Source organism: Rhamphochromis longiceps, linkage group LG15 (genome assembly GCF_057381845.1).
Source record: "Rhamphochromis longiceps isolate RC_006_pf linkage group LG15, R_longiceps_female_GT1.1, whole genome shotgun sequence".
Lineage (NCBI taxonomy): Eukaryota > Metazoa > Chordata > Actinopteri > Cichliformes > Cichlidae > Rhamphochromis > Rhamphochromis longiceps.
Window position 1 is genome coordinate 6,273,354 of NC_140571.1, and position 121,896 is coordinate 6,395,249.

The following is a 121,896-nucleotide window of genomic DNA, read 5'->3' on the forward strand; positions in this document are numbered from 1 at the left end:
GGTTACAGTCATGTCAGGAGACAAATGTGTAACATGCAGGCACAAAAATGCACATCAAAACATTGTAGTATCGCAAAATGGAGATTTACACCAATCGGTCATGACATTAAAACCATCTGTTGACTTGTGCCTAGGTCCCCTTTGTGCTATCGGCTAAACACCAGATCCGTTGTGTCCTGTAGGTTGCGTTATGCATCATACGGTGGAGTGTGCTTGCTTTGTAACAATGTGTAGGTGTAAAATCCACATGGTTGCCAGGACTTGACCTTTCCCAGAAGGCATTGCATTGTTTCACCTATCAGAGGTCTAAATGTTGTGGCTAATTGATGTAAATGCTCAGCTCGTCACCATCAGGGTTTCCCTTTCAGTGACTCAGAGCAGAGAGCGTGTGCCAGCTGTCCGCAAACCACACCACCACTACTTAAAACTTCAACCACTCTCTCACATTGACACACACAGAACTGCAATCACAGAAGGATCCCGCTGTTCATTTGTTATCACACCATCCGAGCATGTGCATGTGAAAAAGTAGGATAATGGCATCCCAATCTAAATGCAAAAACGTCTTTAGAAGTAGCGTACTGTTGCGGTCTTTTATTTTGGGCAGTGATACAGTCTAATTACATCGAATTGTGTTTTTTATGGTTCATTCTGCGTAAACCAACACAAATTCAGTTTTACAGGGGAGTTGTTCATTTAACTCAGGAGAGGAAAGGACGGTTTTAAGCTATGTTTGCGCAGAAATTCACATTCATCACTTACTTGATGTCCACTTACTCCTGTGGATTCTATTTTGGGGTTTTTTTGATGACCTATATTCATTTCTCTCTTTCCCCCTCACTCCTAAAACTCTAACAGCAGGTGGTTGCCCTCCTTGAACCTGGTAATGTTGGAAGTTTGTCACTGGTAAAACAAAGTTCTTCCTTCCTTCCATCGCCAACTCCTTGCTCAAAGCAGACTGTATGATCATCGGTGCTCTCTCTAATCCTTTTTGAGCTTTACCTTATAATATAAAGTACCTTGAGGCAACTGCTGAAGTGAACTTGCACAATATAAATAAAACTAAATTGAAACATCATGGATACATATGATGCAGGAGAATAATAAGGAAAAAGTAGAAACAAAATTGAAAGGGCCCCCCTCAGAGTTTTTCAGAAGCTTGAAATGTGACAGTTTTGACAGTATTTTGGACAGCAACCCTATCATACAAATCCCTGCACGGCTAGGAAGTTGAGTGAATGTAAATATTTTATAGTATTTAACAGTTTAATAGAAATGATTGGCCTAGCATTGCTTGGCAGTTACACCCATAAAAGTTTTTAAATGTGCGGGGATCTTGGCCTCTGTTCCATCGTTTCTGGTCATCCTTTTTTAAGAAATTCTCTCCCTGCTCCTTTAAACGTTTAAAGTTATCTGGTTTTCTTGCAATGGTTCAACTGTTATAATAATTACAGCCAGTATGAGCAAACAAGTATATCCCATATAATGCCATGGACATGCTTATTTTGCTGGTTATTAGTGTTTACAAGGCATTTTTGCCTACATTTGACACTGCAGCAGTTTGGAGAGAAAAACAGAAAATGTGACAAGACTGACAGTCTTGCCTGAATTTGAAACAGAGCCGTCACAGTTACACACTTCATAACTTAGTGATCAAGCCACCATAGTGAGTGCAACTGTCAAATTCAGTCCATTAGCTAATTCCTGTGTTGTTTCCATTTCTTGGCATGTTCTTGTTTTATAGTGATTTTTGGACAGCTATGACTTCATTAATCTTCACTAATCTTTCTTTCAACATATTTTCTTTAACGAAAAAAAAAAGTTGGATTCAATCTAGCAGGAATCACACTGAGGCAGCTGTCACTGATTATTAGAAGCATAAAATTATTTTTTAAAAAAGGTTCTGGAAGACACATGTTTTTAGACTTCGGCGATTCAAAGGCACATTAAAAAATATTGAAAAATAATCATTTCCGGAATTATATCACCAGGAAGATCCTCAAAGTGGACTAAGATCTGTTTTGTTGCATGCACGCTGCAAAAAAAGTATACAATATTGACAACAAAAACATTTATTACATTTTCAACCAACTCACCACTTGCACACAGGTTGTTTGTCAAATGTTTCCAATTGCATTGAATTAAATGACCTTTTTGTTTGAAGAGGCCTCTGCTGCTTTCTGCCAAGCCTCTCCCATGCAAAGTTAAATGAGAACAATCTGTATCTCTGTTTGATGATAACACAGATCTCTGTGGCTAGTGAAGCACACCCAAGGCATAATGTGACCTCCTCACCAACGAAAGATGAAGTCAAACTTTGTGGTGGCAAACAGACATCGGTAGACAAAAAAAGATGACACTGATATAGATATTGCACACACACATTCACACAATGGGTATCCAGCCCAAGAAGGAAAATCGCACGAGTCATTTCTCCTAGAGAATATGTTTAATAAACATTTAAAACCTTACATGCATATTTTAATAACTTGAAGTATATCCACAGTAATCCCTCCTCCAAGCAGAACTAATCATTCAAGCTTTCCTTTTGTGCAAAGGCCTTGTTCTGGTCACGGCTTGTTTGCAGCAGAAAGCTCTCAACAAAAAGTTCAATCTTATATTGGACACAGGTGAAGATATTTGCAATGTCACCAACAACACCTCCTATCATTCTCGGAACAAAAGCACACAGCCTTCCCATCTGGCCCTCTGCATCGACACAGTATGTCACAAAGAGTTAGATCCAAACCTTTAAAAGACTTCCTGTGTTTCAGCCAGCATCTGCTTTCTATTTACCCGCCTCTAAAAGCGCCTGGCCATGGGTAGGGAAAGTACCTGAGAACGTGTGCTAATCACACTAGTTTGGAAAAAAGGCTTTTAATGTTTCCAGTTTCCCTCGGTCATGACCAATAAGAAACATTCAAAAGCAAGTTTTATGTTTGCTGCCTCCATCTACCTTCTATAGAGCTCCAAATCAGGGGCTTCCAAGTTACAGTGCTATGCAAAAGTCTTGAGCCACCTCTTATTTCTTTATGTTTTACTAGGAAAATGGGAAATAGGTGCAGCAATTTATTGCCATGCCCAAATTTATATGGAAATACAGCATATAAGGCAAAAACAGAGCTGAATTGGAAAGAGGTTTTGACTTTAAAGTCAATATTTGGAATAACCACCTTTATTCTTCAACACAGCTTGGACTCTCTTAGGCAGCTTTTTTGTCATTTCTTTAATTAGTCTTCAGGAATAATTCTCCAGGGTTCTTGAAGGACATTCAAAGCTCTTCTCTGGATGTTGGCCGCCTTTTGTTTGCTTTAATAATCTTTAGGTCTAGGCTCTGAAGAGAGCAGTCTTTGCTGTTCCACTGTGTGTTTTTATCCAGGTATGCTTTTACTGCAGTCGCAGTGTGTTTGGGATCATTGTCAAGCTGAAAAATGAAGCTGCTGTCAATCCAGATGGTATTATATGGTGGATCAAAATCTGATGGTTCTTCATAATTCCAGCAATTTTAACAAGAGTCCCAACACCACTGGCTGAAATGCAGTCCCGAATAATAACAGAGCCTCCCCCATTTAACAGATGGCTGACACACTCACTGTTGTGCATACTGACAACAATTTGGAGCAAAAATTATAAAATTTGGCTACATCAGTCCATAAGACCTGTTACCTGTTTGTTACAAGTCAGCCTTTTCTCCCTGTTTCCTTTCATTAACAATGGCTTTTTGGCAGTCACCCTTCCACTGAGACCATTTCTGTTGAGGTTTCAACGAACAGTTGATGTATCAACAGAGGGACCAGACACATCTTTCAGGTCCTGTGTCAGGTCTTTGTCTCTTTTTTTTTTCTTTTTTTCTTTTTTTTTTTTTATAATAATAGAGAAAACAAAGCACCATCACAATAAACTAGCTAGTCATAGATATCAATATTTACTTAATAATAAACGATATTGTGCAGCACGCAAGATAGACAGCGCACAGTGTGCTTTGAGGCAGTAGCCAAGAAAGCTTTAGTCCGCGTCTGTGAATACCCATGTGTGCATACCTGTGTGGATCAGCATGCTTGCATTCCAAAGGTTTTCAGGTCTTTGTCTCTAAAGGACATGACTTTCAGATCCTATTCAAAATACTATTTTATGCCTATCAAACTTTGTTACCTATATCATTTCTGATCAATTCATTAATTAGAGAATTTTTGTGACAGGCTGCTGATAATAAAGTTCCTAAAGATACAATTTACAATTGATTCTTTGCTAAGTAATCTCTATGTCTAAACAAAATTGTTCACAATTATTCATCCACTGATTTAGGTAGCTTCTTTTTTTACTTGAATAATTTTTTATAATGCCCTGAAAATGGTCAGATACAAGGACTCGACTGAAAAGCTGCCAAAATAAAATCAAAAAAAATTGGAAGACGTCCAGAAAGCCTGGAGAGCTATTGCTCAAGATATGAAAAAAGTTTTTTGTTTAGTAGCTTTTTGGAAAAAAAATCTTGTAGGTTGTTATAATTCTGAAACAACTGAAGCTGTTAGACACTATGGCTCGGTTTTTGTAAGAAACATGTTTCATTTTGAGGTTTTTACATGTTATGGTTAACTTCCCATCTATCTGAACATCTACGTGAGAAGAGATTAGCTGTAGTAACCAAGGTCAATAAAATCCAGTAATTTGCATTAACAAAAATCATCATTTTTTATTTTTGAAGAGGATCAGTAAAGAAAATGGCAGCAAAGGACACTATTGATTGACTTATTTAACTACATTAAAGCGTTTTCTGCACAACAGGAGCCTGAACTGTCCGTGAGAAGCTGTAAACCAATGAGCTACAACAGCTTTATATCTGGATGGGGCTAGTGAGCAGGTACTCCAGCATGTGGTTGTGTGAACGTATAACCCTCTGATATATATCCCACTCCATTGGTATCGTTCTGTGAAATTGTTCATGTTAAAAAAGATTAAACTTATGTCATTTTTATATCACTTGTCTTTGACAGCACCTGCAGTTGAACTCAGATACAGCATTGCTTTGAGTTTAATGTTAACATCAGCATGCTAGCAAGTTCACAATGGCAATGACATGAAAGGCTGATGATTTGTAGGTCGAATGTTTTCCAAATGTAATAAAAACATCTTTATTAAATCATACTGTTGAGGGTATAAGTGTGTCTAGCAAATGGCATGAGATCAAAATATTTCAGTCAAAACCACTTACTTTAACCGACATCTGCTAGATATAGTTTATGACATCTGTAGGCTTTATCCTCTGGGAAGCATGAATCACAGTTAAATAAATGTTCATGGGAATCTCTGCAATAAAATAATTTTGTGCCCATTCTGGTAGCGGAGGCCCAGCTGGTGTGGTGGTGGTTTTGAAACAGGCGAGAGTCACTGATACATCAGAAAACATATTCTAGAAGACTTTAAAGATGGAGCAGAAACAGCATCAGGTGCTTTCTTTCTTTGCGGCAGACATGAGGAATTTTCAGAACGCTTTCCAAACTCAAACGCGTTGACTGAAAACAAACACATTGACTTGTTCGTCTCCAAATTTTCCTCTGCTTCTTTTATGACTGATTGACCTCCAGAGGCTTTCTAAATGCAAGCAATTTTTCCCCTTTTGCGCGGCTTGTTATTCAAGACGGTGTTTGAAGCCTGAGTTGCCGCGTCTCTTTTGTGGCCAGATTGCACAACAGGCAATAACGCGTGCTGCCTCATCATATTACAGCCAGGCAGGTCAGTCAGGTCAGGCACAGGTAACACCTCAAAAGCTGCTTTCTTGTAAATTGTGAAAGTAAAGTTAGCGCTGTCCGGTTCAGAGGGACAAGAGGCAATTTTTTTTTTAACATTATGATAATTCAGCTTAACAAAGTTTCCAACTTTGCTCACAGCTCTTTGCGTATCATCCTTTTGCAGAACAGCAACCTGTACTCTAACAGCTTTACAATATTTATGATTTACAGATTTCAGCGTCAGTCTTTGTAGGATCAAACAACACCATACATCCAGCTCTATAAGCCATCTGAAATACCGCCGAGCTTCCCATGTGTGAGTCGTCCTTCATTTTACAATGTCAAGAACTTCAAGGCGCGGGGAAAGAACTGTAAATATTCACTCTATTATTGTCTGCATATGTCGGCAAACGCAGACAATAATTGACTCCCCCTGCACATGCTGTGCCCTACCAGATTTCTAGACTAATGTTTTAAACAGAGAGCGAGCCACCTGAAGTAGGGAAGGTGTTTAGGACAAGCTACCACATTGTAGCTCCAGGAAGAAGAAGGAAACTGAGAGCAAATGAGCTCCGTTTTACACGCGAAAAAATTAATTCAACCATTCTGTTAGAAAAGAAGCCCCATAAAAGGTGTTTAAAGGAAAGATTTTATGATGTGTGCATACCCCACCTCGCAGAGAATTGCCCAATAAGCTGAAACCCAATCACTGCTGCTGTAGCCTGGCGTCTGCCAAAAGCACTGAAGTCTCAGTTGAATGAGGAGCTGACTCGCAGCTGTTTGACAGAGCAGAACATTTTCAAACTTTTTCTCTCCCCCCCCTCCCTCCCGGTTTTCTTCCAGGTGTCCATCTGTGTTTTCTCTTTCTAAGTACACCCATTTTGCATGCTCTGTAGTCCTGAGCTGTATTTACAATAAAAGCCTGGAAAAATAAACCCCACTTTGACCTGTCACACTGTCATCAGCCATCAGAAGGCTCAGCTTTTCCACTTCTACCTGCAAGAGCTCGTGTACAGTACACACCTGGATATACCCAGAAGTATATACACGCCAAAACACCAAGCAACCGTACTGTACACAGATAATCCTCCATACACACACACGCACACACGGTTTTCAGGGGCACACGCGCACGCACACACAGATCACACTTTGTTTCCTTTCTTTCTTTCTTTCTATTTTTTTTCTAATTCTCATTGTGCCATGGTCTGTTTGTTTCAGGGGCATGGTGTCAGGAAGATAAGAACAACAATTCATGAGGGAACACAAGTGGCAGAGAACAGTTTACGAGAGCGTTTTTGTGAAATGTGCATGCCATATTTCGATAAGGGACAATATAAACTATTTGGACTGTTCTCAATAAACATGCGCTCATGCAGCGATTTCAACTGATGGCAGCTGTGCTCGGCTTACAAAGGAGTATACTGCGTCTTTAAAGAATTATGTGACAAAGACTTTTTTTTGGTGTGTGTACGCGCAGTAAGCCACTGGAAACCAATAATCAACTGGAACTTCCAGCTGTTTATTGAGTGACCTTCAATAGTAAGACATAGTGCTGCGGGCCTGCTCGAGGATGGAGTTTTGTGCTCAGATAAAATGTTCATTGAAAGATTTATCAATAAATGCAAGCAAACTCAGTTTTCTTCATCACTGCTAATGAATTAGAGCAAAAATATGAATACTTCAGCACACCCTGCAAGAGAGCTCTGGGCAGCTGTGTTTGCCTGCAAAGAAATTCCTTGTATGTTTCTCCAAGCATGTGAAATATTTTGGCCAGTGGTGATAAGTCTTTAAAATTTGCTGGGTTCATTTTTCCACAGTAGACTGTCCACTAAGGCATACAGTCACAAGAAAAGGGGGAAAAAATGACATTCACATTACTCTAACTGCACCCCCCCACCCCCCACCCCTCCCCTCAGAAGTCACTTGTTGCTTTATCTCAGAGGAGTAATGCTTAACCTTTCTGTAAGTTAACTCTGACTTAAGTATTTATATTCACTGTGAATTTCTTTAAAAAAAGCAACAGCAAGATTTTTCCCATCTAATAAAAAAATTCTTCGTTTTGAAGGCTCCCTAATCCCCACCCCCATTGATCTTTGGCATGCTGTGGGGGGTTTTTCTCCCTCTCTCTCTGTCCTCCGCTCAAACTCCAGATCCAGACAATCACCAGGCGAGCTGTCATTCTTCCAGCCTCAGGAATGTCTGAAAACCTCCTCCTGATTTCACATATAAAAAGAAGACTGTAAAAAAAGAAGAAGGATGGTTTGGTTGTCCCATTTTGGCATCAAATGAAGACACGCCCGCATACATTAAAAAACATATAATCAACATTACTGTGAAAAATTGTATATTTAAAAAAAATGCACATAAAATTGCACCAGCATACAGGAAGGTTACTTTTCACTTTGACTTTGGCTGATTAAGGCCAGAGGCAGCTCTGTGGGGCTAGTGACGACGGTCTGCTGCCACACGCTCATTTGGGCTGCCACTGTTATTTTCTGCTTTGCCCTTGTGAGTCGAGGAAATTCAGCACACATGTCACGAATCAATGCCAGGCAAAAACTGTGGATAACATCAACTGTAAGGCTTCTAATGTTTCACTTTCTTCTTAAAAATGTTTATGTTATGAGCAAATATATGTGCTTTGTATTTATGTACAGTGTTGTGCAAAGGTCTTGAGCGCCACTCATTTCTTTATATTTTGCTTCAAAGGAGCCAGACTTTTTCTTTTATTTTTAACATGATCTTCAACAACAGTTCAGAGCTCAACTGAGTGCTCAGTTAGAGTAAAAAAGCTCTATGCAAGAACAAGTCCATTCATCATTTATAATATCTTTGCAAAGTGTGTGGTGTGTTCTTAGAAAACTATCAACAGCATCTCAAAGTCGTGTCGTTAAGAAGTAGGAATAAATCTGGCAAAGACCTGATACAGGACCTGACAGTTGCATCTGGAACTTCAGCTGATCAACCTGCTCTTCACTGAAGCTTCATCAGAAAAGGTTTCAGTAGAAGGGTTGATGTCAAGAAGCCATTCTTAATGATAGAAAACAGGGAGAAAAGGCTGAGCTATACCAAATTAGACAAGAACTGGACTGAAAATCAGTGTCAACAGGTTTGATGGAGTGAGGAATCTTTTCTTCAAACTGTTATCAATATGCATGGAGAAAGTCAGGGGAGATGTACAATAGTGAGTGTCTACAGCCATCTTTTTGTCTTTTGTTTTGTTTTTTTAGCTTGTCGTGTCTGGTAGCTCGTGCAATCAGAATCAGTATCTGAATGCACTGCTGAACAAAACACGTTAGCCTTTCCAAGATGAGCTCTATAGATCTGCTATAGGCTTGGCTTGTTTGTGTTTTTATTTTGATTCTTTTAATTATTTACCTAGCGATTCATTTCTATTATTATTCATGAGTGCATGTGTGATATGACAATAACAGAGATGACAGGCAGGAAGAAAAAGAGTAAAGAAAAGGGGGAAAAAACAGGTGAAAGCATAAGAATACAGAGATCTGTAAAACACAGTGGAGGCTCTGTCATGGTTTATACTACATTTCAGCAGGGATCACGTCAAAGTGACGGAATTGCAGAAAAACACCATCAGATTTTGATCCACTATAGACCACCATCTGTAAAACATCTGATTGGCAGCGTCTTCATTTTTCAGCATGACAATGATCCAAACACACTGCCAAACATGAATAGAAAAGTACACAGAGGAATGCTATCAGTCATATGAAGCCCGGACCTCTGAATTACTGAAGCAGTTTGGGATCATCTTGACAGAGAACAGAACAAAAGGCAGAAAACATCCAAAGAAGAGCTTCAAGAATCCTGGAGAACTACTCCTGAAGACTACTTAAAGAAATGACAAGAACGCTGCCTAAAAGAGTATTGAACAATATAGGTGGTCTTACCACTGTATTTCCATGTATGTTTGCATGTTTCAATAACCCACTAGGAAAGCATAAAGAAAGAAGAGCTCAAAACTCAAACTCTGTTCGTCTTTTCTCATGCTGATTCTAGAGAGGGGTTAAATCAAAACACATATAGCACTGTCCTTGCACTTCCACATAAAAGAAAAACTCTGAACTTCACAAAATCCCTCAAGCTGTGTGCAGATTGCCAGTGCAGGACATGTTTTCGAGAATCAGATAAGAATGCTTTGAAACATGACTGCACGTGCAGGCCAAGAGATAAGGAAAGTGTCCGTACTGTGCGGCATGTGTAGGACTATAACAAAGCAGGGATTTTTCTTTAGTCCTTAGTCCAAAGAGACTAAGGACCAAAGAAAGTCCCCTGACACTGATCTGAGATCAATAAGATAGAAGCACTACTGATGTCATTCTTACTGCAAGTTGGTGCAGGATGGCAAACGTGAAGTTGAAACTGTTAGTGAAAGTAAAAAGTAAAAAGATTCAGACAGATAAAAACAAAGACCAGAGCCAAAGTATTGTTTGATCTCTACTGGAAGTAGATGTAGATTTTATGTGTGTGGCTTTACCTTGTAAGCACTGTGTGCAAATAAAATTGTAAATAATACTAAAACAAAATACAGAATATATTATTTTATTTTGCATATTCTGCGATTGGCGAATAATGTTTAGATCACAAATTTAAATGTCAGGACATTAAATCCAATTGGTCAAAAGATGGGCTAAGAGCGGAGAGAGCAGAAAACATATTGATGCTACAGAGAGTAACATAATGACTGCTGTGATATTCAATGATTTCTTTATTTTTAATGCAAATATGTATTGCTTGGAGGTCTTTTGGATTTCATCTTTCAACCAGCCCTTGAATAAAAAGCCAACTGTTGCATAATTAAACGGCCTGGACATGCCATGGATTTCTCTAGAATTAAATCTACTAAGAAAACAAATATGGATGAATTAATTATTATATAAGTTATAGCATATAATAAGTATATTGAGGTCTGTGGAGTTCACATGATGTCATCTCTCTGGTTAAAAAAAGAAAAAGAAAAAACTCCCTGGGGCTGTTTTTAAGGAATCTGCTCGTCTGTGGTGTTCATATGTGAGCAGTGTGTCAGGTCTCAGCAACTCCACAAGGTTCAGCCCCTCAAGAGATACATTTCCCAGATCACTCGAGGAAACCTCTGCATACATAATTCTGACATGAAACTAGTGAAATATTTGTTTCTTGCAGCTGGAATATTTCAAGATAATTGAGCCAATACCTCAGTAGGTCCAGTCCACTGCTGTAGACTGACATGTCATTCATTAAAGTGATCCAATCACGATTACATCTTCATGTTTTTTATTGGAGTTAGAGGAGACATCTTTCATCCTTTATAGGCAATCAGAAGAGAAATGTATTGCTCATTTGTCTCCAATAGAGTATACATCATTGTTTTAATAATGTTGCACTATGGCTTCAATTTCTGAGTGACGTGAGGTGAATTGGATTTAATTGACATTTGCCTTGCCCAGATGGCTGTGTGTGCGTGTGTGTGTGTGTGTGTGTGTGTGTGTGTGTGTGTGTGTGTGTGTGTGTGTGTGTGTGTGTGTGTGTGTGTGTGTGTGTGTGTGTGTGTGTGTGTGTGATTTTGGCCATGTGTTCCACTGTAAGATCCAGGGACTGTGTTTCTCCCACCAAGTCACACTCTGGCCAATGTTACTTTTCTGCCTCAGGGGATGAATATCCCTGGGAACCTCTACAGCCAAGCTCACACGTGCACCTTTATGGGTATTGGGAAAACAATAACACAAGAGAACCTATGCAAAAACATACCTGGTACAAATCTAAGCTTTGTGAGGTGTCTCCACTAGGTCATCTGTCAAATACGAAGCACTGGATGCAAAGTTGACTGCTCTGACTTTTAATCATCCTGTTCCTGCCAGCTCCACACACACAATTAGCAGCCACAGCATCATTTGTTGTCATCCAACTGGGGTTTACAGATTTTCCAAGTTAAGCCCTCACAGGATCTGGAGATCACTTGGGACTTGAGAGAAAGGGGGAGGCTTAATTCACAGAGAGACAATTAGGGGCATATGCCATTTGCCAAACAAATGGCATCAAAGCATTGCCCATTAAAAAGGAAATTGCACAAAAATTGACCCCAAGTCAATTAGGCTCATTATATTTTCTTCAGTAGTGTGTCACAGGCGGTCAAAAGAGGAGGAGTTGGGGTTGGAGGGTTTAAAGGCTTGGTCTGAATACTGTACAAAGAGCTAGAAAACGGGCCAGTTTACAAGAAGGAAGCAACCTGTGTTTGTTATGCACGGCATCCGTGTTGTGAATTAGAAACAGAAAGCAACATGTTGACAAAGTTAAAGGCATTTGTGATTGTGATGGGAGATTTAGTGAGTGTTTGTTGCAAACCAGACCATAGCGACAACATCAGCTTCGATCCCAATGCGATAAGGCTCTGCTTAAAACATGTTGTGCATACCAAGCTGTCTGGGACTAGCGTTTTTCCACTGCCATTCCAGGACTCCAAGTATTCCTGTCTCAGGCCCAAACTGTCGCAAATTGTCACAAACAATGCACAAACTGGCTTTTGTTCTCATGTTTTGCCACAATTTACTGGTTGTCGAAGCTTATTGAGGACCTTTAACTGTCATTTTTCAGCAAGCAGATATTATGTTGTGAGGGGGCGTAGTCCACCCTAAACCACAATCTTTCCCTAAACCTAACCACTTGTTTTAGGTGGATAAACCTAACCGAACAGCAAGTGAAAACTAAAATAAACAGAGAATGAAAACAATGCACAATACACAAAGCTATCATGAACTGCAGCTTCCAGGTCAACAAACTGGCGATTAAAGCCACTGCCACCCTTCCGACTTGGTCAGTCTTTCATACAGAACCGCTAGCTATGGGGGTCCAATATTGCATGGAGGAGGCAGAGGTGTGTAATTCTAAAATATCATCAGCTCTTTTTATTAGAACATATTGTTACTGCATCCACTGTACTTTCTAGTGCTGTAGCAAATTATTTTCTTTCAAATACAAAGGATGGGGGGGTTTAGTCTTGCCTCCTTGTGTGGAAAATCTCCATAGTGTACCGGAAGTCCTGCTCAACCATGGAATAGTTCAGCACCTAATCCACTATAAAAACAACAACAACAACAACAACAAAAAAGAGAAGAAAATCAGTTGCTGCCACAACCTTTTTTCTCAGCTCCTACTAGGGAAACATATAGTCATAAAATACTGAACTACTGATTTAATCTGAACAAATTTTGCAATTTTGCACAGAACGGCACCACAGTAGTGTGCTAATTAGCACTGTTGCCCCACAGCAAAAAGTGCCAGGGTTCAAATCCAGGCAGGAGAATTTACATGATCTCATCATGTCATTGTGGGTTCTCTCCAGATACCAAGGCAAGATGGATCCATGTTCATCAGAAATTCTAAACCTTCCATTTTGATTCCCAAAAGTTGATTCTGTTCATCTGGACGTAGCTTTTTCAGTGGGAGAAACGTTTCGTCACTCATCCAAGTGACTTCTTCAATCTCAGCTGACTGCAGGTTTCCCCAACCTTATAAACAGTACATTTGCATAATGACTCAATCTAGCACCACTGAAAGAACAATGGGCTGGGAGGTCAGGTCCTTGATCATTAATATGCAAATTCTCATGACCATTGATCAACAACCACTGATCAAAGCTCATTGATCAAAGACCATGAGTACCATTCACAGAGAGTTGGGGAATGGCTGCAATCACAGCACTGGCGAAAGATGTACCCTTAGGCCCCCTCCTTGATTCAGAGATGGTCTTTCCCTTTTCACGTAAATGGCCTCCTTGTCTCCCTGCTGAAACCAGAGTTCCTTCCTGTCCAGGATGCGTACATCCTCATCATTGAAAGAGGGTCCACTGGCCTGTAGGTGTGAATAGACTGCGGAGTCCTGGCCTGATATGGTAGCTCTTCCGTGTTATGCCATCCGCTTTGCCAGAGGTTGTTTGGTTTTCCCGATGTATAAATCCTGGCAATCCTCCTGGCACTTAACAGCGTACACTACATTACGTGCTAGTTTCAGTCATTATGCAAATGTACTGTTTATAAGATTGGGGAAACTTGCAGTCAGCTTACACTGAAGAAGTCACTTGGATAAGTGACGAAATGTTTCTCCCACTGAAAACGCTACGCCCAGATGAACAGAATCAACTTTTGGGGATTTGCTTACCTGGATTAGTGAGTATGACATCAAGACCTACCATCTACCAAATTGAGAATTACATATCGGAAAAGTTTTGGTAAGCTCATGTGAAAACTGTAGCTATTCAATCTCTAGCACCAACAACACAATGGTCCTGAGAGCTGTAACTTTCTGGAAATTCTCTCTTTTTTGGACCAATTTTTGCAATAAGAATTGAACATGTATACCTAATGGAGATGCCTGAGGGTGCATACAGCACTTAACAATGTTGAATTTGAGAATATTCTTGAAGACAATGTAGGAAATATAATGCATTATGCACTAAACTGACTTTCTGTAATTCTGTGATACCAGTCAGTGATCAGATAGACTTGGAATACTTGCAAAACAAACATAAGTGAATAGGAATATATCCCATCTGCACAAAATCCAATGTATTTCTAGTGTATGAATTATTGGGTCCACATCAGCAGTAAGTAACATCCTTGTCATGTCATGAGTCCTTTTCTGAAAAGAACAATAATTGTGGGGGTAATAAATGCAGAATATGCCTATATGTCCAAATCAATACACACAAAGAAATAGGCTTTTACCTCTTTTTCTTTTGAAAAGAGAGACAAGATTGAGGGCACTTTAGACTATTGAAAAGCTAGCTGCAGATCCCGCAGTCTTCCTTAAGTGTAATGACAGAGTGTTATTCAGACGGCTTTCTCTGAAGACACCATACCATTAGACTGAGAGAAAGGTGGGGGCAAGCTGTGTCACACACAAAAGTAATTGAATCACTTCCTTTAAGCCAGATTCAATTACTGCCACTCATAAATGGTCAGGTTAGCTGTCCTATGGGTCCATTTATCAAGTCAAAGAGACAGTCAGGGTTTTCTTAAGGAGTAACACTAAGTATAATTTAGCAATGCGAACAGTTATTGTCTAAACACAATGTCAAAGGGAATTTATATACAGTGTTGGTGAAGGGGTGGATTTGTCCTTGTCTGCGCAAGGACAATGAAGAAAAAGTGCTTTTTCAGCCAAATTGTTATTACTGCTAACTTTCGCACACCTGCTGCTCTCTGGTAATCTGACCTTGACATGAGTACAATGACAGCTGCATGCAAAAGAGCCCACTTTGTAATTATACCAGAAAGCTTCATGTATAACTCAAGTGCCCAAGACCACAAAGCAAATAGGAGGTTATGCTTTTTAAGTTTGTTCGACATAGGTGACTTTTACAGCTTGAATGCTTTTAACTGACCTGGTCACTCTTTAAGGAAATGGAGTTTGTCAGCAGTCATTAGTGTTACCCTGACTCTTGCGGGAAATACTGTCACACAACTATCTGACTGTGTGTTGTGTGTTTGCTAAATCTGTCTCTGTGCTCTCACAATCATCTAATTCCCCAAATGATGTATGCAGCAACCCAGCTGGTCTCGTCCTGGGCTTGGATCAGAGAATACAGTAGGCCGCCTTTGAAGGGATCAAGGAAAAGACTCCTGCTGGTAAACAAACACAGTTCAAAACCTTGCTTGCTGGAAGTTTTTTAAGGGTGCATTTGCAATAAAAGGGACTAATTTAAAGAACTGTAGTGGGTTTTATGGATCAGTGTTTACAGGAATAAGACAGATGCAGGGAGGGAGTAAATGTGTTGTTCTGTTAGGAACAGCAAAAAAGAAAAATAAGGAAAAATATCACAATTTGCCCTTTTTACTTTGCTTTACTTCAAATCCAATAAAACTAAATGATTAAACGTTGGCCCCATTAGATGCTCAAATATTACAGAAAAGAATAGAGAGGATGATAAAAGGCTATTACAGGAGCACAGAGAGCAAAATTCAACACAAGGATGAGAAGAAGACACTAATGTCTGTTTGCCAATGGCAGCTATAAAAATTCAGAACATGCAGGGTCAAAGCAGTCTCTTCTGTGTCTTAAGTGGGTTTTAAAGTGATAATTGTTTTTTACAGACTGTAAAGCCTGTGCAGTATTTCTGTACTCCAATTTATCTGTCAGTTTTCCTGGGGGCAGGTCATGGTAGAGGGAGGCTCTACTTTGTGGTACTTCTTAGAGGTCTGAGCTGTTTCACTGTCTCTTTCTTAGTGAAAGCTCTGCCACCGTATAGAAAAAAATAATGTCAGCCTCCTCTTTCTCTCTATGGCTAAAGGAAAATGCTGAGTAAGACATTTTTTAAATAACAATAAGTGGAAAATGCTACAGCTTGTGACACTTTGTTACCTTTGTTAAGATGTAATAAAAAATGCAAAATTGTATTTTTCCTACTAGTCAGCTGGTCATGCCAGAGATTACAGCCTATGCTATTTGAGCCTTTTGGTTTGGGGCAGGGGTGTCAAACAAAAGGGCCTCTGAGTAAAGTATCTGGTTCCAATGGACAGCTTTTGAAAACATGAAGAAAGACATAAATTTAGGACTAGGAATCTATTTGCATAAAGATCTCTTACATTCATGCATTAATGCTACAACAATGTAATTAGGCAATAAATTAAATTAAAAACAATTAATAATGATAAGGTTGCTGTTTCAGTATCAATTATAGAAATGTCAGGGGGTTTTTAGACTGGATACGCAGCAAAAACTTTCCATTTTATAATTACGGGACACTAAAACCTTTTCTGTAATTTTACATTTTAACTCTTACAATTACAAAGAGCACAAAGAGTTGTGCTAACAGATTCCTTTACTTTATTACTTTTCTTTATCATTTAGAAAAGAACTGACATGTCCAGTTGAAATTGCACTTCTTTTTCTTATATTAAGACATTTTTAGTGATAAAATTTGTAATGAAACATATTTATGTTGACAGTATGGGTTTGACATGCCTGGTTTCAGGGATGTCAAATTCATTCAAATTCTCTACACAGAGTATGGGTCTGATCTTTAGCCAGATCAGCTAATCTTAATGTCAGTCCACATCAGTGGTCAGCTTAGCTCTTTGTAGCATCCAACTGCTAAACTTAAGATGGGACAAAGTATTTAAGCTGTAACAGTACCTGTGCATCTGCAAGCTCCTTTGCAACCCGACCTCCACCCTAGATGCTGCTTTCATGTCACATCTTCCTTAACAGATTTAATTTCGGTTGTCACTGATGCCTGCTGTGTTTAAGTAATGGGGGTCTTGCTGCTGCTCTCTGCTGTCCCAAAGCAGACTCATACAGCCATATACATTGCTATTATATATTAATACTAACAATCATCTTTTGTCTATAGTGGTCCAGGCTGAGTTAGGTCTTCTATTTTGTTAGATATATGCTCAAACACTACATAATTTACCCACATGCATTAATCCAGACATCTTCCATTTATACAACAGTGAAGCCTGAATAATAATAACAAGAAGAAGAAGAAGAATGGTGGACACAGAAGATGTGTGAAGAAGCAGCTGCTCTACAGCTCAATGAGCAGCAGCAAAGGAAGAGGAGGAGCTTACATCAGCCAATCCCTGCAGGAATCGGGGAGCAGCATGTGATGCAAACCAGGAAGCCACCTGATGTGAGAGGGGTCAGATAAATGCAGCAGAACTGACGGTCACACAGGACAGGTGCTTCCTTAATGATACACATCCCACTCATACACACACACACTTGCATACTATATTAGGCCTGTTGCTCATCCCCTCCCTCAGCTGTGTCCGAGGCTTTCCCAGACATCCAGCCCACGCTCACACACACATTCACACACACACTCATGCATCTTCAGACAGGAGGGGCGGGGTGGGAAGACAAGCAGGCCAAGGAGGACGGAGGACAGGGCACGCACACAGACAAACCTGACAACAGGCAGGAAACTCTAGAGAGCAGCCGAGGCTATTTTCTCTCCTCTTCCAATGGGTTCAATTTCCATTTCGGTCAAAACAGGTAGGCGAAAAAAAACACTTGCAGGCGGGGGGGGGGGGGTCTAAAATTCCCAAAAACATAAACAGGAGCACAATGAAAACGTCAAATAAACCTGTAAGAAAACACTAAAAGCACCAAATTAGGATCGTCTCCCGTTTTACGTATGAGAGGGATTTGGATGCCTCATACTTCCTATCATGTTTCCCCCTCACAGTCTGCAGGAAAGCATAAGTTGCATATAAAGTTTAGGACTTCCGCCAAGCTGTATCAACTCTACACATTGAGACAGAGAAGAATGTGTCTTTTGAGTTATCCATACGTGCAGATTGCATGGCAGAATAAAACAATGGGACCATCATGATGGGGTCGTGAGAGGGGACGGCTGGGGTTGGGGACAAGCCTGAGGGAGGAGGAGGGGGGGATACTTTGATTCAGTGCCAATTTGTGCACGTATGCAATGCCGCGTCCCCTATTAAATATGCACACAAAGACGCACATTTGCAACCCTTTAAACTTCTGACCTCAGGAGGGATGCAAACATAGTGCAAGTGCTCATTCCATCTAAACTGGGCCAGACGCCTTCACCGTTCTGTGGAGACCCAAAAAAGAAAAGAGAAAAACCCAATGCTGCAATTTAGAAAATCATAGGAAGTAACAAATTTTATATGATAACAGAGGTGCATCCTTTTGTCATTGTGTCATCTCAGCAACTTTAATAGTACGTTTCTGTTTACAGGAATGGGGCTCTGTCATTTACTTCTGGGTCATGGTAATGTTTCTAAGATTGCAACCACTAGTTTGGCTATTCAGGAACCATTTATGGTTAAGTGGAGCAAAATGGGTTTGACCGCCAAACATCTGAAGATTCTCAGGAAAACTTCATTTTAAAAAGCTCGCTTTCACACTTGTGCGTGAGCAAATTCCTCAGAACATTCAAATGAGATTATAGTTTTCCCCCAAGGACCCATCTGAATATGTACGATCTTTATGAGCATGTGATGGAGAAGGGAGAAAAAAGAAATTAAAAGCTCATGACTGAGGGAGCAGCGTGCACTTTTTTATGACAAGAATGTTTCATTGTTTTTACAACAAAACAGATTATGATGCCGAGGCGAAGGCAGGCGGGCTCACAGCCGGTTGCTCAAGCCCACTTACAGAGATATAATGTCAGCCTGCCGTTTGTTTCAGCGAGTGTCAGTTGGGCACAGTGGGATCTTTTTTCCCCCTTTGTTTGTTTTCAATGGCCCATAAACAGTCTGGATAAACCAACAGAAAAAGACTTCTCTCGCTCTTTCCTCTACTTTTTTTTTCTCTTTACTCTTTCTCCCTCCACTTCTCTTTGCTCTGTGGCTTGCCTCTCCGAACCTCGTACCCACAAACACTCTGGGATTGTTTTGAGCTGTCTGGCGGAGGAAGGAAAGCAGTGTGAGAAAGTGGCTGTTTTTTTGGAGCGGACAGGAATTGGCCTAACGGCGCACGGTTCCTCTCCTCGCAGCGGGAACAATGCCGTGGCGTCACACCCCTAGGCTGACCCTCGCTGTTTCACATGGAAAAATGTTCCCAGAATTCCGCTCCCAGGCTTGGAGGTATAAGGCCGACAGTGGGAAGGGAGAGAGAGAGAAAAAAAGAGAGAGGGATATCAGGAAAGGTAAGAGGGGAGAGGAAACCTATGCGACCAGGAGCATTTGTAGCCATGGTGACATAAGCTACGACTCCTGAAGCTGATTAGTGAGATGGAGGGGTGGGGCGTGGCATTAAAATCACACGTCCCAACAGCGCCTCATATCACTGAGCCGGGAATACAGAGCGCTGTTCACACAGGTGAACTGTAGTACACTACAAACTCAAGTCCTTGCATTATCACACTGCTGCCCCCTTCACTTCCCTGTTCATTATTATATTGTTGTGCCTTGCCAGTGTTTGTATAAAAACTAATCAGACTTATCAGCTGTTGTCGGGGCAGATGTTGCAGTGATATTGGCACGCAAGGCTCAACTTCCTAGTGGCCTAATAAGGTCACCTCAGGGAAGTAAAGTTGGAGCAACCATTGGTTAGTGGCTGATCATCTGGTGTGGATGTTGGGCTTTGGAAGCTTCCCACATCTGACGCCAAACCTTTGCAGATCCAATAAGTAAGCATCTTCTACTGCTACTGCAACATTATACCACTACTATTACCTTAAACTGTTGATACGAGGCAGGATTGTGTCACGGTCCTGGGTCTCCTGACCCAGCGTTTTTAGTTCTTTGTGATTTTTGTATTATTGTACTTGTGTGTGATTTATTCTATGGCTTCTAGTTTTGATCCCTTGCCCTTCATGTCTCTCTGTGTCCCCTCTGTTCTGTGTAATTGTGTGTCTTTGCATGTTTGAGTTTCTTGTTTTCTGTCACTCTGCATTGTGCATTATGTTCTCATGGTTGGTTTTTTGTTACTCTCTCTAGTCTAGTCTCTTGTGTTCCCAGCTGAGTATTTCCCTGTGTATTTTGGTTCTTAGACCTCTGCCTTATGGTTTATGTCTCTGTATTTCTTAGTTGCTGTCTCCACTGTGTCAAGTTCGCGTCTCTGTGTGATACTTCCTGTTTTACTTTGATGGTCCGTGTCTCATGTGAATGCGTCCTGCTTTGCTTGTCTCGTCAGTCCTGATTTCTCCCAGCTGTGCCCTCCTTCTGTGTCTCATTCCCCTCGTTACTTCCCAGTGTATTTAAACCCTGTGTTTCTCTGAGTCAGTGTCGCGTCGTCCCTCATGCTGTGTGTGGATCTCCCTGTGTCTCCCTGTGAGTTCTTAGTTTATGGTTTCCCAGTTTAGTCTAGTTTTGTATGTTTGTTCTACCAGCAAATAAAGCTGTGTTTTGAGTTCACCTCCCCGAGTCTGTGAGTCCTGCATTTTGGGTCCAACTCCTGCCTGCCGCACAGCGATTCATGACAGATTGAGCCATGATTTCTTGCTGTTTGCACAAAATCTTGACCCAACCATTTGAATACTGCAGGAGAAACTGAAAGTCAACATTTTTCTAGTCTTCTGTTGTCCAGATGAACCCATGTGAACTGTAGCCTGAGTTTCCTGTTCTTAACTGACAGGAGTGGCACCCGGTGTGGTCTTCTGCTGCTGGTGCCCATCTGCTTCAAAGTTTGCTGTTGTATATTCACAGAGCTCTTTGCATACTTTGGCAGTGGCAAGTGGTTATTTGAGTAACTGTTACCTTCCTGTGAGCTCAGAGCAATCTGGCCATTCTCCTCTGACCTCTGACATCAACAAGGCATTTCCACACAGAGAACTGTTGCTCACTGGACATTTTCTCTTTTTCAGCCCATTCTCTGCAAACCCAGGTGCATCCATCTCACACCAACATCTATGCCACATTCAAAGTCGCATAAATCATCTTTCTTCCCCATTTTGATGCTCACCTTGAACTTCAACTGGTCGTCTTGACCATGTCTAAATCCCTAAATGCACTGATCTGTTATCATGTGATTGGACAATTAGATATTTGATTTAATAATCAGCTGAACATGTGTACCTATCAAAGGGCCATTGAGTATATATGCTAAAATAAATCAGCCAGCACCGCATTTCAGTCTAATGACAGATTTTCAAATATTTCTGCCAACAACCAACAGCCAGGAGCTCATTGGAAAAGGAAGAGCGGTTGTTAGAGATCTTTCAAATTTGCATTTTCTGGAAATAAGGAGAGGAAAAACTTTAGCCTGTCCAAAGCAATGCATTTTTGTTTTTTTACAGAACAGTTTTTTAGGCAAATCAAGCAAAAATCCTCTCTTGTTTAAATCCCAATGCTCAGAGGGAATTTATATATCTTCGAACATGGCTGGAGGGGATCTTTAAGTTTCTGTGTTTGAACACTCACAAGTCTTTGCTAAGGCTTTCAGGAATGTATTTACTCCTTATCTCCCAGTGCATCATTTAATATTAAACCTAACACTAAAAACAAACCCAGCAGATTCACATCAAAATGCAGCTTTAGACCAAAATTTACATATGACAGGCACAGAAGTATGTTGTTGTGCAGCTTTATTATCTCTGCTAGTAACAACACCCTGCGTGCAGCTGCCCAGTAACCATTTTATATGCCCTTGTGAACTAGCAGTGTTTGCATAACGCCCCAGTAAAATCAGTGCTTATGTGTAAAAAGATCATAAAGCATGCATAGAAATCACACAACTGCTGCCAAATCTCCTTCTCAGAGAAGATCTGACAGCCTATTCTGTACAAGATAATCAAAGTGGTATACGTAGAACAAGGCTGTGTTTCTATTCAATGTTTTATACCACTGGGAGTTGAAAGTAAGTCTGTTATTTGCACTTATTAGCAATTTAATGCACACACCGCTTAAAAGAAAGCACATTGCTACTTTTATTATTCAGTGCTTGTTTAAGGACCTAAACAACAGCATCTGTGAGTTTGGCGCCCATCACTTGAAAGCTACACTTCAGAGGCAGACAACCAAACATGCTGATTGGGTTAATAACAGGGCTTGTGAAGCTGAAAGACTCAATGACTGATCTGCTGAATACTGAGTCTTTAAATTCAAGGATGGCTGGCATTGAAAGGGCACTTCTGGTGATGTGATAAAACATATTGAGGTCATTGTTATGTGAAAATGTAACTGACATCTCTGTCGTCTGACGCACACACACTCGCAAGACAAAACAAAACAATTAAGCAGCTAAGTCTGGATTTGTTGTTCCTCTTCTTGCATCGCACACAGACCCCAGAGCCGATTTGGACGATCAGGACGGGGAAAGAGATGAAAAAGGAAGCTGGCAGCGAGTTTAGAGGAAACGGGGTGTGGAGTGAAAGCATTTGTGGAAGGAGAGGAGGAAAATAAGGGGACTGCCTGTGCCCCATTCCTCTGTTTTGTTTTAACAGAAGTTGGCAGCACATTGCCCCGACCTGGTTGGCACTGAGGCATCAAACGGTCTCCACCCTGTGCCGTTACTCATTAAAGCTTCTGAATGTGAGCTGCACTGCCAAACTTTCTCTGTTTTATCCTTTGCATGCCATGCTCATCCTCTTTTTTTACAACCATAGCACAGAACTTTAAAGTGGAATACTTGCACATTTTGCATTGGTTAATATGTTTCCAATACCAACTAGTTTTTCATTTTCTCCAAATTATTTTAAATGTTATATTTCTAGTCAGATGAGAAGATCAGTGTTTCTGTCATGTCTGGACAATAAATATGAGGATGGCATCAGCTTAACTTTAATAGTGGACGCGGTGGAAACAGCTGTGTTGGCCTTCGGTCTAAAGGTACTGAAGGTATGCCTGTTTTTCTTCACATATTCACTGCAGCCCAAAACTTCTATACATTCACTTGTATGTGAGAAAGCAAATGTCGGATTTAGACAGACTGGACATTAAATCCTGCCCACTCCCTAGTACAAAGTCTATGTGATTTCTTACTCAGCCCACATGAGAAAAGGCGAGGTAATTATGCTGTTTATTTACGGTAATGGAGCACCTTCGGCGCACTCTACCCAGTTGTCACCCCTGACCTAAACCAAAAGGAGTGTTTCCAGTAGTATGATTTGTCTTGTCTCTCCATCCATTTTAAGCACTTTCATCAATTCAGGAGGTGGTGGTAGGGGCAGCAGAGTCAGAGGGTGACAGACAAGCCAGTCGTCAGTCTATTGCAGGGCTAGCACAGAGAGACTGACAACCATTTACACATATTGCCAATTTAGAATCACCAATGACTTTGAACTATGAGAGGAAGCCGGGGTACCTGCAGATAGAGCATGAAGACACAGGGAGAACTTTCAAACTCCATGCAGAAGGGTCCCTGTCCACCATTGAATTCAAACCCAGACCCATCACATTGGGGTGACAGTGCTAACCACTGGTGCACTGTGCCACTCCTATTGTAGACCATCTGTAACTGGCTGCTTGTTGGAAAAGGAAACTACCGGCCATGTTATGACCCAATTCTTATGAAAGTCATGCAGGTCATCGCCCATAAGTGTGTGTCAGTTTATTCTGAGAAATGTTGCCACTTAGCACCTTTAGAGTCAGCTGCCTTTTTTTTAAACAGCATCTTACTATGAAAACTGTTACAAGCTGCTGAGGTTCAAATCTGCCATTTTTAAATTGCATTATTTTTTAAATGCAGATGCTAGCAACATGAAATTTAAACTCATCTATATAAAGCATCTTCGTACGTTTCAGATTTTGAACTATTGCCTTCGTCACAGTATGCCTCTAGTAAAACTGTGTATAAGGACTCATTTGTGGCAAATGCATTTAGTACAATGAATAGTGAAATGCTTTGATGTATTTATGTAGTTTTATTCAAGTTTTATTTATGTATATATATGAATGTGTGTTGATTACGAACAGTATTTTTACTACAAAATGATTTTTGTTAGTGGGGACAGGTTAACTGGAAACTCTAAATTGCCCATAGGTGTGAATGTGGGAGTGAATGTGAGACCGAATGGTTGTCTGTGTCTATGTGTTAGCCCTGCGGCAGACTGGCGATCTGTCCATGGTGTACCCTGCCTCTCGCCATCCCAACCGCCGAGATAGGTTCCAGGTAGGTTCCAGATAGGTTCTTGGTTCACGCTGGTTCACGCTGACCAAACTCGAATTTTCACATGTGATTAAACAGATCTGACCAGTCAGACCACTTCATTTGATGACAAGTCCGCTTGCAGCTCAAACTGCGTGCTGGTACTGAAAATACAATGTTTCTTCCTTTTCTTACTTAATAATATCAGGGCCAGCTTGTCATCACTTGATGTCTACTTTATTTGTATTCACAGGACAAATAGGACACATTTTTGGTGAAAATACTTTTGGTGTGTACATATGTTACACAACTAGTTTGAGCTCCCAAAAAATTCAGAATTTTGTGCAATTTTTTAACAACACGGATGGTTTGTAATGGCATTAATTCTAATTCAAACTCTATGATCAACTTTGAGCATGCATATCATGCAATATAGTCCCAAAAGAATAAGGGTGTCCAGACTTTTTACTGTTAGTAGATGCGAAAGTTATTGTATTAAAACATAATAATACTAATAATAATTCATGTGATTCTGGGGCATTAGGCTGTACTCACTGGTACTCCATGGAATGACCCATGTGTAAAAATGGCTTAAGTTTGTTAACTAAATGGTAACATAAAACTCTTAGTACTTATTCCAAAGTGACATTATTCATTGAAATAATACTTGCAGTTGGGTATTCCATGCAAAGTCATTGTTTGTTTGTTTTTTTGTGCATGTAATCAACAAGTGTAGAACATTTGAAAATGTATTATCATCTTATTCCATGACTCACAGTGGTGGTCATCTGTCCATAAACTGAAATGTGCTACAGAAATAATCTCATTGTTTATGAGACATTCACAGATATCAGCCGAAGGCTATGTGTGAAGAGGATGTTGTTCTTGACATAAAATGTACTCCTGCTTCCCAAAAATTACATCACTTGGCTTCAAGTTGAAGAAAAGTGTGAATAATGGACGGAGCAAATGCTTTTTTATTACTAGTCAGTGAAAGAGGCTGAAAGCTATATCTATTGCAATTACTGTAAAATGGGAACGGGAATGTGGGGTACTTTTTTAAAAAAACACACTTTGCACTGCCAAGCTCTGACATAAAAAAATACTACAGTTGACTTTTATGAGGTCAGAGGTTTTGAGATGGCTACACACACTCAGTAAATATAGCTCACCTTGGTTCCCACATCGTAAACAACCTTGTGATGTCAGTGATGATCCCGAGGACAGGATAAGAGCAATAAACAGGAAGTGGCTCAGCAGCAAGCTGCATCCCATAATAATCACAGCAAAAAAACAAAACAAACACACACTGACAAACAATCCCAAATCACCACAAGACACAAAGTGACAGACAACACAGACAAACGACCCCAAAACCCAGCACAAACGTTCAACAGCCCCAAAAAGAGCACGTGACAGAAACACAAACAGCCCCCCTTCATGGAGAGATTTCCCAAAGAGAACATCAAATGCATCAATTTCCAAAATCAAAGGCTTCTAAACCTAAACAGTCCATGAATCAAAGAAAGGCGCATGCAGGAATGAGCAGAGATGCGTGCAGAGAATGGTACAAACAGGCATAAACAGAGGATAGTGTGACAAACACTGTAGGATCAACTGTGAGACAACTTCACATCTTCAAGAGTGATGCTCTAATGTATCATATTTCCTTGTGTAATATGCTACAGTGGGGCACCACATTTCCATTTTATTTGAAGCACATAACAGAAAGAAGAGCCTTCATGCTTCATCTCAACAGCAAAACCTCCTTTATGGCCACCTGACCTGTGTCAGCAGCACATAAATCCATTTTGAACTTATCATACTGCCTGTAAACAGACAGGGAGAATGTTTAATGCACTAAGAGCACACAGACATAAAAATATACTGTATAGATACCCCGACTTTCTCCACCCGGTGAGCAACCTGAGGGAGACCATCTGGATGCAGTTTCTCTGTGTTTTATACCAATGGACAGTTGACTATGCAATCACAAACAAGCATTTTAAAGCCTTACTAATTGGCCTGCAATTAGCATTAATCTCAAAAACCTGAACACCTTAATCAGCATAATTACTGCTACTATTAGTAGCTTAATTACAGATTAGCATACTAACACACTATTGTAGGATAGCAAACATGGTAGGCATTAAACATGTTAAACATCAGCACATGTTAGCATGCCATTTAGTTCAAAGCATCATGGTACAATTAAATATCGCCCCAGAGCGTCTCATACAAAAAACTTGATTTCAACTTTAGTGATGGTACTTTTACAATTCTGACGAAATTAAACGTAATCATGTCTGACTGAATAAAAGATGCTGTTAAAAGTATGTTGTGTGCTGGAGGGGTTGTTGGACTGTGTTTCAAGAGTTGTATTGTTTTTAATGAGTGCTAATGGATCCCGATGACAAAGCACGCCAACTACCACAAAAAAAAAAACAAAAAACTAAATTCAAGTGAATCTATGACAACATTTTCTTTTACTGTGTGATGAGTGTGCAAATCTTAACACTGATTGGTTATACTCAGTTTTTATTTTCAGTTAAATGACATGCTTGACTCTTCCTGTAGCGCAAAAAATTCTGCGAGGGATCTCTGGTTATGATATTGCTCGCTGGATCAGACGCTTGTCTGGAACGATTCAACGTCCTTCCTTCATCCACGGCCGGCAGACCCACCAAGTCCGTGCAGCTGTTAATCCTGCTCCCTCCCATCTCTGACTACTGACCGCCGCCACACAAGGAAGGAGAACTTGAAAGGCAACCTCGGTGACTGTACTTCACACCTTTTTCTCTGCCTTACACACAAGGGTGCTTGCGCATGCACATCATCTGTCTCCTCGTTTTCATATAAACACACACAGACAAACACGCAGCTGCCTGGACGCTTAAGATAAGGAGCAGGAGCTGTGAGGTGCGGGGAGGGGGGTTGCTCTGATGAAGTATGCCTGTATGTGTTTGTGTCTGTTTGTGTCTGTGTGTTTTTCTTTTTTCTGGGGGGGGTGCGCTACTCTACAGGACGTCCTGAGAATGGCGAGCTTTTCAAACAGGAGACAGGTTGCGCACCACGTCGAGCCATATACAGGGCAAACAGCTCAAAAACAAACAACTGATTGCTAAACCCCCTAATGGCTACAGGACAGCTGATGACAGACATTAAATATCAATAAGCTAATGACCAAGCAATCGTGATAGCCAGATCTGGCAGATATTCAAAGGGCAGCTTTTTTTGTTAATGAGCTGCAAATATATTAGAGCTCTAACTATGGCCACCGTTTGGAGAGAAAAAAAACACCAGCAGCAGCTGAACAGTGTCGTTAGCAGCAGGAGTCCACTGATGGCACTGCCTCTCCATTTCCCTAACGACTGCACCATAGGAAGAGAAGCAAGGTCTTCTCAGCACTGATTTTCCTCCTGGGTCCGTGTGTGTATGTGTGTGTGTGCATGTGTTGTCAAGTGTGAAGGTAGTAGCCTTCCTAATGGGATGTGTTGTATACAGGGGGGTCTGGGAAACAACAGTGTAACCAAAGGGAAGAGCAGAAGGAAAACAAGGACCCCTCCCTGTCCGAGTATGGGACAAACACATTCGACGCACACACGCACACATTAACACACATGCCTCGTCGCCCTCCTTTCAGGCTGATCTGGAGGGGGGCCAAGTTTCTCTTGGACACCTCTCTCTTGCCGTGCTTGGTTGGCTTGCGTTTTGTATTTGAAGGATGTGTTTTGATGTCGGACCAGACGATGCAGTGAAGCTCTACTTCATGCATCCCGAGCTCTAAGTTTAGGAAGAGGAGGGCAACACCAAACACTGTGTACGCTTTCTTTTCATCTTGTTTATTGGCCAACATGCCCTGTGGTCTCTGAGAGCTGCGAACCAATGACAAGCCGGGGATGAGAGTTGGCACGGTGCCCCGCTGGAGCAGGTGCAGCCAGAATAGGAGATAAGGAAAACGTGCTGACAGACCTGCCGATCAACTTAAAATCACTGATTGAGGGCGTTGATACTCCGAGGCTTTTTTTTTCTTTGCTGAGGGGACACTGTTGTACTACCCATGTGGGTGTGGGTGGCCCTGTTTGTGTGGGATTAGAGCAGGGAGGGATGGGGAAGGGATAAAATAGTGCATATGTGTATGTATGTGTGTGTTCTCTAGTGCCAGAACTCCTGTGCGACATCGTGGAAAATCCTCCTCAGCAGTTTCCTGTGGGTCTCCATTATCAGGCCTCGTTGATAGACCAGCTTTCCCCCCTACTTCCTGGCTCTCTTCCTCCCCTTCCACCCCACTTCCCCTCCCACACTCTTCTCAATCACATGAATCACCACTGCCATGTTGAGGGCGAGGGGCTGGCAGCAATTATAAACAACTCTCCCAAATCGCATATGGCCAAATTATGCAGTATAATATTTACTGTGCAATGAGCTAATGCCATCCCTTCAGTACTGCATGTTATTCGTAACATGATGTCATTACCGTGCTGCATTTACTGACATTCTGGTGCACACACTTAAGACAAATGTTGAGTCACTTGAACATGAGGTCATTCCTCCTTCCCCTGTGAGATGTGAACCCAAGATGCCAATCAGGACTGAGCTTGCCCTGTTCAAACATCCTTAGCAAGCCCTTGCTGTTTGATTGCAGCCAATGCAAGTGGGCCTGAGTGACGCCACCATTCATCACGATCATTGCGACCGTACAAACTCAAGACGATGTGTGAGCCAGATTTCAAGGTTTCAGTTTCTCCTCCTTCTCTCTCCAGACTCTCCTGTGATAAGACAAACTGGTTTGAGATGTGGGGATTTTAAAACACCGTACTCTAATCCTTTTCAGCAACAGCTAAATGATTCTTGGTAACCCATGTTGTTACTAAGACAACATCAACAAACACAACCCTACCTGACAATGATGAGGGCTGAAAGGTGGTTACTGGTCAATAAACATACACGCCGAGTTGAAAGGAGAGTGAGCTTCAAATCTTTTCACCAAGTTACACTGCAGGTTGCTAGAGGGATAGGAAAGCAAGGAAAAAAAGGGCACCCATGAGTCATTGTAGGTGGAAATAAGCAAGAAAAGGTTTGAGAGTAGGAAGAACAAGGGTTGGGGGGATAAAACATGACTAATCTTGCTTGCATACTTTTTTTTCTCCAAGATTTCAATCAGTTCTGTAGACATGAAGAGGATTGATCTGTGGCTGGAATCATTGTGCCTTTCAGGGAAGGTAGGGCTGTTGTCTGCTACAGGACGTGACACAGAGCATGTGTGAGGGGCCTGATAGAGAAGCAGAGGCCGATGAGAAAAGGAAAGAAAATAAAGAGAGGGAGGAAAGGGAAGCACTTAGGTGTGCTTGATATCCTATCAGCACCCAATACCCATCTCGGGCATGGAAAAACACCGCGAGTATCATGAATGGGAATCGTAATTTGGTTAAAAAGGAAAAATCAATAAATAAAAAGCTTGAGAAGACCGAGCGGATTTTGGACTGTGAATGAGAGCGGAGATCAAATGTGGATGGATAAAAGGTGGGGAAACAATACCCAGATCCCCCGTGTGTCCGAGAGCCAAATTCGCAGCGGCAATATGAGTTCCTTTTTGTTCTTGAAAATGCTCCTCAGATGTTTGACGCAAGACTGAGAGTAGAGGAGGGGGAGGCGGAGGGAGACAAAACAAACAGCAATTAAGGTAGTTTGTGGATCCGTTTGAAAGGCCTTGTGATCCATCCTTTAGGAAACATCTGCCATATTGATGTATGAGTCCAGGAAAAGACAAATTCCTTCTATCCCTGTAAAACAAACCCTAGCAAGGATGAGTTGCCTATTAATCCATTTCTAACCTGACGCTGGTCTTCACGAATACTTAAATCAATGAGTCACATGTAAACGCACTCAAACAAAGAATGTGTTTTTTGGCTATACTCTAAACTTTATTCTTCCTAAACATTTTTAGTCTAAACACAGATAACACCAACCCTTATCATTTCGCTCTCAGCTGGAAATTCCAGTCAACCTTCTGATAGAGAAAGTGGATAAGAACATATTTTTTTAAAGCAAAAAACTTCATGCTTGTCTAGGGAAGAAACATAATTCATAATCTCAAGAAAATGCAACTGCGTTTATCGTCCGTCCACATATTGCTGGTATGAAAGAGTTCAAACGTCTCCGCTGTCGGTCAAAACAACCCTGAAAGTCCCCGAGAGGAAGCAGACTGAAAAAAATCTCAGATTTACTGTGTGAGGCAGATGGAAAAAGATACAAACAATAGTTTTACAAATTCACCATGCAGTTCCCTGAACACTAAATCATAGTAAAAGAACTCGGGAAACACCACTGTACAGTTTACATCACTCGTCTTTGGGGAAATCATCATCTTTGGATGCGTTAGAGCGATTCATCATACAGTTAATCTGATAAATCAGACCACATAAAACACTCAAGTGCAGTTTGGAGGAGTCAGAAGATAAATGACAGACTCCTACATAGCAATGCAAGCCTGACCTAGTGCTTTACACACCTCGAAAATGGGGGTTTTGTCTTTTGTCGTTTTTCGTGTTTCTGTTTTTTGGGTTTTTCGGGGGGAAAGGTGATATGTCTATATGTGACTGCTAATGTCAACCCATTTATACTCCACCTTCAGCAGTATAGCCTGGAATCCAAAAACAAGAGGCTGAAGAAAAATCCAATATGACAGTAGTTTAAGTGGTTTGTTGTACAATAAACAGAGGAGCAGGCTGCAGTGTGGCATTGTTTTTATGTCAACACTGAAATATTCATCCAAGGGACCACTCGCTTGCAAGGGCATGCACTCAAAATTGTGTCTGTCCACCTTGACTTATGCCAGCTTCTGTAAATGTAGTCGGCAGTGGTAGAAATCATTTTAAGGTAATTTGATTTGGCGCTGATTTTCTACGCTGGATGCCCTTCCTGAAGCAACCCTCCCATTTATCTGGGCTTTGGACCAGCACTAGGAGTACACTAGGCTGGTTTTGTGTTTCCTCCCATTTGCTAACCGGGGAAACCTTTTGTGTGTTAGGTGAATGTGCTAACCAATACACTCTACAAACACAAGCTTGTCTCCATCCTAACATAACAAAGAACTAAAGAACTTATAATTAACCGAGACACACAGTGCTTCAGGGGTACTGGTTGGACAAAATCAGGATGGTTATATGCACATGCTTTCTTCCTACTTACTAACATGAATGCAGTTTCCAGGTCTGAAAAAAGAAGCCAATGCAGAATTGCATTCAACTTTGTTTTTTATCTGAAGGCCATCGGATGGCTATAGATGTGGTTGCAAACAGAGGCTTTCTGACTTGACCTCTGTAAATGCTTTTCTGATGAGTTAATGGCTATAGTCACTCATTTGGGGTCATCTTGAATTAGTCATTAGTTAAATTGGTCATATTATGTTTCAAAATGGAAAATTGTCTGTGGTAAGAAACTGCACACCCATTGGCTAACAATTTGTGACTGATAAGTCGTTAGCCAGTGAGCATGCAGTTTTACAGTCAGACATGTCCCACTCAGTTTTTTACAACCAAGATGGCAGAGACAAAAGCGTTAATCTAGAGGTTTCAAAACAAGACTGCAGATATCAGTGGTTGATGTCATCTTTTCTATTTTGTATGGTTGCTCCAAGTAGATTCATATTTTAGCCCACAGACTTTTAAAAAGGCATCAGTCTTTTCTCTTTAACTCCTAACAAATGAAAGACAGGACAGATACAAATTAATTTTACTTTCAGGGGTATTACAGTAGTCTTCTACTTTAGGGCTCACAACATTGGATCATCTGCCACCATCTCATCCTATCCCTTGCATCTTCCTCTGTCTAACCAACCCTCTTCATGTCCTGCTTTATGACATCCTCTGTGGTCTTCCTCTTTCCCTCCTGCCTAGCAGCTCCATCTTCACCAACATCCTTTGTCTAATATATCAACTATCCCTCCTCTGCACACTGTTATACTACGGTAGTCTATACTAGAATCAGATTTTTGTTAAGACATGTAACCATTCTTCCCTTACTGAAGTGATTAGTGTTGAAGACAGCTGAAGGTCAGGTCTAGACTCAACAGTTATTTGGAAAAGTGCAAAATGCATGTTCCCAGGCATTAGCATCAAGATGGAGGAATGTGCACAGACAGAAATTAAAGCTAAAAAAAATTAGTTTATTCTGATTCATCATAAACAACATTTTCATTCTGTTTCAATCTGCTTGGTCTTTGAAAGCAATTACAGTCAGAAGGTAAAGCTCTATGAAAATTGACCCAGTCAATTAAACAGAAATAGATCTGGAAGAACAATAGAAACCTTAAGTTTGGCATTCCCTTGTTTGTGAATCACTTTACTATTTTAACTGAACAATGATTTACAAAATGAAGATTAAATTGTACTGATACCAATTCAGTGTATTTATAAACAAAATGAAAATCGAGGTAAAAAAAAATCAGTCAATCAAATGAGAAGTATGGCTATGTTCTCATAGTGGTGCCTGTACCGGCCACTGGAAATAATGCAATTTTAAGTCACTTCCACATTAGCTCCATGTGTCAGTTCCACAAGCTTATATGCAGTTGGTTTTTTTTGGACATCTCCATTTTTATTTCAATTGCACTTGAGGTTTATTTAAACTTAACCTCAAATTCAGCTGCACTTTGTCCTGCAAAATATGAGTCATGTGTTGCTGTGTCTGTGCTTTGCAAGTAATAGATCACTCTTTGTTTACATAAAAAGCGAAAAGCGAAAGAAACACTGAGCTGATAATGAAGAGCCCAGAGACTCCCAACAGTTTAAGGAAGAAATGTGTTTCTTTTCATTTTTCAAGTGTTTACGATAACATCAAGCAATCGCCATCCAGGGTTACACAGCATTAGCTGGATGCAATATCAGATTGAAATATGTAAACATTCCCCAAATGAATTATAATCATAAAATAACATTTTTGGTTCTCTGACCTTGCAGCATTTTAGTGCACAGATATTCAACCTTTTTTGTGACTTTCCCAAAGCTGACTTTGTAAACTGGCAAAAGGGACTAAATGAAGATACCGGCAGATAGTCCATCCCTTGTCCCCGGGATGTCAAATAAAATGTTTTACTAAGATTAATGCTGTACCAACATGGTTGATTGCATAGCAACTAAAGGGGAGAAAACAAAATCACCATGTTGTTTATATGTAATGTTTATTGCTTGACATGCAACATTGAGAAATAAGCGATGCTTCAGACACTTGATGTTTATCATATGTAACCATGTAGCACAAATGCAAACCTTGTATTTATAGGCATGAATCGTTTCCTCTGGGGTGTTTGTAGCTCTCTGTTTGTTCTGCTAGAAGTCGGTTAATTTGCAGGGAGAGATGCAGAGTAATTTGGCCTGCAGCAGGACTGTACAGTTAGATCAGAAGCCAGACTCAGACAACATTGGCCAAACCAAAGATCCATCTGTCTGTTCCTTGCTGAGAGGAGCGTGTAGGGCATAGAGTGCATACACACACACACACGCACGCACACACACACCTCCCATCGCCAGCTGGATTGGAGAAAGCAGCACTTGGGGAACAGTTGACATGCTGATCTCTTTAATGGTTACATCCTCCACACCCAACACCCGAGATGCTCAGACACACACACGCGCTTTCATTACTTTAAACTGACTGACAGAAAAAATACATATTGCAACATTCGCCACCCTCCACCCCCCAATTCAAGATTCACAACACAAACACACACACACACATATATGCAGCACCGTACTGGTCACACACACGTATAGACACACTATCCTGTTAACCACCCCCACTTCCATGCAATCAGAGGCTCAGAATAGGAAGGAGGGAGAGGAAGCGGCCCTGCATTCACAGGCTGGGAACAAGGAGAAGGAAAAACAGCCGGAACCTGGAATTTACGGAGGAAAAAACAGCAGCCATCCAAAAATACCCCACTACCATCTCTGCAGATAAACAGAAATATCATTACTCTCATCCTCCCGCTCAGGAGTTTTCCTTACATACTTCCTTTGACTCATCCTCAACCACTCAACGCCATTTCTGGCTACTCAATCAAGGAAGCATTCATCGAAGCTGCAGAGATTTTTGTTATTCACCCAGAGTGGCTGATCCTCAGATGTTTCTGCCCAGCCTTCCTCGCTCACTCAGGCCAGGAAAGGCCTTGAGTTAATCACTGTTAAGTGGAGGTGTGGAATCCCTAAATAGCAGACCAGACACTCAGCCAGTAGTTTTCCCTGATGCTAGGCGATGAGTACCCACTCTCCTTCACAGCTTCAAATGAACTGGTGCAGTATGGTTTTGCATTGCATCATAGCCATATAAACCTGGAGAAGTAGAATCTGAAGTTTATTATAAATTGCATGAATGGCCCATAGATAGTATATATAGAAAAGGGGTGATCTCTGCAATATAGCTCTTAATTTGTAAGGCTGAACCATCCAATACATGCAAAATGCAAGTGGATATAAAGTGCCGTGAAAAAGTATTTGTCTCCTTGTTGATTTCTTATGTTTTTGCATATTTGTCACAGTTGCACGTTTCAGATCATTAACAATCTTTTAATTAAAGATAACCACAGTAAATCTTCTTCTTTGTAGAATCATTCTAATTCAGCAACATTTGGGGTTTTCAAGTATGAACAGCTTGTTTTTAAGGCCATGCCAAAGCATCTCAATCAGGTTTGAGTCTGGACTGTAACTAGTTTCATTTTGGTTTTTGAGCCATTCTGAGGTGGACTTGCTGGTGCATTTTGGATCATTTCCCTGCTGCGTAACACAAGTTTGTTTGAATTTCAGAGCAAGAACCAATAGCCAGACATTCTCCTTCAGGATTTTCTGGTAGAGCGAGGAATTTAATCCATGTCATGATGCAGCAAAGCAGCCCCATCACACTACCACCACCATGTTTGACTTTTGATATGATGTTCTTTTTATGAAATGCTGTCTTAGTTTATGCCAAATGTAACAGAAGACAAACCTCCCACAGAATTCAACTTTTGCCTCATAAGTAAAAGGAAAATTTTCCCAAAAGATGCATTTCACCTCTTCCATGAGGCAACTGTTGTTTTGGGTTTCTTTTGTGACCTCCTTGGGGTGATTTTGGTAGGCCACACACTCCTGGAAAGGTTCATCAATGTTCCAGGTTTTTTCCATTTGTAGATAATGGCTTTGACAATGTTTCAACTGGAGTCTTAGAGATGCCTTAGAGATGTCAGTGATTTTGTTTCTCAGCTATCTCTTTAGATTGTGATATGATGTGTTGTTTTTTGAGATCTTTTAGCCTTCTTCATTTTGTCAGAGAGGTTCTACTTAAGGGATTTCTTGATTCAACAGGTCTGGGCTGGATGCGGCTTAAGAAACTTATCTAAGCTTTCCAAAAAATGTGGTTAATCAGAGTTAATTCATGATTTGACAAGGGTGGCAATTACTTTTTCACAAAGAGTGGGTTGGGATTTCTTTTTCCCCTTAACAAATGAAACCATCACTTCAAAATGGTATGTAGCATTTACTCAGATTATATTTGTTTAATAGAAAAATAGGGGGAAAAAAAGTTGCCAGTGGGTCCAGTAGACAGCTCACTGACAGAGGTCTTCCTGTGGATAAAAGGTGGGGTTAAGTGACCGTGAGGCCATTTCCTCTGACCTCTTCTTCCTAATTGATTCAATTTCCAAGCCACTGGCCCTTTATTAGGATGTTCTAATAGACCAGTGCCACATTTTCTAAGTCCCTTTCTTTTGTCACTAAAATAGGGCAAATTTCCATGCTGTCCACTTGGATGAACTCAATTCATGTTGCTAAAATTTCTGCTTCTATCCACATGTGATATCAGTTAAATGCATACTTCCCTCACTATGTGCATAACCGTTAAATTACATAATTAACCTTTCAATGAAATAGCGGTGTCATCTGTTGAACTCAAGTGGAATGCAGTAGATGTGGGACTGCAGAAAAAAAGATGTGGCAAATGGCTTATCTGCAGTTTGCCTGAGAAAGCTTAAACCATACAGTTACATTCAAAACTATTTAGTGATACAATTTTGCCCAGTGCGCTGAGAAAATAACAAAAATTGTTATAAACAAATACAAATAACAAAATTCACCTCTTGCACAGTATAAATAAATAAATACCATCCAATAATGGATTATAACACAGATAAAGATTAAAACAGTCACAGGTTTAAACTGAGTTATATATGTATATACTTGTTTATATCTGGCATCAATTTTCCTGCTGTGTTTAATTTAACTTGTAACTTTAACTGTTGTTAATAATCAACTATAATTACAAACATACAGTATTTTATATACTACTGCATATATGATAGAGTGTGTGTGTGTGTGTGTGTGTGTGTGTGTGTGTGTGTGTGTGTGTGTGTGCATATCTACACAGGAGATAGGGTACCATATCATATCCATTCATTATAGTATGATGCTATGATACGTTATATTGTGATACACCATTCTAATCTGACATTCTATTCGTTTCTTAAATTACTCATCAAATCTACAAATATATACAACTGTGGGATTTGTATAAAATATTTCCATATGCTACATAGATGATGGAACTCATAGTGGCCCCGGCAATGTTTGTGCAAAGTTTCATTAAGTTCGGTCCACTCATCTAGGGGGAGACGGGGAAGATATAAACAAACGTACGCTACATTCATTATCTTGGGATATAAGTGTTTGTGACGTTAAGAATTTCACTGCAGCATAAATGAAACTATTGATTACAAAACATCAGCATTTTTCGAGAATGTAACAAATTTTTTTCCACGTTTTCTTATGTAATCATATTACAGTAAACTTAAATTTGCTGATTTGCTTACCAAAGCATGTTTCACAAGTTGTCAGGCCAGTGACGGGCACCATGTGACTGCTATTTTGCCATCAGACGCTGCTTAGACTAGGCTCCAGGTTGACTGCCCTACAAAGCAGGTGAGGGTAGAAAACAATACCATACCATCAGGAGAATGTATGCAATCACCACATTTTACTTTTATTCCATTACCACATACGAAGTTATTTTTCTGACTGTAAAAATGTCATTATCACTGCTTCTCTTCCTTACGCACACCAAGGGGATCGTGAACATTAAACTGCTGCAGGTCCTACGATAAGTCAATTTCACCGTGTTAACATCCATAAACATTTCAGTCCATAAGTCAGACCCATTTCTGTGTAGATGTAAACACAGTGTGACATCAGGGTAATTAAACAACTCACGAGGACTCCAGACTGGTCTCCTTCGGGCTGTTCTTATGTCTGTTTATTCATTATGTTACTTTTTACGTGTTCGTTTATGTGACTACTGAGCGAAAACCTCTAATTAAGATAAAATATCACCACTGCACTGGAAAAATTACAGGCAGCCCCAGACAAGATGTTTCATTTGAAGTCCATGAACCACCCGGGGTAATTCACGTAAACTCAAAATTTTGCTCTAATACAACCGGATACAATATTAATCTTTGTCCTTTATTAAATATTAGTAAACATGGCTGATATATTTTTGTTTAATCTGATAAAAAGGAATTAGATAAACTGACACAGATACTTGCCCATGGAAATGTGCCACTTCAGCAAAACTAAGAACTCGGGACAGATAAACAACAATTGCAATTTGTTTGTTCTTTCCTTTTCTTACACTGTTGACACAAAGCATGAAGCAGGAAAATGATTTCTGTGGCAATTAAGGAATGTTTCATACGATGAAAAGCTTGTGTTTGCTTAGATATGCTGGATTTACAAACATTTCCAGGGCCTTTTGGAGTTTAGACTGAAAAATATCTGTGAATTCATGTAAGCCATGAGCAGTTGCTGATGCAGCAGTTTGTCTGATTTGCTAAGTGGTGTCTTCATCTGTAGCAGTTTCTGTTTATTAGTTTAAGTGTTTGACATTTTCCGAACGCAACGTCTTATTCAAACAAGCCTGCGCCGAGCACGCTGCTTTAATCACAAACTGCTCTTTTAGGATAAATACAACTGTCAGCCTGTCAGAGAAGCATTTCACAAAACTATGTCTGTGTTTGTTAGGCATGGCGTTTCAGATGTGTGTGTGCACATGTTCAAAAAGTGTTTACGTGTGTGAGTGTGTGCGTGCGTGTTAGCCCCACTGAGAGAGTTATTACAAAGAGCCAATAGGAGCGAAGGACCACACTCTAGCACATCCTGTTTGACTTGACCTCAGAGGATACTCTCCTTTCCCAAGCAAACAAACTGCCGGCTTTTTGGATCGTACCAACGTCGGAGGGGAAGGGAGGAGACGGGAGGAGACGGGAGGCAGGAGATGTCTCTGGTGGGGAATCAGTGGGCTGAGCAGAGTTTTTGCAGCAGAGAGCAGCAAAATAGTTAATATATTGCCAAAGGGTGGGGGGAGGAACAGGTATAATCTCAGAAAATCTGCGTGTTAGCAGACTCTAGTCCTACAGTGATCCAATGATAATACACTGCTGTATATCTATATGGATATGGACTGGCTGATGTGTTAGGAATGCCACATTGTTTGGTGGATATGAAAATTATCAACTTACAGAGGGCTGAATGCAAAGTGAAAAAGTGAAAGTAAAAAAACAATAGAGCAGGATAGTCCATTTTTCCGAAATATCATCGAGCAACTCAAAATGATACTCAGTACAGTGGAACCCCAACTTACGAAATTAATTCGTTCCCGAGGTTCTTTCGTAAGTCAAAAATTTTCGTAAGTCGAAGCACCCATTGCGCGTTTTGAGTGAGGCGATGCTGAACGATAGGCTATAGGCTAATTGCTAACTAGAACAACAATACGTCGTTCAAGTGAAACAGCGAAGCGCAAGTACAGAAGCCAAGGGGTTGTCACATGATTCGGAAGGCATTGTGGGCATTGTAGGCTCAGCCGATCAGAGCCAGCGGATTTCATTACCCGGGCATTTTGCCGTAACAAGGGCAGAAATATTGCCGTTCAGTGCCTTCGTAACTTGAATTTTTCATGAAATGGGGTATTTGTAAGTCGGGGTTCCACTGTAGTTTGTATGGCCCCCACATACTTGTATGCATGCTTGAAAATGTTTAAGCCTGCTCTTGATGAGACAATGGATGGTGTACTGGGGGTTTGCCCCCAATTTTGGAGCATCACTGAGCTCTTGGTGCAACCTGGGCGCGTTTGGATGGACTGAAACATAAGCATTTTGGTCAGGCAAGTGTGGGAGTCAGTGAGTGGCATCAATTCCTTTAACCTCCAGAAACTGCCTGCATACACTAGCCACATGAGCCAGGCATTGTAGAGCATCAGGAGATACCCAGGTTGTACTGCAACAGTGTAGGCTTTGACAGTGGGTCCGAGGATTGCATCCCAATACCTAATGGCAGTCAGGGGACTGTTGCACAGCATGTAGAGGTCTGTACATCAATCCATGAATAGGCCTTCTCAGAATATCACTGACCTGTTCCTTGAACAAAGGAAGTTGCTGGTCTTGTTGATGAGTTAAGGGCCTTCTACAGCCCTGTCCAGCTCTCATAGAGTAACTGTCTGTCTCCATGGAATTTCCTTCACACATTTGAGACTGTGCCGGGAGACACAGCAAACCTTCTGGCAATGGCACATACTGATGTGCCATCCTTGAGGAATCGGGCTACCTGAGCAACCTGGCACCTATCACCAGTATTGACATTGAGCTTAGACAAATGAAGACTAGTGAAAAAAAACATTCTTGTTTTAGTTGTTGCCCCTCTAGTGCACCTGTTGTTAATTTCATTAACACCAAAGAAGCTGAAACTGATTAGCAACCCTCCCCACTACCCAACTGACCAAACTGGATCAATATCCCAGAAGTTGAATTTACTTAATGCTATATTCTGATTAAAAAGTGGATCTTTATATTTTTAAAAGGGCATTATGTATGACATAGCATTTACATATTTTACATAATGTTTGAGCTGCATTCTCAATTCTCAGCAAAAAATATTTGTATATTCAAAGCAAAGCATCCCAATCAAGAACAATCACAAGTATATGGCACTGGGGCTCACTGTTGTGGCGAATCCACTTAGCCAAAAAAATGGATCGGACATCAATTGTAGAAACGATAGTCTTTATATAAGGCTTCAAAAAGGGGAATGTACAACAAATAAACTGCTCGACATCAGAGCAACATATAAAGGCTTCCCGAAACTTTCTTTGCTAGCTAAAACCCAGAGTAACTTTCGTCTACCACAAAGGATTCTGGGAAATGCAGTTTTCTAATGAAAATACCTGTTAAATGCTCCCCTTTAGCAGAAAATTAAATCTATAATTAACAGCTCTAACTAGACATGTGGCTAACACTTAAATCACTTACAAAATAACCAAAATGCTGTTATCAAACAATAAACTGCAATAAAGTTACAACACTCACAATTCTCAGTATTCAGTACTGATCATTTTTGTAGTTAATCAATGTTTTTTAACCAGTAATATTTTTTCCTGTGTTCAGTGGTGTTTCAAACAAAATTCTGTCATGGAAACAAATTCCAGTGACCCTTAAGTTACGTTAATGGGAACGTCGATGAACACGACACATGAAACAAACACAAACGGGCAACCCCCACAACCCTGAATTGGATGGATAGCTACACAAATTTTTTGCGCCAGAGGAGATTGAACTGAAAAAGCTTCTCGGATGAGAGGTGAAACGTTTTCAAGAAACTTACAGTACTTAAAGGAGTCCAGTCGCTTTTCTTTCCAAGGTCCTTAGACAACATAACATCACATTCACAGGGGAAATAATATATCCATCCATCCATTCATTCATTCTCTTCCACTTGTCCTCATCAGGGTCGTGGGTGTATGGGGCTGGAGTCTATCCCAGCTGCCACTGGGTGAGAGGCAGGGTACACCCTTGACAGGTCGTCAATCTGACCCACCCGTTGAGGACGTGATAGGGCACATGCCCACATATATACATAAATAATCTATCGTCAATATAGTGAAACAGCATTCATTCTGGTAGTCAGCATACCGGTTGCCTGATCCTTGCTTCCCTGTTGCTGTCATGGAATTAGGGTTAGGGTCTTGTAACAGATTATGAATCACACCATGTGGACACGGCAAGTTGGCTCTCCAAGACTACTCACAAGAAATAAGCTTGTGAGTAGTAATCGCTTTTTCATTACTCTTAATTGTTTTGCTATAAGTATTTTCAACTGTGTAAAATTTGACATGGCAACTTGTTGGGTTTCTGCTTTTCTAAAGCTTCTTAATATGATTTTAAACTTGATTTATAGGACTCATCTAGCACAGCAGGTCCTGAAAATAAAAAAATGTGTATGTCTATCCATCCTATTACCCGGTCGTAAGGGGCTATATTTAACAAATGCATATAATTAGACTACCATCTGGAAACATCAGAGTTGTGTTCTAGTTAGATGAAATTATCTACTGATACTTTTGTTTTTATGGTGGAGCTTTTTTTTTATTTGTGTGACTATGTATTACTGCTTGATTTTATTTTGTTGATATATCTGTCCCAAGTTATAGGTACTGAATTGACTGATTCAGTGAAAATTTCAGGCAGTTACCTTTAATAGCTGTTTAGATATGCTGGAAGTCGATGAAAAATCTATCTTAAATAGTATTTTATACATCATATTGTATTTGTACCAAATTTCTGGGTAAATCCAAGATTGTCAAAAAGAAAATGTTCTAAAATTTTTGATGATTTAAGGTGTTGTGAGCCGATAAGCTCACATTAGTCTAAAGATATTTGTTTTATTGTGTCACAAAATAATTAATCCAAATATACTTAACGCTTAATAATGTGTCAGCTGTGTCATCTTATCATTGTAGGATGAACAAAACATATACTAACATACTAACACAACAAGGCATACAATATAAATCTTGCGATATATGTAAGGCAACAATATCAGCAAATTGCCCGTATAGGAAAAAAATGGACAAGCCTGCATCACAGTAGTAAGTTTTTTTGTTTTTCTTTGCACATTATGTAGAAAGTCATCTCCTCCTCTATCTGTAACTGATTAATCCATTATTTGGTTAAGTCGCTGCTGCCCACTCCCTTCAGCCTCCCACCGGTGTTTTTCTCAGCTAACGGTGGGCCAGCTTGATGCTGCTGCTGCTGGGAGACTATTGGGATTAATGCTGCCGACTGACACTAATCTCATTGTGGTTAAGGCTTTGGAGAGACTGCATAGCCTACACCCACTTCACTCTCACTCCCAAACACGTATTTATGGCACCAATCCACTGGGATATTCATGCCCAGGGAGGGATTTGTGTAGTGGATTCTTTCACTCACTGCTCATCTAATGGATGGCTTGATTTAATTCCTAAATGACTGATTCTGAAGTCTTGAAAAACTAAACTTAAAAGATACAAAGAAACACAGAAATCACAAACCTATTGTGTGCTTTTATTATTAAACACTATGTCATGATTTTTACTCTTATTATTTATCACTACAGTAAAGCCTTGACTTTGAACTACATATCAAAAAATTCACCTGAGCGGTGAGTCCTTCCACTTATCTGAATAATTATTGAAAGCTCTTTGTTCATGGTGAATGATATCTGCTGCTTTTATCAACTTCAGGAGCTGCTGTCACTATATTTAGCTTATATAGCCTGTGTTTCCATGGCTACTACAGTTAAACTGTGGTGGTTAAAGGCAGGAAACCTATACAATCCACATCCTCGTAAATCATGTCAGCAATCACAGCGTTTGTATCAGAATACTAAATCATTTCCACCTGAGTCCTGTAGTAAACATTAACAGAACTTAAAATCATTAAGTCCATAACACTGGCATTGCTCTGTTATATGAATTCATGTACTCAATTTTTATGTTTGAAAAACTGTTTCAGTAAAAAAGTATTTTAGTTTGATTTTTCAGTTTCATCTTCACAAAAATTGTGCTGATTAAATTCTGCAAAGCTTGTCTTGAGTTAAGTTGGAGTAACGTGACATGCTCTTCCCTAGAAATGTAACTACACACTGCATCAACCCAACCCTAAACAATTACCATCTCAATATAAGGAATAATAATCATAGCATAATGACTCACAAATGTCTCACTCGAGGGACAAATATGACAAATATACCCCCACACCAAATTAAAAAAAAAAAAACCTGACCAGAACAAAGAACATAGAAAAAAGTCCCAGCATTTTATTTGTTTGTATCGGCTGGCACTGCATATAAAACATGACCACAATGTAACTGAACACATAACACACCAGGTAAAGGTGCTGGTTTACACACCGAACAAACGTAAGAAGCATGCCAGGAAGAGTAACTGGTGTAGAAAATGAGTAAATAAATCTACAAAATCAATCATGCAGCGCTACCTGCAGTGACAACCCATTGTGACTAAAAGAGGAACAGAAAGTACCTTTATGATGCTTTCTGCTTTTATTCCCTGTGAGATTATTATATTAGATTATTATATATCAATGCAATTATTGTGGTTTGTACTTCGAGCTATTCATTTTAAAGCTGTAGGTACTTTTTTTGCAGAATTGCAATATTAAAGACCAAACTTTATACCCATCAATCAATCAGTTATTACAATTGAGCAAATCTAAATATTTTTCATTATACAAAATATAACATAGCAGTTTTATTTATATAGCATATGTCATTATCATAAACCTTGGAGATTAAAAACATAAAAATCTGTGTAGATTTTACAATGCCTCAAGGCAGTGAAAAGCATCAATTAAAAAAAAAAACAAAACACACACAGCTATTGACTGTAAGCCTGTGTGAACCAGACGGTTTTGAATCTGTTTTTGAATGTGAGCACAAATGCTTGTTACAAAGAACAGGACCACAGTAACTGAAAGCACCCTCAGCATACTTGAATCTGATTCTAGGAATATTCAAAAGATCTGCACCTGATGACCTGAGAGGTCTGATTTGGTTATAAACAGTGAGCTAAGTCAGAGATGTCCCAGGAGGGCCAAACCACTGAGAGCTTTGTGACCTAATAGAAGGATTTTAAAGGTAATTCTATATTGCACTGGGAGCCAATGAAGAGAGTTTAATACTGGGGTAATATGGTCAAATTTCCACGTACCTTTAAGGACTCCATCTGCTGCATATTGAATGAGTTGAAGTCACCCTACTGATGCAAACAGAGCATTACAATAATCTAACCGGCTTGATATGGGACACATTTCTCAGAGTCCGTATGAGATAAGCATTTTCACATCTTTTAAGGGATTTCAAAAACATTATTTATCAGAACATTATGTTTAAATTCTTTATGCAGACTACTTATAACATAATGAATGTGTAAACACAGGACTGCACATGAGCCTGAAAAACGTGTTTTCTATCCCAGGTTTCCACAATGATTTTATTTCTGTTTAAATATTAATTTGTCTGGGTTCTCCATCCTGTGCTCTCAGTCTCCTCTGTCTCACCTTATTTAAAAAAAAATCCTGGAAATACCCTTTGTTTTGAGTTGTTTCATGTTGGAAGTATTTCTTTTACGTAGTAAAATTTGATGTATGTTTTTGTGCTTTTTATGGTTTTTGGTCCATTATAACAATCAGAAGGCAGACATCTTTATAGTTCATTTTGTAAAAAGGGCAATTTGCACTGAAGCAATCTAGAAAATATCACATATGGGAGAAAAAAACATGTTTATTTGATTTTGTGTGACTTCTTCATTTAAATTATAAAACTCAAAGCTAACCTCAAACCTTAGTGTGTACTCCATTAAGATAAGGTAAAACTGACCTCGACCCCCTCCTTGAGATTATGATGTTCTCAGACAAGGTGAGTTTTGATGACGGCACATTCTCTGTAGTCTGCGGCATGCTAAACAACTCCAGATGGTTCATGTTGCCACTGTAATCGTCAAAAGGCCAAGTCAGTGCTGGTACAGTGCTGTTTGTAGTAAACACCATGAAGTCAGAGAAAGAAAAGACAGGTTCCAAAACAGAACATAAGGGAAAGCATTGTTAAGGTAGACAGATACGGGGCATTTTGCTCCAATGAAGTCCAAATTTCAAGAGTTGAATCAGATGTCTGAATTTTCCTTTCAACCAAATATCATGGATTATCTAAACTATGTTTCACCTTCTTTAATTAAAATAACTGGACTTTTATTAAATTGGTTTGTATGAAGAACTTCTTAAAATGTTAACCTATACATTCTTCAGGTTTCATTAAAGAAACACTTTTTTTTATAGCTTGACCTCTCGAGGTCATTTCCTTCACCTGCAACTGAAGAAAATGGAAAATCCAGAGAGACTCGCATCTGCTGACGGATTTTTTTCTGAATCACTTTTGTGCAGGTCACCCGTGACTTCCTTAAATGAGGTCTTTCAGGTGTGACTAAGAAGTATCCTGTATACAGCCAGGCAGTGAACCTGTACCTCTGAGGAGCAGGTCATAAATCTGCCGTCTTCTGGTGTAACTGTCGATGTCAATGTCAGTCTACTCCAACACACTGGCCTCCTTTCAATTAAATCAGGATTTATGATACATTTACGATAAAGCCCAGGTGGACGTCAAATATAAGCTTCGTTGAGTAGTAGATATGGTCCGGCCTTCCTGATCATCATCCAGCTAAACAGGATCAGACAAATATGACTGACTGCATACACATGTCGTATATAACGACTGAGTCATAGTATACAAAATGTGAAGTCCAAACCATTTCACCTGATGTACTCCCAGTTCTGTTATTTCTCTGCCTATAAGACAGGCTTGGTGTAGTGAAATGTAAAACTGTCAAGGCTTCAAATTACAGCATGTGTTACCTTAGACAATTAGTGGCTTCCTTTTCCTTCCTTCACTCTCTGTGGTCTAAAACAGTAAAAGTGGACACTTGATGACTTTACATCTTGTCCACAGAAGTTTAACCTGGGAAGAAAAAAGGAAGAAGCAGAAGAGATTTCTGATTCCACTTTGTTATCCAAACTATTCTACTTCAAAGATAACTCCAAAAATGTACGACCGGAGTTAAAATTGCTGTTATGGTCTGGTTGAACAAAGAAGCAGATTCCTGTCATAGCAAAATTATATTATGTCAATTTAGTTGAGTCTATATTTTTTTTAGATTAGCACCCATTGAAGTTTAAACCCACTTCATCTACCCACAAAAAGTTTAAAATATAAATAGTTTCAAGGTAGTACAAATGGTAGTGTGCATACTTATAACTCCCTTGTAAGAGATCTGCGGCCCTAAAAACTTTAATAGCCTTCTGTATGTTAAGCCATGTGTGGCAAATAAAACTGTATAAATTAATTTGATATAGAGTGACAAAGGAGCAGCATATTAGAAAAATATCTGTCTTCTCATATTTCCAAGTTTCAAGTATCATTACAGATGCGCCTATACTGTAGCGCTTGCCCTTCGTTTTCAGATTACTCGTGTGATAAATGGAGAGGCTGACATCATCTTGCTTGCTCCATTAATACAGCATTCTTCACATTCCACTGACAACAATAGATATTTTCTTGGCCGCTCTCTGACCGATCAACCTGTTTACACTTCCTTGTCAGATCACAATTATTCATGAGAATTGTCCAGAATGGTGAGAACAGGAAACGCGGTTTTCTCCGCAGCGTTCCTCAAATCCACAAACAGCCAGGAAAGCATCGCGGAACGATCTGAAGCGCACCAGCAAAACCCACGAGGGGGGTTTGCTCGCTGTGGAGTAGAGGGACGCAAGAGGAAGCAGAGGAGACATGAGCTTGTACGCTTTCTTCAGCTTCCACGACACCCACATACAAGCTCGTAGACACAGACACACACACATCCAAACATCAAAGCGCTCGGATGAAGGCTACAGCATGAACTGAAGCCTGGTCAGTCAGATCCTGCTGTGTTGCTGGAAAGCAGCGAGCTTTGATGCAACATCTTAATAAATGCAGGGTCCCAGCTTGTGGTTTAGAGAATGGGTCCAAATAGCTTAAGAATGAGCTGCACCAAAGCAGTTGGCTTGTTGTGGGCTCCAGTTGCTGCCTGGCATTGCATAAGAGCTCAAGAATACAATGGTTTTTCAGCAACGCATGTTATAAATAAAACCACAGAGAGCATTTGATGACAGCGGCTTAACTCTATCTCAGATCCTCTACTGGAAATGTTTCTGACTGCAGACATCGTGCGACGTGTTTTGATTTTTGCCTACCATGCTTTACAGCTTCAATGCTTTCCCTTTAAAGAGTTTTCAACTTTTGCCAAATATAATCAGTAAGTAAGCATGAATAGGCCATCTGCAAGTATATAAAAGTGTAATATCTGCTATCTTGTACAAGCACTATAATAAAAGAAAGGGTCTGATATTGCCGACATTAACAGTGTTGTATAAAAAAAGCAAAGCTGTTTGGTTTAGTTCAGCTTTATGAAGAAAAAAACAAAGCCCATATGGCATTGTCTTCATAGTAAAGACAGTTTTGTGTTATCAGCTGCACTCACCTGTTAAACTGCAACTGTCACACTTTTTATGGTGGTGACATTTTAGCTGGACTGGAGACATAGGGCCATAAAGCAGATAAGCGGGGGAATATTGAAGATGATTAGAAACCATTATTGGCAGAAAAACTGATGTGCTAATGTGGATCAGTAATCCTGAACCAACTCAAAATGCGTGAATTGAATAAATAGGTGCAGCTCCTATAGAGCGCACACACAGATTCTGTTTAAAAACACCTCATTAAATCAGAAAGAGTCATCAACATCGCAGTGTCAACAAGTTACAGAATTAGCATCCGAGAGTCAAAAAAAAGGGGGGGGAAGAGCTGCACGGCATATGGCTCAGTCAAGCCAATGCCATTGTGTCTCTGCGGACCCACTGGAGACACAACAGGTGTGTCAATATGACAAGCATTCAACCAATCCATCGTGTCTCCCTCATATAAACACTGAATAAATATAGATGCTCTCCATTTTCACTCTCAGCAGTGCACAGAAACAACAGATGAAATGCAAACACTTTGAGATTGTGCCGAGGTCAAGGGAAAATCACAGACTATTTAAGCGTGTCATCATCCGTTAAGTCATAAATATACACTTTTAGGAGGGGGGGAAAGCAGCTTTTGTTGATTCTAGGTGACTAAGATTTTAAGATTAATCAGACTCTAGTCACATGTACTTGGACACATTTGTTCCCTTTTCATAAGCATAGCATGCACACCTACAAGAAAAAAACGGGGGGGAAATAAAAGAGTTGATGGAGGAGTGCACAGTTCATATGCTCAGCACTGACTACAGTATTCAGTGTTTTGTCTTCAACAACCTGATTATCATATTTTCCAGAAGCCTCCTCCTCACGTGGGCAAATGGTGTTGCTGCACAGCAACAAGTTTTGTCATATCCCCAGCGTTCACGTAGGAAGTCATTTTATTACACTATTACTGTAGTTTCCTCTTAACAAACGCTCACATGATGCCAAACAGAATTTAGATGAACAGGTTGGAGAAAACTGGCTCGTGCCCTCCGCGAACAGACGATAGAAAAACGGTGCGTCGGACTGCCAGTCTCCCACCAGATGGTAAATGAGAGAGACACGGGCGATCGAACAACAAATACAACCGATGAGATTAATCAAAAAAACAGCCAATGGATATGAGGGGGGAAACTGAGGTAAAGAGTGGGTTCCAAAAATTCAAATAGGGATTCTTTTTCTTTTAAATATCCCCCGGAAGTCTTTTCAATACAAATTCAATAAATAACATGTATAAATTTTATGTGATTGACATTCTTTGTGCATTACACTGGCGTCTACGTCATCCTTAGTGGGTAAACCTGGAAGTTATTTATTTATTATTTGCGTCAAACGGATTTAAGATAAGACAAATTGTCAGTTTAATAGTTGGACGCATCACCGCTGCCAATTTCAGGCCATCAAATCAAATATTTTATCTCGAAAATGCGGGGCTCAGATTCCTATTAGATGTAAAAGGCCGCGTGGAGAATAAATCAGTTTTACGCACGCGGGTGAAACCACGCGCAGTCTCTCCGTGTGTGTTTGTAGGGTATCACAGAGAGAGAGAGAGAGAGAGAGAGAGAGAGCTCATTTGCATACAGCTGAATAGTTAAGTCCCCCAGTCCTGTACACCCGCATGAGGGCGAGAGAGGGACACGCGCCGCAACAATAGGAGGCACGCTGCCATTAACCGTAAAAATACTTGGGTGGGCATGAAGGGGCGCACGCGCTGCAACATTAAACACAACTAGAATAAGATGTTCAGAAAGGAGAAAAAACAGAATGGAAACATAATACGAAATGTAGGTGGGTGTGCGTAAAATACATTTTTTATTGGAGCTGAGCAAAGGCCCTTTTTCTAAATTAAAGCAAGCGTGCGTTTTAGTGGGATCATTTGGGTTTGGGAGTTGTAAGATATTGGCTCTTGTGCTTCTGGGTTTAGTCTGAAAAAAAGTAACATTCTGAAAACTCAAAAACAACTCAAAAGATTGTCTCCCCCCCTGTAATCGCATTTCTGCTTTCATTGTTTGTCTTACATCCCGAGGGAGGCGCACATGTGACCCCACAGAGAGTGGAGGGTCCTGGAAGGATAGCCCAAGTGTGCGAGGCTCCAGTGCTGCAGTAAGGGCTAATTAGGCGTGCAATTGAGTGGAACCGGGGGTTAAGGAAGGTACAAGGAGAGTAGGACAGTAATTGAATTTCTGCTCTCCATTCTCGAAGTTTCGGCTCTCCTGCGCTGTCCCCTCTCATTGTGCAAAAAAAAAAAAAGTCTAAATGTGCGCCCCGCATATTGTGCGCTAAAAATAAGTCAGCAGATGTTGGGGGCTTGTTAATAATCGCCCGGTATCCATGGTGGTCAGTCATCTCTCTGCCAGTGGGTATTAAATCTGGATAATTGTTGGGGTGGAAAGAGAAGGGGGTTGAATATGTAAAGTGGGCGGTGCCAGTTGGGTGAGTGGCAGTTTATGTAATGAGCAGCGCAGTGGTAGTCTATATATCTGGGAGGAGACACACTAGGGTTCATTCAGTAGTAATAAGACGAGTGATGAACGTCCGTGGCGCACTGACGCACCGACTTGAGCACCAAAACAAGGTCTGAGCCGCGCGCACACAGAGGAGTTGACCATTGTGGAGTACAATATCATGCAAGGAGAGGACGCCTGCTGACGGAGTGGGACACAGCTGTGGATATTGGTCTTCCCTCACCTTTGGATAACTTGGAGATTGGAAACGCTTCCTCTGGACGCTTTTGACGCACGGCAACAAGGAGCTATTGAGGACTAATCGGGAGTGGAGGATTTATAGTGTTTCGTGGAAGGGTTTTTTTCAATACCCTATTTGTTTACCTCGGCGTCAATACTTCGGAATAAGAAGGTTTTGCTGCGTGAGTGGCTGGTGACGCGGCTGCCCTGGAGAAACAAGAAGGATGGCAGCCTGGTTCACCTTTACCATCGCATTTAGCACCACGTTAATATCACAGGTATGAAAGAGGATCTACATCTCCTTGGTGGTCCTGAGACCTCGGCGAAACCAGATGGAGAGCCGACTGTTTAATTTTTACCCCCCTCCTTTTTTAAAATAACAGAATAAGCTTCATGTAGCTGCACGGCGTTTTCTTAAATAATATTTCCTTCTCTTTTAGGTATTTGGATCCGGAGTTTTTGAGCTGGATCTCCACGAATTTAAAAACCACAAAGGTCTGCTTGCAAACGGAGATGCATGCAAACCCAACTGCAGGACTTATTTTAGAATTTGCTTGAAGAACTATCAGGCTGTGGTCTCTCCAGGTGACTGCATCTTTGGAAGTACAATGACACCAGTGCTGGGGACAAACTCTTTCAGCGCCAAGGACAGTGGCACTTTACCTACACCGATTCAAATACCCTTCAACTTTGGCTGGCCGGTAAGGGCGTGGAGCAGCACATCCACTTTATTTGTTTCACTACAGCGATTGCTATTATGTTGATTTCGGGGAACTGCTATGCATTTTGGGAGCGCACCGATTATTGGTCAGCTAGTCTAATCCATATCATTAGGTAATACTCTTTCGACTAACAGATTGGACTGCTGCCATGTCGTTCATTTCAAAATCCAGAAAGGCTCTCGTGATCACTGTGACACATATTTCCTCGTGCAGTCTTAAGTCTGATTTAAATTTCTCTTCTCAATTAGCAGGAGCCTATGAAATACAAAAATAAGCAAGATTTAGGCTCTCGTCTAAATTGCGAGCACTCTTTTTTTAATCGCTATAGTATTTGTAGCATGTATTAACGGCATATGTTTTCTCTTTAGGGGTCCTTTTCATTAATAATTGAAGCCTGGCATTCACCTTATGGAAACCTACCTGTAGGTAAGTGCAGCCTTTTTTGCCACAGGAGGGAGCTCTGTCTGTAGGTTTAACACACTCCAGTCGGTTTACAATTTTTGCACACTTAACATGCACGAAAGCAGAAAATAAATTGGGCTATTAAATGCAGTTTAGTCACTGAAGTGTTCCCCCTCCACCTCCCGTTAATTGTTCATCATTTCAGACAATTTTCACGCCTATTCATGCCTTTGTTATGAACTTCAGAACACCTTTTTCATTCTTATACCCAATACAATTGAACTTCCTCTAGTTTATTTTTGGCGTGGGAAAGAGCTGTGGGCTTTGGTGAGAATACTCAGTGCTTGCCAAAAGCCCCTGACTACATCTTCCTGTATTTTACACCTTACTCTGTTCTGCCCTTTGGAAGAGGGGACTGGGCCTGGGAATGTTTTTGCTGACGGAAAGAAAGAGGAAATTTCAACCTGAGTTTATCTTTCATCTAAGCTGTATGGGATTTGATAAGGGATGCAGCTTGGCACTGGGCAGATTATTAAAGCAAAAGTGGATGACTTTTGACCTCGCAAGCCATTTATGATGCATAAGTGACATAAAACCATAATCAATCCAGGACATGGGCAGGTTTAAACTCTAAACTTCCTCCATTAGTTCTGACTTCCTCTTCCTTCTCCTCTTTTTTCTTTTTCTTCATCTTCTTTCAGAAACCAACAACCAAGACGCTTTGATTAGCCTCTTTACCATCCAAAGACAACTTGGTGTAGGAACTGACTGGTCTCAGGATACACTGGCCAATGTGCAGACAGAGCTGAAGTATTCGTACCGATTCATCTGCAATGAAAGTTACTACGGAGAAAGTTGTTCCAAAAAGTGCACGCCCAGGGATGACCGATTCGGCCACTACACCTGCACCCGTGATGGACAGCTATCCTGTCTGCCCGGCTGGAAGGGGAAATACTGCGAAGAACGTAAGCAACCAGCTACATAATCTTTATGTTTTACAACTGTCTGGCTCACTTGCTATCAGTAGTCTATTCTTGGTGATCACAGTCTGTAGTTGCTTCAACTCAATCTGATTGTAATGAGTTTTTGGATAGTGTTCTGCAGGATTTGGTGGACAGGCCTTACCTTAAAGTGGTTAACTGTCCAATACTCTGATGAATCTGTTTCTGTACATCGTCCTTTGCTCTTCATAATCATTATAATGGTTTCTGCCTATAGAGAGAAATGCATAAGTTTGATATCAGCTGTTGCTAGTATGTGAGTTGTGTAACCCATAGGTCATCATCCTCAAGGCCACAGGATGTTTGAGTGCTATAACTAGACATGACCTCATGATATCTGGCAAGTCTGATAGGCAATTTTGGTGTGGAATGCATTTTTCATAGCTGTTTGCTTCATATAATTTGTAATCATGTAATTCTGACGTGCAATTGGTGGGTTTGTGGGTACTCATTGAATATGGGTTTTCTTGGCGGGGGCAGGCTTAGCACGACAACAGGCACATTATACTTGTGCAAACCCACTTGGCCAGATCGTGCACCAGCACTCCCAAGATTTGGAAAGTTCTGAATGAGCCTATGAGGAGGCTCGATGCCATTTGGCTCCACAATACCAAGGGCCCCCTTTCACCAAAACAAATTAATCAAAGAGTAGATTGGAAGGAGGCACCGTGAGAGTAATAGTTACCATGTGCTGGATATGTGGCCACACGGGTGACAGCGGATCTGTCATCCATGTCACTTGGCGGTGAAAGAGAAATTGGCATGTGCTATTTTGACTGTGGCGCCAAATTCTAACCAGATGGGCTCACGTGTTGCAATTACACACACATCAATCGCCACTGACTACAGAAAATATACATGAGAAAGACAGATTGGGCATCTTTCAGAGGCCATAATTTGCCTTCTCGCTCACACGCTCCCATACATAAATTTTAACAAGCCCGGCCGTTCGGGGCCATAGTGTAGAGTTTGAAGGAGCTTAGTAGCAAACACATTAATGCAGAAACACACACTGTGGACACTTGCGCACAGTGGTAGTAGTAGTAGTCACGTGACACAAATGGCTGGCTAACTTAAGCTAAATCTACGCGTATTAGCGAACATTTACCTGCCGTTTCTGTCCAGGTAAGTTAAAGGAAGAGCTGTTAATTTCTGTTTACTACTGTACCTTCAGAAAGCGCGTGCCCGGTAACTTAATCTGCAGGAGAGAGGGGAGGGCGCGAGGGGGTGCGCGCGGGCATTGATAGAAGGAGCCCGGGCGACTGCACGCGCCAAGGTTAATCGCAGCATTATTATCCGCCACGCGCCACCGATGTTTAGTCCCCTTCCATTGTTGGGCGCGCGGTAGTGGCAGCTGCAAATATGGTTCTGGCAGACCACAAACAACAATAGTGACAGCTGTCTGCTATTGAGAGCGAGCATCTGTTCTGGACTAAACCGGCCGCTTACTGTCAGTCGCCTGATATGTTGCCCCGGCGAATCAGTGTCATGACCGGTACACTTAAAACAGGACAAACAAACTCTCACCCACACACACACACAAACGACCCACCCAGTGGCAGCTGTGGGTGTGGCGGACAGGTTTAGATCAAATGGAGGCTTCTGAGGAAAGTTGAGCCTCACCAAGGCCCCGTGTACTTTAATATACAGAGCTTACAGTTGGCTATTTCAAGGAAAGCCTTGGTTGTGGTGTGCCTAATGGCAGTGCAAGGGGCTTGTGTGACATTTTAGCTTGTGGTTTATTTTTAACAGTATGGAAAATGTGAAATTGTCACACCTGTGTCAGGAGGAACAGGTGGACAACAGGCAAAGAACAGTAAAAGAGCAGCACCCTTACTGTAAGTTTCATTTTTCTCTCTCTCTTCTTTCTGCTTGTAGCTATCTGTCTGGAGGGTTGCAGCGAGAGGAATGGAAACTGCACCAAACCTGGCGAGTGTGTGTAAGTATTAATAATTGCAAGTGTTGAAATATGTGTTGGCTGTTAGGAAAGGAGCACATATGGGCACAGCGTCAGCTCCTTTCATGTGGAAGGCCTGGGTTGTTTTTCACTCAACTTCTTCACTCAGCTGCCTCCCAGTTTATGCGCAACAAAAGCACTTTTATCATCCGAGGATCCACATGAGCTGAAATATTTCCATATGATTCATTAAGTGAGGCTGAAGTTCACGTCAGCGTTTCGGTCCGCGCCCTCTCTTCACAGCATCACTCACTGAGTTCTCCGCTTCCCATGTTCCCTCCTTGTCATTGCCCTATCTCACTCACCAGCGTGGATAATTCACACACACACACACTCACCCACTCACTGTGGGAAATTCCTCCTGATTTTTTATTTTTGCCCTCTTTTTAGGCACAAATCCACCGTTCCCACCACTAAAACCATTCCAGATTAAGGTTAAATCCTTTAGATACCAGTAAAGCTGCTCCCATGTCTCTGCGCACTAAGTAACAGAAAAATGTTTTAACCTTTAAAAGAGCATCTTAAGTCCCACGATCTTAGGAACCTTTAGGAAGCATCTTAATCTTTAAAAAATATTTTTGCTTGGGTATTATTATATTATAATTAGTAATCTTTAAACACAATAAAGATCCCTGCTTCCAGCCCCACTCTTAGCATTAACGTCTACACATGCTGTACATACATTGTATAACCTACCTGTACAAATAAAGTGCAGTTTCACTGAGTGATGAGCGATGAACTAACAAGATTTTACTACTACAAGATCTCACTTTTAGCCAAGTGAAAGTTTGTTTGTTTGTTTGTTTTTTTCAGATTTCTGTGATGCATTAATTAATCATCTAATGATTGTGTCCAACTGTGGTATGACGCAGTTACTGATGTTAACCGATTTCTTAATATTAACATCCAATTAATCTGTTACAGGGATATTTAATCTGAGTTATTTGATGGCTTAAGACTGCAATCACAACACTTTTAGCATGAGAAAAAAAACAAAGACTAATGTTTTAAATGTCTTTCGTTTTTGTTTTAATTTTTCAGATGCAGAGATGGCTGGCAGGGCACGTTCTGTGACGAGTGCAGGAAGTACCCGGCCTGCAAGCACGGTACCTGCCAGCTGCCGTGGCAGTGTAACTGTCAGGAGGGCTGGGGAGGCCTATTATGTGACCAAGGTACGCCAGACAACTTGGCTCACTGCTGCTATTCCTTTTTAAAAAGATGCTCTCATATTACTTGCACCCTGTTTTCATTTGAATTAACTTGAAAGCATTAGTAAATTAGGTTTCCTCTGAAGTGTTCTATTCATAGCTTTCTACACATCCGGGGGTAGATTGGTTGTGTGTGTGTGTGTCTCCTGCAGACACCCTGTAAACAAACACTCTTCTCCTCTCTCCCCCAATCCAGACCTGAACTTCTGCACCCATCACCATCCCTGCTTGAATGGCGCCACTTGCATGAACACTGGCCAGGGAAGCTATACGTGTACATGCTTGCCAGGCTTCACGGGGGTCAAATGTGAGCTGGAGATGAAGGAGTGTGACAGCAACCCCTGCAGGAATGGGGGGACATGCACAGTAAGTAGGAAACTGAGCGGTGCATGCCCACCTTTAGGTTTCAACATTCACTGCTGATCATACTTACTCACTGACTTGTTTTTATTTCCATTTCTCAAGAATCTGGAGAGTGGCTACATGTGCACCTGTCCCCAGGGCTTTGAGGGTTCCCACTGTGAGCACAGCCTGCTGACCTGTGCCGACTCTCCCTGCTTCCACAAGGGGAAATGTAAGGAAAAGGACAACGGGCGCAGCTACATGTGCGAGTGTCCCAGAGGCTACACCGGGCTCAACTGCGAGAAGAAAGTGGACAAGTGCACGTCGCTTCCCTGCGCTAATGGTACAGTCTTCCTTTCCTCTTTGCCCCCCCCCCCCCTTTTTTTTCTGAACTTCCCTTTCCCCCCCCCACTCCAATTCCTGCCACTGGAACAACAGGAATTGGTGGGAACTTGGTGTCTATTGTCCTCCATGTAAACACTCAGCAGCTTCGAGCAGCAGCTTGTAAATGTCACCACAGCTTGCTGTGGTTGTTGATGAAAGGGGACAAATAGCCAGCGCAGTTCAATTTCTGTCCTCATGTAAACACAGAGGGCTCTGGGATTGTTCTGCGCTGGGAGAACAATATGCAGCACTGCGGTCACACTGTGGATTCAGTGGAAATGTGTGAACTCAAGCAGCCTCGCGGGAGGGATTACGGAGATTGTGTTCTCTGTCTTTGATTTTGAAACGCCTCAGTGTCGAAACGTCTCTCACTCTGTTTGCTAATGGTAGCTTCTGAGTTTCCTCCGAACCTGTATTCGTTGATGCTTATGATCTACATCCGCTTTCTCTTTTTTTCATAGGAGGTCTGTGTCAGCTCCATGGTGGCATCCGTGTGTGCAGCTGCCGCGCAGGGTTTACCGGCCAGCGCTGCGAAATCAACATCAACGAGTGTGCTGGAAACCCCTGCCTTAATGGAGGCACCTGCCAGGACCGAATCAACGACTACACCTGCATCTGTCCTGCCGGCTATGGAGGGCGAAACTGCGACCGGATCCTGAACGAGTGTTCCCTTCGGGCCTGCCTCAATGGGGGTACTTGCAGTGGGGGAGGTGGGCCGGGCAAGTCTCCAGCAACTTGCAGCTGCCCCGCTGGATTCACTGGACCCCAATGCGAATATTTCGCCGTCACCTCTCCTGTGACCACCGGAGAGAACAAAGATGGTTTCCAGTGGGCGGCGGTTTCTCTGGCTGTTGGGCTGGTGGCACTACTGGTGGTGCTGTGCATGGTGGTCTTGGCCTTGAGGCACATCCACAGGCAAGCCCAGAGGCAGCGAAGAGAATCAGAGACTATGAACAACTTGTCCAGCAGTCAGAGGGATAACCTGATCCCAGTGTCCCAGCTCAAAAACACCAACCAGAAAATCAGCCTGGAAGTAGACTGTGACTCAGAGAAATCAAACTTTATTCATAAAAACTATCACTTGGACCCTTACAACTCGAAATCAAAGGAGTTCAAGGACGAAAAGTCACAAGAGGATAAAAGTCTTATTTATGACAAGGGTTTAGATGATAAAATGCCTTTGAGTAGAGTGTACAGGTAAGAGAAAACATCTTTGCATGTCTTTATACTCTCGTCTTGGCTGCGATAATGTCTGTTAAAGAACTATTTATTCCACTCACATAGATAGTGTGTATATATACAGGGCTCTGCTGAGTAGAAATGACTGTTATGTATGAGAAGCCTCTGTCATGTAATCCTCATTTGCACCCAACAGTGGGCCCCCAACCATACATTGCTCTTCATCCACAGAGTTTATATTGAACAAGTGCTTAGCTATGTACTCTTCTTTGCTGCTTCGCCGCATGTGTATACACCTAACGCATAGTTCTGCCATGTGCTTCTAGTTTGCATTAACACAAAGTGTGATTTGTGTTTTGCAGCGAAAAGCCAGAGTGTAGAATATCTACAATATGCTCCTCGAGAGACTCCATGTACCAGTCGGTATTTGTTATAGCGGAAGAGAGGAAGGAATGCGTCATAGCGACTGAGGTAAGGCAAATAAATAAATAAATAAATGAAATGAAATAAAATAAAATCACGTCTTCATCAGCATTGCCTTAGATCCTCTATTTGACATCCATTAGGTTGTCTCAAGTGCACGATTCCTCACTAGTACACCAACATTCATAGGAGAAGATGAGACTTGCTGTTTTTCCCTGTTTTTTTTGGTATTCTGACCTAAGCTGGGGGGGAAACGCAATCACGTGCATTATTGGTTTCTATAAATTATGCTAGCTACACTTTATCTTGGCCACATGAAGACCTAAAGTGACAACCTATAATGATTTCTCGCACATGTTTGGCTCTGCTCAGTCTCAAAGGTGCTATGTTTTAGTGCTGTGGCTTTTAGTGGAATTTTTAGGATGTTTACTTCCAAGCAAAACATAACAGTGATACCGGTGCGTTTGAGCTAAAGGAGTGCTTGGAAACTGTTTTTAATTTGCTGTTTTTATGTTGTTCAAATTATTTGGTGTAACTCCATTTTTTTCTCTCTTTTATCCCACAGGTATAAACTGTGAGTGTCAGAAGGCAAGGGAACGAGGGGGGGAGACACAATCAAGGCAGAATGTAATATTCTGGATTGTTTACAAATGCTGAGAAGAGACTGGAGATCATTTTAGATGTTCACTGCTGCTCTGGAACACTTGAGAACTGGAGAGGGCAGAAAAGTCTGCTCTGCAAAAAGGAAAGAAAAACAAAAACAACAAAAAAAAGGACAGAATTGAAAAACTTTGACCGAGTGTTTGTATGCAACACATGTACAGTGAAGGACCTCTCTCAGTCGCGACAATGGTTAAATGGACTGGCAAAAAAATAGACTGACTGCACGAGGTGTGACGACAGCATCAGTGAAATTATTAAACTTCTAACCTTGGCCATCCTGGACAGTAAAGAAAAAGAGAGAGAGATAAAGGGTGGATTGTCGCCCTGTGTATCTAACCTGGCCTTGTGTGATAATCATGATGACTTTGACAGCCAACCAATCAGTAAAAAAGAAAAGGTGCCTAAAGATTTGACCACTCCAAATCCGCCCCCCCACCTTTCTCCTTCTTTCCAGCCAGCTTCGCCTGCTATGCAAGACTCAGGGTCTAGACGAGTGAACTCACCCCGTGTCACAATCCAACCTCACCACTGCTGAGTTCTGAATGTCTGAAACTAATCTTCAGCCGTCAATCACGTGGAAAAAAGAAATTTGGGGGGGGTGGACACGTCATGCGCAAGGGTGAAGATCGTATGCAGCCCAAATTCACTAGAAGCCTTAAAAAACGGGGTTTGAATGCTCAGTTGTGTGCCCCTGTCTATCCTTGGATCGATTTGCACTACCAAAATAAATAAACAAAAACAATGGGGGAAAAAAATACTTTGAAAATCAACAGAGATTTGAAGAGAAAACCACAGGAGCACAACAGTCAGTGCAGTGCCAGCACGATCCAAGAGAAAGGGAAAAGTTTGCGCATAGAAAAAAGGTGTTGGGTTTTTTTTTTTTTTTTGTTCTTTTTAATGCAACTGAAAACAAGAGACTCAAAACGAGAAGAAAAAGACTGTCACACCACTGCCTGCCTATAATGAATTTCAAAAGTACAGAACCAATAATGTAATTTTTTTTAAATGAGTATTTCCAGAGTTTTAATTTAAATATGACACACTGCTCTTTATATGTTTTATAATGTTATTTTGTATATAATGCATATTTATAAGGACCAAACTTCTGTAGAATAAAAAATTCTGTGAAAATTTCTGGAAAGAAATTATTTATGAGGCCTTTTTTTTTTTCTTTTACATTATTGACCGTGTGTGTCTAGTATTTATTTATATCTGTTTAGCTTCATTTCAGCCAACAGCATTGGTTTAATCAGTGCTAACTGCTCTCCTGCAGTAACACAACATCACATATAATGTTTTGGACATTTGGTAAATGAAGGTCCTTGAATGTAGTATGTCTACCTCGAGTAATTCCTGGAAATGCTGTTGGCTCTGGCCCCACTCACTCAGCCACCCACCCACCCCCTTGTTTCTCTCTCTCCAGCCCTAAATTGGCTTGAAATTCAAATCCGTTTCCACGGATACCACCCCCTCAAGCTGGAAATGGTGAAACAAAGCCCGGTGCGGGGCAAAAGGGGGAATGCCTCCCCACCACCACTACTCTTCTCTCTCTCACCCCTCCCTCCTCATAAAGCTCGTGCACGCAAACGTGCACACACGCGCAGCCGTCCAAGCAGATGCCGTGGGGGAGCGCGGTGTGAGTCTGCAGTGCCATAAAAACAGCAGCATATGCCAAGCCTCTCAGCCTGTGCGCACGACCCACAGAGACCTCCTCCCATAAAAAATACACTCAGGCACTTGCAGGCTCCCCAACTGCTCTTCCTCCCCTTCAGGGTTAAGAGCAATATTTCAATGCCCGGTTCCGTACCACCCACTCCTCTGCAAACAAAGCTGGAGAGAGGACCTGACACCAGCAGAGAGGAGGGTGAAACCAGATGGAAGCCAGCGGATCTGTGAGGATTCCACATAAATAAATAAGTCAACTTTTCTAAAATAGAGATCTTTATCAGAGTACTCTTCTTCGTCTTGCTATCATTTACCATCCTCATCTATTTGGAAAATAGCCACTGTTCCATACAGTTTGGAAGAGCGCTTAAGGATCAGTGTTTTTATTATTATTTTTTTATTTTCTCTTTTTTCCTTTCTCTCTCGCTCTCTTTCTCTGTGTGTGTGTGTGTGTGTGTGTGTGTGTGTGTGTGTGTGTCATGCACATTATCAGAATCTCTCCTGACTCCAATTAACACAAATGCTGCAACAGTCAACACCCCCCTAATCAGCAGCAATCAACACTCAGCAGAGAATCTGGATGGTTTTTCCCTCACACACACACTCATCCACACACACTCATCCTGTCAGCCCGTTGACCTAGGCATCCTCATCCTCAGCTAGGGTGTGTTCATTAAAAAAAAGGAAAAAAAGAAAAGAGTTTGGAAAGGGGAGCTTCCGCACATGCTCGGAAAAAACATACGTGCTATCACAGTGATGAATCACCCAGTTAAAGGCCTCTCGCGCTGTGGTCATCTGTTACCTGACCCAGCCTGATAGCGCTTCCCACCGTCCCCACACTCACACCTACGAGCAAGAGCGCTCTCTCATCCACACTCCATCGCACATGCTAAGGCTCTGCTCTTTGGCCTCTCGGTGTCCATAACACAGTCAGGCATTTTCATTGTGTTATAATCACAGCATCCTGTTTGTGACCCGGTGACATCAGTTCCTGTTTCCTCCCTGATTAAAAAAAAAAGGGAAAAAAGCAGAACATGCCACTGCATGCTGACTGCTTTTCTCACGCATCGTTTTCATTTCGTTCTGTACTTAGCTCGCACACATGACTCGGGCTCTCAGGAAACATCCTCAAAACAAGCCAGGGCCCAGACAAACACACTAATCAGTGCTATTTATTCCCAATCTAGGAAAAGGGAAGAAAATAAAATGTATAAATTGATGTGTGAGCAAAGCAGATGTTGAAAGTGCCAATCAGGAGTTGAAAGTTGCAGGTTGTCTTTCTTTTTATAGCTGGAGCTCTTGTGGTTTGTTAAAATCCTTAAGTGGCTTCAAACAGCATGAGTTTGTTATTGTTGGCCTATGTGTCCTTGCCCTGCCCTGTTGAGGTGAGCCTGATCCAAATATTGATAGTATCGATACCAACCCTGGTATCGGTATTTGTATTGGATCAATACTAGCACAATCCGGTTGTTCAGTGATGACGCGACGAATCCTACTTCCGGGTCTAAAGTAGTGTGCGTTTAATATGGCTTTTGTGTTGTTAACATGTTTAATGTTATGTATTTTCTTCTATTTGATCTCAAAAAGCTCCTAAAACAGTCAGTGATCCCTGTTGACCTCCCTCGGCTTTTATTACCGCTAATCATTTATTTAAGCTCAGTTTTTAAAACCCTAGGATGTAACTACAGCCCAGCCCATGCAGCAGTATATGAATGACTAACCTCGTATTGTGGATGGATTATCTCAGTTGTTCTCCTGGCTGAAGTTTGGTCCTTTTACAGCATCCTGCCATGCGATTACATTTGTTCCTGACCACCGAGAACACTCACGGTAACTTTTATCGAGTGGAAAAAAAAGTTAGCTTGTTTATATTATGCTAACATAGCTGTGTCGCTAGCGGTCATGTAGCACATCATTATATACCAGCTAGCCCAACTTCAGTAACCCTACAAACGTCACTGCTGTTTAGTTTTCTGTCTTCATTTATGCTGGAAGTGATAGCAGAGCTGCACGTTTTAATTTGTTTCCAAAACCCCGCAGTCAGGACATGCTATATTGTATTTATATAGAAGCTAGCGAGCTAACTCCTTGCTAACTTCTAACTCCGTTAAATGTCATAAATTCGGTTTTCATGGATGCCTGGATGTTAAACTCAATTGTTACACCTGGTAGAGCAGAACGCTGATCATTTTATTAAAGATGAAAGACTTTAGACAGTTTTTCAACTCTCAGTAATGCCATAGTGATCGTTTGATATATGCACCTGCAGCGGAGTTTAGACCCAGACACGGCTAGTGACGTTAGACTGAACAACCGGATAGGATTGATACTTTGTTGCACTATGAAAAATGTCTAAAACTTTTTCTGTTCAAACATCACGTTTATTCTAGTTATAGCCTACAGCACATTTAAACAACAGAAGCTGACGCAAAGTGCTTTAGAGACAGACATATGTACATTCAGGGTCTCCAAAAACAATTTCAAAATACAGTTTCAAAAGCTGAAAGATGTGTTTTACTGTGTTAACTGAGTACTATGCAAAGTAAAAAGCACCACAGTGATTTAGTAGTTATTAAAATGTGTTAAGAAGTTAACAAATTGATGATGACTCAGCTCATAAATAGTGACACACACTGACACACACTCTCCCCCACTTAAGCTGCCTTTCTCGGTTATACTTATCAGCATCTGTATCTGTACTGGTACTGGTATCTGCAATGCTGGCCCTGTATTTACTTAACATCAGATTTGCAGTATGGAGCAGCACTACTGTCCTTGCCCTGCTATTATAGCTGTCTCATTATTTAACACTAGGTGTCAGTAAGAACCCCCCCCCCCCCCCCCCCACACACACACACACACACCCCACACCCCCACACACAGGAAACAGGGGATCAGTACATGCCAACATAAAACCTGCAGGAACCCTTATGTTTAACTTAAATGCCACACTTCTAGAGCAATAAGCAGATCTGCTTTTACTTGATCTACAACCGACCTTTAATCAAAATGTAAACCAGTCAAACACACTGTACAGTTTATTAACACACACCCTCATCTAAGATAAACATGCACTGATCATAATTCCTTCATAGTTTACTTTTAGATCCAAATCATCTGTCCTAATTACCCCCTAACCTTTTATCTAACATTAGTAGAAGAATGCATACCCTGAGTCACTGCATATATGTGCGGGGAAAAAATAGGGGTCGGGAGGTTTTACTAGGATATCAGGACTAATTAAACATGTAGACTGTGTCAGCATGAGGCTTGAATGATGATCTTAGATTGGTTTGAAGGCAAAGACAAATGAATGTATGATAAACGGACGTGTGCAAACATCGGAGAAGTGGGTGCCACTGAAGTCCTTAGCAGGCTGTGGTGAGAGCAACACGAGATAATGTAGCAGAGAGCTTGAGAAGCGGATGGACATGAAGGCACAATGGGCTGGAAGCTCGTGCATGCAGTAGCTTTAGATTTATGAAGAGCTGATACTGGCCTGGCCTCTTATCAAGACAGGTAATGCCAGCTATTTATAGATAATCTATGTATTGAGCACAGATGAGCCTCTGCTATAACTGTATATCAGATCTAACAAGAGTGGTGAGCATTTTTGTGCGTTTGATCAGATCTGAGGCTGGATCTTTCTGTCCATCCCATGTCTTTTATTTTGTCTTGACTGAGTTCCATGTTTTAGCTGTGTTGGCACTTTGCCATTTTCTTTCTTATCTTTTTTTAACAGGGTTTCAAATGCATTTTAAATCTTACATGAAGTAGAAACCCATACATGCTATTATTTTGCAGGAAATCCAAAGAAAACACACTTGATTATTACAATATATATGAGGGAACCTGTGTTTAAATAATTCAGAAAGATTATGCTTCCTGAGTATAACTGCAAGAAAAGCATTGAATCTGGTTACATTTTGGAGTTTAAGCTAGTAGGCTTTTTGGTGATTGTAACCTACAATCACCTGCTGTACCTACACAGACAGAAAGAGAATCAAAGCTCAAATTAACATGTTATGGTGTCGTAATGGGTCCCAATTAGATACATAATGCATGCAAAGACTGACTTGAAAAGATGAACGTAGCCACAGTGAAGTTATCCAGTGAATGGCCCACTTCCTTTTTGAAGGCTCGACTTGGGCTAAAGCCTATCTAGGGTGAAATACACCCTAGATACACCCTGGACAGGTTGCCAGTCCACTGCAGCGCTAACACAGGGAGACAGACAACCTTTTAGGCATACATACACACCTACAGCAAAATTTGGAATCTAACATGATCATTTTTGGACTGTAATAGGAAGTCGGAGTAGAGCCCACACAAGCAGAAAGAGAACACGCAAACTCCACACAGAAAAGCCACAGCTAGTTGGTGGATTTGAACCCAGGAACACAGAAGAATAAGTATGTAAGTAAGTAAATAAGTAAATCCTATTAATTCATATATATATATATATATATATATATATATATATATATATGATTTTTCTTTATTTTAATTTTAGCCACCATCAGTTCACCCCACAGTGACACACTGCTTATGTATTATCAAAAATTGAAAAGAGAAAAAGAAAAGACTAATACATACCTAGTTTACATAACATAACCTGTGTGCTTTTTGTAAACTTTGAATTAATGACCACTTGAAAGTAACTGTGATCATTTAATCAATATAATAGTGATACTAATAATTGGTTCATTTGCAGCTTAAGTGACTGTATTTTTCCAGGATGCCACAAAGTGAAGTCAGGAACTCTGACTTTTTGAGTAGAATAAATAAATCATATGTTTTCTCTCTTACACATGTACATCCATATAAGGTCCTGTGTAACTCCCTGCTATACCAGATGTGGTTTCCATCTCTCCTGTGTAAAGTCATATCTTTCAGTTAGAATAATTTATTTGTGGTTTGTATCAAAGTGAAGCAGTTGTTTATGTGCTCTTTTTACGTGGTTAAATAAAACGATTCCTATAGGGAATCTCCCATAGGAACATCTGATGCAATGCCTTGGTATGTTGCTTGGTTCCTGCTGAGGCCCTGAAACGCTTTGGGAAGTTGCATCAGCCGTATGAATCGCTAAAGCTTGTGAAGAGAGTGACAACGCATTGGAGCAATCACAGAGTTATTTGTTTTGAGTGACAGTTCATCGAGCAATCGCGTTAAAAGATGGCAATGCCGGGCAAGTCATTTTTAACCAATAGTGTAACGAATTTGTTTCCTAGTCCCGCCCTATTTGGCGCACCGAAATCTGTTTGGGCAAACGGGGTAATTTGGTAACGCCCCTTTAAATATGATTGGTGTTAAACGGTAGGAGAGGACCCGCCTACGTCCTGCGGACTCTATAAAAGTAAGATCCCTGCTTCGCCATGTTATCGAAGAAACGCGTCAGACAGACAGATACATCTTGGCGGGTACCATCTGGGCGTTAAACGCGGTAACATCTGTAAATCCTCGATCTTTTAATTCGGTTTTTTTTTTAAAGCCAACCATCACCAGCCGGCAAGCAGCTGGCAAAAGCGGGTTTTGTCTTTTTTCGACATTGAGCTAAGGGCCAAAGCGGCTGCCATGGATTTTTAAGGCATAATGCGGCATCTCTAATGCAATGGCAATGCACAGTGCAAGGCAAAACAAACAGCGAAATTCCATCTTCGCAACTGCCAAGCAGTTGGGCTCAAATACCGTCCGCGGTATACCTGCGAGCCAACCGGTACCTCTGCTCCTGGACCGACGGAAGCTAACGCTAGCTAGCTAGTCATCTTAGCTGGTTTAAAACAAATCATTCAGGAAAAAAGATCCATTCATTCATTTGAACGTCGTCAAAACTAACGATCCAAAAACAATGAAGCCTCAAGATATCATCGCCGGGAAGACCAGCCTGTGGATTTTCGGGTACGGGTCGCTGGTGTGGAAGCCTGACTTCAAATATCAGAGGAGCAAGGTCGGTTACATTCAAGGCTACAAGAGACGCTTCTGGCACGGAGACAACTTCCATCGTGGGAACGATGAGTTGGTAAGATGGGGCATATGTTTACTTGTTAACGGGAACATCATTAGATTGCTTAGGGTGGCATGATATGTTGAACAGCTGGGCTCACACTGCATCAGGCGTTGTCCGTGACGTGATTTATTTTTTTCTTCTTCTCTGCAGCCCGGAAGAGTGGTGACGCTGATCGAAGATGATGACGTAAGTGGAACTTTCTGCTTCCTATTGGTTTACAGTAGAAAGTGCAGTGGAGTTTCCAGTCTACATCAGTTAATTGAATGATGACTTAATATGTTTTCATCTTCCTCCACAGGAGACTACTTGGGGTGTGGCGTTTGAGGTGGCAGGCTCACAGCTGGAGGAGTCCCTGAAGTACCTCAATGTGCGAGAGACGGTCTGCGGAGGCTACATGACCAAAATGGTGGATTTCTTCCCTGAGGGGAATGACCAGCCTCCGGTTCAGGCGCTGGTTTACATTGCCACCTCCGACAACCCTCTCTACCTGGGCCCGGCCACCTCGGAGGAGATCGGTGCCCAGATCGCAATGTCCAGAGGGAAGACGGGCCACAACTTGGAGTACCTGCTCCGACTTGCGGAGTTCATGAGGAGCAGTTGCCCACATGTGGAGGACCATCACCTGTTCTCCATCGAGGCCACAGCATTGACCATGGTGTCTTACCTGTTAGCAGCACAGTAGCTCGTACCCTTTGTTTCACTAGCATGTAATGGAAAGAATACACTACACATGAGGCTTTGATCTGCCATGTTCTACCTGTGTTTTACATTCTGTAGCTTCACATCCTCATCACCATCCATTGTACTTGAAAAAGTGGAAAAAAAGAAGGGTAGCTTAATACAATCCCTACAATGTTCACTGTAAACACTGTTTTTCTTCACTAACTGTTTTGATTTGTACGGTGCAACTTCCGTCCAATTCAGAAGGTACTGCTGTCGCTCGTGGTTGAGTGCGTTGATGTGTCAAAGAATAAATCTGACTCTGAAAAGTTGCTTGTGACAACTGAGTGTCAAGTAAAATAAATACCAATTTAAAAAAGTGGAAAATGACTGTTTTTGTGTGTTATTGCTGCAACAGAAACTGTTTGTTTAAATGAGCTGTGGCTCTTTTAAAAGAAAAAGGCTCTGTTCTTGGTCAGGAAAATCTGGAGGTATCAAAAGTGGCAGTTTAATGAGTGCACAGCAAAGAGATGTATTCTAGAGAACTGATTTAACCAGAAATCCTAAAATAAAGTACACTAAAGGAGAAAATGTTTCTGTACTGCATTTTCCCAAGGAGTATTTTGTGGGGTTTTTTTTTTTTTTTTTTTCCCCCCTCCTGTTTAAAAACAAAAACACTAAGCACTCAGTGTGAAGATTGCAATTGAACCAGCTGACAGAACTTTTTCACACCAGCTAATAACCTGTGGTGAGGGAGGCTTTCAAGGTGTTTGTGTGCATGTCATAAGAACACAGACCATGAGGGTCTTCTCTTGCCAAGAAGCAGCTTTTCTGACATGCTCTTGGAATAAAAACAAAAAACAGACGTGCTGGTTCACATCTGGTTTGCAGACTGTAACTCAACAGCAATGTTCTAAGAAGTCAGTAAAGCTTTTTGAACAGGTCTCCTGAGTGCACATATACAAACATACGTCAGACACACCCAAACATTGGCCGGAGCAGCTTGTACCCTGGATGTGATTCAAGTCCAAGAGTCTATCTAGGTGAAAAGGCTTATATAACTGCTGACCGGGAACAAGTCCAGACCTGGAAGTCCTGTGTTTACAAGTCTGCCCCGTGGTCGTGTCAAGAGTGCACCAGGAAGAACACACTGCAGATGCGTTCACTGAGATGAAATCTCAGCAGGGTGACATGAAAACGGCGACATGGGTCTCAGGTGCATCTTTGTCAGTTTGATCGCCTCTCAAATGGGTTGTTTTTCTGTCATTTCCTTACATCAAGGCTAAGTTCTTCCAAATGATTTTTCATAAACAGACCTTACAGATAGTTTCTATTTTAAGTGCCAGAGGTTTTGAATATCTTATCTCTGAGATATACGTTTCCCTCCCAGTGCAACGAAGCTCAACGCTCCCTGTAGCACAAAAAAACCCTACATTTGGCAATCTTTATACAGTCGACTTCTTTAATAGTTACTCCAACAAAAACTGCCCATGGCAAGGTCTGCCTATTCTGAGCAACAGAGATCTAATTTCTTGGAACGACTACAGTAGAATAGATTAAATGTAATTTTAAGATTGCTGTAAGGACCACCCATTAAATTAGGGTTGAATGTGACCCTTGGCTGTATAAGGATGTCTTACTAATGAGATTACAGGTATAAAGTTTAGTTTTTCTCTGTAGAGTTGTTAATCGTACCTTTATCTTTTTTTTAAATCAAAAACATGTGAATTTTGGTTTCTGGTCTCTGAAGTCCCAGTTTCCAGGGGTTTTGGTGAGTTTATGAATCTATGATTGTGGGATTGTCAGGAGATGCCGTAAAATCACTTTCTGGCTGAAGGAAGAATACAGAGAACCTTACAAGGGTAAACAAGCAGAGACATAACAAGAGGGGTGCCAAACAAAATGGTTTTAAAAAAAGCCACAGGTGAGAAAACATTTGTGTGATAACAGAAACTGCTGTTTCTGAGCTTCAGATGTTATATTTAAATAAAGGGCTGAAATGAATATTGTTTGTATCTATAGCCACGAGGGAAATAAAGCGTGCAACTACTGAGAAACTGACATGAAGATGTCAGTGTTCTATCACTGTTGTGCTGCACACAGATGTTTTAGTTTTCTGAGAGATGGCAAGGCATGTTTCTCAGCTGGCAAAGTGATGTTTCCACCTGGCAGTAGTCTACTAATATGTGACCACCCATTTGTGGAAGATATTAAGTAATATGAAGCTTTTATGAAATTTGTGGCCTTCCAAATCTCATTAAGCCCCCATTCAGCTGTACTTTTTAAACCTAGTACTTCTACAAGCAGAATTATTACATTCTTGGTCCTTTATTCCATTTCTTTTCTTTGCCAGTGCAGATTCCCTCCACTGTTGCAGACCTGAAGTCCACAACAGCCTCATAGATTGAGAGGCAGGGTACACTCTGGACGGGTCACATGGCTAACACAGAGAAAGGCATCCTTTCACGGTCACATTCATAGTTAAAATCTATTTAGAATCGCCAATTAATGTAACATGGATGTCTTTGGATTGCTGGAGGAAGCCAGGGTACCTGGAGAGAACATGCAAACTCCAAACAGAAAAGCCACGGCTGGCTGGTGGGTTTGAAGCAAGTAAGCAAGCAAAAATTAAAAAATTTAAAAAATGGAGAAAAAAAAAGGGCTTTTTACATAAGAGTGTGTACTTTTTATAAAGTTTCACTTGGTGACCACTTTAATATAACTGTGATAATTAATTAATATCAATTAATATTGATAGTTATCATTTTTTACCTTACAGCCTATTTATATTTTTCCAGGATATCATACAGTGAGTTAACCCTCGTGAAGCAATGGGTTCAAACCCAGGACAGTGCTAATGTAAAAACCAACAAACAAACAAGCAGCAGAATCAAACTGCTCAGATTTCGCCATCTTTTATTTTCAGTTGACTCCTGTTAGTAAAATGACAGATGCATTTCTTCATATGTACATGTGACTTATAAAAATAGTCAGGCAAATGAGAGAAAAAGCCAGAGGAAATGTCGCTTTCATTCATCATTATGTACAATCGATATAGAACATTGCATTTTATTCACGCTATAAACACAAAAACAAACCCATTAGAACAGATGTAGTGCTCAACTCAGGACACTGGTGCACACCTTTTTTTTTTTTTTCCCGTTTTTTGTTTCTGAAACATGAATGACATCAAAGAGAACCACAGATTTGTCATCACAGAAAACAATTTTGGAAAAAGTAAGAAAAAAAAATGGCTCTAGAATTCGCAATTTACAGTTTACAGGTGAAGATTTTTCTGCAATTTTTGTGAATCGCCTGTTTTTAACTTAAATAACTTAAAACAACCAAAATAAATGTGAATCGATTCATACGTTTAACATTAGCAGCATTGCTCTATCAATCAGTACCCCTTATTTTAGTAGACCTTTTCTTTCTTTTTTTGTTTTTACATTATTTTCCCCATTGGACACAAAAAATAATCAGAAATTTTCCATTTCCACCTATACATGAACACATTTTATGGATACAGTTTTACCTGCCTGCCTGTTGGTTTCAGTACATCTTTCATTACAAAAATAGGAGCTTTAGTACAAAAGCTGTTTGGTATGGTGGGTTCACATTAAGCTTTGTAAAATGCAGACTTGTCCACCAGCTTTGCGCTGAACATATCTACAGAACAATTAAATAACCAAATGTGCATGTAGGAGAATCAGTAACACAGAACAAAAATCTAAATAAAATAACAATTAAAAATAAAAAATAAGGGAAGACGTGGCTCAGTGCATTTGACAGGAACTCCTTTTTCTCGCTACCCGGGCAAATCCAAGGATCTGAAAAGCCCTTTGAGCTACACGCCTTTGGGTTTCCTGTCGTCAATAGTAGAATACAGCTTGTCTTCTCAAAAAAGCACTTAGAAATACTTCTGTCAAAATTCAAATTAAAATGCTCAAGGCAGTGTTTTTGTCCACTGCTCTGGACAAAAAAAAAAAAAAAAAAAAAAAAACTAAATGAATATAAATGAACTAATGCAGAGGCTGGTTGAGGCTGTACCTTTAAATTGTTGTGGTTACTCTAGCTTCTATTTAGTTGCTGAGCCAGAAGGGAGAGCGTGGTCCTCCAGGTAGTGAGCCTCAGTTACTATAAATACTCTTGTTTATTAGTTTAGGTGGGCGGGGAGGGGGCGGGGGGTATCTCTGGGAATCACAGTGAAGAGCAGGTCAGTTATCTGTCAGGGCATATTAATACGAATATGCGTACACATGTATCATCGAGCCCCAGGACCGCCAGGACCCTTTCCTTTCCTGACTGCTCCGTGGCTGCTGTGGTGGTGGCTGTGGGCCAGCTGTTTGTGGGGGCTCGGCGTGGAGGTGCCTCCTTTGGTCTGGGGGGAGGAGCTTCTGCTGAGGCTAAAGGCAGGACTGGTACCAGACCGGCCCAGGGAGGTCTGCAGAGGGCTGGATGCAGAGAGGCCCGCTGAAATTAGGGACAGGAAAGGATGAGGTTATTTATCATGTTCAAACAGCCAGTTCAGTAGGACATAACTGGCTTGTATTTGTTTTTTTGCAGTGATACCACAACAAAATACATCGGCCTCAAAAAACCAAAACAAAAAAAGTCTCGATTAGACATCTCTGGGAGAAGTTCATAACAGTGTCAACTGTGTGGCACTGATTGGAATGTGGAATGATTATGGACTCTAACAATCTTCTCCTTTGTTACTTTCTTTTGGCTTAATGTATCCATAACAGGAACCAGTAAGGTATTCATTCAGTGCATTCATTGTGGCTTGAAAAGAGATGACAGGTCAGCACTCTGGCTTGAAACATTGGTGAAGCTGTAACGTTGTGCATGGGTAGTAGACGTTTAGCTTGCAGGGAAAAGGACAGATTTTAAAACAATATTTTTTAAAAAAACTGAGTTACTCTTGAGTTAAGAGTGCTCATTTGAAAATATGGATGTATGAACATGAGAAACAGAACAAGCATGTTTGTTGTGACATCAACAGTCCTTAAGAACATTTGTCCAAGAAATGCATTGACAGGTAAACAAAGCACACATATTCTTTTTGATTTCTGGACAGCCAGTGCCTGTGCATAAAGATCCGTACAATATTTACATACCTTTCGAAACACTGTAGCCATAAGCAGCATAAGCTGCTGCCGAAGCAGCTGCCGCGCCTGCCATCGCTCCTGCCATTGCTGCTGCACTACCTGCAGTTGACTTACGCCCGCGTCCTTTCCCTCCAGTCTTGGCACCGCCTCCAGAGCCTTTAGGCCGCCCACGACTCCGCCCGGACCTGCCTCTGCCTGGACTGATTGTGTCCGAGGCTGAAACACCTGAACACCACAGGCAATAAAAGGAAAAAATAGTAAAAAAAAAAAACCTCTTCAGTATTTTACAGTCAGGCGGGAATCAACATCACTGTCAGAGACACTCAGTTTGGTTTGGCCTTGACCCAGTCTTTCAGAGTCTACTGTGGTCATTTCTCTGCAACATTTAAGCGCAATTGCACATTAATCACGGCTCATCATTACTGTAAGTGCTGGCTCAAGCAAAAAAAGGAACACTCTTCTCATTTTCCATACTGTTTGCACAATCAGAGCCAGAGTGGTGATGTACCTAATCCTCCAGTACCTTGTCTTCTCCCTCTCTGACTCCCCACATCCCACCACTGGTCTGCATTTCTCTACACGTTTCACTCCAAATACTCTGGATTACAACCTCCCTATGTGGGGAAAAAGGCCCTACTCTATCACTAACACCAAAGCACACATGAAAACCTTTCATAAAATTCCCCACGCTTCCCCCGACCTTCAGGTCTAAATTTCACTCTTCTTTCCTTTCCCATTTTCAAGTTCACCAGTTGATTCTTGATTCTTTGCTTTCCATCTCATCTTCCAAACCTTTCATTTAAACATCATCTACATCTCTGAAGGAACCAACTTTCTCCCAGCTTGCTGGCTCTGGTTATCACTGCGCATCAATAATCTTGCTGGCAAGCACCTCTTAGCATGGCAGCAAAAATTCCCAACAGGTTTTAACGAAGAAGTATGGATTTAGGAGAGATTATCTTGCCGCAAAAATTCCAAAGTGAAGATAAAAGGAAAAAACATTCACCATGTATCTTGATTTCTGAGTGCGGCCGAGCCAAAATAAAACTGTTATAAATGTAAAACAAGCAAGAAACGAGCTGCATACAGCTTATGAGGTAAAAAGCCACTTGTCTCAATGGACCCCAGCCTATTAAAACACAAGGCGAGATAGCAGAGAGAACATAACAAGCCAGCCTTCTACGTGCAGCGATGACTTTCATGTAAGTCACACTAATTTGCTATTCTAGCAACAGTAGAACAAGATAATAGTCTCATGGAAAGGACAGATTAGGTTTTATTTGGCAACTCCACACTTGGAAGAGATTATATGTACTTAGATTATTTTTAGTTAGGACAAACCATTAGGTTTCTGATAGTGTATGAGATACGTTGCTGGGTGGGCTGGCTGTTTAACACTGCCAAAAATGCATTGGCTAAACAACCAGAGAGCAAGAGAGACCTCTAAAGCCTTTATATAGGAAGAACACAACTTTTAGCACCATTTACATACTTTGGGCTTAAGTGACTGTCTTTAATGCTACATATATGCTACATATTTATTTGGAAACTTTGAACTTTAGCTGCTGATATCACTCACTATACAAACGGATATGTCCTAAATTCAGAGGTGGGGAGTATCAGTAACAAGTCAAATCTGGTCTTGATCTACAGCAAATTTTCCAGGGACACCAACTGCAGAGCAAGTCTATGCAAAGTGCAGAAAAACATAAAGTATACTGCTCTACTCGCTCCATGAACGATGGCTAGACTGAAATTGTTTTCTCACCATTCATATTGTCAGAGACTGATCCAGACACAGAGGCGGGTGAGTTGGTGGCACGAGACTGAGGCGCGGAAGAAAGCGGATCATCCACGATGACGAGCATGTCGCTGCTGCTCTCATCCGCGTCGGCATCAGGAGGTAATGAGCCGGGCTGGAGCTCGCTACTTAAGGAGATCTGTCCATGCATAGGAGTACAAACAGACATACATACAGGCTGCGGGTCAGCACCACAAGGGAACGAGGAACCAGGTAAGTACAGTAAAGGGCAACAAGAGGAACAGTCCGAGGAACAGAGAGGAAAGGAAAGGAAAGGAAAGGAAAGGAAAGGAAAGATTCAATGTGCAGGGTATAAAAGTGACAAATGGTTGGGAAAAGGTAAGACGGACAGAAGAGTGGATCGAAAGAAGAGGAAAGCCGGAGAAGAGAATATAGGGGAAGAATTAATAACCCAAAAGAAACAAAAGATAAGAAAAGAAAAGGGGAGGAGGATTAATAGCACAGCATGCAAAGTAAGATTGTGAGTTTGTGGATGCAGGCCAAAGAAGCCTAATGGAGCAGCCACAAGTCATCACATTTAACATAAATCTCATCCCTTTCCCGCCTCATCTATGACCTACACTTTCACAAAAGCCTTTCTCTCTCTTTATCGCACACATGCACACACCATCCATCTCTTCTGTTTTTCCTCTGGATCCCTCACCTCGCTGAAAGGACTGGGCATGGCCGAGTCCATCTCGACGCTGATGAACGAGTCGTCTCCATCTGCCGACAAGTTAGAGTTGTCTGCTGAGGGGGCGTGGGAAATGACCAGGTTCACTTCCTTTTTCCTCTTGTTCTCCAGCTCCTCGTTCTTCTTCTGAAAGTTAACAACAGAAACGAGAACAGGAGAGGGTATTGATGAAATCAATTCTGCTGAAGTAGGGGTGTGAAATTATTTTTTCCTCTAAAACAGAATTAACCTAACTAGTATATATTAAACCAGTGGTTTAAGCCACTTATTGTTAGAAGGCTTTGCTATGCAGATGATACCCAGCTATATCTATCAATGAAGCCAGATGATACAAAATAACTACTTAAACTGATGATCTCTAAATTCAGATAAAACATAGGCTATTGTACTCTTATTATTATTTCTTATTATTAATTATTAATCTCTGACTCTCTTCCACAGTGGGTCTTTTGTCTTGTCCTATCCCTCCCCTTATCCCAGACCTGTCACAGCAGATGGCTGCCCTTTCCTCAGCTTGGTTTTCCTTCCTGGTTTCTTCCTGTTAAAAGGCGGTTTACCTTCCCACTGTCGCCACTTACATACAGGGGTTAGGTTTTCTCTTATTAACAGAAAGGTCTTTATCGTACATTGTAAAGTACCGTGAGATGACTGTTGTTGTGATTTGGTGCTATATAAATAAACCTGAATTGAGTTGAACTGAATGCGCTGACAGTCAGTTGCATGGCATATACATTTTCTGTTCAGCTCTTGAGTTCAGAGCAAGACAAAACTCAGCAGCCACTGACCAGATTGCCATGAAATCCAGTATGGATATGATCCCCAGAGGAAGATATTTAATGATTTTAGATGAACCTCTGACCTTCCATCTGACCCTACTTTAGTCACTGACTATCTCAAACTAGTGACCTGATTTCTGTCAGATTCACCAGCTATGTACTGTATAATATCTCAAAGGAATAAGTCATAATGATTTCAATGTCCCCTCGACCCTTCCTGCAGCTTCACTATCAGGTCAATGTTATATTATGTTAGACAGAAGAGAGTCTATCATCTAACAGACAGACTACAGTTTTCACTCTTGAGCTGAACACAAAACTTTCTGTAAAAGTTTCTTCCAGGACTCTTGTCTCCTTATCTTCCTACCTTACAATTTCTTCCATTCCAACTTTCTCTCTAACATTTCACATGTGTTTCTACTCGAAGTATTCTACATATTCCACTCCACATCCAGGCAGCCACCAACTCAGTTAATCAGTTCCATACCTTCTCAGCATACTTCTCCCTCTTCCTCTTGCGCTCCTTCACCTTGCTGCTCTCCTCTTGCTGCCTCTTCTCCTCTTGCCTTTGGCGCACTACAGAAAGAGACACAATGTTTGTTTTCATATTTTCCTTCCCCTCACAGTGAAACTCTAACATCTGCCCAATCAAAACACTCACATTTCTTCTCCAGCTCGTCATCGTCCAAAAGCAGGCTGACCACCTCTTTGGGTTTGAGCGTGTCTGGCTTGAAGTTGCCTCCAGAGATCACTACCCTTTGGATCTTATTAAAGAAGACCATTAAAGCATTAATCACCTCTGTTATTAATATGACCATTATGCACTTGTGTTATTTTGTTGTTGTTGGTTTAAAAAGAATAGAGGATATTTTTGACACACCTCGCTCTTTTCCTTGGCCCGCTGCAGTATCCTCTCCTCGATGGTGCCCTGACAGATGAGGCGATAGACGGTGACCTGTTTGGTCTGACCCAGCCTGTGAGCCCTGTCCATGGCCTGTTGGTCCACTGTGGGGTTCCAGTCACTGTCATAGAAGATAACCTGCACAGGAAAAAATATATATGTCATAATATTTTTCTCTAAAATTAGGATATCCATGTTTACCACATTGTCTAATTTTTTTTTGTGAAGAAAGCCTGAGCGTGAAACAGACACTCCCTTCTCTGCAATTTCGGAGACTAATAACAATGACGTGTTTTCCCAAGTGAACTGCCTTTTAACGTGACAGATGTCCTGTGTTAACAATCGCTTCACGCTCATTGTCATGAAAGCTAATTTCACTCGAACAGGGCTACAGGGAGTTTATAGCGAGACATGTTAATAAACACTGACATTATCATTTTCAGAGGCGTGTTTAGCCCTACTGATTACATACACAATCATGCTCCTTAGTCATTATCCAAACGTATTTATTTATGCTGAAACTGTGTTTTACGACAGAGAATGTGTGCTGCCCTGGATATAGACCTTTAGTAAATGTTAGTGCTATTTAAACTATGATATGGTATCAATAAGGGGCTCACAGTGTCAGCAGCAGTCAGGTTAATGCCAAGCCCTCCGGCCCGTGTGCTCAGCAGAAAGACAAAGATATCCGTTCTGTGGAGGGCAGTGAGAGAGGAGTGGGGGGTGGAGGGAATAGAGGAGGGGGACAAAATCAGAAGATATCATTCCCAACTGCAGCTACAGCACAAATATCCACATATCATGCCATTAAATGAAGTTGCAATGTAAGTTAAGAATAAAAATGTCAAGCTTAAGTCCTGTATAGGATGTGAAATGTGCACCAGTAGTGAAAGCCTTGCAACATAAAGCAACTTCAATAAACTCCAATAAACTTCAAACTCTTTTGTCCTCCAAAAAGAGTAATGCTGGCGCCTGAGAGCTATGTACTAATGCAAACCAGAGAATGTGGACTAAACACACCCATATATATTTCGATGTATGGGTGACGTCTTATTTCATGCATGCACAACCACTTGCACTCTAGGTCGTATTTTATCTTTACCCACCGACTCTGGAAGTCAGCCACCATATCCCTGCGCTCAGAAATCTTGGAGGATCCATCGAGGCGCATGTAGGTGTGCTTGCGATAAACCATGTACTCCTGGAAAGATGGGACAAAGACAGTAAAGAAAATAATTACTAATAAATAAATAATGACTCCTCATTTATTCTGGTCTTTCACAGAGCAGAAGGTTGGCTTACTTCCAGTATGGAGGAATATGTAGATATAGAATAACTGATTCTAATTTTCACAACATCTTTTGCTTTATTTTCATAAAACCTATAACTAGAATAACTAGATCTGCATCAAGTTAATAAAAAAAACTAAAACTTAACTCTAGGATTAGCCAATATTTGGCATTCATAGATCGCTCTCACCACTGATTTCGAAACCAGCAAACCAAAGTTATCCAAACTTCAAATCCAAAACTCAAATCTCAAACTGTTCTTCAGCCTCTGCTCTGGGGATCGCAAGCAGCAACTACACACTGAATTTAATAAGCTCTCAAATATGAAATTCTATTCTTTCTCTGAGGAGTGGATAAAGCCTTCAGCCCTACTTGTTAAATTTCAAGGGTCAAGAAATATTCATCTGTGCTGTAAGAATTTCTTTCTGACAGCAATTTTGTGTCCAAAATCCCAAAATCCCACATTTCTTATGTGCATTCGCTGGAGTTGAAACCTCAATCCGAGCCCAGGGAGGCATTGAGAAATCAAGAGCTTGATATTCTATCCCCCCCAAAGTCTGCTAAGCTGCGCTGTGTGCGCCTGTGTGTGGGTTTGATGGGAGGAGCTCTGAAGTCAGAGCAACAGCAGTGATGAGGTGACTCGCTGAGCTTCCTTTGAGCGCTGCCCTGAACTCGCGACCTCCTCGATGAAACATGTCAGTCCCCCCTGAACCAGTTACAATAAATGGCCACACATAACAACTCCCCTCACACAGCCATTATCAATGATAACGATGATTTGAAGCTATGTTTTCTATGACCCCCTCCAAATCCCCTTTCACGACACCCGGGGCCCTCAGTCCCAGCAGGGCCTGCCCCCTCATCGCTCTGAGTGTCTGGCTCTGTTCCCAACAGCCCCATCTGCTCTAACTGAACACTACATTAGGGACCATTAGGGCAGCGCTCGCCAAAATGCTGCTAACCTTGTTGAATTGGGCTTTGGTATCTTGCCAGCACAACGCTGCTGTCTTTCTAATCTCCATCTAAATCAGCAGAATCAAAGTTTTAGAAAAGTTACACCTGAGAGATCAAATTCCTCTGCAGCCTTTTTGTGGTTTACACTTGGAGTCCTGGTTAGTTGCAGCATGCTTTCGATTTCTTCCAAGATGCCACACTGAAATATAAATCCCAACAGCTGGCAATTTTCTACAATATTCTGATCCAGTTTGTGCTAACCGTAGGTGAAAGTGTGATATTTCTGCAGTTTTTCACTCATTTTCTAATGTATTCCTTTACAAATGTTATAAATCAAGCACTATGTCGGGTTGGCCTGACTGGACAAAATGTTTACTTTTTTCATGCAACTATCATCGGCCCATTATGAACCACATATCGCCAAAAAAACCAAAAACAAAACAAAACAAAACCCCTATGTTCCCTGAAGTTCACGACGCATGGGAACACGCAAATTTGTTTTAAGAATGCCCGATACTTTTGTATCCACTCCAATTACAATTTTGCTTTTTCTTTCAAAGTGGCTCTGGGAACACAGGCTGTTCCCAACTTCCTGTTAAAAATGAGTCCCCACAGTCAAGCAAATGCTGTTAGATTAGTGTGCGTGGTCACAGACTGTTCCTAACCCAACAGCTGTAATAACTGAAAAGAACATGCTGTGGCACGATAATAAAACAGAGTCCACTTCAGAACTGAGCTGGGCTTAAGACTGTTATGTCTGCTGTCAGTGACATGGTACATACAACACCTGCCCAAGACCACAGGAGCAGCAGAACTTCACTGACCTTAACTATTAAACAGTGTTTCCAATTTTAGGCATTAATACAGATGTGTGAAAAAACACTTTGTAAAACATCCTATGGTGTAGTCTATGCACATTTCTTTTTGCATGTGTGGCTGAATCATTCTGCAATTACAAAAATGCTATCTGGCATTGGCTCCTATGCCAGTCTGTCGAGTTTCTCCGTGTTCGGTTTCTCATGGTGACTGCAAAAGCAGATCGTGTTGGCTTTTTTTCCACTTAATAAATGTTTAGCCACAGTTATTTAGCATTAAATTAATGTAACACTGAAGAGAGAGTCTATACACAGATTGAAATAGCAAAGAAAATGAGAATAAATATATAAATGACCACATTTTGTTTCACAGACGCAAAGCATATTGCCACTGAGCGGACAAATCAGTGTGTGCGCGTGTCATTAAATGTCTGGGGAGGGTGTGTGTGGCAGGCTTCTGCAGGCTATATGAAAACTACATCATATCTTTGACAGGTATCAACACAGCAGTATAAATCACACCTTAGCAGAAAGCTCATTGGACCTTTCTATCCCCCTCTAGTACAGCATACTAAGAAGTGAGCGACCAAATTGCATTGAGGAGAATGAAATGCAGGAAAAATGCAATCTCTGGTTCACTACAACAGTTCAGATCATTTTGGCTTCAAAAATAGTTCCACAATATTACAGGAGCCAAATGACCGCAGTAAGTGTCAGCAAGCAAGAACATGGACTTTGATTAGCTACTGCTAAAAAGTCGCATGTATAAGCAGAAAACCAGTTCAGACAAGGACAAGGTGATGAAACCTGCAAAACTATTCATTCATCAAAACCACAGTGTTAACAAACACGGTAACTACAACTCCACTCTCTGGCTTTTCCTTCTGTGTCACAGGCTGTAGAGTTTCTATATTTGCAATCATAGTGTGCAGAAACGTACAAACAAACTGTCATAATATGTTCCACAAAATAATCTATGCAGAAGCCGTGCTTTTCATTGAATAATAGGTCACTGTGTGTCACTCCAACACTCCAAGACAATTTCCCCTCACACCAAACTAGTGATGGCAGCTGGCCGACCCACCCCGAGCCTGGTTTCTATTAAAAGGACGTTTTCCCTTCCCACTGTCGCCAAGTGCTTGCTCTTAGGGGGTCGTTTGATTGTTGAAAGGTTCTCTGTATTATTATAGGGTGTCTGCTTTACAATATCAAGTGCCTTGATGTGATTGCTGTTGTGATTTGGCACTATATAAATAAAACTAACCTGAATTGAATTGAATAATGAACAAGGCACACCTGAAAGGCAAATTGCATTACCGGTACTTCATTTACAGACAAAATTCTATTCTGGTTTGGCAGCAGTTCCAAGAGACTGTGGGCATTTCCCCTCATTCCTGCATTTTAAGCTTTGCAGACTTTGCAGTAAAATGATGTCTAAAAAAAACTCAGCTTAAATAGGAAGGCAGTGACTCCGTGGTCCCGCTACACTATCAGCTGCTGCCAAAGAAAGCAAACAGTGTTATTTTTCTTTGGGCCACCCGAATCTTAATGATCCATCAACTGACCGCGTGATGTCACCAGAAGAACCGGCAGCCGACTGGTGATGATAACAATGATGATAATGACACAGATCAGCATCAACTTCTCCCGCACTCTCTCTCTTAGTCAGAGACTCACTTTCAGATAATGAACTCCATCTGCAGATTTATTTATTTTTTTAGCTATGACCAATGACAAACATGGAAAAGGAAAAAAAAAAAACACTGAAGCCAAATTGGGTGAATGTATGATTTCATCCGTGATTGCCTTGAGCCCATTAGCAGAGGAGATGCTGTCATATACAACCTCCCCCTCAACCAACGCCCACCTCCCATTGCATTATGAGGTCACTTATACACAATGACTTCTGTGATACACAGGGCGCTGTAATGTTGTCTCATTAAATCATAGCTAGAGGGAACAACTATAGGTGGGGCAATCAGTGAGAAGAACACTAAAGCAGAATGACTAGCCAGCATTATCGAAGCCATCTTGAGCATTCTCATCACTGCCGTTTTCCAGTGGCCTTTAACACGAGGCATTCTTGCTGTTTTCCAGACACACAGGAAGACGGTCCTTAGCCACCTGGGCCAGGTCCATCTACCATCAAAGCATTTGGCTGTGGAACTGGCTCTGCACTGTGTGAATAGGGACAGAATGACATCATGCGAGAGGCTTTTGGCTCCATAGTGATGTTTGCAACAAATATGGAGGCAACAACAGAGTACACCAAGGCTGTCGACACATAATCACTGTCAGGGCTGTGTTTCAGCATTATATTCCTGTAGGGAGAGCAGTAATGCACTTCGATCTTCATCTTGGATTCCAAACTGACAGCCTCTGACCTTCCAATAAGATTATAACTAACTAAGAAGTTGAAAAGAAAAACATGCATGTGGGTAAAAGTAATACGGGTTCATTTATCAAGCTCAAACCAGGAAAAACGGATTTTGTGATCGTTTATTTGTTCCCACCTTTTCCTCATCCATCTACCTTTGTCTCGGTTTTCATGTTATTTCCTTCTCCTCTAACCCCAAAGACCCTGCCACTCCCATCACCCATTTCCCCTCCACTTCCCCGCTTTCCTTATTTCACCCAGTTATCCCTCCCATCTGGCTGCCTCCCCTGCAGATGAGACCCCTCTAATTAGTCCTGACCTGTTAATTAGCAGTCTAATGAGTGCACCAACGAGGGACAGGCAGGTGGTTTAGAGGTGCTGTAGCGCCACACCCCAACGGTTACACTGCTCGGGTGAGGAGCTTAAACAACTTACTTGGAAACTTGGAATTGATTTATGCAGATATCTAAAAGATTTAACTCACCTTCAGGTTACATATTACTGAATGGAATTCAGGACGTTACTTTTTCTACACTTAGCAATAGTGTGAGGGTAACTTATAAATAGGATATGAATAGAGCGAGCAGAGCTGTAAAGGGGCAAAGGTAATGAAAATGAGGAACAAACTGTTCTATTTATAGATGTATGCCGTGTATGTGTGCTTTTATACCTCAAGCAGGTCTATCATGCGAGTCATCTGAGAGTAGATGAGGACTCTGTGTCCCTGAGCCTTTAGTCGACTCAACAGGATATCCAAGGTGTGGAGCTTTCCACTTTCTGTAATCAGGCTTTCCTTATCTGAAAGAGGGAAAGAAAGTTTTACCACACAAACCACCCGGGTGGCAACACAGCAACTTTTCCATGTTACTCTCAGTAAGTAGCTGTGTGATGAAATCACATTAATCACTGAAAATATTTAGTGAGTTGACACAATAAAATATCTGCTTACTTACAAAGTTAAAAAAACAAACTCCAATCAATTCAGAAGTTAGATAAGACTCTTGAATAACCCTTTTCACCAGAACAGATAGAGCTGGGGGGGGGGGGGTCGATCCTCCTAGATCTGGCCCTAATTTAGTGACCGTTTAAATAAAGCCTGTGCCCTGATTGACTGTGCTGTTGCTGAGAGCAGAGAGAATAAGAGACAAAGTGAAACTCTGAGGAAAAAGTGATTTACACTCCATTTTAGACAAAAGCACAAAAGGTGAACAAACAGGCCTGGCAGTTGGTCACGTTTCTGTTGATACCACATCAGGTATTCGCTGGCCTTCAAATGATTTACCGACAAGAGCAATGGGAAAGAGGGGGGTGTTCTGACCCTGGGTCTGCTGCTGAAGTGGTTTCCTCGATGTCCAGCTGATGAGGAATTAACGTCATCTGACACAATGATAGAATAAGGAAAAAGCTGTGCCTGCATTCGACCCTGTGACAGGCACACGATGGTGTTTGACCGAGAGGTCGTGGCCCTGAGTAGGAAGAACCTAAGGCCAGGTCCAGGGTCAGGGGACAGGGTCAGGTCAGGATTAGAAGAGAGTCCCTATGGGAGAGTGAGGCTTGACCGTCTTACATAAGAGGTGGACTCCTGTCCCCCAAGCCCTTTTGTGCGCTGCAAACCTGGGCTTACAAATATTTCCCAGTGTTATTTCTTCACTTTGCTTCGGCCATTAATTCAAAACACATTCTCCAAAAAGCAAAAAACAGACTGGGATACCTTCAAAAAGAATAGCCTCCTGGAACATATTTGAAACATGCAAAAAAAATTGAAATATACACCTGTGTTAAGATGTACCACAGACCCACAATCTCACATAGATCTTTTTTTAAGGAGACCTTTCTATGCTAATTTGTACTTGGACTGAACCCTGACCTGTGACCTTTTAGTATAACCTTCTGAAAAAATGTCAGGCCTGGCAGAGGTGTTAAAGAGGAACTAATAGAACAGATGAATAGGTGAAATGCTCTGGGGAAGTATTGGAGAGCTCACCTACAGGTCACTGTGGAGTGGTGTCAGCCTGTCAAATACATCCAGTCCTGGTCTCACTCACACTCACAACCTACAGCTCCTGGGAATACGCTGGCAAAATTTGTTCTGGATTAAATTCATACATGTCTTTAATTTCGCTTGTTGTATTTTTCTTCTGGACAGCTGAAAAGCTGAAAAAGGTTAATGTTTTCTGAGGCGCGTAGCTTTTTTGTCAAGTATCCTGTATTTTTTTCCATTTGCAGAAAAGAGGATTATGCAAAGGTTTGTGTGTTGACCGGTCAAAAAGTTGGCTTGAACATGAAAGAGCGAGACCACAGTGGAGTTTGCCACGTAGAGGAAGAAGTGCAAAATATCAAAGAATCACGTAGGAGAAACGCAGACAATGGCTGCAGTGAATAGTTTTGTTTTAAACAGTTTCACTCCACTGCTAAGAATTTCATTGTATAACATGACTACTGTCTCCTTTGCAGCTAGAGCAAGCTTAAAGACGATCAACAGCACTTGCATAAATAAGAGTAGCCCACATTACTGGTTTTTCCATGCATGGCGTAGATAGCAACATGTAAATGTGGGTCTGCAAAGCTCTACGTAGCACCTACGCACTACTAACGCAGTATCACGCAAGTACTTTACGCCATTACAATAAACAAAGAAGTTCACCAACAACACCTGGAACCAGCTCAACTGAAAGGAAGGTCTTATAAAGAGACATTTTAAAGAAGGAGACATGGAAAAAAAAAATCTATAGGAGACTTCTCTAACAGTCAAACTGGAAAGCATGTGAGCCAACCGTGCTTTTGCTACACCCACAGTTTCAGCTTTGTAGAGGGCGCATCTAGTCATTATAGAAGAAAAGATGTATGTGTACTGCATGTTTTCACAGTTTATCATACAGGCTGAATTAGAATGGTACTTGTTCAGTGCTCTGGTAGAAAGAAGCTGATAGTTACTGCACTGCTGGCTGAGCTGTTAAAAAGCTGTAATGTTATGAAGCTTTGCACATGCATGGTGTGTGTAATGGGTTTAGCTGAACATTTTAAATATACAGCTGTTATGTCCTGATATTAGGTACGCTCTCTCCTTATTCAGACAGAGGCTTCGAAATACCCAAATAGCTGCTTGGGGGCATTACCAAGATGGCTGCCAAAGGGCAAGACTTGCTAGAAAGATTTGGTTAGCAGGATGAGCGTTTTATCTCCTGTCATTATGTAAAATTAAAGGTGTAACAGGGGTCTACATTTAGTAAATGACATGCGTTCTTCCACATCAGTATCTTTTCTCATTATATTGTAAATACAAAAGAGAAAACACCTACAATGAATTGAGCTAACTCACAAAATATTGAAAAATTGTGAAATGACATAGGAAATGCTTTAAGGAGGATAATGAATGGCTTAAATAATACACCTATAGCTAAAGGCATTAAAGTACAACTGAAGCAGATTCGATGTGACACTTTATTTACTCTAAAATAGGCAGTTGTGCATTGCTGTGGTTCTATTCGGTTTGTACAAAGAGCCCAGTGCACCGCAAACCATGAGATACACAATGTACCCTTCCGTGAAAGGCCTGTAATTGGCCTTGGCGTCAAGAAAGTTAATGGACTGAGAAAGTAAAAGACAAGAGAGGCCGGCATGCAGCAGATTAGACATGCAGAACAGAAAAAAAAATGGTCCAGACAGAGAGGGACAGACGGAGAGGAAAGGGGGTCTGTGGTGGCTCCGGCTACAGCGAAGCTGGATTAGCCTGGTGGTGGTGGCGGTGATGTTGTGGCTGAGATCAGACAGGGCCTCCCGGCCGCAGGTGCCAGTCTAACCAGGGCCGCTGCTCAGTCAAGGGCACTGACTAACACTTGCGGGCCACGCTGCCAACCACCCAGGCGCAAAACCACCACTTGGCAGAGACACAAATACTCATATAAGACAACACTGCTAAACCCCTGCTACTGATCTGTTTCTGTTTAGGAGATTATATTTAAGCCTCCAGACTCCAGTGTCATGTTTTAAGACAGGTTAAAAGCCCCTATCTGAGGATTTTTCTGGCCAAAGAGGACTAAATGTTGCATGTACTTAAACTAAGTCTTGAATGGCATTAACAGGCAATGAGAAAATCCCATATTAAACAGTTGGATACTATTATTCTTGTATACAGAGACGTGTCAGTCACAATAATCCTTTTGTTTATGACTGGATTATGAGGGAGACCATTAATAGGGAAGCTGCTCTGCTCCTTAAGAAAGCAACCTTCTGGTGTTTGATGACACCGGTGACCATGATACAGCATTTGGTAGTTGCTTATCGGCATCACTTGATCATCACCATATTGAATTCTGAGTTGCATTCATACACAGAGAAATTATTAACACAAAGACAATAAAAAAGGAAAGAAAGAAAGGCAAGCAAGAAAACAGGCAGAAAAAAATCGTCCCACAGCAATGTGGCTTATAGAGAGGTTGCAGAGTTCAAGCATTTAGTACTGCATTGAGAAAACCCCAGTTTCATATTGCTGCTATACTCTATAAAAGGGAAGCCAAGAAAATGAATAATTACAATTTGGGAGGACTTTGGTGGTCTGTCTCATTCCAATGTAACACTTATGCTTACATTATAAGCTACATGTGGTGGCAATGAAATGCAGGACCACTGCCCTTAAGCGTGAGCAAACTGGATATAGTAACTACGCATGTACCATGAATTATGGACGGTTTGGAGGAATTTAAATGAAAAGGTCGATACAGCTAAAAAACAAACAAACAGTGTGTTGGCTCGAAAGAGTCACTAAAATTCATTGACATAGCAACAGCAATGTTATGTAGCTGATTGCAAACAAAGAGATCATGTCCAAATATGTTGTGGTGTGTAGATCAAAATGTGGAGTAAAACTGAAAGCAAGAAAAAAAAAAAAAAGGGGGGGGGGGGGGGGGGGCACAAAACAACTTTAAAATCATGGCCTGACAGGGATGAGGACTGCGATAAGACCACACCCCAAAACACGAGCAAATCCCATGTGGTGTCACACCACTCTGCCGTTGCTATGGATACACATATCAAGCTTCACCACCTGCCCTGCCCCCCTTTCACAGCACCCCCCTCCTCGCCACCACCACCCGCTTCAATCCAATCCAGTCTAACAGAGGTATTCACCCAGCCAGGCCCTCCCCATCTCCTTCATGCTTACCGCCTGCTGGCAGATTAAGCTGCACTCCCTTGTCCCTCCTCACACCCCCATTCTACTACATCCACTGTAGCACCCTCCAGCAGCCTCTCCATCCTTCCCTCCTCCACTTCTACACTCACCCTCCCACTTCACGATACACACCCTCTCTCGCTCGCCCCTTTCCTCCCCCTGCTGTCTGTCCCCCGACGTTGTAATCCAATCCCTGCAGGGCCAGAGCCAGGGGTCTGACATGGTCCTGACCCAATTAGAGGCCTGCTGCCAGCTAATTAACCCCGGCCCAGCCCTGGTGCCTGGCGCCTGATACTCCCAAACCAACTATGGCGCTAATTTCATTAATACGCCGCTACAATCTTCTATGCTGTCCTCTGTTTCCTTCCCCTCTGCTGCTGTTGTCTGCCAAAGCCAAGTGGGGAGCTGCCCTGAACACGGAGGGAAGTGAGCCAGATGTGATGAAGAACAGCAATTTTGCAGAAAAGGAGTTAGTGAAGGAAGATGGATGAATGGTTATGTGAGAAAGAGAGACAGATGGGAGGCCACAGAACAGGTCGAATCAACGATCGAACCAAGCACCAGCCCCTCACTGTACAATGATACATTACACTGGGCAATCAATAAGTCAATGAGCAACACTTGTTCAGCAGCGCTGATGATGGAAATATTAGCCTGACACTACTTTGCTGCTTCTGCATATATTGACAAAAATCAGAGTGAAACTTAATTTTCTTACAGCGACAGCATCAGTAAAGCTAAGAGCCAGATGCCAGTGGGAGGATTTGAAAGCTAGGAAGTGAGAAGCCCGACAGAAAACAGGAGAATTTAGTGAAGATTTACAACCCCCCCAAACAAAGTCTGTCTGCATCCAGAAAGCAGCATCTCTGCTCTGGAGCCTGAAAGAGAGTCATTAAAAAAAAAAAAAGAAGAACATAAATTCCCTTAAAAGAAAAAAATATGCTTGCACAACTAAGTGTGGCTGAGTCTGAGCGATGGAGGAGCATATATGGAACATGTTCACACATACACCACCGCCTCCCCTCAAACATGCAAGAGGAACGCTTCTTTTGGTTCTCTAGGAGTCGTTAAAGCAGCGGAAGAGACAGACAGTCTGATGAAGACTCCCAAGTTTCGCTGGGGAACCTCACCGCACCACACCACAGCGGCCCACTCTGAACTCTGTCATTAAGACAGATTACTGCTAGTTACCCTTGGCTGGCATTGACTCAGAACTTACCACAGATCAAAGCACAAAGATTACTTGGCTTCCATGTTTAAAGATCCCAGCATAGAAAAATAATGTGGCTAATGTCTCCCCCTTCAGTCTACACTGGATTTTTTTTTTTTAAATTTGCTCTTTCTTGTGGACACATTTATAGCCATAAATTGGACTAGGAAATCACAATCCCTTTACACACTTGGCTGTATGTTTTGTTTTTCATTGCTAGCAAAAAAAAAGAAAAAAGCTGAATTCCACAGACGGACACCGGTGCCAGCTTAATGCAGATTAAAAGGGGCAGAGTCAGACGGTGATGTGGTGAGGCTGGCAGTCTGTGTTGTTTTGTGCCTGTCTATCAGAGGGCCGGGGAAGCTTCCTGCCATTTTGGTGGAGAGCAGAGTTTCTTTGAAGGGACAGGAAGGCAGAACTGCATTTCCCACAGCCTAATGTGAACGGCAGGGCCAGAACTTTACTGATGGATATGGAAGTACGCGCACACAGACTCCTGTGTGCTCTCTAATGCAGCTAAAAAAAACCCCCAACAACAACCAAAAAACAGCTCCACAACCTGCCAACCATCTCCTTCAGAGATTCCTTCACGGCAGCAACAGTCGTTTAACAGTACACAATAAAGCTAGAAAAAGAGTTAAAGAGTCGGTGCTATAGTGAGAAGCCCGTTATTTTGTGGAGTGGCTGCTTCTAATTAATGCGAGGGAGACAGAGGCCACACAGACAGCAAGGAAAGCTATTTCTGTGGAACTTAAAGTTTCTTTTAAACTTCAAATCTGTCTCCATTTGAATTTTTTTTTTTTTTTTTAAATTGAGTGGTTGCGAGGAGTAGAATTTTCACAAAGCAAACTAAACTAATTTGGCCCAGAATTTCTCTGTAACTAGAGTCCAATCTTCTTTTTCTGCCATGTCTCCGTGGAGAAGACAGTGTGGCTGCTTGGGCTTCATTTTTGAGCCGATAATACATGTTGCTTTCTTTCAGAGACATACAGAAGCATCGTGTCATCATCGGTGTTAACATTTTTTACATGTAATTAATTCTCTCTCTTTTTTCTTTCAAGGAAATAATACAATTACAATGACATCAAAACAAATAAACAAACAAACAAAAAATAATGTACGGTCCAAAATGTTACAGCCCATTGTTTTTTCCTCCTCTATGGCCTGATTCCTAATAAGTCCTCTGATTAGATTCCTCCATCGATATCAGTGGGCAGCTGTACTCACGCCATGGCGCTCAAAACAAACAGTTATTCAGCTCTGCCATTTGTTCTAAAGGTGTGGGGCTGGGAGTGCGGAGGAGACGGAGGGTGGGAAACTTCAGCTGAGCTACTGTACATATCTGAGCCTTGATGTGGCAACAATGTGTTCAGCGGAGGACGGGTGCCTGAGTGTTGGGTCATTTCCTTCCTACTGAGGCTGAGAAAGAAGTGGGAGACCAGACGGACTGAGAGCCCGTGGCCAGATACTGATTTCAGCCCAGCGCACCGTCCTGTCTGTTAGTGAAGGAGAGACAGAGGTAAAAGCTTGTCCCCCTGAGCGTGGGACAGTGTGTGCGGAGGGCTGAGAGACACCTCGGTCCCCGTGTGAGCACCGCACACGTCACTTAATGGGCTCGACTGTACATAAACAACACACATATACACACACTCACTCGCACACAGGCAGACCATCTATTAGTGTTACCTAACTGAGCACTTGAACAATGACCAGTAGCTAAACTTCCTCGCTTTGTCTGCCTCCGTATAACTTCACAAGAGCTTTCAGGCTGTTCTCACACAGACAAACAAATACTTGTTGTGTTTCTCACTTTTACACAGAAACGCTCTCACAAGCACATGTATACACAGGAGCTTAAAAAAAGGACTAAGCTTTATTATTATTTATCTGACAGGATCTAAAGGACCTATTATGATTTTTAGAGAAGCTGTTGTTTTACAGTGCACCTCAGAAAGTACTAAAGGTTGTTAAATGAGCGCACTGCAGGCTTATCAAACAAGGTATCCAGTGTCTGCTGCGCTGGGACAATTTGACAAAACAGTCATCATAATCCATAACAGAGTTTATCAGAGACCCCTTCATTAGGTCACTGAGAACGGATGTGCTTTCTGTAAGAAGGTAGCGGCCTCTCTCACCTTAGACATCCATCAGTCATCTGAAGCCTGGTGGTGAATCACCTTTTAGTGTGCTGCAGCTAACCCTTTGCTCAACAAGCCAATCTTTTCTGATAAAGGTCTGCTAAGCCATAAATTCACTTGGACAAACCCCCCCACAAAACAAAACACAATCTTTCCATTGAATCTCATAATTCAATGGAAATTGCTGGTATGTGTTGTGAACCTCTGCAGAAGCCCTTTATCTCAGCAGTTCCCTGGGAAGTCACTGTGTGACCTACAGGTAGAGATAGTGGAGGGTGATGTTGCTTGCCCTGCCCTCCTGACCCAGGACTAAGATCTATGGATTCTCCCACGGGCCTCTATTACTCACTATTCTATAAAAGAGGATATCCACTATTTACTGTTATTGGTCACCTCTGTGTGGAGCTAAACTTACCTCATTTACTGCCCTAAACAAGCTCTGTATCTCTCTCCACATAAGCAAACTTTCTTCAGATTAGCTGCCCCTTGAACAGTCATTGCTGTTACATGCTACATCTAATACATCTATCTGTTAGACTGCAAATTGTGGGACATTTACTTATGGGATTTGATAGCCTAGTGTGAAAAGCTGTGCATGAGACCAGGGGGACTCATTTGAATGTTCAGTAGTAACACACACACACACACACACACACACACACACACACACACACACACACACACACACACACACAGAGACAGGACTTACCAGGTATCCGTATAAAGGACCATCCATGGCGGGGATAGAGGGCCATCACACCCCCAGGGCATTGTGGGTGAAAGGCATTAGCCCTCACACGCCATTCTGATGCCAGTTCAGGAGAGCCGTACAGGAAACACTGTTTAAAGATCGGACCTCCTCCGCTGCGTGTCACCTGCCACTCGTATTCAGCACTGCGGTCGTTACAATAGCGCTCCATGGGTACTGCTGTCACCTTGGAAACAAAAGACAGCATTGCATGATGGATAGAAACAACATTTTACGATGGCAAAGCACAAATACTGTACGCTGACATAGGCTCGGTTTTTAAGACTTCTTTTTTTTTTTTCTTTAACAAACTGATAACTTTGCTCCAGAGAGATTCAAGCTGTAGATGGAGAGATGTCGATGCATGCAGTCCTGGTTTCACTGAATCAGCAACTTCTGCATCTGCGTATGTTTGTGTGTGTAGGGGGAGGAGGAGGTGAGGGGGCAAGAGGAAGCTGAACAACTACTGAATAACCTGAGCAAGAAGCCCTTTTTTGGAGACTCCGTTTGTTTTAAGTGCAGCTGGGAGTCACAGTGTTGACCTCCTGTACCCCAACCACACACAGTCATACAAACATTTCACAGATAAGAGCTTCTCATTGTTAAAAAGCCACAAAAGCATTGTTCACAGCGCTTCCCTCTTCCACGACCACCCAAATGCTTAGCTGTTTTAAGCGCGCCAGCACACAACCCCGACTGTCATCACATACAGACAGGCAGGACTTCCAAGTGTGTCCTCCTCAGTCTGTTTGTTGCTCTTATACACATACCCTGGGTGTGGCGGCTAGCAGGAACTTAGGTGGCAGCGTGGGCTGGCAGGATTGGATTGTAAAGGTGCCCAATTTTCTGCAGTGGACCTTCACATCTGTGTGCCCCACCACGCCGGGCCTGGAGGCCGTGAACACCAAATCCTGAAAAGCATATACAGAAATCACCACAATGAATCAATGATTTTGTTTAAGCAGAAAAGAGAGGAACTGCAAACAGAAGTAAACAAAGTAGGATCATACAAAGCTCACTGAGTTCAGTGCTCATCGTTTTATAAGCTGTTTTCACATTATATTTAAGTTTATCTGGCTTTTATCCAAAGATATTACATAACATTTCAACTTAAGGCTGAAATTGCTATGTGAAATGTAAGATTACTGCAGCCTATATGGTTTAAACTCCACATGTCACAGCATGTGGGCATCAGGATAAAACACTGTGGTAAACACAAACATTCATTTGGAACAAAGTATAGTAGAGTATTACAGAATGGTAGGTTTTTAAAGGAATATGGTAATGTCTGCTTTTGTGTGACGTGTGTGAGATTATGGGTACACAGTGCCATCTAATGGCAGATAAAAAAAATAAATAAATCAACTATCAGTGTCAGACCAACTCAGGCAGTGCTTAGCAACTACAATTTTTTCTTCATTTTCTTTGTTGAAGGCCATAATGCTTTGTGTGTGTTTCACAAAAGCAATGCACCAAGGAAGATGTTAGTTTTTCAAACCCAGCAAGAACAGATTATTTTCACATTGAGCACTGAAAGCTTCATCCTCTTTGAACATACAGGAGGATGTTACGATTGTTAGCAGATTGCAGTTAAGACAAAAAAAAAAAAAAAAAAAATACAGTTTAAAAATGTGCTGACAATATGCAAAAATCATATCAGCACATCTTTATGGTTGTGAAACATAATTATGATGTCAGATACAAACAAAAGCAGAGTTTCATATGGTAGATATGGATGACATTAAGAGAAAGACAACATGCTGTTTGTATATTACGACTGTTTCAGCACTGAGATGGAACAGAGATGGAGTGAGAGTGAAACAGAGGGACAGACAGCCAATCCAAAGCTCCCCCACAGCTTTCTGGGTATAATAGTGCGCGTCTTGGTTCTCTCGGTTTTCTCAATTCCTTGATAGAAGCAAAAGGAAAGCTGAAAGCAATACTGGCCACGCTGTCAAGTACACAGCCAGAGAGAGATGAGCCAAGCAGAAAGAAGTGCCACTGTGTGCCAGCTCCATGCAGTTTTAAAAGAAAAATGAGGTGTTAAAAGAAGTTGGCAAGAACTGCGGGAGTGAGTCATTTCTACAAGTAGGAGTTTGGGGTCAGCGTGGTCATAAAGCACACATACAGTAAAAACTCTCCAGGTGTCTGCGAGTTTCTATTCCTTGCTCATATTTGAAGTTGCATCTAATATTCTTATTCTCATATGTTGAGAAGCTCCAGGGGGGAACCTAAGATGCTAGACAGCTGCCTAACCCAGCATGATGAGGCCGGGAAAGGAAGAGGAGGATGGAATTACCCCCGGCAGCATTTACTCCTGAGTATTTTCCACCCAACAAGTTAAGCTAGAATTGGTGGAAGGGTGGAAATGTGATACAGAAAGTATCTGCCAATGGCTAGAAGTTTGCTGAGTGAAATCTTGATGATTTTTTTAGGCTTTTCAGTTAAGCAGATAAGTGAAGGAGCAGGAATTTTAAGCAGTGACAGTGTAGAGCTTTTATTATTATATATTTTTTACTATTCTTTGTATTTGAACTGGCATTGCACCACTTCTGTACTAACAATAAGATTTCCATATTGCCAAATAATACAAAGAAAAAAAAAGTCAAAGCAATAATGTGCTGTCTCAGCAGTACCCATGAAACTATTTGCGTGTAGAGAAAAGGCTTTGCTGTATGCATTACATTTATCATCTTTACCGACGAACATTACACATCACTAATCATATTTTGTCATAAAACACCAGCAACACACTGGTCATGTATACTAATCCACACAGACAGACCTCACAACCAGCTAAAAGTCTGTACTAAAAGCAGATCAATATGTTTTAATTATTAATACAAGACTTTGTATATATATTTTTGAAATGGTGTTTAATGATTTGAGGAGATTTCCTGTACACATCTGATGCAAGAGTGAAGCTAGATGGTGTGCTGCGAGGTCATAGAAACATATACCAGGAGGGAAATCGACATTAATGGGTCACAGGGCTACAAAGGGATTAGGTTCCACATTGCGTCCCTGTGGACGGAGAGGAAGCTTGGGGCAGAGAGCATGATGTGTAGCCAAACACCGGCTGATGCTCTGGAGAGAATTTCAGCACTGTCAGCAGGACATGAATCCTTTACTGGCGTTTCTCATTTCTGCCACACATTAATGTGTACTGCAGATTAGGGCTGCTCAATTAATCGAATTTTAATCACGATTACGATCTGGGCTTTCAACAATCATTAAAAATGACTGAGCCGATTATTAGCCCCTCCCTCGTGCTTTACTCTCGCGCTGCTCCGTGTGGCAAATCGAGCGCACCTCTCTGCATTTCGAACACCCGTCACAACAATTAAGAGGACCCAAGGGAAGCTCGGAAAGCTAAGCAGAAGTTATTTGGAGAGGAGAGTGACTGCCGTTGGTTGAAAAGAGAGGTAAAAAAACCTTCAGTGGTGTGTAAACATTATGGGATCGCAGAGTCAGACATCAAGTAGACATAGTGTGTAAACGTTGCCACGGTGTAGTAGCTGCACCACAGAGCAACACTGCAAAGTTCACTAAACATAGATGTTTACATTTTTCATTTATTTTTTATATTGCAAACATTTGCACTGTTATCAGTATTTGCACACTATTTTATATTATTTTTTTAAAGTCATTATTCAATACATTGTTATTGTTAACCCTTTAAATCCCTGTAGAACCGGAACCGTGTAAGCTAGCGCAATAATTAGTTTTGCATAAGAAACCGGAGGAGTTGTACTTACATCTTATGTAAATGGCCTGTATTTATATAGCGCTTTACTAGTCCCTAAGGACATATCCAGTCATCCACCCATTCACACACTGGTGATGGCAAGCCAGTGACAAGCTTAAGTCATCAGCTTGTCCTCGGTCACTTAATGCATACATATTATTAAAATATGGGCTATAACAGTTGTATTGATGTATAGCAACTTGAAATGCTCCCAAAAATGGCACTACAGCATGTAAAAAAAATAATATAAGTTCTGGTGGACTTGGTTCTATGGTAGGTCTTAAAGGGTTAAATAAATATCGTCAAATAATCGAGATCTCAATTTCAGTGAAAATAATCGTGATTATCATTTTTGCCAGAATCGAGCAGCCCTACTGCAGATGGCTACTCAGGAATTTCTTGCGTATAGCTTGCCATCAGCATGCATGCACCTTGATGTTTCTTACCTGCAAAACAGGACTGTTGTGCATGTTGGGGAAGGAAATGGGTCGGTTCAGCCACAGAATCAGGTCCTTGCGAGACAGACACTTAATCCCTGGCTGTAACTTTCCTCTGCAAGCCTCCCCGTCTCCGGCTTCCTCCTGGCCCTGTTCTTCAAGGTCGAACAGGCGCTGATGATGGAGCCGGTATGCAGCTTTCAGAGACAGAAAAAGGGCTAACCACCTGTAAAGGCAGGAAATGAAGACTCAAGTTACAAATGGGAAAAAAACTGTAGAAATGGGTTTAAGTGATACATAAGCTCAGCCTCAATTAAGGTGGATTTACAACTTTTCAATGTTTAAAATTGGACTACAGTAATTTTGCTTACCCCTTTGGCTTTAAGGCAACCCACTGTTTAAGCCAACTTACTTCCCAAATCTTCACAAACAAAAGGATTTAACAGCAGGAGGATGGGGCTGTGCTTAAGATGACCATATAAGGTCACATAAGGTCATATATATCCACTCTCACTGACATCTTACTTAGCTAAGAGTAAAAATATCCGTCTGAAACAGAGCATTTAGAGCAGTCTAAAGCCTATTTGATGCCTACCTTACTAAGGTGCCTTGGAGGATAAGATTGGACAATTCAGCTGGTGACACGTCAATGAAACGCAAGAAGGAGAAACAGCTTCCTTTGTCATCACCTGAAAATGGCAAATAAAAAAAAAATTAAAATATTTGAAACATGACACTAAAGAAATCAAAAAAGGAGAAAATGTTAAGCATGGATTAATGGAAGTCAGGGATTAACCACTTTTGATTAATGGAGGCAAACACAGGTATTTAAAATGCCCCCTGTGCCCGTTTTTCTGACAATATTTCTGATTAAAAATAGCTGAACTGTGTTTCAGGTCTTCACCACACTGACTGAACATGTAGCCAACACCAAACTGGTGTGACAACAGGTTATCATCAGCCACTGCCATCATAAGTATCATTTTATTATCAGTGCATCCCTAATGGAAACATCAAATTAAGAAGACAGAAACTGAGGTTTGGATGTCAGGTCACGTCACAGGAGAAAACCAACTCCTGGTTTGAGCAAGAACTGTCTGTATTCTAGCTGAGAGCTTGACGTGTGCTCACCTTTCCTGTGAAAGAGAGACTGCTGTATGTGATTCGGGGAGAAGGGAGACAGCAGCACTTGAAGTAATCTGAGGACGACATGGAGAGAAAGACCAGGTTACACCAAAGTTTAAAAAAAAAGGAGGGATAGCAGACCTGAACCTAAATTTGACATGATCATCTGATCTCAGTCCAACCCACACAAATTCTTATTTTCCTATCTATAATTGGGATAATAACCACTTGTGAGCCCCAAAGTCAGCTTATGTCCACAAGGCTGAATATTTGTTGAAGAAAAAAAACAGACAGTTTTCAAAGTGTTTACACAGTAATTTCAAATGTAAACGTAACCCTAAAACACTGTTAACAGAAACTCTGACAGACCGTCTATTATTGGATTAAGTGAATATTAGTGAAGATTACGTGATCCTGTGAATGTCTCTGTGTGTAAGAACTCACTTTTTCCTGGTCTGATTGTCCGTGTGAATGAGGCCATGACGGTAGAGGAACTTGCACATGACGTAGGGCTTGAGGGACATGTGGAAAGGTGAGCGGGTCTCCTGACGCTCAAACAAGTCAGGGTGGTTGCAGAGCTACGCACAAACATACGCACAGTTGGAGTTCAGGAATCAGCATGTTTGTTTTGTGCAGGCAAGTCATTGTTCGGATCAGACTAACATTCTCAACAAACGGTAAATGGACTGGTTCTTATAAAGCACTTCTACTCTACTTGAGCAATTAAACTGCTTTATACAACATATCTTTTTCACCAATTTCACACAAACACAGGTTTAAGAGCTTCCTACCCAATAGTCACACATTCACACTCTGCAGAACGCATCAGCAGTTCAGTATTTTGCACAAGGACACTTTGGCATGCAGGTTGGAGCAGCCAGCCACCTTCTGATTAGCAGATGACCTGCTCTACCTCCTGAGCCACAGCCAACCAAAATATGAGAATTAATATAATTTATTTTTTAAACCCACTATACCTTAATAATAACTAAATAGGTTATGTTTACATCAGTGCTTGTCTGTTTTAGTGCCAAAAAGTAACAGGCCAATTTTCAGCAGCTGGAGCAGCATTACGGTGCTGATTTCACAATTACTTTAACAATCCTGTCACAAGCACATACGCCAGGGAACTGCTTAGGGTCCAAGGCTTTTAAAGGGCCCCTAAAGAACAATTTGTGATGGCATCTATGTGAAAATGGCCCCCTTTCTCTATGAATTATGCAATTTAGGTCATACTAAATAAAAGATTTGGTCTATTTTGTATATTTTGGTCATATCAGACAGAAAAGAAGATTACCTAGGGTCTGCTCATTGCACAATGACTTTGTGATTGGCAATTCGTTCGTATTGTTATGTGCTGTGCGATGTAACCAATTTATTGTTCAAACATCCAAACATATGCGTAGCCATAGTCTTATTTATTGTTCTTGAATATCTAGTTATTTGCTGAGCGTATAGGTCTCTTCAAGTGCCCTTCTAGTTTTCATACATTTTTAGCATTGAATACCATAAAGACAATAAAATATGGATCAGAGCTCATACCTTTCTAAACTGCATGACCAGATTCATGAGGGAGGAGGTGGTGCTGTGAGCCTGCTGGGCCGTGCCCATCGAGGACTGCAGCAGATCCTCGATAGAGATCTTGTTTCTCAGAGCCTGGTAGAGCAACCTTTGCCGGGAGGTCAGCTGACAGTAGGTCAGGATCTCAATCTGAAGAAGGTAAGGAGAGTTCAAACATTAAAAAAAAAGAAATATAAGTCACATAACATACATGCAGAATAAGGCCTTATTAAAACTGTGCTGCAGAATCATTGTTCTCAACGAAGGATGCTTCATCATGTGTAGTTCAAATTAACTTTACATTGTCCATGCCCCTTTGGTCAGCCGAACAAAATGGTTTTGATTTTTCTGAGTCAGCATTTCTATCCCATTAGAACACACACAGTGTTTTCCTGTGAGCTTAGCCCAAACTGTTATGTGAGTATGGACTTCATGCCATTTGCCCAACAGTCTTTAAACAAACATTCAAATCTCTGGTTTTATCTTGTGCCACGCTTTGATGAAAGCCGTGAAACCCAACGGTAACAATCCATAAAACCATACCGTGAACCACCAGTGAACTTTCCTGGTTAGTATTGGCTTTCAGTGTTCTGACAAAACAAAGAGGAACCAGCGGAGAGCGGAGAAGTGAGGGAAGTGGGCTGGCAGGACTACATGTGGGTGCAAAGGAAAGTGAAAAAGACAGATGTGGGGGAGTGGTGAACTCTGCCATTCCTCGAGACTCCCACAGAGCATGAGCGACTGCGTGTGTGTGTGTGTGACCTCGGGTCCAACATCTGTCAGGAGGATCTGCCAGCACAAGCATCACTCATACCTTCATTACAATACTTTCTCTGTCAATGAGGTGTACAGAGAGACAGATGGAGGAAGGCTCCATGTTTAACCAGGAGAGGTGACAAGCATAATACCACAACACCTGCATTTATTCTAGCTTTAAGCTCTTTTATTGCATCATATTAGATTTCATTTATTGAGATCCTCACTTCTTTTTTGGACATATTTTCTATTCTATTTTTTTTTTTTTTTTTTTTTTTAAACAGAGCATTGTGTTCTGCATCCTGATCGGCTGTAGACCATTTTCAATCAATCATCTCCGTGCCGTGTCTCCTGTCCGGTACAGAATGCGTTCAGCTTGTCAAATTTACATAAATCTTCGATCGCTAGCAATGTGACTCTGAGTGGTGTACTGTATGTTTGTAACTTTTCTCCCCAACAAACAACAATGTCGACGAAACATTTTGGACTGTCAAAGGCACCTGCAGGTTCCTTTGGTTTGATTCTATACTTCTGGACTTATTTTTCTACGAAGGTTTGAGCTTTGAGAGTGTTTAAACAAGACAGATTGTGGGAAATTGTTCACGCCTGTCTGAGAAAAGTGTATAAAGTGTGTAGTGAGGGGTTTTATAGCCTTAATAATAATTGTAAAAAAAAATGTTGGCTACTTCACGGATTTCACCTATTGTGGGTTAGTTTTAGAACGTAACTACTGCGATAAAGGAGGGACCACTGTAAATCAAATATTTCTTATACTATCTTAGCAGAGTATAGGGATTAAAATATGGAGAGGGAATGTGGCATAACACGAAGGATACCACTTGGGGGGGAAGAAACCCATCTTTTTTTGCCCTTAGGAAAACTGAAAAATGAGATTGTCGTGTCACCCTTAATTGTTAATACACTCTTGGTTCTTCTACCTTGTCTGAGAGTTCATTTTCCACATCCTTCTTGATTCTGCGCAGCATAAAAGGCTTCAGGATCATATGCAATCTGGATAGTTGGTCTGAAAAACAACAACAAAAAAAATTATGTTTACTTACAAATCATATCACACGCAAATAGAGCCAGGATAGAAGAACAGTGTTGGTACACCTATTTTCAAATAAGCTAAAAAGCATACATATAAAATAGGGGGAAAAAATAGTAGCCTTTGCTGTACTCACTCTCATCGATGGCAGACTTGTTTTCAGCATGGCTCTCTATGTCCTTGGAGAACCACTCGTTAAATTCTTCATGGGAATCGAACAACGTAGGCATGATGAAATGCAGCAGGGCCCACAGCTGAGAGGAAAACATGCAGTCTCTTACAGTTCTGCCCGGATGACCACACACTTGCCAACACACACACACACACACACACACACACACACACACACACACACACACACACACACACACACGTCGCTCACCTCAGCCATTGTGTTCTGAATGGGCGTCCCGGTTAGCAGAAGTCTGTTCCGACACTGGAACTGCAGGAGGATTTTCCACCGAACGCTGAAAAAGCACAGAAACCAGGACCGTCACCTGCTGTGACAGCTACAGATGTTTATCATCTGCATTGAACACTTCATTTAATGTAATCACTGGATGTACTACATTTTTTGGGATTATCGCTTGTGTGTGGCTGTACGTTTGGCCAGTCTATTGATTTTGGCTGGTCTCCAGTAGGAGCCGAGAAATGACACACACTAGTGAAACCGTAGAGACCGGTTACTGTATTTTTCCAGACATTTTTGTTGATTTACCAAATGATTTAAAGAACAGTTTCCCTTGTTCTGCATATTTTAGCTGATTTATTACAAACTTTTTTCACTTGCATTTCTCAAGACATTTATCCAAAGCATGCAGGGCTTTATTTGTTCTGACAAAAAACAAGAAAACTTACAAATGGCCACAGCATTCTGTGCAAGTTAGAACTGCTGGGACTAGAAAAGAGTCATTTATTTTACAACACTTGTGTTTTGGCCAGAATGACATTATAATTGGTTAGTAAAGTTGTTAAAAGGCCGGTCTGCATTTAAAACATCTTAATAATGTTTGTATGCTCAGGCTAGTTATTGAGTTGCCAAAGAAGGGTAAGATAAAATCTTTAAATACAAAGTCTGATAAATCAGATATCACGCATCAACACATGAATCTGTGACCCTGTGATCACAAATATCAATGCCACCATGATAATGCTTTACCTTGTGCTGCTTTTCAGTGCCTGGGCTTCATCTAGAACCATGTACTGCCACTTGACCCTCTGAAAGTACTTGACATCTTGGACCACCAGCTGGTAGCTCGTGATGACCACGTGGAATGGTGCATTTTGCGTGTAAAGGGTTTTCTGTGTGACAAAACACAGCGTTAAGAGTTAAAAGGATAAAAAGTGCTGAGTTTACTGGCTGCAAAATGTACGGTGATGTATCCTTCAATGTTTACCTGGCTCCAAAATTTCCGAATCACTTTCCGATCGTGAGGATTTCCCCAGTACGGTAACACCTATGGGACATATCAGTAACACTGTTCTGTCAGAAAACCTTCATAGATCAAAATAATCCCCATGTGAACATGTTTAAAGCAAAAAAACAAAACCCTACAGTTAAGACTGAGCAATGCTGGAAAAACAGAGCCACAGTGATGTTCTCAGAGAAAATGTCTAGGCATAACATCGCACATGAATCACTGCCCCACTTGTTGAGATATAGAATGCGATGTGAAAAGATTTACACATCATTACGTCGCTCAACGCAAGCCGCTTTCCCATTGTTTTCAGTCAGTCTTGCTTTGAATGTTCAGGAAGCTTATCTTCAAATTGTGTAATGGGGTCTTTTCACACCTCATTAGCAAAACAAACTGCAATTGATTTATTTCCAAACTGGCTGAGAAAATGGGCAAAGCTGAATGTCGTACACAACAAAGAGTCATGTTTATCACTGACTGTGTGTGTGTGTGTGTGTTCAAGCATAGCTGACATATTGATGCATTTGATAATATTTTGGCTACGCACAGTCTTTCAAGAGCCAGTTATGGCATGCAAAATGATTTTTTTGAGATGTATCACTCAACAAAAATAAAAACAGCTATGTAGTTATGTGTCAATGCGAACAGTGCTACAATACTGCCCCCTAATGGACAGCTCCAGATAACATTTCATCTGGTAACCTGCGCTTGCTCTCAGAATGTCAAAACTAACAAACTACTGCATTAAGAAGCGGAGAGAGAAATGCATTGGCGGAAGAACAACAGAAATGACAAATCAGCAGTTCCTTTGGATGTGCTTCTGCAGATGTTTCAGTGTGTGTGTGCTCGCTTAGCCACGATGGGTTCTCACCTTGAATTTTGGCACAAAGCGGGTGAACTCCTGATGCCAGTTGTTGAGTGTAGACGCTGGAGAGATGATCAGGAATGGACCCCAGATGTTATCTCTCTGTTGCAGGAACAGAAAAGCAAATATAATGTCAACCACCGCAACAGGTGGTCTGCTGTGCTTGTGTGAGCAGCACCCAGAAAACAGGAAGTCCTGGAGGGCCTGTGAAGCCCACAGCATGCACCATCCTGCCAACGACAGTTGACTGAAAAGCTCGCATTTCCACCTTTTTTTTTTTTTTTTGGCCTTTGGGGTTGTGAGACTAAAAAATGTAAAGAGCTGGCAAATCAGCTCTTCAGAGGAGTGAAGTCATATGACTAATTCATTGAAATGTTCCAGCACCTGCAAAAAGCCAGAAACTGGGGACCCTTTAAAGGATGCAGGTGCAAATAGGCTGCCTTTTAGATGTTTTATCACAAGTCGAAAACAATGGTGGAGTCAACTGAATATTCCGCAAAGTGTTTTGGAAGAGTGTGGTGAATGAAACCTTTTGGCCCCCCGTCCTCTCTCTCACCTCTGCTAAGTGTGCCAACAAAGCGATACTCTGAACTGTCTTTCCCAGTCCCATTTCATCTGCCAAGATTCCATTGATTCCCTGTGGAAATGAAGAGCAAAAGAGAAAAGGGAAGAAGAATTAAATCACTCAGTGGGGAGGAAAAAAAAATATTAGAAAACATCCTAAAACTGTACACATGTTGACAAAAAACAATGCTAACGAACCCTGAATCATGTTAGTGATGTTACTAGGGCTGAACGATATATCGCATTTGCGATAATATCGCGACATGATCAAGTGCAATTTTCTAACCGCAAAGGCTGCGATTATACTGCGATTATATTATACAATTCATGGGCTGCATCCTCCTGAGGCCGCATTTGTAGACCGATTACGTCACAGCGACGCGCCGAAGGCTGTCCAAATTACTACCATATCCCAGAATTCATAGCGCGGCCCAGCCAAACTCCAGTTTCCAGCAATGGCGGCCGCTACTAAGTTTTAAAATTACTCATACTAATCTTTCTGGGTCACAAAATAAACTTTTAACATATTTTCAGGCGAGAAAGTAGTTGTGTAAACATCAAATATCTGCTCGGTTTATCAAGATATCCCATATTTGCAAAAGTGCTTCGACGTTTTCAGAGGCGTCTGCTACCCACCAGCTCGACAGCTAGCCGGGAGCTCGAGTGTTACTGATGCGGCCGAGAACGGCACAACTCCCGGCACATCATTTTCAGATCACCGCGGAGTTTCGCTGCTCGGGTTAAACGTAATATATAAGTCACTTAGACAACCTAAAAATGTTATTGTTGGGCTTTTTTCAGTGTTTTGTTTGTTCGTGAGTAAATCGGTTTGGCTGAGATTAAAGTTATTAGATTAGATAAAATAAAACTTTATTAATCCCCCGGGTGGGTTCCTCCTTGGTTTTCACACAGCTGACTAAACGTCAAACAGAAAACTTATTAAACAGAAGTATGAGACAGTCGAGAATTTACACCAGTGTCTGGTTATATTTTAGATAGCAAGAAGCAGACGGCCGAGTTTATTAAACTCCACCGAGACAGCGGTGACGCTAATCAGAACTAGCCTTCTGATTAGCTAATCAGAAGGCTAGACCGTCCAATTTCACGCCTTTAAACTTTAAAGGCGTGTTTGTGTGTGTGTTTATACAATTGCTATTATGTTTGCACTTTATGTGTAATGTTACTGACTGCAGAGATCAGTAAGATGTGTGTATTTTTTATTTATTAGTTTTATTTATTTAATATTATTTTTTAATTGAATGACTGTCTAGTAGTTCACAGATGTCGAAAAACTGAGTGTGGTAAAGCCACTGATTTTTTTAATGTATATTTCTGCAATCTGCACATTGTACTGACTTTCATTTTAATGTTTACACCAGGGTTCCTTGTCAGCACTTTATGCTCAGATGTTTGTAAGCTAAAAATAAACTATTGTGTATGTTCAAATATACTGTTGTGATTGAAGAAGTTAAATAAAAATGTCAGTCATCAATTCATGCATCACCTCATGTCATCATAACAGAGGTCTGTCTTCCAGGAAAGAACAGTTTAAAATTAATGTAATATAGTATTGGCCATACTATATGATGTATTGCTTGTCTTTGTTTAATAATACAGAAGACAAATACCTTAAAAAATAATCGCATATCGCATCGCAATCGCAATATTGGGGCAAAAAAATCGCAATTAGATTATTTTCCATAATCGTTCAGCCCTAGATGTTACACTAGAGATTCATAAATTTTCTTAACCAAAACACTAATAAAGATTTCTTTTATACTGTTGGCCATTAAAAACTGCCCAATTCATAGTAATGAAAACAAACTAAAGGAATACCGAGAGTTTCAGAAAAGCGCAGCATAAATCAGAAAAAACAATAAAAAAAATAAAATAAGACACGTGTACCTGTTCATAAAGGTTAGCCAGCCAGTTCATGCCTTTGAGTTGGTAGCCCTTGAGTTTTCCGTTGAAGATGGTGGGTTGAGGAATGTCTTCATCTGCGCGGATGGATGGGTTTGAAAGGCTGTAGCTTTCTCCAAACCCAGAGCCGGCTCCTTTGGACAAGCTGCCAGCTGCATGCAGGGACGCACTACGACTGTCTTTAGCCTCTTCATCGAACATTCGCGTCTAAAGGAGGAGATTTGGACATTACTGCCAGTTGCGCTGTGTGAATTAGGGCATCTAATAAAGGATGTGCGTGAATTACTCACTCTCTCCTGATGAATCTGGTAGGCCTCTTGGGCATTCCTCAAGGCCTGGGATTTGTAGTATTCGCTATCTGCAATCACATACAATCATCTTGTGCATAAATGCATTGCAAACCATTTAAATGTAATATTTCTTCTGACAGAGTATATAGTCAAAACACAGCTAGTCTAAACTGAAATTCTTAGTAATGTATTACCACAATTCTTTATACTTAATCAAATAAACTGCAAATTATTATCATTAGTAAATGGTATAATAGCAACAATCATGATAAAAACAAAGTACACACTCTTTAAATTTTAACGTTTTTGCCTTAAAATCTTGCAAATGTACAAAACACGACATGTTACACTGTCGTTATCTATTTACCGAAAAAGCAAAATGCAGACGAATTGAGTAAAAAAAAAAAAAAAGTACATACTTACTGCTTCCCCATGAATTAGCAGGAGAAGCAGCAGTCAGCTGCTGCTAAGCAAATGCACTTGTTTACCTGATCATCAGCACATGTGTTCAACAGCAGACATTTTGGGAGTTTGCTGGCCTGGAGCATTCATGTGTGTGTTAACTTAATGTGTTAATTCACCCCAACGCCAGACCCAAGACCTATATCTCAGGCTCTGCAGGCCTCAGTTAGTATGCCAAATGTTAACATTTGTGACAGAACAATTAGAAAAAAGACTCGTGCAACGGTGATGATTTGGGCTTGCTCTACAGTGACAGGACCTGGGCACCTTGCAGTCATTGAGTCAACCATGACTCAATGACTGCAAGCTGTATGCCAAAGTATTCTAGAGTCAAATATTAGGCCATCTGTCCAACAGCTAAAACCTGGACCAAACTGAGTCACGCAACATGACACTGATCACAAGCACAGCCACAAATTTATGACAGAATGACTGAAAAAGAAAAGAATCACGGTGTTGCAATAGCCAAGTCAAAGACCAGGCCTAACCCTGACCCAAATGCTGTGATAGAATACCATCCATCCATTCGCTTCCGCTTATCCTTTTCAGGGTCGCGGGGGGCGCTGGAGCCTATCCCAGCTGTCATCAGCTGTTCTTACTTTTCCACACAACGCTTTTGCATTTTGACTTAGGTTTTGTTAAATACATAATGACACAGTGTAACACATCATGTGCTTCGGTTCATTTGAGGTTAATTTTAAGACCTACTGAGGACTAGATCATTTTTATCATGCTTGTGAATGGATGGAGAGTGTACTTTTGTTTTACCATTGTAGAGGAAGAAAAAAAATCTAATCTACAAGTAGAAGATTAGACAGGAAACAAACAAAAATGAGTTTCGTCCCATTTAATTTCACACTGTTATAGTTGATGAAGGGAGTCAATATATGTATAAATTTCAGCCATCAACGATGACTACTAATTTCTTCTGTAATACATTAAACTCGATTGAGTCGTTCATACCATAGTCCTCTTGTCCCATGTTGACCATTACTCCTCCTCCAATGTCTATCTGTCTCTGGGCTGCAGTGTCTTCAAGTTTTCTCAGAATTTCCTCCTGTGCTGCATCTGCACCTGGAGCACCCACGCTAGCTTTACCACTCATAAAATGAGCATACAGCTCCGTCTGGGTAATGAGAAAATTCAGTTTGCGCTGCTGACGCTTGGCCTGAGAGAGTCAAAAAAAAAAAAAAAAAAAAAAACCCAGGGAGAAAAATGTATCTATATTTAGGATTTTCAAAAAACCTGTAATGGCAAATTAAAAATGTCTCCATAATAACTTCCTTGTCACAGACCTCTCTCATTTCTTCATCAAGTTTACGTTGCTCCAGGGCTTCCTTCTCGGCTCTCTTTCTGTGCTCCTTTTCCACCTTGTCATATTTTTTCCAGTAGAGCATCATCTCCTTGGTAAGACGCCGGGCACGGGGTAATGTTTCTTTACAGTTCTTCTGAGCCTGAATAGCTGCACGCCGGACCTCTCGCATGCACTGGTGAGCCAGCTAAGAGGACATGAATCACACGTTAAAAGTTACTTTTGCAATATACAGACATGGAGAGTTACCAACACGCTGAACACGTGTGCAAAACCAAAAACATTTAACAAAATGCTTTAAATGTACCTAGCCATAGAGTGCTGTGTACACTTTACTCACCTTTTTTGCATTGGTTAATACCAGATTCTTAGCAGAAGTCTTCTGCTTGAAGGACTGAAAAAAGTAGAAATGGGACAGTTGGCATTAGAAAATGTTGGAAAAATGGGACCAACATCAAAACAAAACTGACTCTTTGCTTAACTAACCTTGGGGATTTCTTTTTTGGCAATGGTGAGCCAGACTTTGCGTCGGCGAGCATTCAGCTGCTCGACGGTGAGATGTTTTTTCTTCACCATGGGCAGCGGAGCATCATGGGAAAACTTAGCAAATATTTTGGTGACGAAGGGACGCTCCTCATCCACAAATTCTCCCTCTCCCCGTTTCTTCTTCTTCTTTACTTTTTTTAGTTTGGCTACAAAAAAAAGGAAAGACATTTAAATGAAAAGGTAGATCTTGTTTGCGGTTTTAAAATATGTTTTTCTTGTTTGTTTTTGTTTTCCTTAAAGGCACTGACATGCCTTTTTTCTTCTTACCCTTAAATTTCTTTTCATCTTTGATTTTCTTTTTCTTTGGACCCAGCAGATGGCGTTGTTGCTCATAGAAGGGATCATGAGTAGATAAGAGTCCCGTGCTGTAGTACTGATATTGGTGAAGCTGAGCAAACACAAACACACAGAGGAGCATGATACATCTTAATTAATATGTCTGAAGAACTTTGTTTTAGGTGACGAGGCTCTGAATTGGCTGATTTTCATTTTTTTAAAGTAAATGTCTTGTCCTGTACTTCTTTATTTAGTGGGGTTCCCCAAGGTACTATTTTGAGTCCCCACTTATTTGCTTCTTATATATTATCCCTGAGGCAAATTGTGCATGGCCATGCCATTGATTTCACCCAATTATATATTTCACCACCTGTTCTGGCACCAGAGCTACATCCTGCATTATGTTGTGACTCTCTGAGAGGGGATTTCCAACACATTTCGACAGCTAAATGACGCTAAACCAGAAGAAATTATGAGAAACCACTATGAATCAAGCACAAGCAGAGTTATTTGCTCTTTTTGTTTTGTAGCACTTATTGATTAAGAACTTAATTAAGAAGCTTATTATTACAATGACATTAAATTGACACAAAGTATTAGCAATTAGTGTTCTTTATTTATGTGTGTATTTGTACCTCCCGGTCAGAGTAGAAGTTGCTCTGATGCTGCCTCGTGTAACGATGGAGCCTCAGCATGTCATGTAGTTCTTCCCGAGACATGCTGAAGTTAGCGTCATCTGAGTCTGTATCTGAGTCTGTGGTGTCATCACTCAACAAGATACTCTACATGAGAAAAAAAGTAGGTACAGGCATGGTTAAAGGAAGCTGAGAGCATGTGACACACAAACATATCCTATGAGAAAGGAAGTACCTATAAAACTAAAATTCTTCAGATATGGAGGTCAGTATTAGCCAGTGTAAATACCTTCAGCCATTTCCTGTTCTTCTTCAGCTTAGAAAAATTGTAAAGGCTTGTTTTATTTGCCTTTTGGTCTGTGAAACAAACAAAAAAAGAAACAACACAGGATAAATATGCATGAAAAGATTCATTAAACCAATGAGTGTGGATGTGTAGCAACATGTCACTAACACATTTCTCAATACATCTTACCTTTACCTTGCGGAAGTACTCCATTAAGCGGCTTGCCATCTGCCAATCCATCTCCTTGATCACACGACTCATTCTTTATTGTCAAAGCCGTATCATGAGTGGTGGCATCCAGGGATATCCCTGGCTCCAGTCCACCCTCGCTGTCATCGCTATCATCACTGCAAGAGAAATGTATGGCCGTAAGCTCAACATTTGCATCCTATTTGTATATTATCCGTTCTCTTCTTAGACAGTGTAATGTAAAGCAGATGACAAGAGGTGCAATCAGCCATGCAAAACATCTAAATTTGTATATATGTATGTATGTATATATGTATGTATATATATATATATATATATATATAAATAAATAAACACAATATACAGTTTAATTTTGATAAGATGGGAAGATTGCTGCAAACACTTCGTTTTTTTTTTTTTATAGGTGGCCAAAACAAACCTTAGCCTGGAAGCAACAAGTGAATGCCCACTATCAGCACCTCTTTTTCTGTACCTGGTTATGTCTCTGTTGAAGATAGCAGCGGTTTGACGCAAAAAACTGTCCAACTTCAGGGATCTTTCTAAGCGCTGCAGGTAGAGAGGTTTGGCTAGGCTGGAGGCCCCTGATACCCCAACCTCCAGCTGGCCACCCTGCCCTGACGCCATACACCACAGACCACCTCTGCCCAGCAGGGCAGGACCTTTTACTGAAGAGAGAAGTATGGAAGAAATAGATGTGCAAATGGCACAAGGTAAGAATGAGCAGTACAGGAAAGTTACATCTATGTGAAGAAAAACATTTTAATGTTATTCACCTAAAGAGTAAAAATGGTCCAGACTAAAAGGAACTGTACATTGCTTCATTTTCTCAGCTAATCTGGTATAATGGGAGATAATCTCCTAGTATGTTTAAAGATTTCATAATTACTGCCTACATTTTTTTTTGTCAAGGTCAGAAAAAAGGCACTTACACCAAAAACAAAATACTTGCCTCCAAATGCACAGATATGAAGTATGATACTGTCCATTCTACAAAATGTTTATTCTATTATTTAATTTTTTTATTGGACATACCTTCTCAATAATGGATGGCATTGATTTTCGATTCCAACACTAATGATCAAGATGAAAAGCCTACAAAATAAGAAATGCAGTCACACACTGACAATTAAATGGCAAAAACAAAAGCTTTTATTAGAAGCTCATTTTACAGTGCTGTACTAACAGTGTTTATGCACGTGATTTCAAAACGATAAAGGAAAAGTTAGTTTATTTGGACATCTCTATCGGTTTAAAGTAAAAATAATTTGCTCCCATGTTTCAGTATAAATACGTCGTACACTAAATTGTGCTTTGAACTCAATTTTGAGAATTTATTTTAGTTTATTTTCAATAAAAAATAAGTTATGATACGTTATAATCAGCCATATATTATGCTCGATAGTGTGTCTAAGTAATCTTGGTAATAATTTTCAGTACTTGCAGTTTATTAAAAAATAAAATTAAACTTTAGGCATAGTGTAATCAATTAAGTGTTATTATGCATTAGGTCCTTATGAAGAGTCAGGTGGTTGTTTTGAGAGTTTCCATGCTAAAGTTAACTCAGCTGTCCACAATACCCATAAACAACACTATGGTATTTATTCACTTCACTTTCTGTGAGTTCATTTCCTCAAATGTAGCAGGCTGCAAGGGACTAAAGTTTAAAAATAAATACTTTTTTAAATAGCATTGCTATCGCGTCGTTACGTTGTGCTTTGGTGGATAGCAAAACCAAGCTAGTGTTAGCCAGGGCTTGCTAGCTAACCTTCAGCAATACTGTAGCTTCAAAGCTAACGACCGTTAGCTGTCAGCAAAAGCAGCATTGCCTCGGATCAGTGACAGTAAAGAGGCTCAATGTGCTGCTACAGACGCTCACTGACGGCTTTGCCCACGCCAGTTCAATTAGGTAGCACAGGTAGTTTTACTATAGCTAGCCCCTCCTTGCTATCTTTGTAACTTAGCGTATCATTAACGTTAGCTAGTTAGCTTATCAAATACTAAGGCGTTTTGACACCATCGTCCTCTCACACCATTAATATGAAGTATTTAAATCGGCCCTGTCTCTTTAAGGCCACCACCTCCCTGCCTAAACAATGTATTAAGATATGAAATCGGTTTAATGACAACTCTTTAGCTTGCTTGCTGTCACCATGCAGCGACAGCTAGGGCCTCCGCCCGCGCCTCTTGGACCCTCGTTTCGGATACGAGCCGCGGCTCGGTTGCTTGGCGCACGCATGATCCCCATCTTTTAATTCTTTCTCCCTCCCGGCCATCTTCCCCATTGCTCCTTCGCCATAACAACCACCGCGGAGTCTCTCACCTCGGCCCCGTGTCCGCCTTTCAGTCTCTCTCGTCGCTGCTGCCGACTCTCGGTTCTCTGACTCCAAAATGGCGGTTTGAGACGCCGAGCGAGTCTGTGAGCTTTGAGTCGGCAGCAACAGCGGAGAGGCGGCCACTTTCTGTTACTGAGAGAGCAGAGACACGACGCCATGGCGAAGGTACAGCAAGGAGCAGGCATTTTAATCAATCCCAGAGAGAAGGAAGCCAACCTATCCACGTCTCCTAGGACATGACCATGACAAAATTTTCACCTGTATATTTCGCTAATAAAATACGAGACAGCGCTATCATGCCTTTGGGTTTGGAACGTGTCTTTGCAACTAACGTAAATGTATCGATGAATTTCCGATGTTGATTGATCGTGTCTGCTGGCTGCGAAGATTACCGAGCTACGTCTTACGTCACTAGAAGGGAACTCCGTTTTAGGTAAAGTGGACACCGTCACAAAATTTTGAAAAAATGTGAGTAAGTAATTGGCTTAAGATTCTCGGAGGACAAAAACAACGAAAAACATATTCTATAATCTAATTTACCAGTTATGGTCTCTGATAATGACTGAATTATATAATGACTACAGGCTCATGGAGTTGGTAGCAAGGTTTTTATAATTAAAACTAAGAATTGAAGTTACTTATAAACCAATTATTTCTGTAAACTGAAATAAAAATAAGAATTAGACTTCGGAGAAATTAAAACTAACAGAAACAATAATTCGTTTTTTGCAACAATAAAATTAAATATACAGGAAAATTCTTGCACATCTGTTTATTGAACATGGCAAGTCCACCACTCTAGGCACATTAGCTTCCTGTCATCTGTGTTTGGATTATAGTACCAGTTGTCAGCCTCTCAAATCTTGATCCTGTCCTGACAATTGTAACTTAAAAGAAAAGAAAAACTTCCAAAAACTGGCAGGCAGCGAACCCAACAATGACACGTGCATTTGCAATCACTTAAACTCAGATCTTCCTGTTAAAATGCAGTTTACACAAAATCACCAGTTGCATCTTTTTCACTTATGCTGCTCTTTTCATATCTTCCTTTAACTTACTGGGCTGTTAGTAGTCAACTGCAGTCTTGAGAAACTTTGATGAAGCACAGGGCTTTTCATTTTCCACAGTAAACATAAAATGATTTGTTAAATATTTTTTACATTTAAGCCAAGTCAAAAACAAACAAACAAACAAACAAAACAAAAAACAAAATCTGTCATAACTGAGAAGCTGTACTGTGCCATAGCTGAACTCAAAAACAGCCAATATGTTATGTAATGTTTAGATGAACACAGATGCATTAATTGGAGAGAAGAAACCGAGCTTAGGACAGGCAGATATTTTGTTAGTGCATTTTGTGTTTTCACTGAATCGAACAAATACACAACATAATGCAGTTAACAGCTAGAAATGAGTGTAAAGCAGTTGTATCCTTATATATAATCTGAGGTTTAGGCACATGTATGCAGTATACAACTCTAGCACAAGCATAGATCAGGTTGGTTTATGTCTTCTCTATGTTCTTCACTACATACTCCTAGTGCAAATGTTCAGTTTCAAATACTGACAACAAAACAAGTGCAGTTTCTAGAGGACAGAAGCTGATTAAGTGTTCAGCAGTAGGCACTACCAACAGGATATCGGCATGTCTCCGCTTAATGTGTCTGTCCTGTGGATCATCCACTTTCGCTGACAGATAGTGAGTTTGTAACGAAGAGAAAAAAAAGTCTTTGTTCACAGCCAGCTGGATTTCTCCTCCTCAAATTTCTGCGGATCGATGAAAGGCTTGTCGATAGATTTGATCATCAGTTCGCCGCAGTATACGCACTCGGATGCGACGATGTCATCAATGTCTGATTTTATCTGCTCACGGCTTGTGCCCGCAGTGGCCTTGCCCAAGCTTGATGTGTCACCCTCATCCTTTGGTGCTGGACGGTGGCGCGATTTGGATGATTGCGTGGTTGCTGCCAGCTTTTTATGAAGATCCTCCAGGCGATTCTGCTTGAAGGCCGACAAATGAGGAGTCACTTCCTAAAAAAAAACGTAGAAGGAGAAAAAAAAAAGGTCAGAGGACATATTCAGATTGATTACTGACTGAATTAAATAAAAAGTGAAATATTCCTGTGTGCAGCAAGTTACCTGCAACAGGCAGTCATTGTGGAACATGTGCCCACAGAGGAACAGATAGAAGGGCCTGTTGAGCAATGGGAAGTCACAAGCAGCACACTTTTCTTGGGAATCCACTACACCATACTTGTTCCTCATTTCCTGTATGTCTTCCCTAATACGTTTTGCGCTCTCTGTGGCCTCTTCCATTTCCTGCTTCAGCTCTTCAATGTGCTGGTTGTACTCCTCCAGCGAAAGGCAGATGGCCTCCTGAGAAACCATGATGAACAGAGCATTAAGAACCTTCATTTGAAATAGTACACTATTTTGTGTCTTTGTGAATGCAGATGCCAGCCAGTATCACCCAATCTGGATATTCATCACCTACTACAAATAGAAAGAAAAAAGTGCCTAAAACCTTGCCCACTGCTTAAAGATTCTACTTATGAATACACAGAATGTGATTACTGAGATCAGGTCTCACCCGACCGCTCAATTTACTGTAAAAACACACACACTGAGGGAAAAAAACGAACATCCTACTTATTACAGACCTTAAAGTGGTCGATGGTGACAAAGTCTGGAAAGAAAGGAAGGATGTCTTCAATTTTGAGCAGGTTGCAGCTGGACAGACAGTTCATGGCTTTCTTAACATCTTCTTCCTTCTGCACCACATGCTTGGCGATTTTCAGCCAAAGCTTTTTCCTCAACTCCTCATCATCCTCTGGGAGGTCAGCGCAGGACTTGGCCAAGTCCACGTCTACCTGCGGACAATTAAAAAAACGACAAAAAACAGTGCAACAATTGAAATCGCCAACTGCTGTCTATAATTTTGATAATCTGGAAAAAAGAAAAAAAGTGACACAACATTTCAATGATTTACATATGTTCACCACTTCTTTACAAGCACTGCTGACCCATTAATATACATTACTTACTTCTAAAGCAAGATCCACTGCCTCCTCATACAGTTCCATAATCCTATAAACCAGCACACAGGCCTGCCTGTAGCCATGCTCCGCACACAGCCTGAGAGCATACTTGAGGTCGTAGTGGATCTCTGAGGCGTGTGTGCCTGCCTGCTCTAGATACCACAGCAGAGAGTCTGGTTTGTACTTTGCATAAAGCGACAGCAAGTAGTTATGGATGGCCTCCTCTGTTACCATCAGCTCATAAACGCAGAACTCCATGTAGCGGATGGTCTCATTGATCTGCTGCGTGCTGCCCATCTGGCTGTAGTTCATCAGAGCTGGGATGAGCTTCTTTGGGTCCAGCCTCTTGCCCATCTGAATCCACGCGTCCACCACGTTTTTGGGAATGTGCTGCATGAGCACCGGGGAGAACTTGTAAAAAAGCTTTTCGTCACAGTGCTTTGAGAGCACATCCAGAGCAGCACTGTACTCGTCGTGCTGGCAGTAGTGGGATATCACTCTCTCGTAGTCCTGCATGACGACTGAGAAGTAAACCATGTCGTCCACGTTGCCGTGGCTGGCCAGCAGATCGTAGATGGTGGAGCGGTTGTTGTACAGGCAGTCTCTGTGCTTGGAGCTGCCAAGGAACTGACGAAACTCGTCACGGGTTTCTTTGAAAATGACGCTGTTGCCATCACTCTCCAGCTGGCCGAGGCGATTCAAGTAGAGCTCAGCTAACCAGGTGACCAACAAGGTGATCTGAGTTCTCTCACTGGGTTTGAGATTGTTTAACTTCTTCAGTAAGAACTCCTTTAAGGCCTCCTCTTGTTTGGCTTCTATGAACTTGAGAGCAATCTCTTCAAAATAGTTCTGTGTTTGTGCATAGCACATGGCGCTCTCCAGATAGCGTTTATTCTGGAAACAGTGCTCAGCCTCCTTTGCCAGCACCATGTCCATACACTCAGGCCGATCGCGACAGTACTCCTTGGCCAGATCAAATTTATTCATGCTCATGTACATCTGCCAGACATCCCTGGACTCCCGCTGGATGTGATATCGAAAAACTGCCCGCTCAGTGTAGATCCACACCAACCCGCCAACTGGGTCTTTGATCATTTTCTTGAGGCTGCCAAATTTATCTGGGAACAAGTCCTCGTAAACCACTTGCCCGTTCAGAGTGCAGATGGCCTTAACTCGGTCATGAAGCAAGAGCAGGAAGTGGAACTGTGTCAGCACAATGGAGATAGGCTTGTTTTGATTAAGGTCAATGTCTGGAGTGTATTCCCACACCTGTTTGTGAAAGAGGAGATGTGGAGATAGTATATGACACATAAACACAGCAAGGATGAGATATTACTAAGAAAAATGTTAAAAAGTTTTCACACACGCTGACTGACATTTACCTGCACATCACTCAGCAGGGAATCAGGCCTGACGTAGTCAAGCTGACCATAAAGAACTCCATTACCCATCATCCAGGCGAACGCCTTGGGGGACGTTCGCAGCTTAGGGGTGTAGAAGGTGATCTCGCTGTGTCCCATATTGACTGGGAACTCCTGGAAACTGGGCAGCAAGTCCTGATTTTGATTGAAGATGGAACTGAAGCCTTGCTGCTCCGACCCCTCGGCTACCTTACCCACAAACTGGAACAGGCGTTTGCGTGTGGTAGCTATGATAAAGTACTTGTTCTCTAGGCCCCGCTCGACCTCCAAACAGCAGACTGGAGCAGGTTTGCCATCCTCCTCCACAGAGTGGACCTACATCAGGATGTTATCAATTATATCAAGAGGAAGAAATGAACTACATCAGGATTTTCTTCTGTTTCCACAAGTGCATTAAATGTATATGCTTATAATACAGTTTGAACAGTTAAAACTTACAAAGCAGATGTGGCTATCATGTGCTAAATAGCAGACGTAATCACTTTCTCACCTGTCTAAAGTATTGATCTGGATTGGTGTTAAACAAGCTGCCCTCATTCGCAGAGATCTCTGCCTCAAAAATGATGCCTTGACTTGTGCCAACCAGGATAGGTCCTGTGCTGGTCTCGTTGCCCAGCAGCTTGTTCCAGCCCACACTCTCGATGAGGTGGCCTCTCCAGCGGGACAAACTGCGCACCTTCTGGGTGTTCCTGTTGAGGTACAGACACTCACTGGTGTTCAAGCTGATCAGCAGATGGGAGCCTGTAACGGAAAATATGGAGGAGGTTATAGCTGTTGTTAAGCAGTCATAACTGTGACATAGCATTTATATATGATGATGATGATGATTTATAGATTGATGCACTGCCAGACATTTTTGTCTAATTGTTTTATCATATGAAACTGTTGTCTTTATCCAAGTTCAGACTCGCTGTGCATTGAGGTTTGTGGCTGCTAATATTACAGCACTTATGTATGAATGCTGAATCACCTCAGAATACACAATGACTAATCAAAATCAATTATTTCTCCAATTATACAACAATATATAATATCTGCATAAACAAGAATGTTCGATAGTAATTAGCAGTCCATTTATGATGTATAAACAATATTTTGAAAACTATTATGGTTTATCTCACCTGTTGGGTCCAAGAACAGTCTGTGCACTTTACTGTCATCTTTCCTTCCTAATTCAGTCTGGTTTGGTTGATCTGGTTTTGCTAAGTCAATCCTACACAAAAGAACAAAATATCTTGAAACAGATGTGCTGAATAATACAGCTGTCTTAACAACAAAGTTAGAACGCTGTGTAAAAATGTGAATAAAAACAGAATACAGCTAAACTAAAGCAAGCGTAAACACAACCTGACAAATGTTTAAAACTAGGAAGATTGTGCCCATTGTGAATTTGAGGTCTGAAAAAAACAGAAATGCTCTATCCATCTATTTTCTTCTGCATATCCAATTCACAGTTGTGATCGGACTGGGGCCTATTCTGGCTGTCACAGGGCAAATGATGGAGCACACTTTGGACAGGTGACCAGTCTATCTCTGGGCTGTTGCAGAGAGACATTCAGTTTAGGGTCCAACATATTAACCATACAGTATCTTCTAAACTTAGGCCTTACTTCTTTCAGGAAGACAATGCTAAGCATGCCAAACGTCATTGTTCACATATTCCACGGGCATAGCTGTGTAGTGACAGTGTGTGGGAGATTAAAAACACTTTTCAAACGAGAAGTCCATGAGCTGCTGTATGCAGATGAAATTCAATGCCGAGCACAGATGGGAAAACGTTTTTGATTTCCCAACAGCATCAGCTCCTCTCCCACACTGGCAGACAGTTGTTTAAATGAAAGATAATGCAGCAGTGTGGTAAACACGTCCCTGATATTATTATTTTATATTATTACTAGATATATTATATATATTTTTTTTTTTTTTGCACTAACTTGTCTTGTAGCACCTTGGTTCCTGGAGGAACGTTGTTTCGCCTCACTGTGTATTTTTAAACTGTATATGGTTGAAGTGACAATAAAGTTGAACTTGGAACTTGGAACTTGATCCAAAACATTTTTGATTTACATTTTAAACTGCACCTCCATGTTTTTACAAAATGGGTTAATGACGGTAAATTACAAAATAAAATAACAAAACCCAATGAAACTAATCAAAGCCATACAAACAGCAGTGAGCGTTTGAACTGCATGTCATTGTGCTATTTGCCTTAGCAGGGTGTCCTTTCCCAGACTCATGCACAGCTGATTGTTGCAGACAGCCAGATGATTTATCTTCTCAGGTGGGGTGAAATCAATCCTCTGCTTGTTGAATATCGGCTTCTCTTCTTCAAGCCTCGCGTTGACAAAGCCTAACGTTGAGAATATAAATGTCTGTATCAGCCAAATATTCCCCACTGCATCTTAGCAAGGAGCTTTAAAAAAAACGAAGAGGGCGACCTACCAGAATGGGTTATCCCGATGTTGGTGCTTGACAGGCGGCTGTGCTGCTGCGCACTTTGCCGGATGTTTTGAGAATCCTCGTACTCATCGAGAATTGAAGCCATGGTTAAAAGTGCCTCAGCTCACTTATTGAATGGATTAACAATACAGGACAGGAGCCAACCCTAAACCAACATGGGGTGGGAAAGAAAACCTGCTAGCAGGTAGCTAGCCAGCTAGCACAAATTTACCCGTTAAAGCTGCAGTAACGTATTTCCTTTCTCCGCGTGTGTCTAAGTTAAGAAACAAAAAAGCACAACAGACGCGTTTATTCTGCAGCATTAACACACGAAGAGAGGAAATTTCAATCATTCGTTTTCTCACACCAGCTAACTTAGCTTCCGCGTACAGAACGCAGGGTAGACCGTGATAATCAGGTGACACATGGAATCATGTGACCACTTTGAATGCAATGCTATCTTGTAAACACCAGGGAGCGTAGTTCGTCCAAAAGTGATTATATTTAGACGCTTAGAAAAAATATAAATAAATCCTGAGCGCTTTTGTCATTTACATGTTGTTCAAGTATCGGATACTTTTCATTTTTAACTTACAGACGGCAAAGAATTTGTATATAATATTTTCTCCTCAATGAATGTCTAATATATATGGGCTTTATTAAAACAAGCTAATCTAATATGGGCTTTATTAAAACAAGCTAATCTATATATCTAGCTAATAGAGAGAAAAGCTGAGAGAAAGCTGTTGTTATTCTTCTGTCAGTGGGCGTGTCTATGCAAATCACAACCTGTCTGAGCACAGTAGTTACCCTAAATACGTCCCACCCCGCACATGTTGCTCCTCAGTCGTACTTCTACAGTCAGTCTGGTGGTATGTGTCAGAGAGAGAGGCAACCTACGGTATCTAGTGTCGCTGCGACCGGGACGGAGAAGAGTTTGCATTCAGAGGTTTAATGTTCGGCTCGACATGCCACCTCACATGGATTACTTTTACCACGAGTCCCGAGTCCCATCTGCGTGCGGGCTGACCCGGGAGGATGAGCTCGATCCCGCTGTCATCAGCTGTATGCTGGTCGGAGACGGAGCCGTCGGGAAGACCAGCATGATCATCAGCTACACCTCCAACGGATATCCGACAGAGTACAAGCAGACGGGCTTTGATGTCTTCTCCGGTGAGTGATGATTTTTAGTTTTTAATGACAGCACAGATTTACATTGAGTGGCAAGTTATGTTGGAAGTGGAATGGCACCAGAGTGCACGAGCTGCATGTTCTGATGTTTGAATTGGTTACTGTGTTTACTGTAAATTGACTGACTGATGTGGTTTTTAACAGGTCAGGTCCAAATTGACGGATCTCCTGTCAAAGTTCAGCTTGTGGACACTGCTGGCCAGGTATGGATGCCTTTACACTTGAATCAAGAGTTTCATTTAAGGCTGACACAAAATACCAAATTATCCACTGATGAGACCCTTTTGAATTTAATGATATGAGCTATGAAAGTACAGACCGTCACATCCTTGCTTAACCCACTGTGTGACTCACTGACAGGATTTCAAACTGAATGTTAATGGCGTATCTTTATTTAGTGACTCAGACTTGGTACTCACTTTGATCGGCATTAACCCTCGCTCTGTCTCCACACAGGAGGAGTTTGACGAATTCCGTGCTATGTCCTACGCCCACACGGATGTCTTCCTCCTGTGCTTCAGCATGGTCAACCCCACCTCGTTTCACAACATCACCAAGAAGTGGGTACCAGAGATCCGTTCTAACAACCCGACTGCTCCCATCATTCTCATAGGGACTCAGTCCGACCTGCTGCTGGACGTAAACGTCCTCATCAACCTGGACCGATCCAACGTCAAGCCGGTTCTGAGCTCCCGGGCCCGGAGCATGGCGGAGAAGATCAGAGCCACGGAGTACATAGAGTGCTCGTCGCTCACGCAGAAGAACTTAAAGGAGGCCTTTGACTCCGCCATCTTCGCTGCCATAAAGAACAAAACGCGTAAAACCAAGAAGAGGAGGTTTTCTGACAGGCGAACCAAAGCGTTCTCCAGGTGTAGCTGGAAGAAGTTCTTCTGCTTCATCTGAACTCCTTGTGATTGTCGACCCTGTGGGTTGTGGACAGAACCTTGTTATTTATTTGATTCTCCTACTTTCACTTCGATCACATATTCAGTATGTGGCCACATAGCACTGTTTCCTTTTTTTTAAATGATTTGGCTTATTTTCAGTGGGATGCCAAATGGGGAAACAAAAGACACGATTGAGAGCACTGAGCTAACATCAGCAGTGACTACAGAGAGGATTCTGGGTCGTTCTCACATTGACCCGGGACAACAGTATTGTTTACATTACATTTACATGTTTGATTTGGTTCACATAGCCTGCGCCCCCTTGAGAGGATAGGACGGTGTGAGCTGACACTTCAGTGTGGGGAGATGAAGAGATCAAGCTCGGGCAGGCACAGGGAGAGAAAAGAGAAAAGACCAGGTCTTCATGTAAAGCTGTGAATTTGCATGGTGCTCTGCCTTTTAATGTAGGCTTGTGAGAGAGATAGAGAGAGAGATAGAGAAACGGAAAGTGTCGGGTCTGTGTTTGAGCAGATGGGCGTTAGCCACTTAGCTGCTGTGTTCCCACTGCCTGACTGCACCAGCGATTTATATGAAGCAGCTGTGAGTTCACCTTGCTGTGTGAGCTGCCGCATTCTTACCTGCGTGCAAATCTCCCCAGGCTGGTTTTTCTGTTGCTATTTTCTGTCCTCCCCATTTAAGGTCAGCTGACACTTCTAATCAAGCCGGTGTTTATTTCCTGATTCACAATTGATAAAGAAAACACAGAGGGAGATTTTGTTTGTGACACATCGAGTCGGGCCGAGGAGCTAGTTTGTAAATCTCCTCGTCTTCAGGTAAAAGGTTGCAAGAGACCAGTGACCTTTGGCTTTTTATTCCCCTCTCCTCATCAATCTGCATCTGTGAAAGCTAGCACTGCAGGGATCCCGACTTCCTACCACCAACCATCTTCATCCCGGCTTTCTTATTTGCCTCTTCTTTGTTTTGTTGGCTCAATACGCTGCTTAAATCCTCCCGTGTGTACAGTTAGGGGTTGCTAAACAGCCTATGTGTGAATGCAAGTGTAAGGTAAATACACTTTAAAAAAACAAGCTTGTACCTGTGACAAATGTGTAAGAATGAAAACAACTTACATTTGCACTCCAGTGTTTTGTTATCTGGTGGGTGTAAACTTTTGTATATTTTGTTATGCTTCTCGTGGAAGTCAACTAAATGTTTAAACTGTTCTGTTTGTTAAAAACAGGTCTTATCATCGCGCGTATGTTTATGAAATATCACACGAGGCACAAGTTTTAACAGGATTAATGTACTCTACAGATTTGTTATATTTTGTATCATTACCAAATCACCATTAATCTTAACCACCTTCTGATCTAAAGCTGTGTGTCCTTTACATGGAGTGATGTGATGCCAATAAATGAAGTGAAGCTCATCTATCTTCTGTGTTATGTATATATTTTTTAAAAGTAGTCTGCATTTGCAATTCACAGTTGTTTATGTGGTGTGATGCGAAGGAAAACTTTGTAAAAAGCCGAAGCACTGCTCTCTGCAGGGTGCCCGAAAGGTCCCCAGGATCACACCGGGTAGTTTTCCTGAACCACCCTCAGCCCAAACATATGATAAACAACCTCTGGGCTCCAGCTGTGCGTCGGCTCGATCAGTTCCAATGCAATCCACATGACTGTTAATGGGTACTGGCAGTGCCATGCTGTGACTTGATTAGGCCTTTTTCCAAAATGACACAGGAGAGTGACATTCGGGGGAGAATGACTGAATCAAATGCACTGATTGAGAATAAACACTAGCGGTGGAGCACAGAACACTGATTACAGACTTTAAAGCATGCTTTTGTCTGAAAGGAATCTCTTGTACTCGTTTTTAAGCCCGAGCTGCAGAAAAATAAACGTGGACGGAGTGTCGCCGAGCAAACTGAGGGTGAACATGACAGAGGAAAGCATGAGAAGTGCCTTTGTTCAGAGCAGTGAGCGAGAGCATATGAAAACGCGTTCACCCCAATACTTCAGAAATCTGTTTGCCATTAGTCAGTGGGCAGTCCGTCATGCGGAAATCTGTCAGGGTTCTGTTTGAACGTCTGTTATTGATAGGGAAGCACGGGACATCTCACTCTTGGCCTACTGACCTCATGCAGTGGAGAGGTCACAGAAGGGAGCTGGT

At 41.4% G+C, this 121,896-nt stretch overlaps 5 protein-coding genes across 6 annotated transcripts; 3 read left to right on the forward strand and 2 right to left on the reverse strand.

Annotated features, from left to right (window-relative positions):
- The first annotated feature begins 50,141 nt into the window (after positions 1-50,141).
- On the forward strand, positions 50,142-59,554 carry dll4 (delta-like 4 (Drosophila)). The gene is made up of 11 exons (XM_085382328.1): positions 50,142-50,638; positions 50,801-51,061; positions 51,451-51,508; positions 52,186-52,449; positions 54,364-54,424; positions 55,484-55,614; positions 55,847-56,016; positions 56,116-56,335; positions 56,838-57,573; positions 57,918-58,026; positions 58,544-59,554. The coding sequence occupies exons 1-11, from the start codon at positions 50,585-50,587 to the stop codon at positions 58,547-58,549; spliced, it is 2,070 nt and encodes a 689-aa protein (XP_085238454.1). The 5' UTR covers positions 50,142-50,584; the 3' UTR covers positions 58,550-59,554.
- A 6,125-nt stretch (positions 59,555-65,679) lies between these two features.
- chac1 (ChaC, cation transport regulator homolog 1 (E. coli)) lies at positions 65,680-67,360 on the forward strand. Its single transcript, XM_085382807.1, has 3 exons — positions 65,680-66,325; positions 66,464-66,499; positions 66,612-67,360. The coding sequence occupies exons 1-3, from the start codon at positions 66,155-66,157 to the stop codon at positions 66,993-66,995; spliced, it is 591 nt and encodes a 196-aa protein (XP_085238933.1). The 5' UTR covers positions 65,680-66,154; the 3' UTR covers positions 66,996-67,360.
- Positions 67,361-71,122: 3,762 nt separating this feature from the next.
- Positions 71,123-110,916, reverse strand: ino80 (INO80 complex ATPase subunit). Of its 2 annotated transcripts, none has more exons than XM_085381339.1 (37): positions 110,736-110,916; positions 109,448-109,507; positions 108,888-109,080; positions 108,401-108,552; positions 108,209-108,276; positions 107,920-108,066; positions 107,276-107,396; positions 106,949-107,154; positions 106,803-106,856; positions 106,446-106,649; positions 106,114-106,318; positions 104,689-104,756; positions 104,384-104,605; positions 102,471-102,551; positions 101,921-102,016; positions 101,029-101,088; positions 100,791-100,933; positions 100,014-100,098; positions 99,768-99,885; positions 99,522-99,607; positions 97,810-97,977; positions 96,712-96,845; positions 96,274-96,341; positions 95,738-95,831; positions 95,152-95,368; positions 91,728-91,868; positions 90,919-91,144; positions 82,362-82,489; positions 77,363-77,457; positions 76,877-76,949; positions 76,236-76,394; positions 76,017-76,119; positions 75,843-75,931; positions 74,550-74,705; positions 73,853-74,024; positions 72,094-72,309; positions 71,123-71,446 (listed from the first exon to the last, which is right to left on the reverse strand). In XM_085381339.1, exons 3-37 carry the CDS (start codon positions 109,037-109,039, stop codon positions 71,238-71,240), a joined length of 4,716 nt encoding a protein of 1,571 aa, XP_085237465.1. In that variant the 5' UTR covers positions 109,040-109,080; positions 109,448-109,507; positions 110,736-110,916; the 3' UTR covers positions 71,123-71,237. The 2 variants fall into 2 exon arrangements, with proteins under 2 accessions (XP_085237465.1, XP_085237463.1); XM_085381337.1 differs by having other exon boundaries at positions 108,395-108,552.
- A 577-nt stretch (positions 110,917-111,493) lies between these two features.
- Positions 111,494-118,075, reverse strand: vps18 (VPS18 core subunit of CORVET and HOPS complexes). The gene is made up of 9 exons (XM_085382026.1): positions 117,650-118,075; positions 117,416-117,557; positions 116,329-116,420; positions 115,698-115,948; positions 115,169-115,522; positions 113,793-115,055; positions 113,409-113,618; positions 112,888-113,124; positions 111,494-112,779 (listed from the first exon to the last, which is right to left on the reverse strand). Exons 1-9 carry the CDS (start codon positions 117,750-117,752, stop codon positions 112,483-112,485), a joined length of 2,949 nt encoding a protein of 982 aa, XP_085238152.1. The 5' UTR covers positions 117,753-118,075; the 3' UTR covers positions 111,494-112,482.
- A 389-nt stretch (positions 118,076-118,464) lies between these two features.
- Positions 118,465-121,169, forward strand: rhov (ras homolog family member V). The gene is made up of 3 exons (XM_085382027.1): positions 118,465-118,819; positions 118,982-119,040; positions 119,294-121,169. The coding sequence occupies exons 1-3, from the start codon at positions 118,480-118,482 to the stop codon at positions 119,738-119,740; spliced, it is 846 nt and encodes a 281-aa protein (XP_085238153.1). The 5' UTR covers positions 118,465-118,479; the 3' UTR covers positions 119,741-121,169.
- The last annotated feature ends 727 nt before the right edge of the window (positions 121,170-121,896 follow it).

What these genes read in the sequence shown, in the direction of transcription:
- chac1 (XM_085382807.1), top strand. Translation starts at nt 66,155, where the DNA reads ATGAAGCCTCAAGATATCATCGCCGGGAAGACCAGCCTGTGGATTTTC. An exon ending in ATCGTGGGAACGATGAGTTG is followed by an intron (nt 66,326 to 66,463) that starts GTAAGATGGGGC and finishes TCTTCTCTGCAG; the next exon opens with CCCGGAAGAGTGGTGACGCT. An exon ending in CGCTGATCGAAGATGATGAC is followed by an intron (nt 66,500 to 66,611) that starts GTAAGTGGAACT and finishes CTTCCTCCACAG; the next exon opens with GAGACTACTTGGGGTGTGGC.
- dll4 (XM_085382328.1), top strand. Translation starts at nt 50,585, where the DNA reads ATGGCAGCCTGGTTCACCTTTACCATCGCATTTAGCACCACGTTAATA. An exon ending in TTATGGAAACCTACCTGTAG is followed by an intron (nt 51,509 to 52,185) that starts GTAAGTGCAGCC and finishes ATCTTCTTTCAG; the next exon opens with AAACCAACAACCAAGACGCT. An exon ending in GGAATGGGGGGACATGCACA is followed by an intron (nt 56,017 to 56,115) that starts GTAAGTAGGAAA and finishes CCATTTCTCAAG; the next exon opens with AATCTGGAGAGTGGCTACAT.
- rhov (XM_085382027.1), top strand. Translation starts at nt 118,480, where the DNA reads ATGTTGCTCCTCAGTCGTACTTCTACAGTCAGTCTGGTGGTATGTGTC. An exon ending in GGGCTTTGATGTCTTCTCCG is followed by an intron (nt 118,820 to 118,981) that starts GTGAGTGATGAT and finishes GGTTTTTAACAG; the next exon opens with GTCAGGTCCAAATTGACGGA. An exon ending in TTGTGGACACTGCTGGCCAG is followed by an intron (nt 119,041 to 119,293) that starts GTATGGATGCCT and finishes GTCTCCACACAG; the next exon opens with GAGGAGTTTGACGAATTCCG.
- vps18 (XM_085382026.1), bottom strand. Translation starts at nt 117,752, where the DNA reads ATGGCTTCAATTCTCGATGAGTACGAGGATTCTCAAAACATCCGGCAA. An exon ending in CATCGGGATAACCCATTCTG is followed by an intron (nt 117,558 to 117,649) that starts GTAGGTCGCCCT and finishes TCTCAACGTTAG; the next exon opens with GCTTTGTCAACGCGAGGCTT. An exon ending in CCCTGCTGAGTGATGTGCAG is followed by an intron (nt 115,056 to 115,168) that starts GTAAATGTCAGT and finishes TTTCACAAACAG; the next exon opens with GTGTGGGAATACACTCCAGA.
- ino80 (XM_085381337.1), bottom strand. Translation starts at nt 109,039, where the DNA reads ATGGCGTCAGGGCAGGGTGGCCAGCTGGAGGTTGGGGTATCAGGGGCC. An exon ending in TGTTGGCACACTTAGCAGAG is followed by an intron (nt 102,017 to 102,470) that starts GTGAGAGAGAGG and finishes TTCCTGCAACAG; the next exon opens with AGAGATAACATCTGGGGTCC. An exon ending in GTCTCTCTTTCACAGGAAAG is followed by an intron (nt 95,832 to 96,273) that starts GTGAGCACACGT and finishes TGCCATTTTCAG; the next exon opens with GTGATGACAAAGGAAGCTGT.